The following is a 144179-nucleotide window of genomic DNA, read 5'->3' on the forward strand; positions in this document are numbered from 1 at the left end:
TAGGTAGCTACCAAATTAATAAGAAATCAGCTAATACTTACTGTCAGGACTGACAGCTCCAGATAACTTCATTACAGGACTGCAAACACAATGTGTTTAGCTCCGTTTATGATATCTAGAAAGAGTCTAAAACCAAAACTTTCATCAGAGTGGCAGGAATCAGATGCAGACTGGTGCACAAGCTACGGGTCGTTAGCAGCTAGCTACTTCCAGTTAGCATAACAATCCAGCTAGCTAGCATACCTTAACGTAACTTACTGAGGGCGAGGATATACATGTATGCATTTGCGCCAAAACTACCTCATCTTCATGATTTGCTAGTTGATGCTACCAATGGATGCATCTGTGCCATATGCATGGCAGCCTTCGTTGTAAAGTTAGCTAGGCTACTCCTGTAAGTGCAGCTAAACATATTGGCTAACCAGTTACTACTTAGTTAGCTGGAAAACAAGCTAGTGCAGGCCTGACTGTGACAGCGACATGATCAGCTTTACTTAAAAGCACCATTCCCATAACGAAATACTTGGTTGTACAACCACATAATACATGTAGTTAGTAAAGCATGCACAACAAATCATAGCGTATAGAAATAGGCTCGTGGAAAAAGAAATAGGGAAGCTAGCAATTGTACTTGTTAGTTAGTTATCCAGCAGCGAGGAACATGATAGGCCGCGAGTTTGTTTGTAGCCTGCAGCTACCGAGCACATTCAGCACCACTGATCACGCCCCCAATTCGTCTCATTGGACGCCTCCACTGAGGACGTTTCAATATTCACAGCGAGATAAATGTATAATGGCACTTACATTTCTCTACTGTGTCAACGCCACTGCATTACGGAGCGATTCTAGTAGCTTTACACACTGTTTTAGCTAAATCCCCGACACTTCCTCGCTGTGCACCGCCGCCATTCGCCCCTGCCTGCTGCAAAGCTACTTCAAAGATTTTAATAACTAACCCAAGATAGACCACAGCCTGTCGTTTCCAATGGGAACTCATGAGTCATAGTGGGCAGAACAAGCAAGGAAGGAGGGACAGAGTCAAGAACGAGCTAGCAAGATCCTATTTGCTCGTTCCTGCATGTATTTACATATCTCCGTTGGGGAACGCCTATTCTGTGAAGTGAGCGTGGACAAAAACTAAATTGCCCGAGCACAAAGCAATTTTTTTGGAAACTTTGACAGAGGGTAAAGTTTACAAATTCTAGTTTTGTGAACAAAAAAATGTATTTAAATGTTTAATAGAATTGAACATTTCCAGAATATTGGTCAAAATCCATCTTCTCCACTGCCGGCCACTGGGCTTCCTTTCTCCACCATAGTTGGTTGTGAGTGGAAACGCCAAGCGGATGCTTCACATTTATACATCTGGTGAAATATCAGTGTCATTGTTATTTTTGTGGCTACTCCAGCAAGTGACGTTGGTGTCACATGCCTCGTGTTTACAATGGCCCACGCAACAGGCGTCAACATTGCGTGGAGTACAGAGTACAGTGTTGATCATCAATCAAGCAACAAAGCCCTTTTTACATCAGCAGGAATTACTTTTACAGTAGCCTAATCCCAGTACTCCAAATAGCAAGCAGAAGCACAGTGGCCAGGAACAATTCAGTAAGTACATTGAAACTAAGAGGAGAACCAGGGTCAGAGGGGAGGCCCTCCGGTGGTCAACGCATATAGCAGACAATGAAAGCCCTTACAATATTCGATGATTACATTTCTCTAAGACAAGCAATAGGCTACATGTCCACCACCAAGTCAAATCAAATTTTATTTGTCACAGGCGCCGAATACAAGTGTATGCTTACAGTGAAATGCGTAAGTACAAGCCCTTAACCAACAATGCAGTTTGAAGAAAAATAAGTGTTAAGTATTTACTAAATTAAAAAAATAAGAAAATAGAAAAATAACTAATAATTAAAACCTGTTGGGGCTAGGGGGCAGTATTTTCACGGCCGGATGAAAAACGTACCCAATTTAAACAGGTTACTACTCCGGCTCAGAAAATAGAATATGCATATTATTAGTAGATTTGGATAGAACACACTCTGAAGTTTCTAAAACTGTTTGAATGGTGTCTCTAAGTATAACAGAACTCATATGGCAGGCAAAAACCTGAGAAAAAATACAAGCAGGAAATGAAAATTTTGTGGCTGTACTATTTCCAAGTCAATGCCAATAAAACACACAGTGACAAAGGATTCATTTTGCACTTCCTATGGCTTCCACTAGATGTCAACGATCTTTATAAAGTTGTTTGAAGCGTCTATGATGAACAGAGACCGAATGAGAAGGAAGGGAAGTTGACGTCCCTGGGATGTCGTCACTTCATTATTGTGCGCACATGCGCGTTCATGTGAGGCGAGACCTTTTTCAAAACGTGTTTCAAGACACAGGAGAGGTCGGGTTGAAATATTACTGATGTCTCACGTTAAAAATGGACCAAAAGATTGATGCTAAACAACGTTTGACATGTTTGAACGAACGTAAATAGATTTTTTTTTTTACTTTTCATCGTGACTTTTCCCTCCCGCGCCGTACATTTTGAGTAGCCTACCGAACGCGCTAACAACACGGAACAGCATGGAGTTATTTGGACATAAATTATGAACTTCATCAGAAAAAAACAACATTTGTTGTGGACCTGAGATTCCTGGAAGTGCCTTCTGATGAAGATTATTAAAGGTAAGGGAATATTGCTAATGCTATTTATGGTTTTAGATGATTCCAACATGGCGGCTATCTGTATAGCCTAGTGTATTTTTCTGACCAGAGTACTCAGATTATTGCAAAGTATGCTTTCCCAGTAAAGTTATTTTGAAATCTGTCAATCTGTCAATTCTCCTGAATGCAACCGTTATTCTTTGAATAACAGTTTAATACTTTAACCACGTTTTATAATAAGTATTTTTTGTAAATTCACTGGCAGTTTTGGGGGAGACACACTTTCTCAACGACACGCGCCGATGTAAAATGCTGTTTTTGGATATAAATATGAACTTGATAGAACAAAAATGCATGTATTGTCTAACATAATGTCCTAGGAGTGTCATCTGATGAAGATTGTCAAAGGTTAGTGCATAATTATAGCTGGTTTTCTGCTTTTGGTGATGCCTGTCCTTGAATTGAAAATGGATGTGTGTACTTTTTTGGCTATGTACTCTCCTAACATAATCTAACTTTATGCTTCGCCGTAAAGCCTCTTTAAAAATCGGACAATGTGGTTCGATTAAGGAGATGTTTATCTTTTAAATGGTGTAAAATAGTTGATTGTTTGAGAAATTGAAATTATTCGATTTTTGATGTTTTGAATTTCCCGCCATGCTAGCAATCCCGTCAGTGGGATTAGGTTACCCTCGATCCCCAAGAGGTTTTAAAGAGCAACAATAAAATAACAGTAAGGAGGCTATATACAGGGGGTACCGGTACAGAGTCAATGTGCGGGGGCACAGGCTAGTTGAGGTAATTGAGGTAAAATGTACATTACCAGTCAAAAGTTTGGGCACACCTGCTCATTCAGGGGTTTTTCTTTATTTTTTACTATTTTCTTGTAGGATAATAGTGAAGACGTCAGAACAATGAAATAACACATATGGAATCATGTAGTAACCAAAAAGTGTTAAACAAATCAAAGTTGAATTTAGATTCTTCAAAGTAGAAACCCTTTGCCTAATGACAGCTTTGCACACTCTTGGCATTCTCTTAACCAGCTTCACCTGAAATGCTTTTCCAACAGTCTTGAAGGAGTTCCCACATATGCTGAGCACTTGTTGGCTGCTTTTCCTTCACTTTGAGTGTGCAAAGCTGTCATCAAGGCAAAGGGTGGCTATTTGAAAAATCTCAAATGTAAAATATATTTTGATTTGTTTAATACTTTTTTGGTTACTACATGATTCCATATGTGCTAAACAGTTTTAGCTAAACAGTTGGGGCTCAAAACAGGTGCCCTGAATGATGGGTCTCCACTGATTTGTTCTATATCGCTATCTGTTCTATGTTCTATATTTCTATCTGTTTTTTATCTGTTCTATATCTGTTCTATATCTCTATATGTTCTATATCTCTATCTGTTCTACATCTGTTTTATCTGTTCTATATCTCTATCTGTTGTATAGCTGTCCTATATCTATATATGTTCTCTATCTGTCCTATATCTCTATCTGTTTTATATCTATATATGTTCTATATCTGTTCTTTATCTCTATTTGTTCTATATCTTTATCTGTTCTATATCTCTATCTGTCCTATATCTCTATCTGTTTTATATCTGTTCTATATCTCTATCTGTTCTATATCTGTATATGTTCTATATCTATATCTGTTCTTTATCCCTATTTGTTCTATATCTTTATCTGTTCTATATATGTTCTATATCTTTATCTGTTCTATATCTCTATCTGTTTCATATCTGTTCTATATTTCTATCTGTTCTATATCTATATCTGTTCTTTATCTCTATCTATTTTATATATATTCTACATCTATCAGTTCTACATCTCTATCAGTTCTACATCTCTATCAGTTCTACATCTATATCTGTTCTTTATCTCTATCTGTTTTATAAAAAAAGTCCACAGACTCACTCCAAAAGGCTTTCGGATCCATTATCGATACTCAGTGGGTCTTGTTCAACATGTCTCCGGACCTACTTACTGCCACAGTCATACTCTGGACCAAGTTTGTCCCGTGGAATAAATGTTGTGGATCTCAATGTTTTTCCTCATAATCCTGGACTATCGGACCACCATTATATTACGTTTGCAATCGCAACAAATAATCTGCTCAGACCACAACCAAGGATCATCAAAAGTCGTGGTATAAATACTCGGACAACCCAAAGATTCCTAGATGCTCCTCCAGACTCCCTCCGTCTACCCGAGGACGTCAGAGTACAAAAATCAGTTAACCACTTAACTGAGGAACTCAATTTAACCTTTCACAATACTCTAGATGCAGTCGCACCCCTAAAAATAAAAAACATTTGTCATAAGAAACTAGCTCCCTGGTATACAGAAAATACCCGAGCTCTGGATCAAGCTTCCAGAAAATTGGAACGGAAGTGGCGCCACACCAACCTGGAAGTCTTCGGACTAGCTTGGAAAGCCAGTACTGTGCAGTATCGAAGAGCCCTCACTGCTGCTCGATCATCCCATTTTTCCAACTTAATTGAGGAAAATAAGAACAATCTAACATTTCTTTTCCATACTGTCGCAAAGCTAACTAAAAAGCAGCATTCCCCAAGAGAGGATGGCTTTCACTTCAGCAGTAATGAATTCATAAACTTCTTTGACGAAAAGATCATGATCATTAGAAAGCAAATTACGGACTCCTCTCTAAATCTTTGTATTCCTCCAATGCTCAGTTTTCCTGAGTCTGCACAACTCTGCCAGGACCTAGGATCAAGGGAGACACTCAAGTGTTTTAGTACTATATCTCTTGACACAATGATGAAAATAATCATGGCCTCTAAACCTTCAAGCTGCATACTGGACCCTATTCCAACTAAACTACTGAAAGAGCTGCTTCCTGTGCTTGGCTCTCCTATGTTGAACATTATAAACGTCTCTCTATCCACAGGATGTGTACCAAACTCACTAAAAGTGGCAGGAATAAAGCCTCTCTTGAAAAAGCCAAACCTTGACACAGAAAATATAAAAAACTATCGGCCTATATTGAATCTCCCACTCCTCTCAATTTTTTTGGGAAAAAGCTGTTGCGCAGCAACTCACTGCCTTCCTGAAAACAAACAATGTATACGAAACGCTTCAGTCTGGTTTTAGACCCCATCATAGCACTGAGACTGCACTTGTAAAGGTGGTAAATTACCTTTTAATGGCATCAGACCGGGGCTCTGCATCTGTCCTTGTGCTCCTAGACCTTAGTGCTGCTTTTGATACCATTGATCACCACCAAAAATCTGAAACTTTCTGTCCAGAAATGGTGCAGAAAAATATATCCATGCTTTTGTCACTTCTAGGTTAGACTACTGCAATGCTCTACTTTCCGGCTACCCGGATAAAGCACTAAATAAACTTCAGTTAGTGCTAAACACGACTGCTAGAATCTTGACTAGAACCCCCAAATTTTATCATATTACTCCAGTGCTAGCCTCCCTACACTGGCTTCCTGTTAAGGCAAGGGCTGATTTCAAGGTTTTACTACTAACCTACAAAGCATTACATGGGCTTACTCCTACCTATCTTTCTGATTTGGTCATGCCGTACATACCTACACGTACGCTACGGTCACAAGACGCAGGCCTCCTTACTGTCCCTAGAATTTCTAAGCAAACAGCTGGAGGCAGGGCTTTCTCCTATAGAGCTCCATTTTTATGGAATGGTCTGCCTACCCATGTGAGAGACGCAGACTCGGTCTCAACCTTTAAGTCTTTATTGAAGACTCATCTCTTCAGTAGGTCCTATGATTGAGTGTAGTCTGGCCCAGGAGTTTGAAGGTGAACGGAAAGGCACTGGAGCAACAAACCGCCCTTGCTATCTTTGCCTGGCCGGATCCCCTCTCTCCACTGGGATTCTCTGCCTCCTATTTTTCCAACTTAATTGAACGGGGTAGGCAGACCATTCCATAAAAATGGAGCTCTATAGGAGAAAGCCCTGCCTCCAGCTGTTTGCTTAGAAATTCTAGGGACAGTAAGGAGGCCCGCGCCCTATTACAGGGGCTGAGTCACTGGCTTACTGGTGCTCTTCCATGCCGTCCCTAGGAGGGGTGCGTCACTTGAGTGGGTTGAGTCACTGATGTGATCTTCCTGTCCGGGTTGGGCCCCCCCCCCCCCCCCCTTGGTTTGTGCTGTGGCGGAGGTCGGAGATCTTTGTGGGCTATACTCGGCCTTGTCTCAGGATGGTAAGTTGGTGGTTGAAGATAACCCTCTAGTGGTGTAGGGGCTGTGCTTTGGAAAAGTGGGTGGGGTTATATCCTGCCTGTTTGGCCCTGTCCGGGGGTATCGTCGGATGGGGCCACAGTGTCTCCCGACCCCTCCTGTCTCAGCCTCCAGTATTTATGCTGCAGTAGTTTATGTGTCGGGGGGCTAGGGTCAGTTATATCTGGAGTATTTCTCCTGTCTTATCCGGTGTCCTGTGTGAATTTTAAGTATGCTCTCTCTAATTCTCTCTTTCTTTCTTTCTTTCTTTCTTTCTTTCTTTCTTTCTTTCTTTCTTTCTTTCTCTCTCTCTCTCTCTCTCTCTCTCTCGGAGGACCTGAGCCCTAGGACCATGCCTCAGGGCTACCTGGCCTGATGACTCCTTGCTGTCCCCAGTCCACCTGGCCGTGCTGCTGCTCCAGTTTATTATTATTTGACCCTGCTGGTCATCTATGAACATTTGAAAATCTTGGCCATGTTCTGTTATAATCTCCACCCGGCACAGCCAGAAGAGGACTGGCCACCCCTCATAGCCTGGTTCCTCTCTAGGTTTCTTCCTAGGTTTTGGCCTTTCTAGGGAGTTTTTCCTAGCCACCGTGCTTCTACACCTGCATTGCTTGCTGTTTGGGGTTTTAGGCTGGGTTTCTGTACAGCACTTTGAGATATCAGCTGATGTAAGAAGGGCTTTATAAATAAAATTGATTTGATATATCTGTTCTATATCTATATGTGTTCTACATCTATACATGTTATATATCTCTATCTGTTCTATATCTCTATCTGTTCTATATCTATATATGTTCTATATCTATATCTGGTTCTTTATCTTTATCTGTTCTACATCTGTAAATGTTCTATATCTGTTCTATATCTATATATGTTCTATATCTCTGTTTTATATCGGTTCTATATCTCTATCTGTTTTATATCTGTTCTCTATCTGTTCTCTATCTGTTCAATATCTGTTCTATATCTCTATATCTATATATGTTCTATATCTCTGTTTTATATCGGTTCTATATCTCTATCTGTTTTATATCTGTTCTATATCTATATCTGTTCTATATCTCTATATCTATATATGTTCTATATCTCTGTTTTATATCGGTTCTATATCTCTATCTGTTTTATATCTGTTCTCTATCTCTATCTGTTCTCTATCTGTTCTATATCTATATCTGTTCTATATCTCTATCTGTTTTATATATGTTCTATATCTCTCTGTTATATATCTCTATCTGTTCTCTATCTCTATCTGTTCTATATCTATCTGTTCTATATATCTATCTGTTTTATATCTGTTCAATATCTATATCTGTTCTGTATCTATATCTGTTCTTTATCTCTATTTGTTCTATGTCTTTATCTGTTCTATATCTGTTCTATATCTCTATCTGTTTTATATCTATATCTGTTCTTTATCTCTCAGTTCTATATCTGTTCTAAATCTATATCTGTTCTAAATCTATATCTGTTATTTATCTCTCTGTTCTTCATCTCTATCTGTTTTATATCTGTTCTCTATCTGTTCTATATCTATATCTGTTCTATATCTCTATCTGTTTTATATATGTTCTATATCTCTCTGTTATATATCTCTATCTGTTCTCTATCTCTATCTGTTCTATATCTATCTGTTCTATATATCTATCTGTTTTATATCTGTTCAATATCTATATCTGTTCTGTATCTATATCTGTTCTTTATCTCTATTTGTTCTATGTCTTTATCTGTTCTATATCTGTTCTATATCTCTATCTGTTTTATATCTATATCTGTTCTTTATCTCTCAGTTCTATATCTGTTCTAAATCTATATCTGTTCTAAATCTATATCTGTTATTTATCTCTCTGTTCTTCATCTCTATCTGTTTTATATCTGTTCTCTATCTCTATCTGTTCTCTATCTGTTCTATATCTATATCTGTTCTATATCTCTATCTGTTTTATATATGTTCTATATCTCTCTGTTATATATCTCTATCTGTTCTCTATCTCTATCTGTTCTATATCTATCTGTTCTATATATCTATCTGTTTTATATCTGTTCAATATCTATATCTGTTCTGTATCTATATCTGTTCTTTATCTCTATTTGTTCTATGTCTTTATCTGTTCTATATCTGTTCTATATCTCTATCTGTTTTATATCTATATCTGTTCTTTATCTCTCAGTTCTATATCTGTTCTAAATCTATATCTGTTCTAAATCTATATCTGTTATTTATCTCTCTGTTCTTCATCTCTATCTGTTTTATATCTGTTCTATGTCTATATCTGTTCTATATCTCTATCAGTTCTATACCTGTTCTAAATCTGTCTGTTCTATATCTCTATCTGTTTTATATCTGTTCTCTGTCTCTATCTGTTCTATATCTATAGCTGTTCTATATCTCTATCAGTTCTACATCTGTCACGCCTACTCCTGCTCTTCCTCCCCCTCTCTCAGCCTGCTTGCCCAGCGCCCATGTCTCGGCCGACTCACCCAGGTGGGACGCCTGGTGGCACCCCTAGAGGGGGTACTGTCATGCCCGTTCCCACTCTTCCTCCCCCTTGAGGGTGCCAGTCTCTCCAGGATTACGCAATCAAGCCACCATTAGTACGCACACCTGCCTTTCCCAGTCACGCGCATCTGCACTCATTGGACTCAGCTGAACTCTATTACTTGTGTTTTTGCCTTCCCTTTAACTGTCTGTTCCCAAACTCTGTTCCCTGCTTCAGGATTTATGTTTGTCATATGTCCTTGTTTACCCGTGTGCTAACGCTGTTCCTGTCGTGTTCTATGTCCGTCACTGATTAAATGTTTGACTCCCCGTACCTGCTTCTTCTGTCCGGCGTCACTCCTTACAACATCTATATCTGTTCTTTATCTCTATGTGTTTTATATCTGTTCTATATCTATATCTGTTCTATATCTTTTCTATATCTCTATCTGTTTTATATCTCTATCTGTTCTATATCTGTTCTAAATCAATATCTGTTCTGTATCTATATCTGTTCTATATCTGTTTTTTTTTTATCTCTGTCTGTTCTTTATCTATCTGTTTTATATCTGTTCTATGTCTATATCTGTTCTATATCTCTATCAGTTCTATATCTGTTCTAAATCTGTCTGTTCTATATCTATATCTGTTCTATATCTGTTCTTTCTCTATCGGTTCTATATCTGTTCAATATCTCTATCTGTTCAATATCTCTATCTGTTCAATATCTCTATCTGTTCAATATCTCTATCTGTTCAATATCTCTATCTGTTCAATATCTCTCTGTTCTATATCTCTCTGTTCTATATCTCTCTGTTCAATATCTCTATCAGTTCAATATCTCTATCTGTTCGCTATCTCTCTGTTCTATATCTATAAATGTTCTTTATCTCTATCTGTTTTATATCTGTTATAAATCTATATATGTTATATATTTCTATCAGTTCTACATCTCTGTCTGTTCTATATCTCTATCTGTTCTATTTCTGTATCTGTTCTGTATCTCTATCTAATCAATATCCTACCTGTGTTTTATCGCTATCTGTTCTATCTCTATATCTGTTATACATCTATAAATGTTCTATATCTCTATCTGTTCTATATCTATATCTGTTCTTTATCTCTATCTGTTTTATATCTGTTATAAATCTATATCTGTTATATATCTCTATCAGTTCTATATCTCTGTCTGTTCTATATCTCTATCTGTTCTATTTCTGTATCTGTTCTATCTGTTTTATATCTGTTCTATATCTATTTCTGTTCTATATCTCTATCTGTTCTATATCTATTTCTGTTCTATATCTCTATCTGTTCTATATCTGTTCTATATCTCTGTCTGTTCTCTGTCTCTATCTGTTTTATATCTCTATCTATTCTATATCCTACCTGTGTATATCTCTATCTGTTCTATATCTATATCTGTTCTATATCTCTATCTAATCTATATCCTACCTGTGTATTTCTCTATCTGTTCTATATCTCTATCAGTTCTATATCCTACCTGTGTATATCTCTATCTGTTCTATATCTATATCTGTTCTATATCTCTATTTAATCAATATACTACCTGGGTTTTATCACTAGCTGTTCTATATCTCTATCTAATCTATATCCTACCTGTGTATATCTCTATCTGTTCTATATCCCACCTGTGTATATCTCTATCTGTTCTATCTCTATCTAATCTATATCCCACCTGTGTATATCTCTATCTGTTCTATATCTCTATCTAATTTACATGCTACCTGTGTATTTCTCTATCTGTTCTATATCTCTATCTAATCCATATGCTACCTGTGTATATCTCTATCTGTTCTATATCTCTATCTGTTCTATATCTATATCTGTTCTATATCTCTATTTAATCAATATACTACCTGTGTTTTATCGCTATCTGTTCTATATCTCTATCTAATCTATATCCTACCTGTGTATATCTCTATCTGTTCTAATCCTACCTGTGTATATCTCTATCAGTGCTATATCTATATCTGTTCTATATCTCTATCTATTTTATATCCCACCTGTGTATATCTCTATCTGTTCTAATCCTACCTGTGTATATATCTATCTGTTCTATATCTCTATCCGTTCTAATCCTACCTGTGTTTATATCTATCTGTTCTATATCCTACCTGTGTATATCTCTATCCGTTCTAATCCTACCTGTGTATATCTCTATCAGTGCTATATCTATATCTGTTCTATATCTCTATCTATTTTATATCCCACCTGTGTATATCTCTATCCGTTCTAATCCTACCTGTGTATATATCTATCTGTTCTATATCTCTATCTGTTCTATATCCTACCTGTGTAAATCTATCTGTTCTATGTGGTTGTTGTGATCTATGCCATGTTTTCTGTAAATGTTGATGGTTTTATGTCTTTGACATAGTGCTCTTGAATGCTGGACACATTTCCTGTAAAAGGCCTAATAAATGAACTGAACTGATTATGGGGCATGATCACTGAGCCAACCATCTGTAGTAGGCTGAGATACCTCTCAATTGGCTTTGCAACATTAAACAAGGCACAAAGAGACTTGTAGCTGTTGTGGTCCATTTTAGCTAAATTGGTAGAGCATAGCGCTTGTAACGCCAGGGTAGTGGATTTGATTCCCGGGACCACCCATATATAATATGTATGCAGTATGACTGTAAGTCTCTTTGGATAAAAGCGTCTGCTAAATGACATATTATTATATTATACAGTGCCTTCAGAACGTATTCACACCCCTTGACTTTTTCAAAATGTTGTGTTACACGGTGGGATTAAAATGGATTGAATGTCATTTTTTGTCAACGATCTACACAAAACACTCTGTAATGTCATAGTGGAAGAACAATGGACATTTGTTAAAAATGTATAAAAATAAACAACACTAATATTCCGTTTTTCTGGGTAAGTCGCTAAAAGATTTGCACATTATTCTTTAGCTTTTCAAGCTGATTTAAGTCAAAACTGTAACTAGACCACTCAGGAACATTCAATGTCATCTCCAGTGTTGTCACGTCCTGACCAGTAATAGGGGTTATTTGTTATTGTAGTGTGGTCAGGACGTGGCAGGGGTATTTGTTTTATGTGGTTCGGGCTGGTGGTGTTAGTAGTAGGGTGTTTGATTTATTATTCTGGGTTTTGGGCACTGTTCTCTGTTAATGTATTTCTATGTTCAGTCTAGTCATTTGTATTTCTATGTTTAGTTAATTGGGGGTTGGACTCTCAATTGGAGGCAGGTCTTTTCTCGTTGCCTCTGATTGAGGGTCCTATAAATAGGTATGTGTTTGTTAGTATTTTGTGGGAGATTGTTCTTGTTTAGCTGTGTGTGTGTGTGTGTGTGTGTGTGTGTGTGTGTGTGTGTGTGTGTGTGTGTGTGTGTGTGTGTGTGTGTGTGTGTGTGTGTGTGTGTGTGTGTGTGTGTGTGTCTGACAAGACTGTTATCGTCGTGTTTTTTGTATATGTATTTTGGTTTTCCTTCTTTGTCCGTTAATAAAAGAAGATGAGTGTACATTTTCCCGCTGCGTCTTGGTCTCAACCCTACGACAACCGTGACAGAATCTCCCACCAAACACGGACCAAGCAGCGGAGGAAGGAGCAACAGGTGGACTGACGTGAGTTTTGGACTTGGGAGCAGATTCTGGCCGGAGAGGGCCCATGGAGGAAGTCTTATGAGGACCGGGAACGCTACTGGGGAACACAGCTGGCTAGGAAGCCGGAGAGGCACCCCCAATCATTTTTTTTGGGGGGGGGCACACGGGTAGTTTGGCTGGGCCAAGGGTGAGCCCTAAGCCAGCTCCCCGTGCTTATTATGGGGAACGTATGGAGTGGAGAGCGCCGAGGTATGCGGAAGTGCGCACGATTTCGCCCATGCGCACGCACAGTCTGGTGCGAGTGATCCCAGCCCCTCGCAAGTGCCGTGCTAGAGTAGGCATCCAGCCTGGAAGGAGGATGCCTGCGCAGCGCATCTGGCCACCAGTGTGCCTCCTAGGCCCAGGCTACCCTACGCCTGCTCTATGCACGGCAACCATCAGGCCCCTGCACAGCCCAGTTCGCCCTGTGCCAGCACTCCGCTTGTGCAGGGCTACTAGTTCCATCCAGCCAGGACGGGTTGTGCAGGAGGTGCGATCGAGACCACCAGTGCGCCTCCACGGCCCGGTATATCCAGTACCCGCTCAGGCCTCCAGTGCGTCAGCCCAGTCCAATTCAGCCTGTTCCCGCTCCTCGCACTAGCCTTAAAGTGCGTGTCTCCAGTCTGGTAGCTCCACTAACAGCCCCACGCACTAGGCTTCCAGTGTGTCAGCCCAGTCCCAGTCCAGAGTGTCCGGCAACAGTACCTCGTCCAGAGTGTCTGGCAACTGTACCTAGTCCAGAGTGTCCGGCAACAGTACCTCGTCCAGAGTGTCCGGCAACAGTACCTCGTCCAGAGTGTCCGGCAACAGTGCCTAGTCCGGAACCGAGTGACACGGCCTACAGTCCGGAACCGAGTGAGACGGCCAACAGTCTGGAACCGAGTGAGACTGCCTACAGTCCGGAACCGAGTGAGACGGCCTACAGTCCGGCACCGAGTGAGACGGCCTACAGTCCAGAGCTCATAGAGTACAGTATAGGGTCTACAGTGACATATGTCAGGTCGAGGTATTTGGGAGGAGTGGACTGGTCAGGGGGTGGTCTTAGGCCCGAGCCTAAGCCACCTCCACTGTAGAAGGTTTTGGGGAGGGGGGGGTGTATGCACGAGTGCCGTCGGTGACAGCAGCCACCCTCCCTTCCCTCCCTTTAGTTTAGGGGATTTATTTTTGTTTTGGGGTGATTTTTGGTTTATTTGTGTGAGGTGCATCCGGGGTATGCACCTTTGGGGGGGGGCGGGGGGGGGGTCCTGTCACATCCTGACCAGTAATAGGGGTTATTTGTTATTGTAGTGTGGTCAGGATGTGGCAGGGGGTATTTGTTTTATGTGGTTCGGGCTGGTGGTGTTAGTAGTAGGGTGTTTGATTTATTATTCCGGGTTTTGGGCACTGTTCTATGTTAATGTATTTCTATGTTCAGTCTAGTCATTTGTATTTCTATGTTTAGTTAATTGGGGGTTGGACTCTCAATTGGAGGCAGGTCTTTTCTCGTTGCCTCTGATTGAGGGTCCTATAAATAGGTATGTGTTTGTTAGTATTTTGTGGGAGATTGTTCTTGTTTAGCTGTGTGTGTGTGTGTGTGTGTGTGTGTGTGTGTGTGTGTGTGTGTGTGTGTGTGTGTGTGTGTGTGTGTGTGTGTGTGTGTGTGTGTGTGTGTGTGTGTGTGTGTCTGACAAGACTGTTATCGTTGTGTTTTTTGTATACGTGTGTTTATTTTGGTTTTCCTTCTTTGTCCGTTAATAAAAGAAGATGAGTGTACATTTTCCCGCTGCGTCTTGGTCTCAACCCTACGACAACCGTGACAAGTGTAGATTTGGCCTTGTGTTTTAGGTTATTGTCCTGCTGAAAGGTGAATTTGTATCCCAGTGTCTGTAGGAAAATAAACTGAACCAGATTTTTCTCTAGGATTTTTGTCTGTGCTTAGCTCTATTCCGTTTCTTTTTATCCTAAAAAACTCCCCAGTCCTTGCCGATGACGAGCATACCCATAACATGATGCACCCACCACAATGTTTGAAAATATGAAGAGTGGTACTCAGTGATGTGTTGTGTTGGATTTGCCCCAAACATGGCACTTTGTATTCAGGACATAAAGTACATTTTTTGCAATTTTTTGGTTAGTATTCTGGAGTAACTACAATGTTGTTGGTCCATCCTCAGTTTTCTCCTATCGCAGCCATTAAACTCTGTAACTGTTTTAATGTCACCATTGGCCTAATAGTGAAATCCCTGAGCAGTTTCCTTCCTCTCCGGCAAGTGAATTAGCAAGGACGCCTGTATTTTTGTAGTGACTGGGTGTCTTGATACACCATCCAAAGTGTAATGAATATATTCACCATGCTCATATTCAATTTCTGATTTTAAAAATGTTTACCCCTCTACCAATAGGTGCCCTTCTTTGTGAGGCATTGGAAAACCTCCCTGGTCTTTGTGGTTGAATCTGTGTTTGAAATTCACTGCTCGACTGAGGAACCTTACAGATAATTTATGTGTGGGGTACAGAGATGAGGTAGTCATTCAAAAATCATGTTAAACACTATTGTACACGGAGTGAGTCCATGGAACTTACACTACATATTTTCATCCAAGCCTCATTGGGGCACATAACGCCATCTATACTCTAGTCTAGACAGACAGGTTGCCTTCCACAATGTACCAATGTACCAGCATAGGTCTGGGATTTCCAAGACTTACCTATATGCCCACCTAAACATGTATTTATGACATATTTGACATGGGTACACCTCTAACCTCATCTCCTGTCTGATTCCTGTCTGATTCTGGTATACCAACAGACAAGGCTGCTATTCAGACAATCAGCAAACACCAGCAAATCATCTCTTGTGTGAAACACATTTATATTTAATGGTAAAAGACAGAGACAAGTAAAAGAGACAGCTGTGTTACAAAGATAGACATCATCATTGCACAGGAAACATAGTAGTTATTCCTGTTGGTCAAAATACCACAAAACAAAATGGAGGACATACTTTATAGCCTGCGTGCCAGATCTGTTTGTGCTACCATGTCATGCCACTCATTGCCATGCCAAACAGATTGTCTTGACAATTATAGCAATGGAGTTGGCAAGAGCACAACCAGAGCTGGACCAGGCTACATACTTTAGGCTGTAAGAAAAATCGTTCCACATCAGAGAAAGGCGTTAGGAACAGATTTGGCAACTAGAAATTCAGAGAAAATACCTAAATCGTATTTGAAATATACAAATTATACAAAATGTTAACGCAATTAGAATAAATAGAAATGCCTTCATATAGCTTATTCAAGTACATATCTGTGATTGTTCCAGATTATTTCAACATATTCTCACAAATACTTTCAATTCAGTCAGCTTCAGGGTGAAAAAAAGATTTACAAGCATTATAAAAGTAAAGGGTTGTTCAATTGAAAGATGATCATGTTAAATAAAGAATATTCAAACGTAATGCTCCTTCTCACAACCAGTTTCTGTTTTCCAAAAAAGACATAATTCACTGTCAAACTATGAAGAGCCACAGTATTCCAATGACAGATTGGCAACCTTTTCACATTTTTAAGGACATGTTTAGAGTTTAGAGAATTCCCAAAGATCCTTACAAATCAGGGTGCATACAATTTTGTATTAAACAGTTAATAACATATAATTGTCCTTGCTAAAAACTGCTTCAACAAACGATTAGTCTGAGTAGAAGTGGAATTGGAACAGAGTTGGTACATTAGTGAGTTAGTACAACATATTTTCCCCCATAAATCAGAGTAAATCATTTCTAGCAAACAGCAATAGTGATTCATTACAAAGAAATAAGAAATCAATTTGACCAGATAAACTAGGCCACATTGGCCCATATAGGAACAAATTAAATGAAAACGCTGTACTTTCACGTGATTGCTCCATTCTCATGACAGAACTCAAAACATTGAGCCAAGCCACCACTAGGTGGCAGCAGAACCACTACACCACGCCACCACTATGCAACGCCATGCCACCACAAGGTGGCAGCAGAACCACTACACCACGCAACCACTAGGTGGCAGCAGAACCACTACACCACACCACCACTAGGTGGCAGCAGAACCACTACACCACGCCACCACTAGGTGGCAGCAGAACCACTACACCACACCACCACTAGGTGGCAGCAGAACCACTACACCACACCACCACTAGGTGGCAGCAGAACCACTACACCACACCACCACTAGGTGGCAGCAGAACCACTACACCACGCCACCACTAGGTGGCAGCAGAACCACTACACCACGCCACCACTAGGTGGCAGCAGAACCACTACACCACACCACCACTAGGTGGCAGCAGAATAACTATGCCAAGCCACCACTAGGTGGCAGCAGAACCACTGCTGTAATATGATCATTATTTTGTACATTTTTACATGTTAGTCATTTGTAAAACATACACGTATCCCATAGATGTATCTAGCAACAGGAAAAGGCTGCTCTAACAACTTTGGCAGTTTCCTTCATGTCCTTTATCAATGCCCATGTGTCGTCCCAAATGGCTATTCCTTACAAAGTACAATGCTTTTAACCAGAGCCCTATGGGGCAAAATGTAGTGCACTATATAGGGAACAGAGTGCCGGGCTCAGGTTAAAAGAAGTGCACTATATAGGGAACAGGGTACCATTTGTAACACAGCCCGTCTGACCATCCTTCCTCTCAATTCAAAAAGAAAAAGTTCCAAAGAACATATGGTTTGGTTTCTTCAGTAAATGAAACCCATAGTAGCAAGGGTCTGGGACATCACTGATGGAGGCAACATCTATTCTCACAACAATAGAAGGATAGGACAGCCCTTGTTGGCCTCAGTCTGCACTTTAACAGTTTAGTAAATGGGGTGTGCTCACCACCATCTTTCCATGCATTGCCCAAGGGGTAAATCCTATTGTAACTCCCATTTAAGGCAAATGTCCACTTAGTCACACATTGATGTCAATGTGAGACAAAGTGAAAATTAAACTTAAGTAGAAGTTAGGATTTGCCCTAATTGAACCTGCACTATATCAACACAGATCCTTATGGTCCTAAATCCAATATTAGATACAGGCACCATAGCAGGCCATTGGGTCAGTAGATTCTAGTACATAAACAGAAGGTCAACTGTGGCTCTTCCTCAATATTTACCCAAAATATTTTAGAGACTTTTGTCATTACAGGGGTTAATGTTTCACGTTCTGGGTTGACTATCGACAGAAAACAAACAAAAAACTCCAGGTCAGTTAGTAAATGATTCTCCTTCCTATCTGCCTTGTGAGGTCACAGCCACGTCACGGTTAGGAGAGATTCCCTTTTTTAGATTCTATGTCTAACAGACCACTCTCACAAAACCAGAAAGCAGCCTGGATTCAATTTGAGCAAGATTCATTCTAAAGGGTGAGGCTAACCTTCTTGTGGCTTTTAAATACACTTTTACAATACTCCAAATAGGAAGTACCACAATATAAAACAAACATGACGTCACCTCACGAGAACTTTATCTAGGGCACTTTTTTCCTAGAAGTGAAATGACTCATGAACTGTTTTAAGAGGTATGGTGAAGGTGGTCAGAGTTGATTCAGAGTCGATTCACAGTCGATTCGGTTGACTCGGTTGTGTGTCAGGAGTAGCAGCAGCAGCATCGTAACCTTAGAAACCAGAGGAGGCTGGTGAGGGGAGGACGGCTAATAATTATGTCTGGAATGGAGTGAATGTAATTACATCAAACACAAAGAAAACCATATATTTGATGTGTTTTGATATCATTCCATTAATTTAGTTCCAGGCCTTGCTATGAGACCGTCCTCCGAATTGAAGTGCCACCAGCCACCACTGATTGTAACCATAGAGACGGAATTCACAGTTGTTTTACGAGTTCACAGGACAGACTCAATGGCTTCCGCGGTCTCCCTGGGGGATTGGTCGCCCGCTGAACCCAGGGTTTGGTGCGTGACGAGCGGGGAGGTCTCCTCGTCAGCCTGGGCGTTGGCTACCGCTTCCACCAGGACCTCCGCTAGCTCCTCCCCCAGGTGCTGTTGTTTCTTCATCTCCTGTTGGTTGATGTGGTGGAGGATCCCCGCCCCCAGGGCGTCTCCCTCCACGTTCACTACGGTGGTGGTGCGGTCCCTGCAAACACACACGCACATAAGTACATGTACATACGCACACATACACACGTACACACCCAAACACACACACAATTTATTAGGATACTTTTTGTCAGAAGCTAAGCAGTAAATCAAGTCTGCTAAGATGAATCAGGAGCTCTCTTTAACTGTTAGCATACATCTAATGTAACATAACCCTAGTTGATAAGATGAATCAGGAGCTCTCTTTAACTGTTAGCATACATCTAATGTAACATAACCACAGTTGCTATGCAGAACACATCTATTTCTGTACAGGTCTACTGTCTACTGTACAGGTCTACTGTCTACTGTACAGGTCTACTGTCTACTGTACATGTCTACTGTACAGGTCTACTGTCTACTGTCTACTGTACAGGTCTACTGTCTACTGTACAGGTCTACTGTCTACTGTCTACTGTACAGGTCTACTGTCTACTGTACAGGTCTCTACTGTACAGGTCTACTGTCTACTGTACAGGTCTACTGTACAGGTCTACTGTCTACTGTACATGTCTACTGTCTACTGTACAGGTCTACTGTCTACTGTACAGGTCTACTGTCTACTGTACAGGTCTACTGTCTACTGTACAGGTCTACTGTCTACTGTACAGGTCTACTGTACTACGGTCTACTGTACAGGTCTACTGTCTACTGTACAGGTCTACTGTCTACTGTACAGGTCTACTGTACAGGTCTACTGTCTACTGTACAGGTCTACTGTCTACTGTACAGGTCTACTGTCTACTGTACAGGTCTACTGTCTACTGTACAGGTCTACTGTCTACTGTACAGGTCTACTGTCTACTGTCTACTGTACAGGTCTACTGTCTACTGTACAGGTCTACTGTCTACTGTACAGGTCTACTGTACATGTCTACTGTCTACTGTACAGGTCTACTGTCTACTGTACAGGTCTACTGTCTACTGTACAGGTCTACTGTACAGGTCTACTGTCTACTGTACAGGTCTACTGTCTACTGTACAGGTCTACTGTACAGGTCTACTGTCTACTGTACAGGTCTACTGTCTACTGTACAGGTCTACTGTCTACTGTCTACTGTACAGGTCTACTGTCTACTGTACAGGTCTACTGTCTACTGTACAGGTCTACTGTCTACTGTACAGGTCTACTGTACAGGTCTACTGTCTACTGTACAGGTCTACTGTCTACTGTACAGGTCTACTGTACATGTCTACTGTCTACTGTACAGGTCTACTGTCTACTGTACAGGTCTACTGTCTACTGTCTACTGTACAGGTCTACTGTCTACTGTATAGGTCTACTGTCTACTGTACATGTCTACTGTCTACTGTACAGGTCTACTGTCTACTGTACATGTCTACTGTCTACTGTACAGGTCTACTGTACAGGTCTACTGTCTACTGTATAGGTCTACTGTCTACTGTACAGGTCTACTGTCTACTGTACAGGTCTACTGTCTACTGTCACGTCTACTGTCTACGTACGGTCTACTGTACAGGTCTACTGTCTACTGTACAGGTCTACTGTCTACTGTACAGGTCTACTGTCTACTGTACAGGTCTACTGTCTACTGTACAGGTCTACTGTCTACTGTACAGGTCTACTGTCTACTGTACAGGTCTACTGTCTACTGTACAGGTCTACTGTACAGGTCTACTGTCTACTGTACAGGTCTACTGTCTACTGTACAGGTCTACTGTCTACTGTACAGGTCTACTGTACAGGTCTACTGTCTACTGTACAGGTCTACTGTCTACTGTACAGGTCTACTGTCTACTGTACAGGTCTACTGTCTACTGTACTGGTCTACTGTCTACTGTACAGGTCTACTGTACAGGTCTACTGTCTACTGTACAGGTCTACTGTCTACTGTACAGGTCTACTGTCTACTGTACAGGTCTACTGTCTACTGTACATGTCTACTGTCTACTGTACAGGTCTACTGTACAGGTCTACTGTCTACTGTACAGGTCTACTGTCTACTGTACAGGTCTACTGTACAGGTCTACTGTCTACTGTACAGGTCTACTGTCTACTGTACAGGTCTACTGTCTACTGTACAGGTCTACTGTCACTACTGTCTACTGTCTACTGTACAGGTCTACTGTCTACTGTACAGGTCTACTGTCTACTGTACAGGTCTACTGTCTACTGTACAGGTCTACTGTCTACTGTACAGGTCTACTGTCTACTGTACAGGTCTACTGTCTACTGTACAGGTCTACTGTACAGGTCTACTGGTCTACTGTACAGGTCTACTGTCTACTGTACAGGTCTACTGTCTACTGTACAGGTCTACTGTCTACTGTACAGGTCTACTGTCTACTGTACAGGTCTACTGTACAGGTCTACTGTCTACTGTACAGGTCTACTGTCTACTGTACAGGTCTACTGTCTACTGTACAGGTCTACTGTCTACTGTCTACTGTACAGGTCTACTGTCTACTGTACAGGTCTACTGTCTACTGTACAGGTCTACTGTCTACTGTACAGGTCTACTGTCTACTGTACATGTCTACTGTCTACTGTACAGGTCTACTGTACAGGTCTACTGTCTACTGTACAGGTCTACTGTCTACTGTACAGGTCTACTGTACAGGTCTACTGTCTACTGTACAGGTCTACTGTCTACTGTACAGGTCTACTGTCTACTGTACAGGTCTACTGTCTACTGTCTACTGTACAGGTCTACTGTCTACTGTACAGGTCTACTGTCTACTGTACAGGTCTACTGTCTACTGTACAGGTCTACTGTCTACTGTACAGGTCTACTGTACAGGTCTACTGTACAGGTCTACTGTCTACTGTACAGGTCTACTGTCTACTGTACAGGTCTACTGTACAGGTCTACTGTCTACTGTACAGGTCTACTGTCTACTGTACAGGTCTACTGTCTACTGTACAGGTCTACTGTCTACTGTACAGGTCTACTGTAAAGGTCTACTGTCTACTGTACAGGTCTACTGTAAAGGTCTACTGTCTACTGTACAGGTCTACTGTCTACTGTCTACTGTACAGGTCTACTGTCTACTGTACAGGTCTACTGTCTACTGTACAGGTCTACTGTCTACTGTACAGGTCTACTGTCTACTGTACAGGTCTACTGTCTACTGTACAGGTCTACTGTCTACTGTCTACTGTACAGGTCTACTGTCTACTGTACAGGTCTACTGTCTACTGTACAGGTCTACTGTCTACTGTACAGGTCTACTGTCTACTGTACAGGTCTACTGTCTACTGTACAGGTCTACTGTACAGGTCTACTGTCTACTGTACAGGTCTACTGTCTACTAGGTCTACTGTACAGGTCTACTGTCTACTGTACAGGTCTACTGTCTACTGTACAGGTCTACTGTCTACTGTACAGGTCTACTGTCTACTGTACAGGTCTACTGTCTACTGTACAGGTCTACTGTACAGGTCTACTGTCTACTGTACAGGTCTACTGTACAGGTCTACTGTCTACTGTACAGGTCTACTGTCTACTGTACAGGTCTACTGTACAGGTCTACTGTCTACTGTACAGGTCTACTGTCTACTGTACAGGTCTACTGTCTACTGTACAGGTCTACTGTCTACTGTACAGGTCTACTGTCTACTGTACAGGTCTACTGTCTACTGTACAGGTCTACTGTACAGGTCTACTGTCTACTGTACAGGTCTACTGTCTACTGTACAGGTCTACTGTACATGTCTACTGTCTACTGTACAGGTCTACTGTCTACTGTACAGGTCTACTGTACAGGTCTACTGTCTACTGTACAGGTCTACTGTCTACTGTACAGGTCTACTGTCTACTGTACAGGTCTACTGTCTACTGTACAGGTCTACTGTCTACTGTACAGGTCTACTGTCTACTGTACAGGTCTACTGTACAGGTCTACTGTCTACTGTATCAGGTCTACTGTCTACTGTACAGGTCTACTGTCTACTGTACAGGTCTACTGTACAGGTCTACTGTCTACTGTCTACTGTACAGGTCTACTGTACAGGTCTACTGTACAGGTCTACTGTCTACTGTACAGGTCTACTGTCTACTGTACAGGTCTACTGTACAGGTCTACTGTCTACTGTACAGGTCTACTGTCTACTGTACAGGTCTACTGTACAGGTCTACTGTACAGGTCTACTGTCTACTGTACAGGTCTACTGTCTACTGTACAGGTCTACTGTCTACTGTATAGGTCTACTGTCTACTGTACAGGTCTACTGTCTACTGTACAGGTCTACTCGTCTACTGTACAGGTCTACTGTCTACTGTACAGGTCTACTGTACAGGTCTACTGTCTACTGTACAGGTCTACTGTCTACTGTACAGGTCTACTGTCTACTGTACAGGTCTACTGTACAGGTCTACTGTCTACTGTACAGGTCTACTGTCTACTGTCTACTGTACAGGTCTACTGTCTACTGTACAGGTCTACTGTCTACTGTACAGGTCTACTGTCTACTGTACAGGTCTACTGTACAGGTCTACTGTCTACTGTACAGGTCTACTGTCTACTGTACAGGTCTACTGTACAGGTCTACTGTCTACTGTACAGGTCTACTGTCTACTGTACAGGTCTACTGTCTACTGTACAGGTCTACTGTACAGGTCTACTGTACAGGTCTACTGTCTACTGTACAGGTCTACTGTCTACTGTACAGGTCTACTGTCTACTGTACAGGTCTACTGTCTACTGTACAGGTCTACTGTCTACTGTACAGGTCTACTGTCTACTGTACAGGTCTACTGTACAGGTCTACTGTACAGGTCTACTGTCTACTGTACAGGTCTACTGTCTACTGTACAGGTCTACTGTCTACTGTACAGGTCTACTGTACAGGTCTACTGTCTACTGTACAGGTCTACTGTCTACTGTACAGGTCTACTGTACAGGTCTACTGTCTACTGTACAGGTCTACTGTCTACTGTACAGGTCTACTGTCTACTGTACAGGTCTACTGTCTACTGTACAGGTCTACTGTCTACTGTACAGGTCTACTGTCAGTCTACTGTACAGGTCTACTGTCTACTGTACAGGTCTACTGTACAGGTCTACTGTACAGGTCTACTGTCTACTGTACAGGTCTACTGTCTACTGTACAGGTCTACTGTACATGTCTACTGTCTACTGTACAGGTCTACTGTCTACTGTCTACTGTACAGGTCTACTGTCTACTGTACAGGTCTACTGTCTACTGTACAGGTCTACTGTCTACTGTACAGGTCTACTGTACAGGTCTACTGTCTACTGTACAGGTCTACTGTCTACTGTACAGGTCTACTGTACAGGTCTACTGTCTACTGTACAGGTCTACTGTCTACTGTACAGGTCTACTGTCTACTGTACAGGTCTACTGTACAGGTCTACTGTCTACTGTCTACTGTACAGGTCTACTGTCTACTGTACAGGTCTACTGTCTACTGTACAGGTCTACTGTCTACTGTACAGGTCTACTGTCTACTGTACAGGTCTACTGTCTACTGTACAGGTCTACTGTCTACTGTACAGGTCTACTGTACAGGTCTACTGTCTACTGTACAGGTCTACTGTCTACTGTACAGGTCTACTGTCTACTGTACAGGTCTACTGTACAGGTCTACTGTCTACTGTACAGGTCTACTGTCTACTGTACAGGTCTACTGTCTACTGTACAGGTCTACTGTACAGGTCTACTGTCTACTGTACAGGTCTACTGTCTACTGTACAGGTCTACTGTCTACTGTACAGGTCTACTGTCTACTGTACAGGTCTACTGTACAGGTCTACTGTCTACTGTACAGGTCTACTGTCTACTGTACAGGTCTACTGTACATGTCTACTGTCTACTGTACAGGTCTACTGTCTACTGTACAGGTCTACTGTCTACTGTACAGGTCTACTGTCTACTGTACAGGTCTACTGTCTACTGTACAGGTCTACTGTCTACTGTACAGGTCTACTGTCTACTGTCTACTGTACAGGTCTACTGTCTACTGTACAGGTCTACTGTCTACTGTACAGGTCTACTGTCTACTGTACAGGTCTACTGTCTACTGTACAGGTCTACTGTACAGGTCTACTGTACAGGTCTACTGTCTACTGTACAGGTCTACTGTCTACTGTACAGGTCTACTGTACAGGTCTACTGTACAGGTCTACTGTCTACTGTACAGGTCTACTGTCTACTGTACAGGTCTACTGTCTACTGTACAGGTCTACTGTACAGGTCTACTGTCTACTGTACAGGTCTACTGTCTACTGTACAGGTCTACTGTCTACTGTACAGGTCTACTGTCTACTGTACAGGTCTACTGTACAGGTCTACTGTCTACTGTACAGGTCTACTGTCTACTGTACAGGTCTACTGTCTACTGTCTACTGTACAGGTCTACTGTCTACTGTACAGGTCTACTGTCTACTGTACAGGTCTACTGTCTACTGTACAGGTCTACTGTCTACTGTACAGGTCTACTGTCTACTGTACAGGTCTACTGTCTACTGTACAGGTCTACTGTACAGGTCTACTGTACAGGTCTACTGTCTACTGTACAGGTCTACTGTCTACTGTACAGGTCTACTGTACAGGTCTACTGTCTACTGTACAGGTCTACTGTCTACTGTACAGGTCTACTGTCTACTTAGGTCTACTGTACAGGTCTACTGTCTACTGTACAGGTCTACTGTCTACTGTATAGGTCTACTGTCTACTGTACAGGTCTACTGTCTACTGTACAGGTCTACTGTACAGGTCTACTGTCTACTGTACAGGTCTACTGTCTACTGTACAGGTCTACTGTACAGGTCTACTGTCTACTGTACAGGTCTACTGTCTACTGTACAGGTCTACTGTCTACTGTACAGGTCTACTGTACAGGTCTACTGTCTACTGTACAGGTCTACTGTCTACTGTACAGGTCTACTGTCTACTGTACAGGTCTACTGTCTACTGTACAGGTCTACTGTACAGGTCTACTGTACAGGTCTACTGTCTACTGTACAGGTCTACTGTCTACTGTACAGGTCTACTGTCTACTGTACAGGTCTACTGTACAGGTCTACTGTCTACTGTACAGGTCTACTGTCTACTGTACAGGTCTACTGTACAGGTCTACTGTCTACTGTACAGGTCTACTGTCTACTGTACAGGTCTACTGTCTACTGTACAGGTCTACTGTCTACTGTACAGGTCTACTGTACAGGTCTACTGTACAGGTCTACTGTCTACTGTACAGGTCTACTGTCTACTGTACAGGTCTACTGTCTACTGTACAGGTCTACTGTACAGGTCTACTGTCTACTGTACATGTCTACTGTCTACTGTACAGGTCTACTGTACAGGTCTACTGTCTACTGTACAGGTCTACTGTCTACTGTACAGGTCTACTGTCTACTGTACAGGTCTACTGTCTACTGTACAGGTCTACTGTACAGGTCTACTGTCTACTGTACAGGTCTACTGTCTACTGTACAGGTCTACTGTCTACTGTACAGGTCTACTGTACAGTCTACTGTCTACTGTACAGGTCTACTGTCTACTGTACAGGTCTACTGTCTACTGTACAGGTCTACTGTCTACTGTACAGGTCTACTGTCTACTGTACAGGTCTACTGTACAGGTCTACTGTCTACTGTACAGGTCTACTGTCTACTGTACAGGTCTACTGTACAGGTCTACTGTCTACTGTACAGGTCTACTGTCTACTGTACAGGTCTACTGTCTACTGTACAGGTCTACTGTCTACTGTACAGGTCTACTGTACAGGTCTACTGTCTACTGTACAGGTCTACTGTCTACTGTACAGGTCTACTGTCTACTGTACAGGTCTACTGTCTACTGTATAGGTCTACTGTCTACTGTACAGGTCTACTGTCTACTGTACAGGTCTACTGTACAGGTCTACTGTCTACTGTACAGGTCTACTGTCTACTGTACAGGTCTACTGTCTACTGTACAGGTCTACTGTCTACTGTACAGGTCTACTGTACAGGTCTACTGTCTACTGTACAGGTCTACTGTCTACTGTACAGGTCTACTGTCTACTGTACAGGTCTACTGTACAGGTCTACTGTCTACTGTACAGGTCTACTGTCTACTGTACAGGTCTACTGTCTACTGTACAGGTCTACTGTCTACTGTACAGGTCTACTGTCTACTGTACAGGTCTACTGTCTACTGTACAGGTCTACTGTCTACTGTACAGGTCTACTGTCTACTGTACAGGTCTACTGTACAGGTCTACTGACGTCTACTGTACAGGTCTACTGTCTACTGTACAGGTCTACTGTCTACTGTACAGGTCTACTGTCTACTGTACAGGTCTACTGTCTACTGTACAGGTCTACTGTACAGGTCTACTGTCTACTGTACAGGTCTACTGTACAGGTCTACTGTCTACTGTACAGGTCTACTGTCTACTGTACAGGTCTACTGTCTACTGTACAGGTCTACTGTCTACTGTACAGGTCTACTGTCTACTGTACAGGTCTACTGTACAGGTCTACTGTCTACTGTACAGGTCTACTGTCTACTGTACAGGTCTACTGTCTACTGTACAGGTCTACTGTACAGGTCTACTGTCTACTGTACAGGTCTACTGTCTACTGTACAGGTCTACTGTCTACTGTACAGGTCTACTGTACAGGTCTACTGTCTACTGTACAGGTCTACTGTCTACTGTACAGGTCTACTGTCTACTGTACAGGTCTACTGTCTACTGTACAGGTCTACTGTCTACTGTACAGGTCTACTGTACAGGTCTACTGTCTACTGTACAGGTCTACTGTCTACTGTACAGGTCTACTGTACAGGTCTACTGTCTACTGTACAGGTCTACTGTCTACTGTACAGGTCTACTGTCTACTGTACAGGTCTACTGTACAGGTCTACTGTCTACTGTACAGGTCTACTGTCTACTGTACAGGTCTACTGTCTACTGTACAGGTCTACTGTCTACTGTACAGGTCTACTGTACAGGTCTACTGTCTACTGTACAGGTCTACTGTCTACTGTACAGGTCTACTGTCTACTGTACAGGTCTACTGTCTACTGTACAGGTCTACTGTCTACTGTACAGGTCTACTGTCTACTGTACAGGTCTACTGTCTACTGTACAGGTCTACTGTACAGGTCTACTGTCTACTGTACAGGTCTACTGTCTACTGTACAGGTCTACTGTCTACTGTACAGGTCTACTGTACAGGTCTACTGTCTACTGTACAGGTCTACTGTCTACTGTACAGGTCTACTGTCTACTGTACAGTCTACTGTCTACTGTACAGGTCTACTGTACAGGTCTACTGTCTACTGTACAGGTCTACTGTCTACTGTACAGGTCTACTGTACAGGTCTACTGTCTACTGTACAGGTCTACTGTCTACTGTACAGGTCTACTGTCTACTGTACAGGTCTACTGTCTACTGTACAGGTCTACTGTACAGGTCTACTGTCTACTGTACAGGTCTACTGTCTACTGTATAGGTCTACTGTCTACTGTACAGGTCTACTGTCTACTGTACAGGTCTACTGTACAGGTCTACTGTCTACTGTACAGGTCTACTGTCTACTGTACAGGTCTACTGTACAGGTCTACTGTCTACTGTACAGGTCTACTGTCTACTGTACAGGTCTACTGTCTACTGTACAGGTCTACTGTCTACTGTACAGGTCTACTGTACAGGTCTACTGTCTACTGTACAGGTCTACTGTCTACTGTACAGGTCTACTGTCTACTGTACAGGTCTACTGTACAGGTCTACTGTCTACTGTACAGGTCTACTGTCTACTGTACAGGTCTACTGTACAGGTCTACTGTCTACTGTACAGGTCTACTGTCTACTGTACAGGTCTACTGTCTACTGTACAGGTCTACTGTACAGGTCTACTGTCTACTGTACAGGTCTACTGTCTACTGTACAGGTCTACTGTCTACTGTACAGGTCTACTGTACAGGTCTACTGTCTACTGTACAGGTCTACTGTCTACTGTACAGGTCTACTGTACAGGTCTACTGTCTACTGTACAGGTCTACTGTCTACTGTACAGGTCTACTGTCTACTGTACAGGTCTACTGTACAGGTCTACTGTCTACTGTACAGGTCTACTGTCTACTGTACAGGTCTACTGTCTACTGTACAGGTCTACTGTCTACTGTACAGGTCTACTGTCTACTGTACAGGTCTACTGTCTACTGTACAGGTCTACTGTCTACTGTACAGGTCTACTGTACAGGTCTACTGTCTACTGTACAGGTCTACTGTCTACTGTACAGGTCTACTGTCTACTGTACAGGTCTACTGTCTACTGTACAGGTCTACTGTACAGGTCTACTGTCTACTGTACAGGTCTACTGTCTACTGTACAGGTCTACTGTCTACTGTACAGGTCTACTGTCTACTGTACAGGTCTACTGTCTACTGTACAGGTCTACTGTACAGGTCTACTGTCTACTGTACAGGTCTACTGTCTACTGTACAGGTCTACTGTACAGGTCTACTGTCTACTGTACAGGTCTACTGTCTACTGTACAGGTCTACTGTCTACTGTACAGGTCTACTGTCTACTGTACAGGTCTACTGTACAGGTCTACTGTCTACTGTACAGGTCTACTGTCTACTGTACAGGTCTACTGTCTACTGTACAGGTCTACTGTACAGGTCTACTGTCTACTGTACAGGTCTACTGTCTACTGTACAGGTCTACTGTCTACTGTACAGGTCTACTGTCTACTGTACAGGTCTACTGTACAGGTCTACTGTCTACTGTACAGGTCTACTGTCTACTGTACAGGTCTACTGTCTACTGTACAGGTCTACTGTCTACTGTACAGGTCTACTGTACAGGTCTACTGTACAGGTCTACTGTCTACTGTACAGGTCTACTGTCTACTGTACAGGTCTACTGTACAGGTCTACTGTACAGGTCTACTGTCTACTGTACAGGTCTACTGTCTACTGTACAGGTCTACTGTCTACTGTACAGGTCTACTGTACAGGTCTACTGTACAGGTCTACTGTCTACTGTACAGGTCTACTGTCTACTGTACAGGTCTACTGTCTACTGTACAGGTCTACTGTCTACTGTACAGGTCTACTGTCTACTGTACAGGTCTACTGTCTACTGTACAGGTCTACTGTACAGGTCTACTGTCTACTGTACAGGTCTACTGTCTACTGTACAGGTCTACTGTCTACTGTACAGGTCTACTGTCTACTGTACAGGTCTACTGTACAGGTCTACTGTCTACTGTACAGGTCTACTGTCTACTGTACAGGTCTACTGTCTACTGTACAGGTCTACTGTCTACTGTACAGGTCTACTGTCTACTGTACAGGTCTACTGTCTACTGTACAGGTCTACTGTACAGGTCTACTGTCTACTGTACAGGTCTACTGTCAGGTCTACTGTACAGGTCTACTGTCTACTGTACAGGTCTACTGTCTACTGTACAGGTCTACTGTCTACTGTACAGGTCTACTGTACAGGTCTACTGTCTACTGTACAGGTCTACTGTCTACTGTACAGGTCTACTGTCTACTGTACAGGTCTACTGTCTACTGTACAGGTCTACTGTCTACTGTACAGGTCTACTGTCTACTGTACAGGTCTACTGTACAGGTCTACTGTCTACTGTACAGGTCTACTGTCTACTGTACAGGTCTACTGTACAGGTCTACTGTCTACTGTACAGGTCTACTGTACAGGTCTACTGTCTACTGTACAGGTCTACTGTCTACTGTACAGGTCTACTGTCTACTGTACAGGTCTACTGTACAGGTCTACTGTCTACTGTACAGGTCTACTGTCTACTGTACAGGTCTACTGTACAGGTCTACTGTCTACTGTACAGGTCTACTGTCTACTGTACAGGTCTACTGTCTACTGTACAGGTCTACTGTACAGGTCTACTGTCTACTGTACAGGTCTACTGTCTACTGTACAGGTCTACTGTCTACTGTACAGGTCTACTGTACAGGTCTACTGTACAGGTCTACTGTCTACTGTACAGGTCTACTGTCTACTGTACAGGTCTACTGTACAGGTCTACTGTCTACTGTACAGGTCTACTGTCTACTGTACAGGTCTACTGTCTACTGTACAGGTCTACTGTCTACTGTACAGGTCTACTGTCTACTGTACAGGTCTACTGTACAGGTCTACTGTCTACTGTACAGGTCTACTGTCTACTGTACAGGTCTACTGTCTACTGTACAGGTCTACTGTACAGGTCTACTGTCTACTGTACAGGTCTACTGTACAGGTCTACTGTCTACTGTACAGGTCTACTGTCTACTGTACAGGTCTACTGTACAGGTCTACTGTACAGGTCTACTGTCTACTGTACAGGTCTACTGTCTACTGTACAGGTCTACTGTCTACTGTACAGGTCTACTGTACAGGTCTACTGTCTACTGTACAGGTCTACTGTCTACTGTACAGGTCTACTGTCTACTGTACAGGTCTACTGTCTACTGTACAGGTCTACTGTCTACTGTACAGGTCTACTGTCTACTGTACAGGTCTACTGTACAGGTCTACTGTCTACTGTACAGGTCTACTGTCTACTGTACAGGTCTACTGTCTACTGTACAGGTCTACTGTACAGGTCTACTGTCTACTGTACAGGTCTACTGTCTACTGTACAGGTCTACTGTCTACTGTACAGGTCTACTGTACAGGTCTACTGTCTACTGTACAGGTCTACTGTCTACTGTACAGGTCTACTGTCTACTGGTCTACTGTACAGGTCTACTGTCTACTGTACAGGTCTACTGTCTACTGTACAGGTCTACTGTCTACTGTACAGGTCTACTGTCTACTGTACAGGTCTACTGTACAGGTCTACTGTCTACTGTACAGGTCTACTGTCTACTGTACAGGTCTACTGTACAGGTCTACTGTACAGGTCTACTGTCTACTGTACAGGTCTACTGTCTACTGTACAGGTCTACTGTCTACTGTACAGGTCTACTGTACAGGTCTACTGTACAGGTCTACTGTCTACTGTACAGGTCTACTGTCTACTGTACAGGTCTACTGTCTACTGTACAGGTCTACTGTCTACTGTACAGGTCTACTGTCTACTGTACAGGTCTACTGTACAGGTCTACTGTCTACTGTACAGGTCTACTGTCTACTGTACAGGTCTACTGTACAGGTCTACTGTCTACTGTACAGGTCTACTGTCTACTGTACAGGTCTACTGTCTACTGTACAGGTCTACTGTACAGGTCTACTGTCTACTGTACAGGTCTACTGTCTACTGTACAGGTCTACTGTACAGGTCTACTGTCTACTGTACAGGTCTACTGTCTACTGTACAGGTCTACTGTACAGGTCTACTGTCTACTGTACAGGTCTACTGTCTACTGTACAGGTCTACTGTCTACTGTACAGGTCTACTGTCTACTGTACAGGTCTACTGTCTACTGTACAGGTCTACTGTACAGGTCTACTGTCTACTGTACAGGTCTACTGTCTACTGTACAGGTCTACTGTCTACTGTACAGGTCTACTGTCTACTGTACAGGTCTACTGTACAGGTCTACTGTCTACTGTACAGGTCTACTGTCTACTGTACAGGTCTACTGTCTACTGTACAGGTCTACTGTACAGGTCTACTGTCTACTGTACAGGTCTACTGTCTACTGTACAGGTCTACTGTACAGGTCTACTGTCTACTGTACAGGTCTACTGTCTACTGTACAGGTCTACTGTCTACTGTACAGGTCTACTGTCTACTGTACTACTGTCTACTGTACAGGTCTACTGTACAGGTCTACTGTACAGGTCTACTGTCTACTGTACAGGTCTACTGTCTACTGTACAGGTCTACTGTCTACTGTACAGGTCTACTGTCTACTGTACAGGTCTACTGTCTACTGTACAGGTCTACTGTCTACTGTACAGGTCTACTGTCTACTGTACAGGTCTACTGTCTACTGTACAGGTCTACTGTACAGGTCTACTGTCTACTGTACAGGTCTACTGTCTACTGTACAGGTCTACTGTACAGGTCTACTGTCTACTGTACAGGTCTACTGTCTACTGTACAGGTCTACTGTCTACTGTACAGGTCTACTGTACAGGTCTACTGTCTACTGTACAGGTCTACTGTCTACTGTACAGGTCTACTGTCTACTGTACAGGTCTACTGTCTACTGTACAGGTCTACTGTACAGGTCTACTGTCTACTGTACAGGTCTACTGTCTACTGTACAGGTCTACTGTACAGGTCTACTGTCTACTGTACAGGTCTACTGTCTACTGTACAGGTCTACTGTACAGGTCTACTGTCTACTGTACAGGTCTACTGTCTACTGTACAGGTCTACTGTCTACTGTACAGGTCTACTGTACAGGTCTACTGTCTACTGTACAGGTCTACTGTCTACTGTACAGGTCTACTGTCTACTGTACAGGTCTACTGTACAGGTCTACTGTACAGGTCTACTGTCTACTGTACAGGTCTACTGTACAGGTCTACTGTACAGGTCTACTGTCTACTGTACAGGTCTACTGTCTACTGTACAGGTCTACTGTCTACTGTACAGGTCTACTGTCTACTGTACAGGTCTACTGTACAGGTCTACTGTCTACTGTACAGGTCTACTGTCTACTGTACAGGTCTACTGTCTACTGTATAGGTCTACTGTCTACTGTACAGGTCTACTGTCTACTGTACAGGTCTACTGTACAGGTCTACTGTCTACTGTACAGGTCTACTGTCTACTGTACAGGTCTACTGTACAGGTCTACTGTCTACTGTACAGGTCTACTGTCTACTGTACAGGTCTACTGTCTACTGTACAGGTCTACTGTACAGGTCTACTGTCTACTGTACAGGTCTACTGTCTACTGTACAGGTCTACTGTCTACTGTACAGGTCTACTGTCTAGGTCTACTGTACAGGTCTACTGTCTACTGTACAGGTCTACTGTCTACTGTACAGGTCTACTGTCTACTGTACAGGTCTACTGTCTACTGTACAGGTCTACTGTCTACTGTACAGGTCTACTGTACAGGTCTACTGTCTACTGTACAGGTCTACTGTCTACGTCTACGTAGGTCTACTGTCTACTGTACAGGTCTACTGTCTACTGTACAGGTCTACTGTCTACTGTACAGGTCTACTGTACAGGTCTACTGTCTACTGTACAGGTCTACTGTCTACTGTACAGGTCTACTGTCTACTGTACAGGTCTACTGTCTACTGTACAGGTCTACTGTACAGGTCTACTGTACAGGTCTACTGTCTACTGTACAGGTCTACTGTCAGGTCTACTGTACAGGTCTACTGTCTACTGTACAGGTCTACTGTCTACTGTACAGGTCTACTGTCTACTGTACAGGTCTACTGTACAGGTCTACTGTCTACTGTACAGGTCTACTGTCTACTGTACAGGTCTACTGTACAGGTCTACTGTCTACTGTACAGGTCTACTGTCTACTGTACAGGTCTACTGTCTACTGTACAGGTCTACTGTACAGGTCTACTGTACAGGTCTACTGTCTACTGTACAGGTCTACTGTCTACTGTACAGGTCTACTGTACAGGTCTACTGTCTACTGTACAGGTCTACTGTCTACTGTACAGGTCTACTGTACAGGTCTACTGTCTACTGTCCAGGTCTACTGTCTACTGTACAGGTCTACTGTCTACTGTACAGGTCTACTGTCTACTGTACAGGTCTACTGTCTACTGTACAGGTCTACTGTATAGGTCTACTGTATAGGTCTACTGTCTACTGTACAGGTCTACTGTCTACTGTACAGGTCTACTGTCTAGCTGTACAGGTCTACTGTACAGGTCTACTGTCTACTGTACAGGTCTACTGTCTACTGTACAGGTCTACTGTCTACTGTACAGGTCTACTGTACAGGTCTACTGTCTACTGTACAGGTCTACTGTCTACTGTACAGGTCTACTGTCTACTGTACAGGTCTACTGTACAGGTCTACTGTCTACTGTACAGGTCTACTGTCTACTGTACAGGTCTACTGTACAGGTCTACTGTAGGTCTACTGTCTACTGTACAGGTCTACTGTCTACTGTACAGGTCTACTGTCTACTGTACAGGTCTACTGTACAGGTCTACTGTCTACTGTACAGGTCTACTGTCTACTGTAGGTCTACTGTACAGGTCTACTGTCTACTGTACAGGTCTACTGTCTACTGTACAGGTCTACTGTCTACTGTACAGGTCTACTGTACAGGTCTACTGTCTACTGTACAGGTCTACTGTCTACTGTACAGGTCTACTGTCTACTGTACAGGTCTACTGTACAGGTCTACTGTACAGGTCTACTGTCTACTGTACAGGTCTACTGTCTACTGTACAGGTCTACTGTACAGGTCTACTGTCTACTGTACAGGTCTACTGTCTACTGGTCTACTGTACAGGTCTACTGTCTACTGTACAGGTCTACTGTCTACTGTACAGGTCTACTGTCTACTGTACAGGTCTACTGTACAGGTCTACTGTCTACTGTACAGGTCTACTGTCTACTGTACAGGTCTACTGTACAGGTCTACTGTCTACTGTACAGGTCTACTGTCTACTGTACAGGTCTACTGTCTACTGTACAGGTCTACTGTACAGGTCTACTGTAGGTCTACTGTACAGGTCTACTGTACAGGTCTACTGTCTACTGTACAGGTCTACTGTCTACTGTACAGGTCTACTGTATAGGTCTACTGTCTACTGTACAGGTCTACTGTCTACTGTACAGGTCTACTGTCTACTGTACAGGTCTACTGTATAGGTCTACTGTACAGGTCTACTGTCTACTGTACAGGTCTACTGTCTACTGTACAGGTCTACTGTCTACTGTCTACTGTACAGGTCTACTGTCTACTGTACAGGTCTACTGTCTACTGTACAGGTCTACTGTACAGGTCTACTGTCTACTGTACAGGTCTACTGTCTACTGTACAGGTCTACTGTCTACTGTACAGGTCTACTGTACAGGTCTACTGTCTACTGTATAGGTCTACTGTACAGGTCTACTGTCTACTGTACAGGTCTACTGTCTACTGTACAGGTCTACTGTACAGGTCTACTGTCTACTGTACAGGTCTACTGTCTACTGTACAGGTCTACTGTCTACTGTACAGGTCTACTGTCTACTGTATAGGTCTACTGTACAGGTCTACTGTACAGGTCTACTGTCTACTGTACAGGTCTACTGTCTACTGTATAGGTCTACTGTCCAGGTCTACTGTCTACTGTACAGGTCTACTGTCTACTGTATAGGTCTACTGTCTACTGTACAGGTCTACTGTCTACTGTACGTCTACGGTCTACTGTCTACTGTACAGGTCTACTGTATAGGTCTACTGTATAGGTCTACTGTATAGGTCTACTGTACAGGTCTACTGTATGTTACTGGAATGAACGTCTGATATTTTGATATAGCAGCTGGCCAAAATGAGTGAGTACATTAAGAGTGTGTCTATGCGTGTGTGTTTGTGTCCGTGTGTGTCCGTGTGTGTGTGTGTTTGTGTCCGTGTGTGTTTGTACGTGTGTGTGCATGTCCATGCATATGTACATAAATGTGTGTGTCCATGTGTGCTTGTCTGCATGTGTGTGTCTGTCCATGTGTGTGTGTGTGCTTGTCTGTGTGTGTGTGCTTGTCTGTGTGTGTGTGCTTGTCTGTGTACGTGTGTGTGTGTGTGTGTGCTTGCCTGTGTGTGCGTGTGTGTGTGTGTTTGTGTGTGTCCGTGTGTGCTTGCTGTATTGGTTCTCTATACTGTACATGTGTTACTTACACGATCCAGTCGACGGCCAGCATGAGTGACAGGTCGTTGGTGGGCAGGCCGATAGCCTCCAGGATGATGGCGATGGTGATGATACCCCCGGCTGGGATGCCTGCTGCGCCCACACTGGATGCTGTGGCTGTCACACTGTGGGGACAGAGCCACTGCATGTGATACTTTGTCAGCGCATCAGACATAGGGTTGCAAAATTCCACTAACTTTCCCAAATTTCCCAGGTTGTAGTAATCTGGATTTCTTGCTTATTCCCTCCTGATTCCCGGGAATCTTCCAACTGGAATTTCTGAAAAACCTGGGAACCTGGGAATTTTGCAAACCCCCTACCCACCATTCCTTCTGTCCCCACCCACCCTTCCTTCTGACCCCACCCACCATTCCTTCTGACCCCACCCACCATCCCTTCTGACCCCACCCACCCACCCTTCCTTCTGACCCCACCCACCCTTCCTTCTGACCCCACCCACCATCCCTTCTGACCCCACCCACCATCCCTTCTGACCCCACCCACCATCCCTTCTGACCCCACCCACCATCCCTTCTGTCGCCACCCACCATCCCTTCTGTCGCCATCCACCCTTCCTTCTGACCCCATCCACCCTTCCTTCTGACCCCATCCACCCTTCCTTCTGACCCCATCCACCCTTCCTTCTGACCCCATCCACCCTTCCTTCTGACCCCATCCACCCATCCTTCTGTCCCCATCCACCCTTCCTTCTGACCCCACCCACCATTCCTTCTGACCCCACCCACCATTCCTTCTGACCCCACTATTCCACCATTCCTTCTGACCCCACCCACCATTCCACCATTCCTTCTGACCCCACCCACCATTCCTTCTGACCCCACTATTCCACCATTCCTTCTGACCCCACCCACCATTCCACCATTCCTTCTGACCCCACCCACCATTCCACCATTCCTTCTGACCCCACCCACCATTCCTTCTGACCCCACTATTCCACCATTCCTTCTGACCCCACCCACCATTCCTTCTGACCCCACCCACCATTCCTTCTGACCCCACAAAAAAATAAAAAAAAAAATAAAAAAAAAAATAAAAAAAATAAATAAAATAAATTTGATTTGATTTGATTTATTCCACCATTCCTTCTGACCCCACCCACCATTCCACCATTCCTTCAGACCCCACCCACCATTCCACCATTCCTTCTGACCCCACCCACCATTCCTTCTGACCCCACCCCACTCACAGGATGGTGAAGATCTGACCGGCGTTGAGCTCTATGTTGTTGAGCTGAGCGATGAAGACAGCCGCGACGCACTGGAAGATGGCCGCCCCGTCCATGTTGACGGTGGCTCCGATGGGAAGGATGAAACGACTGATCCGCTTGTCCACTCCGTTGTTCTCCTCTACACACTTCATCATGGAGGGCAGGGTCGCCGAGCTGAGGAGAGAGAGGTGGAGGGAGGGAGGGAGGGACCAGTAAGATACAGTGGTTAAATTACAGCATATTCATCTGGAACATTTTACAGTACTTTACTAGCAACTTCAGTTCCTCTGCTTTGACAATATTTACATGAGTATTCTGCAAGTGAAGATGTATTGAATAGCAAGAGAAGGAAGGGGAGAGAGGGAGAGAAATAGAGAGAGAATGAGAGCGAGAGATAGCCACCCGAAAAACATATTGTAGTGTAACTTAAACCAAAACCCTTCCATACAGAGAGAGGGTAAAGACCACAGAACTAGAATGAATAGAAGTCAGAGGTTACCATCCCTTCTACTCATTCTATTTCTATGGTAAAGACCCTCCAGGAATGTCCTGGATCTCCATGGATTAGATAGAGAGGTGGTGGGGTCCAGAGTCTGAAGATTGAGGTTGGAACAACTCAGCCAAAGGTTTAGGTTACTTACAGCAGGCTACTTACAGCAGGCTACTTACAGCAGGTTACTTACAGCAGGCTACTTACAGCAGGTTACTTACAGCAGAGGATACTTGGAGACAATGTTTGTGTCCCAAATGGCACTACTTTTGACCAGAGCCCAGGTGTATGTTCAGGCTCTAGTCAAAAGTAGTGCACTATAGAGGGAATAGGGTGGGGTGAAGCCTTGGAGACAAAGCCTGCTAGCAATGCACTGCTAATGGACTGGGTTCATAGAGGTGGAGGGATTTACTGGGTAATCAGGTCACACTGGGTTCACAGAAGTGGAGGGATTTACTGGGTAATCAGGTCACACTGGGTTCACAGAAGTGGAGGGATTTACTGGGTAATCAGGTCACACTGGGTTCATAGAGGTGGAGGGATTTACTGGGTAATCAGGTCACACTGGGTTCACAGAAGTAGAGGGATTTACTGGGTAATCAGGTCACACTGGGTTCACAGAAGTGGAGGGATTTACTGGGTAATCAGGTCACACTGGGTTCATAGAAGTGGAGGGATTTACTGGGTAATCAGGTCACACTGGGTTCACAGAAGTGGAGGGATTTACTGGGTAATCAGGTCACACTGGGTTCACAGAAGTGGAGGGATTTACTGGGTAATCAGGTCACACTGGGTTCATAGAGGTGGAGGGATTTACTGGGTAATCAGGTCACACTGGGTTCACAGAAGTGGAGAGATTTACTGGGTAATCAGGTCACACTGGGTTCACAGAGGTGGAGGGATTTATTGGGTAATCAGGTCACACTGGATTCACAGAAGTGGAGGGATTTACTGGGTAATCAGGTCACACTGGGTTCACAGAAGTGGAGGGATTTACTGGGTAATCAGGTCACACTGGGTTCACAGAAGTGGAGGGATTTACTGGGTAATCAGGTCACACTGGGTTCACAGAAGTGGAGGGATTTACTGGGTAATCAGGTCACACTGGGTTCACAGAAGTGGAGGGATTTACTGGGTAATCAGGTCACACTGGGTTCATAGAGGTGGAGGGATTTACTGGGTAATCAGGTCACACTGGGTTCACAGAAGTGGAGGGATTTACTGGGTAATCAGGTCACACTGGGTTCACAGAAGTGGAGGGATTTACTGGGTAATCAGGTCACACTGGGTTCATAGAAGTGGAGGGATTTACTGGGTAATCAGGTCACACTGGGTTCATAGAAGTGGAGGGATTTACTGGGTAATCAGGTCACACTGGGTTCACAGAAGTGGAGGGATTTACTGGGTAATCAGGTCACACTGGGTTCACAGAAGTGGAGAGATTTACTGGGTAATCAGGTCACACTGGGTTCACAGAAGTGGAGAGATTTACTGGGTAATCAGGTCACACTGGGTTCACAGAAGTGGAGGGATTTACTGGGTAAACAGGTCACACTGGGTTCACTGAGGTGGAGGGATTTACTGGGTAATCAGGTCACACTGGATTCACAGAGGTGGAGGGATTTACTGGTTAATCAGGTCACACTGGGTTCACAGAAGTGGAGGGATTTACTGGGTAATCAGGTCACACTGGGTTCACAGAAGTGGAGGGATTTACTGGGTAATCAGGTCACACTGGGTTCACAGAGGTGGAGGGATTTACTGGGTAATCAGGTCACACTGGGTTCACAGAAGTGGAGGGATTTACTGGTTAACCAGGTCACACTGGTTTGTTAATGTTTATACATTGATTGGCTGCTTTGTATGTTTGAGCTGATCTGAATCTTATGCAAAAAGCTCTTAAACGATGCCGAATGATAATTATCTTCTTGACACTGGTCAAAGACCCAAACAAGATGACTTTGAATACAGCCAAAGGGAACATGATAAAATCATTGTATGGGAGTCCCTTTTTGACATGCCGGGGGTAATTCTGACCTCTCGAAAGAACTGTTACACTTATCTAAGCGCCAGACGAGAACGTATCTACATGTAGTCACTCTTAGTGATTATGGGCGTCAAGGCATTATTCCACAGGGACTCAGGTGTCAAAAATAACCATCTTTGGGACAGCACACAGATGATTTCTGGGAGCGCTGGTGTGCCATCCTGAACAAATGATCGATGGATTTAATGACATTAATTGTTGACCAGTTGAAAAAGCATTTGATTGAAATGGATAACACGATTGAAGAGAAACGCACAGCTCTGCAAGGAGCCGTTAATGATGATGTCATATTCAATGAACTGATGACAACTAACCAAGCGCTCCAGGACAAGTTGTCTACAGAAATAAAGGAACTTAAAATCAACCAAGACAAAAAAGACAAGGCCGAGGATAAAGTCTACTTCTGGAGAAACCCTGACAAGAGGTCCTGCTCCTCCTCTCCATGACAGACGCAGGAGGGATGCTGCTTCCTTCTATCCACCCCCGTCTGACCAACACTACAACCAGCGCCTCATCTGCTTCCTTCTATCCACCCCCGTCTGACCAACACTACAACCAGCGCCTCATCTGCTTCCTTCTATCCACCCCCGTCTGACCAACGCTCTACAACCAGGGCCTCATCTGCTTCCTTCTATCCACCCCCGTCTGACCAACGCACTACAACCAGCGCCTCATCTGCTTCCTTCTATCCACCCCCGTCTGACCAACGCTCTACAACCAGCGCCTCATCTGCTTCCTTCTATCCACCCCCGTCTGACCAACGCTCTACAACCAGCGCCTCATCTGCTTCCTTCTATCCACCCCCGTCTGACCAACACTACAACCAGCGCCTCATCTGCTTCCTTCTATCCACCCCCGTCTGACCAACACTACAACCAGCGCCTCATCTGCTTCCTTCTATCCACCCCCGTCTGACCAACGCTCTACAACCAGCGCCTCATCTGCTTCCTTCTATCCACCCCCGTCCGACCAACGCTCTACAACCAGCGCCTCATCTGCTTCCTTCTATCCAACTCCCGTCTGACCAACGCTCTACAACCAGCGCCTCATCTGCTTCCTTCTATCCACCCCCGTCTGACCAACACTACAACCAGCGCCTCATCTGCTTCCTTCTATCCACCCCGTCTGACCAACACTACAACCAGCGCCTCATCTGCTTCCTTCTATCCACCCCCGTCTGACCAACGCTCTACAACCAGCGCCTCATCTGCTTCCTTCTATCCACCCCCGTCTGACCAACGCTCTACAACCAGCGCCTCATCTGCTTCCTTCTATCCACCCCCGTCAGACCAACGCTCTACAACCAGCGCCTCATCTGCTTCCTTCTATCCACCCCCGTCTGACCAACGCTCTACAACCAGCGCCTCATCTGCTTCCTTCTATCCACCCCCGTCTGACCAACGCTCTACAACCAGCGCCTCATCTGCTTCCTTCTATCCACCCCCGTCTGACCAACGCTACTACAACCAGCGCCTCATCTGCTTCCTTCTATCCACCCCCGTCTGACCAACACTACAACCAGCGCCTCATCTGCTTCCTTCTATCCACCCCCGTCTGACCAACACTACAACCAGCGCCTCATCTGCTTCCTTCTATCCACCCCCGTCTGACCAACGCTCTACAACCAGCGCCTCATCTGCTTCCTTCTATCCACCCCCGTCTGACCAACGCTCTACAACCAGTGCCTCATCTGCTTCCTTCTATCCACCCCCGTCTGACCAATGCTCTACAACCAGCGCCTCATCTGCTTCCTTCTATCCACCCCCGTCTGACCAACACTACAACCAGCGCCTCATCTGCTTCCTTCTATCCACCCCCGTCTGACCAACGCTCTACAACCAGCGCCTCATCTGCTTCCTTCTATCCACCCCCGTCTGACCAACGCTCTACAACCAGCGCCTCATCTGCTTCCTTCTATCCACCCCCGTCTGACCAACGCTCTACAACCAGCGCCTCATCTGCTTCCTTCTATCCACCCCCGTCTGACCAATGCTCTACAACCAGCGCCTCATCTGCTTCCTTCTATCCACCCCCATCTGACCAACGCTCTACAACCAGCGCCTCATCTGCTTCCTTCTATCCACCCCCATCTGACCAACGCTCTACAACCAGCGCCTCATCTGCTTCCTTCTATCCACCCCCGTCGGACCAACGCTCTACAACCAGCGCCTCATCTGCTTCCTTCTATCCACCCCCGTCCGACCAACGCTCTACAACCAGCGCCTCATCTGCTTCCTTCTATCCACCCCCGTCTGACCAACACTCTACAACCAGCGCCTCATCTGCTTCCTTCTATCCACCCCCGTCTGACCAACACTACAACCAGCGCCTCATCTGCTTCCAGTGACAGTTTTTTATCCAACGAGAGCCTGGGCCGACGGAAGCGCGGAGGTGGCCGCAGACAGGCGCACCGACGAGATGCCGCTCCCAACGGGGTAAGAACAAACAACTACCAGAGGCAGAGGGGACCGTTCACACTGTCCCAGAACCCACGAAACTGAGTGTCTTCAATTTATCAAGCAAGATATTGAGCCCTGCCCATGTCTCCTTGCTTAATAAAGGGTTATCTGTTGTACCTCAGTGCAACGATTTCGATGTTAAGGTTAACATCCATTTAAGGCAATACTTTAGCTCCCGTAATCGTGATATTTCTACTGAACATGTAGGTTGCTCACTTGCACATACTCTGACTCCTTTTAGAAGTAAGAGTTATTTTGTACCTCCAGCCAATCGCAATCCATCTATGGAGAAATATTGCAGACTTGTTGAAAAAGATTTTGTTAATCTCCTTAAGAACAAACAGGAGTACATATCTTCCATAATTTACCTTAGAATGAAAAACAAGCTTTGCTTGATTTACAATCCGATACGTCAGTCCTTACCCCCCTGCTGATAAGGGTGGGTCGGTTGTACAATCCGATACGTCAGTCCTTACCCCCCTGCTGATAAGGGTGGGTCGGTTGTACAATCCGATACGTCAGTCCTTACCCTCCCTGCTGATAAGGGTGGGTCGGTAGTACAATCCGATACGTCAGTCCTTACCCTCCCTGCTGATAAGGGTGGGTCGGTGGTACAATCCGATACGTCAGTCCTTACCCTCCCTGCTGATAAGGGTGGGTCGGTGGTACAATCCGATACGTCAGTCCTTACCCTCCCTGCTGATAAGGGTGGGTCGGTGGTACAATCCGATACGTCAGTCCTTACCCTCCCTGCTGATAAGGGTGGGTCGGTTGTACAATCCGATATGTCAGTCCTTACCCCCCTGCTGATAAGGGTGGGTCGGTGGTACAATCCGATACGTCAGTCCTTACCCTCCCTGCTGATAAGGGTGGGTCGGTTGTACAATCCGATACGTCAGTCCTTACCCTCCCTGCTGATAAGGGTGGGTCGGTTGTACAATCCGATACGTCAGTCCTTACCCCCCTGCTGATAAGGGTGGGTCGGTGGTACAATCCGATACGTCAGTCCTTACCCTCCCTGCTGATAAGGGTGGGTCGGTTGTACAATCCGATACGTCAGTCCTTACCCTCCCTGCTGATAAGGGTTGGTCGGTTGTACAATCCGATACGTCAGTCCTTACCCTCCCTGCTGATAAGGGTGGGTCGGTTGTACTCATGGATAGGACTGTTTATGTAAATGAGTGTCATAGACAACTGTTTGACAACACCTTTTACAAGAAACTCAGAAGTGACCCCACTGCCCCATTTCACCAGCAGTATGATCTCTATTATTGAATCTCTTGATCCTCTCCCTGACGACTTTTGACTTTTGATGTTGAGTCATTATACACAAATATTCCACACAAGGGCGGTATTGAAGCTATGGAACATTTTCTTCTGCATCGTGACTCTAATGAACTACCTTCCAGTGCTGCATTATAACACTGGCTGAAATAGTACTCACACACAACTACTTCATGTTTCTAAGTGATTTCTTTATTCAGACGAAGGGTACTGCTATGGGATCCCCCATGGTTCCTAACTATGCTAATTTGTATGTGGGCTACATGGAGAAACAGGCCATTTTCCATCCTCTCAAAAAAAAGGTTTTCTTGCATAACATCATTATTTGGAAACGGCATATTGATGATATTTTTGTTCAATGGAGGGGTGATGCAAAACAGCTCCAGGCGTTCCATGCTTTTCTTAACTCTTGTTCTGAGCATCTGAGATTTACTATGCAATCTGATACACGTCAAATCAGTTTCCTTGATCTTCTGATCCTGTGTGAGGATAATGTTCTATACACTGATCTTTACAGGAAACCTACTGATCGTAACAGTTTGTTGAGGGCTGATAGTTGTCACCCGCTTCCCTTGAAAAACAGTCTGCCCTACAGCCAATTCTGTCCAATCAAAAGAATTTGCAAAAAACAAATCAGATTTGGACAGAAATATGGCTGAGACGCAAAGAAAATTAAAGGAGAAGGGGTACAAAAATGGTCAGATTAATACTGCCATTGAGAAAATTCTAAACAAACCGAGACATGATCTTTTTCAAGGACAGTCTTGCAAAAAGAAGCATTCTTGCATTCTAACTACCCGCTATTCAAAGTGCTCTGAACAAATTAAGGGAATCGTTCACAAACATTGGCACATTCTAAGCTCCGATGACAGTATCAGTAATGTGGTTTCGGAGCCTCCCTTGATCGTATTCTAGCGCCGAAGAAATCTCAGAGATCAATTGGTAAACTCTGATTTTACCACCCCAAGATATCCCTACACAACATCTATTTGCACCCCTACTGGATGGAAACTACAAGTGTAATGGCTGTGCTCAATGCAATGGCACTTATAAATGTAGATCCTTCAAATACCCCCTAACAGGGAAACAGATCCCAATCAAAGGTGTTATTACGTGCTCCACTAAGGCAGTTATTTATCTTATAACTTGTCCTTGTGGTAAAAATGATGTGGGTAAAACAAAGCTTGAATTAAAGGTACGAATCTTGGAGCATCGTAGCACCATTAGGTGATAAAACTCGATTTACCCAGTTACGGCCCACTTTTTGGAAGCAAACCACTAGGAGAGGGTATGACCTCGACAATTTATTGTTAAAACGAGAGGCTGCCTGGATCTTTAATTTAAAGACTCTTGCTCCCTTCGGTCTCAATGTAGACTTTGATCTGAAGGCATTCTTGTGATTATTGTAAATGTTGTAGGCCTATGTAGCCAAATTGTATCTATGATTGTATGCTATCCATTCATGTTTTTGATATGTTATTTCTATATCTGAGAATTAACCAATGATATCCTTTGACATTATATAAACGAGTCACCCTGCAGTGTTTGTCATTATACCCTGATGAAGACAGCTTGTCTGTCGAAACGTTTTTCAAGTGTTCTACTCCGCTAACCAGCACCTCGCCTAAATTGGTGTGCGTTTCTTTCGCCTCTAGATTATTATGTTGTCACATCTTCCCTAGACAGGTAGGTGGAGGAATACCTAGTACCTGGACAGGCAGAGGGATAGTACCCGGACAGGCAGAGGGATAGTACCTGGACAGGCAGGGGATAGTACCTGGACAGGCAGAGGGATAGTACCTGGACATGCAGAGGGATAGTACCCGGACAGGCAGAGGGATAGTACCTGAACAGGCAGGGGATAGTACCTGGACAGGCAGAGGGATAGTACCCGGACAGGCAGGGGATAGTACCTGGACAGGCAGGGGATAGTACCCGGACAGGCAGGGGATAGTACCTGGACAGGCAGAGGGATAGTACCCGGACAGGCAGAGGGATAGTACCTGGACAGGCAGGGGATAGTACCTGGACAGGCAGAGGGATAGTACCTGGACAGGCAGGGGATAGTACCTGGACAGGCAGAGGGATAGTACTGGTGGAGGGATAGTACCTAGACTGGTGGAGGGATAGTACCTGGACTGGTGAAGGGATACAGTAACAGAGGCCTACCTGGAGCAGGTGGCAAAGGCGGTGGTGAAGGGCGTGATGAGGCCGGACAGGAAGCTGAAGGGGTTCTTGCGTGTGAACCCAAAGTAGATGAGAGGCAGGACGACCCCCCCGTGGATGATATGACCCAGGACGGAGGCGAATATGTATTTCCCCAGACTGGTCACCAACAGAACCACATCCTCCATTTCCACAATCTTACTACCCACCAGGAACATGATGCCGAACGGGACGTACCTGAGGTAGGAGAAATATCGAAAGTATACCATTTGGTGAGGTGATGACTAACAGAATATTTATTTTTGCTGCAGATTTATATGAAAGAAAAAGCTAAAACATTTATCAGAAATGTAATTAAATGTTTAATTTGATTCAACATAAGTAGGCAGCTTCCCAGTCAAAAAGTAGCTTCTCATTTCAGTGTCAAATGCATAGCGTCAGCAGGCTCCAACACCTCCTGCAGTTCTTAAGGAATAAACAGTACAGACTTTATCTAGTGAGCCATCAGAAGCTCCTCTTGTTTCCCTTGGGAATAGTCTTGGGAACCAGGAGAGGCTAATCACATGATCTGGGTTGTTTAAGGTCACTCACCACATGATCCAGGACACCAGTACCATGGTGGCTTCATTGAAAGCGTTGAAGAAGCGTATGAGCTCCTCCCCCTCCTCTCCCAGCTTCCTCAGTGCCACCCCGAACACCATGGCAAAGAGAACCAGGCCCAAGATGTTCATACCATCTGGTTCTGTGCCCACAGGAACCTACATAGAACACATAACACACTTTTGTTTATGTATGGATGTTATTTAAAAAAAGAAAAAAAATCAAAACACAGAACATCATAACACAGAATATCAAAACACAAAATAGAACATAAAACATCAGAACATCATAACACAGAATATCAAAACACAAAATAGAACATAAAACATCAGAACATCATAACACAGAATATCAAAACACAAAATAGAACATAAAACATCAGAACATCATAACACAGAATATCAAAACACAAAATAGAACATAAAACATCAGAACATCATAACACAGAATATCAAAACACAAAATAGAACATAAAACATCAGAACATCATAACACAGAATATCAAAACACAGAACATCAGCAAATAGAAATCAGAACATAGCCTTTCATTTTATTTGATTCAGTAGGCTACCATTTAAATAGCCTCCTCAGATGATATTCAGCCCAGAGAAAAGAGCTATGCTCCCATTGACCCCTTCATGGGGGACCCACCACTATTGGCACTGGTCGGAGGAGGGTCTGCCATGTCTGTTCATCAGTACCCCTCATAGACTGGTAATTCTCTGCCAATGAATGAGCCAAACATTTCTATGAGTGTCCCAAATGGTACCCTAATCCCTATAAATCATCATAGAGCCCTGGTTAAAAGTAGTGCACTATATAGAGCCCTGGTTAAAGTAGTGCACTATATAGGTAATAGAGTGCCATTTGGAACGTATGCCCTTGTCAGTCTGGCAGCTGGGTACAAGAGGGTGATTCAGAAAGGGTCTGGCCCCAGAAGGGACTGGCCCTCCAATCCTTGTCACCCCTCCCAGTCCCTGATTCCCGTCTTCTCTTCCTCTGCGGGCCCTGTGACGGCTGGGCAAAACTACCCAGCTGAGTGATGACATAGCTGGGCGTCCTTCCAGCCTCGCTTGGAGGTCAAGTCAACAAGTCAGAAAAATTGTCACGTTCCAAGCCGACTACAATGCTGGGAGCTCATATCATCTGTGCTGACTGGACCAAGATTTAAGTATCTTGGTGACAGAATCTCTTCTCCGTTTTTTTTTTCTTCCCCAAACGTCTTCTGAAATTCACACAGAAATAAAAACAGATAAAGAATTCTGTGTCACCACATTTTCCTGTAGCGATGATTGACCTTCTCACCCCAGCTCTGTACACATGCACGCATACACACAGACAAACACACACTCAGCAATGCCAACCAGCCACTACGTCTGAGTGTATCTGGCCCAGGGTGCTCCAGGAATCCATCCTCGGACCGTGCCAGACCAGGGTTCCCTGTTTGGACTCTCTCTCTCTCTCTCTCTTAGAGGCAGAGTCATTGCTCAAACTCTATCTCTCTCTTAAAATCAGAGTCGTTGGTCAAACTAACATGCTAGCTGGCCAACAGTCCAGGCCTGCCTGGCTATATGAGGGCTGAATATGACACGTGTCATGACATTGCCCTCTTTGGGTATAGCGAGTACCCTCCCCCTCTCTCTTATCACCTCTCTCTCCCTCCTACACCCAGGTTCTGTTATCTCAGGTCGTAAATTCCATGAGGAGACTCTCCTCAGGGCCATGCAGTATAGAGAGAGTTTCACAGTAGAACAAAGGAACTTCTTCTACATCACAGAACTTGAGAACTGAACAATATCCATGTTTTGGAGAATGTGTAAACGGTCGGTGGAGAAGCCAGCTACGACCGGTCTGTTTTGTTTAATGTTTGTGACCTCATGAAAGACGATACAGCCACATTACCACAACTCTGTTTATACATTAGCCTCCGTTATGAGGTTTGCATCTAATTATTGTATAAAATGAATGAGTAAAGATGAAACTATTTGTGAAATTATGTAAGGTGATGTTGAACCATTAACGTGAGAGAATTGTATTCCCTTTAAAGTTTAACTAAGTCATTGGCCCGCCCCATGAGCACAGACATTGATCTGGCGTTATGGGACAGTCCTTTTCTACTGTTCCGAATAAAACCCCCACCTGGAGAAATCCTCTTGAGACCATGTGTACCTCGATCACCGAGAGGGCAAAGGTTTGAGTAGAGACCACAAAAACCTCAGTATAAGCTAAGGTTGTAATGGTTGTTGAAACTGAAACTATCGATCCCGACAGAATAAGAGCAAATCTTAGATACTAATTACTAGTCTGCAGCTAGAAACTATGTTAACCTGAGATGCGAAGACTGACAACCGCCAAAACATCTATTCTATAAGAACATTTCTGAATGGGACTCTGAAGTGTCCTTTGTAACCACGAAAGACTTCTTAGAAGCAGATGGAGAGACGAGCGGATGAACTTTCCAACAGAAAGACGGACGATTCCAACAGAGATCTCTGACAACACACTGAGCGTAAATATATATTGATTGCAATGATTCCCGAATGAGTGAGCGTGCATGTGCAAAGGATTAGCATTTCAATTAATAATTATCAACTGTTTAGTGACTTGTAATTCCCGCCCTTCTCAGTCCACATCCACTTCCCTTTGTCCACCAAGCCGTCATATCGGCTTAGCCCACTAGGGAACCTCCCCTATCATTTCCTTGTAACCATATTTACGGTTTGATTGTTTATGCATGACATATGACATATGACACATGACATAACTCAACAAACACAGGACAGTGACTGACATTGACATCACAACAGAGTAGCTTGGTCTGATCAGGGTTATGGATGTGGATGAATACTGATCCCTGAACGGTTCATCACTGATCACTTTTTAAAGAAAGAACCGTTAAACTTGTATTGAGTCCTTTCTGTTTGTTACCAGGCTCCAGTGATGTTGCTATGTGTGTTGCTATGGAAACGGATGGTCACTTGCGTAGTGTATTGTGATAAGTGTCTTCACCATTGGACAGTGAACCATAGAACAGTGTGTGTGTACAGTACGTTGTACAACACGTTGTGCTCCTCTTCTGTGTTTGCTGTCCTCCCACTGGTCTCTCATAGGTGTTTGGGACGTGCCCCCAATAACAGACCCAGGGCTGTTTGGGACGTACCCCCAATAACAGACCCAGGGCTGTTTGGGACGTGCCCCCATTAACAGACCCAGGGCTGTTTGGGACGTGCCCCCATTAACAGACCCAGGGCTGTTTGGGACGTGCCCCCAATAACAGACCCAGGGCTGTTTGGGACGTACCCCCAATAACAGACCCAGGGCTGTTTGGGACGTACCCCCAATAACAGACCCAGGGCTGTTTGGGACGTGCCCCCAATAACAGACCCAGGGCTGTTTGGGACGTGCCCCCATTAACATACCCAGGCCTGTTTGGGACGTGCCCCCATTAACAGACCCAGGGCTGTTTGGGACGTACCCCCAATAACAGAACCAGGGCTGTTTGGGACGTACCCCCATTAACAGACCCAGGGCTGTTTGGGACGTGCCCCCAATAACAGACCCAGGGCTGTTTGGGACGTGCCCCCATTAACAGACCCAGGGCTGTTTGGGACGTACCCCCAATAACAGACCCAGGGCTGTTTGGGACGTACCCCCATTAACAGACCCAGGGCTGTTTGGGACGTGCCCCCAATAACAGACCCAGGGCTGTTTGGGACGTACCCCCAATAACAGACCCAGGGCTGTTTGGGACGTACCCCCATTAACAGACCCAGGGCTGTTTGGGACGTGCCCCCATTAACAGACCCAGGGCTGTTTGGGACGTACCCTCAATAACAGACCCAGAATATGCTGACTAGGATCTTCACTCCATTTCCACTTTCTTCCTATCGGTTTCGTTATTTGTCCTGTCCGTGGACCAGCCCCCTCCTGTCCGTGGACCAGATCCCTCCTGTCCGTGGACCAGATCCCTCCTGTCCGTGGACCAGATCGCTCCTGTCCGTGGACCAGCCCCCTCCTGTCCGTGGACCAGATCCCTCCTGTCCGTGGACCAGATCCCTCCTGTCCGGGGACCAGATCGCTCCTGTCCGTGGACCAGCCCCCTCCTGTCCGTGGACCAGATCCCTCCTGTCCGTGGACCAGATCCCTCCTGTCCGTGGACCAGATCCCTCCTGTCCGTGGACCAGCCCCCTCCTGTCTGTGGACCAGATCCCTCCTGTCCGTGGACCAGATCCCTCCTGTCCGTGGACCAGCCCCCTCCTGTCCGTGGACCGCCCCCCTCCTGTCCGTGGACCAGATCCCTCCTGTCCGTGGACCAGATCCCTCCTGTCCGTGGACCAGATCCCTCCTGTCCGTGGACCAGCCCCCTCCTGTCCGTGGACCAGCCCCCTCCTGTCCGTGGACCAGCCCCCTCCTGTCCGTGGACCAGCCCCCTCCTGTCCGTGGACCAGATCCCTCCTGTCCGTGGACCAGATCTCTCCTGTCTGTGGAACAGCGCCCTCAACCATCTCCAACACAGACACCTGTTCTTTTATAGTGTATGTTTCCAATGTGTCTTTGTTCTTACTGTACTGTGGTTGTAATTCCACTTCCTTAAAAGTTGTCATTCGTTTTGAATTTTAGTTTTTCTTGGATGAACCGCCCATGAGAGGCTAAATGAGATCCTAACAAACAAACAAACCAACAACTATGAGGGATGTCATAATCAGTACCTTCTGGTAGAGGATGGTTCCATTGGTGTCGTTTCCCACAGCAACCATCTTGTAATCAGTGGCATACTGTGACATGGAGGAAGAGACAGAGAAAACATGAATAGAATATTTTAAAAAGTAATAACTTTATTTAAACAACAATTATTTGGAAGTACATGTATGTTAACAAAGCCATTCATAAACAAGTAACTAGTTATATTAAAGTACTTATGATCAGGTATTTATTGTCAGATGTATTAAGCGTTTGCACCTGTGCAAGGTTTGCTCCAATATCCTTCAGATCGGGTGGGAATGAAAGCTAAAACCATGAGTCATTTTTCCATTCTAGCTCTATGATTGTGTTCCTTCTGAACTCTACATTCTATGTTTTATACCCTTCAATAAATAACAGCTTAGCACCAGAACATGCAAACACTAAGCAGCCGAGACCCTGTTTCAGAGATGTCTTTAGTTCCTGTGCTGATGAATGCCTGTTTCAGATATGTGTCTTTAGTTCCTGTGCTGATGAATGCCTGTTTCAGATATGTCTTTAGTTCCTGTGCTGATGAATGCCTGTTTCATATATGTGTCTTTAGTTCCTGTGCTGATGAATGCCTGTTTCAGATATGTCTTTAGTTCCTGTGCTGATGAATGCCTGTTTCAGATATGTGTCTTTAGTTCCTGTGCTGATGAATGCCTGTTTCAGAGATGTCTTTAGTTCCTGTGCTGATGAATGCCTGTTTCAGATACATATTTAGTTTCTGATAAAAAAATAAAATAAAAAAAGCAGCTTCAGAGATGTGGTAGAGAGGACCTGGCAGCCAGAGACCAGCAGAGACACAAAGCAGCTTCAGAGATGTGGTGGAGGACCTGGCAGTCAGAGACCAGCAGAGACACAAAGCAGCTTCAGAGATGTGGTGGAGGACCTGGCAGCCAGAGACCAGCAGAGACACAAAGCAGCTTCAGAGATGTGGTGGAGGACCTGGCAGCCAGAGACCAGCAGAGACACAAAGCAGCTTCAGAGCTGTGGTGGAGAGGACCTGGCAGCCAGAGACACAAAGCAGCTTCAGAGTTGTGGTGGAGAGGACCTGGCAGCCAGAGACACAAAGCAGCTTCAGAGCTGTGGCTGAGAAGACCTGGCAGCCAGAGACCAGCAGAGACACAAAGCAGCTTCAGAGATGTGGTGGAGGACCTGGCAGCCAGAGACCAGCAGACAATGGCAGAGACCCTTCTCCCTGTTCACACACACACACACACACTCCTTTTTCCTCTCTGTCCATTGAGGCCCTGCGCTCTGAAAGATCTGGACCCCCACTGCCGTTCAGCGGACCCCCTACCCCCTACAGGTCCTTTCCTGTTTCAGCACGACAATGCCCCCATGCACAAAGCAAGTTCAACAAAGAAATAGTTTGTTGAGATCGGTGTGGAAGAACTTGACCGGCCTGCACAGAGCCCTGACCTCAACCCCATCAAATACCTTTGGGATGAATTGGGATGCTGACTGCGAGCCAGGCCTATTCGCCCAACATCAGTGCCCAACCTCACTAATGCCCTTGTGGCTGAATGGAAGCAAGTCCCCACACCAATGTTCCAACATCTCATTCCAAAATCATAGGCATTAATATGGAGTTGGTCCCCCTTTGCTGCTATAACAGCCTCCACTCTTCTGGGAAGGCTTTCCACTAGATGTTCGACGAGCAGGTGTCAAAAAACTTTTGTTTTTGGTGTTTTCTAATAAAACTGTGTCCAAATATAATTTATATTTGTGATCCTGATTTCCCTACCTCTCTTGGAATATCATTATATTTGTTTTCTTTAGGTTAACGGTCAGAGCCCAGGTCTGACAGAACCCGTGGTTAACGGTCAGAGCCCAGGTCTGACAGAACCCGTGGTTAACGGTCAGAGCCCAGGTCTGACAGAACCCGTGTTTAACGGTCAGAGCCCAGGTCTGACAGAACCCGTGGTTAACGGTCAGAGCCCAGGTCTGACAGAACCCGTGGTTAACGGTCAGAGCCCAGGTCTGACAGAACCCGTGGTTAACGGTCAGAGCCCAGGTCTGAAAGATCCCGTGGTTAACGGTCAGAGCCCAGGTCTGACAGAACCTGTGGTTAACGGTCAGAGCCCAGGTCTGACAGAACCTGTGCAGATGATCTAGGTGCTGCTGTAACTCCTCCTTAGTGGGAGACCGTAGAACCAGGTCATCTGTGTACAGCATACACTTGATTTCAGTGTTGTGTAGAGTGAGACCAGGTGCTGCAGATTCTTCTCATGATTTTGCCAATTCATTAATGTAGATGTTAAATAGTGTTGGACTAATTGAGCAGCCCTGTTTGTTGCCAGTTTTAACCACACATTTGTTTTTAGTGTACATTGATTTATTAAGATCACCAGTTTCAATTAATTTATCAAAAATACCGTGTGCCAAATTTAATCAAATTCTTTCTTGAAGTCTACAAAACATGAGTAGATAAGTGTGGAGGGGATAAATGTGGTCTGGTCTGTATCTCTCTCTAAAACATGAGTAGATGAGTGTGGAGGGGATAAATGTGGTCTGATCTCTCTAAAACATGAGTAGATGAGTGTGGAGGGGATAAATGTGGTCTGGTCTCTCTAAAACATGAGTAGATAAGTGTGGAGGGTATAAATGTGGTCTGGTCTCTCTATCTCTCTCTAAAACATGAGTAGATGAGTGTGGAGGAGATAAATGTGGTCTGGTCTCTATCTCTCTCTAAAACATGAGTAGATGAGTGTGGAGGGGATAAATGTGGTCTGGTCTCTCTCTAAAACATGAGTAGATGAGTGTGGAGGGGATAAATGTGGTCTGGTCTCTCTCTCTAAAACATGAGGAGATGAGTGTGGAGGGGATAAATGTGGTCTGGTCTCTATCTCTCTCTAAAACATGAGTAGATGAGTGTGGAGGAGATAAATGTGGTCTGGTCTCTCTCTAAAACATGAGGAGATGAGTGTGGAGGGGATAAATGTGGTCTGGTCTCTATCTCTCTCTAAAACATGAGTAGATGAGTGTGGAGGAGATAAATGTGGTCTGGTCTCTCTAAAACATGAGTAGATGAGTGTGGAGGGGATACATGTGGTCTGGTCTCTATCTCTCTCTAAAACATGAGTAGATGAGTGTGGAGGAGATAAATGTGGTCTGGTCTCTCTCTAAAACATGAGTAGATGAGTGTGGAGGAGATAAATGTGGTCTGGTCTCTATCTCTCTCTAAAACATGAGTAGATGAGTGTGGAGGGGATAAATGTGGTCTGGTCTCTATCTCTCTCTAAAACATGAGTAGATGGGTGTGGAGGGTATAAATGTGGTCTGGTCTCTCTCCCTAAAACATGAGTAGATGAGTGTGGAGGGGATAAATGTGGTCTGGTCTCTCTCTCTAAAACATGAGTAGATGAGTGTGGAGGGGATAAATGTGGTCTGGTCTCTCTAAAACATGAGTAGATGAGTGTGGAGGGGATAAATGTGGTCTGGTCTCTATCTCTCTCTAAAACATGAGTAGATGAGTGTGGAGGGTATAAATGTGGTCTGGTCTCTCTCTAAAACATGAGTAGATGAGTGTGGAGGGGATAAATGTGGTCTGGTCTCTCTAAAACATGAGTAGATGAGTGTGGAGGGGATAAATGTGGTCTGGTCTCTATCTCTCTAAAACATGAGTAGATTAGTGTGGAGGGGATAAATGTGGTCTGGTCTCTATCTCTCTCTAAAACATGAGTAGATGAGTGTGGAGGGGATAAATGTGGTCTGGTCTCTCTAAAACATGAGTAGATTAGTGTGGAGGGGATAAATGTGGTCTGGTCTCTATCTCTCTCTCTAAAAGATGAGTAGATGAGTGTGGAGGTTATAAATGTGGTCTGGTCTCTATCTCTCTCTAAAACATGAGTAGATAAGTGTGGAGGGGATAAATGTGGTCTGGTCTATCTAAAACATGAGTAGATGAGTGTGGAGGGGATAAATGTGGTCTGGTCTCTCTAAAACATGAGTAGATGAGTGTGGAGGGGATAAATGTGGTCTGGTCTCTCTAAAACATGAGTAGATGAGTGTGGAGGGGATAAATGTGGTCTGGTCTCTATCTCTCTCTAAAACATGAGTAGATGAGTGTGGAGGGGATAAATGTGGTCTGGTCTCTATCTCTCTCTAAAACATGAGTAGATGAGTGTGGAGGGGATAAATGTGGTCTGGTCTCTATCTCTCTAAAACATGAGTAGATGAGTGTGGAGGGGATAAATGTGGTCTGGTCTCTATCTCTCTCTAAAACATGAGTAGATGAGTGTGGAGGGGATAAATGTGGTCTGGTCTTTATCTCTCTAAAACATGAGTAGATGAGTGTGGAGGGGATAAATGTGGTCTGGTCTCTCTAAAACATGAGTAGATGAGTGTGGAGGGGATAAATGTGGTCTGGTCTCTCTCTCTCTCTAAAACATGAGTAGATTAGTGTGGAGGGGATAAATGTGGTCTGGTCTCTATCTCTCTCTAAAACATGAGTAGATGAGTGTGGAGGAGATAAATGTGGTCTGGTCTCTATCTCTCTCTAAAACATGAGTAGATTAGTGTGGAGGGGATAAATGTGGTCTGGTCTATCTAAAACATGAGTAGATGAGTGTGGAGGTGATAAATGTGGTCTGGTCTCTATCTCTCTCTAAAACATGAGTAGATTAGTGTGGAGGGGATAAATGTGGTCTGGTCTATCTAAAACATGAGTAGATGAGTGTGGAGGGGATAAATGTGGTCTGGTCTCTATCTCTCTCTAAAACATGAGTAGATGAGTGTGGAGGGGATAAATGTGGTCTGGTCTCTCTCTAAAACATGAGTAGATGAGTGTGGAGGAGATAAATGTGGTCTGGTCTCTATCTCTCTCTAAAACATGAGTAGATGAGTGTGGAGGGGATAAATGTGGTCTGGTCTCTATCTCTCTCTAAAACATGAGTAGATGGGTGTGGAGGGTATACATGTGGTCTGGTCTCTCTCCCTAAAACATGAGTAGATGAGTGTGGAGGGGATAAATGTGGTCTGGTCTCTCTCTCTAAAACATGAGTAGATGAGTGTGGAGGGGATAAACGTGGTCTGGTCTCTCTAAAACATGAGTAGATGAGTGTGGAGGGGATAAATGTGGTCTGGTCTCTATCTCTCTCTAAAACATGAGTAGATGAGTGTGGAGGGTATAAATGTGGTCTGGTCTCTCTCTAAAACATGAGTAGATGAGTGTGGAGGGGATAAATGTGGTCTGGTCTCTCTAAAACATGAGTAGATGAGTGTGGAGGGGATAAATGTGGTCTGGTCTCTATCTCTCTAAAACATGAGTAGATTAGTGTGGAGGGGATAAATGTGGTCTGGTCTCTATCTCTCTCTAAAACATGAGTAGATGAGTGTGGAGGGGATAAATGTGGTCTGGTCTCTCTAAAACATGAGTAGATTAGTGTGGAGGGGATAAATGTGGTCTGGTCTCTATCTCTCTCTCTAAAAGATGAGTAGATGAGTGTGGAGGTTATAAATGTGGTCTGGTCTCTATCTCTCTCTAAAACATGAGTAGATAAGTGTGGAGGGGATAAATGTGGTCTGGTCTATCTAAAACATGAGTAGATGAGTGTGGAGGGGATAAATGTGGTCTGGTCTCTCTAAAACATGAGTAGATGAGTGTGGAGGGGATAAATGTGGTCTGGTCTCTCTAAAACATGAGTAGATGAGTGTGGAGGGGATAAATGTGGTCTGGTCTCTATCTCTCTCTAAAACATGAGTAGATGAGTGTGGAGGGGATAAATGTGGTCTGGTCTCTATCTCTCTCTAAAACATGAGTAGATGAGTGTGGAGGGGATAAATGTGGTCTGGTCTCTATCTCTCTAAAACATGAGTAGATGAGTGTGGAGGGGATAAATGTGGTCTGGTCTCTATCTCTCTCTAAAACATGAGTAGATGAGTGTGGAGGGGATAAATGTGGTCTGGTCTTTATCTCTCTAAAACATGAGTAGATGAGTGTGGAGGGGATAAATGTGGTCTGGTCTCTCTAAAACATGAGTAGATGAGTGTGGAGGGGATAAATGTGGTCTGGTCTCTCTCTCTCTCTAAAACATGAGTAGATTAGTGTGGAGGGGATAAATGTGGTCTGGTCTCTATCTCTCTCTAAAACATGAGTAGATGAGTGTGGAGGAGATAAATGTGGTCTGGTCTCTATCTCTCTCTAAAACATGAGTAGATTAGTGTGGAGGGGATAAATGTGGTCTGGTCTATCTAAAACATGAGTAGATGAGTGTGGAGGTGATAAATGTGGTCTGGTCTCTATCTCTCTCTAAAACATGAGTAGATTAGTGTGGAGGGGATAAATGTGGTCTGGTCTATCTAAAACATGAGTAGATGAGTGTGGAGGGGATAAATGTGGTCTGGTCTCTATCTCTCTCTAAAACATGAGTAGGTGAGTGTGGAGGGGATAAATGTGGTCTGTTCTCTCTCTCTAAAACATGAGTAGATGAGTGTGGAGGGGATAAATGTGGTCTGGTCTCTCTCTAAAACATGAGGAGATGAGTGTGGAGGGGATAAATGTGGTCTGGTCTCTCTAGACATGAGTAGGTGAGTGTGGAGGGGATAAATGTGGTCTGGTCTCTATCTCTCTCTAAAACATGAGTAGATGAGTGTGGAGGGGATAAATGTGGTCTGGTCTCTCTAAAACATGAGTAGATGAGTGTGGAGGGGATAAATGTGGTCTGGTCTCTCTATCTCTCTCTAAAACATGAGTAGATGAGTGTGGAGGGGATAAATGTGGTCTGGTCTCTCTAAAACATGAGTAGATGAGTGTGGAGGGGATAAATGTGGTCTGGTCTCTCTAAAACATGAGTAGATGAGTGTGGAGGGGATAAATGTGGTCTGGTCTTTATCTCTCTAAAACATGAGTAGATGAGTGTGGAGGGGATAAATGTGGTCTGGTCTCTCTAAAACATGAGTAGATGAGTGTGGAGGGGATAAATGTGGTCTGGTCTCTCTCTCTCTCTAAAACATGAGTAGATTAGTGTGGAGGAGATAAATGTGGTCTGGTCTCTATCTCTCTCTAAAACATGAGTAGATGAGTGTGGAGGAGATAAATGTGGTCTGGTCTCTATCTCTCTCTAAAACATGAGTAGATTAGTGTGGAGGGGATAAATGTGGTCTGGTCTATCTAAAACATGAGTAGATGAGTGTGGAGGGGATAAATGTGGTCTGGTCTCTATCTCTCTCTAAAACATGAGTAGATGAGTGTGGAGGGGATAAATGTGGTCTGGTCTCTCTAAAACATGAGTAGATGAGTGTGGAGGGGATAAATGTGGTCTGGTCTCTCTAAAACATGAGTAGATGAGTGTGGAGGGGATAAATGTGGTCTGGTCTCTATCTCTCTCTAAAACATGAGTAGATGAGTGTGGAGGAGATAAATGTGGTCTGGTCTCTCTAAAACATGAGTAGATGAGTGTGGAGGGGATAAATGTGGTCTGGTCTCTCTCTAAAACATGAGGAGATGAGTGTGGAGGGGATAAATGTGGTCTGGTCTCTCTAAACATGAGTAGGTGAGTGTGGAGGGGATAAATGTGGTCTGGTCTCTATCTCTCTCTAAAACATGAGTAGATGAGTGTGGAGGGGATAAATGTGGTCTGATCTCACTAAAACATGAGTAGATGAGTGTGGAGGGGATAAATGTGGTCTGGTCTCTATCTCTCTCTCTAAAACATGAGTAGATGAGTGTGGAGGGGATAAATGTGGTCTGGTCTCTATCTCTCTCTAAAACATGAGTAGATGAGTGTGGAGGGGATAAATGTGGTCTGGTCTCTATCTCTCTAAAACATGAGTAGATTAGTGTGGAGGGGATAAATGTGGTCTGGTCTCTCTCTAAAACATGAGTAGATGAGTGTGGAGGGGATAAATGTGGTCTGGTCTCTATCTCTCTCTAAAACATGAGTAGATGAGTGTGGAGGGGATAAATGTGGTCTGGTCTCTAACTCTCTCTAAAACATGAGTAGATGAGTGTGGAGGGGATAAATGTGGTCTGGTCTCTCTCTCTAAAACATGAGTAGATGAGTGTGGAGGGTATAAATGTGGTCTGGTCTCTCTAAAACATGAGTAGATTAGTGTGGAGGGGATAAATGTGGTCTGGTCTCTCTAAAACATGAGTAGATGAGTGTGGAGGGGATAAATGTGGTCTGGTCTCTATCTCTCTCTCTAAAACATGAGTAGATGAGTGTGGAGGGGATAAATGTGGTCTGGTCTCTATCTCTCTCTAAAACATGAGTAGATGAGTGTGGAGGGGATAAATGTGGTCTGGTCTCTATCTCTCTAAAACATGAGTAGATTAGTGTGGAGGGGATAAATGTGGTCTGGTCTCTCTCTAAAACATGAGTAGATGAGTGTGGAGGGGATAAATGTGGTCTGGTCTCTATCTCTCTCTAAAACATGAGTAGATGAGTGTGGAGGGGATAAATGTGGTCTGGTCTCTAACTCTCTCTAAAACATGAGTAGATGAGTGTGGAGGGGATAAATGTGGTCTGGTCTCTCTCTCTAAAACATGAGTAGATGAGTGTGGAGGGTATAAATGTGGTCTGGTCTCTCTAAAACATGAGTAGATGAGTGTGGAGGGGATAAATGTGGTCTGGTCTCTCTAAAACATGAGTAGATGAGTGTGGAGGGGATAAATGTGGTCTGGTCTCTATCTCTCTCTAAAACATGAGTAGATGAGTGTGGAGGGGATAAATGTGGTCTGGTCTCTCTAAAACATGAGTAGATGAGTGTGGAGGGGATAAATGTGGTCTGGTCTCTCTAAAACATGAGTAGATGAGTGTGGAGGGGATAAATGTGGTCTGGTCTCTATCTCTCTCTAAAACATGAGTAGATGAGTGTGGAGGGGATAAATGTGGTCTGGTCTCTCTAAAACATGAGTAGATGAGTGTGGAGGGGATAAATGTGGTCTGGTCTCTCTAAAACATGAGTAGATGAGTGTGGAGGGGATAAATGTGGTCTGGTCTCTCTAAAACATGAGTAGATGAGTGTGGAGGGGATAAATGTGGTCTGGTCTCTCTCTCTAAAACATGAGTAGATGAGTGTGGAGGGGATAAATGTGGTCTGGTCTCTCTAAAACATGAGTAGATGAGTGTGGAGGGGATAAATGTGGTCTGGTCTCTCTAAAACATGAGTAGATGAGTGTGGAGGGGATAAATGTGGTCTGGTCTCTATCTCTCTCTAAAACATGAGTAGGTGAGTGTGGAGGGGATAAATGTGGTCTGGTCTCTCTCTCTAAAACATGAGTAGATGAGTGTGGAGGGGATAAATGTGGTCTGGTCTCTCTAAAACATGAGGAGATGAGTGTGGAGGGGATAAATGTGGTCTGGTCTCTCTAAAACATGAGTAGATGAGTGTGGAGGGGATAAATGTGGTCTGGTCTCTATCTCTCTCTAAAACATGAGTAGATGAGTGTGGAGGGGATAAATGTGGTCTGGTCTCTCTCTCTAAAACATGAGTAGATGAGTGTGGAGGGGATAAATGTGGTCTGGTCTCTCTAAAACATGAGGAGATGAGTGTGGAGGGGATAAATGTGGTCTGGTCTCTCTAAAACATGAGTAGATGAGTGTGGAGGGGATAAATGTGGTCTGGTCTCTCTAAAACATGAGTAGATGAGTGTGGAGGGGATAAATGTGGTCTGGTCTCTCTAAAACATGAGTAGATGAGTGTGGAGGGGATAAATGTGGTCTGGTCTCTATCTCTCTCTAAAACATGAGTAGGTGAGTGTGGAGGGGATAAATGTGGTCTGGTCTCTCTCTCTAAAACATGAGTAGATGAGTGTGGAGGGGATAAATGTGGTCTGGTCTCTCTCTCTCTCTCTAAAACATGAGTAGATGAGTGTGGAGGGGATAAATGTGGTCTGGTCTCTCTAAAACATGAGTAGATGAGTGTGGAGGGGATATATGTGGTCTCCTCTCTCTCTAAAACATGAGTAGATGAGTGTGGAGGGGATAAATGTGGTCTGGTCTCTCTAAAACATGAGTAGATTAGTGTGGAGGGGATAAATGTGGTCTGGTCTCTCTAAAACATGAGTAGATGAGTGTGGAGGGGATAAATGTGGTCTGGTCTCTCTCTCTCTCTCTAAAACATGAGTAGATGAGTGTGGAGGGGATAAATGTGGTCTGATCTCTCTAAAACATGAGTAGATGAGTGTGGAGGGGATAAATGTGGTCTGGTCTCTATCTCTCTCTCTAAAACATGAGTAGATGAGTGTGGAGGGGATAAATGTGGTCTGGTCTCTATCTCTCTCTAAAACATGAGTAGATGAGTGTGGAGGGGATAAATGTGGTCTGGTCTCTATCTCTCTAAAACATGAGTAGATTAGTGTGGAGGGGATAAATGTGGTCTGGTCTCTCTAAAACATGAGTAGGTGAGTGTGGAGGGGATAAATGTGGTCTGGTCTCTCTAAAACATGAGTAGATGAGTGTGGAGGGGATAAATGTGGTCTGGTCTCTCTAAAACATGAGTAGATGAGTGTGGAGGGGATAAATGTGGTCTGGTCTCTCTAAAACATGAGTAGATGAGTGTGGAGGGGATAAATGTGGTCTGGTCTCTATCTCTCTCTAAAACATGAGTAGATGAGTGTGGAGGGGATAAATGTGGTCTGGTCTCTATCTCTCTCTAAAACATGAGTAGATGAGTGTGGAGGGGATAAATGTGGTCTGGTCTCTCTAAAACATGAGTAGATTAGTGTGGAGGGGATAAATGTGGTCTGGTCTATCTAAAACATGAGTAGATGAGTGTGGAGGGGATAAATGTGGTCTGGTCTCTATCTCTCTCTAAAACATGAGTAGGTGAGTGTGGAGGGGATAAATGTGGTCTGGTCTCTCTCTCTAAAACATGAGTAGATGAGTGTGGAGGGGATAAATGTGGTCTGGTCTCTCTAAAACATGAGGAGATGAGTGTGGAGGGGATAAATGTGGTCTGGTCTCTCTAAAACATGAGTAGATGAGTGTGGAGGGGATAAATGTGGTCTGGTCTCTCTAAAACATGAGTAGATGAGTGTGGAGGGGATAAATGTGGTCTGGTCTCTATCTCTCTCTAAAACATGAGTAGATGAGTGTGGAGGAGATAAATGTGGTCTGGTCTCTCTAAAACATGAGTAGATAGGTGTGGAGGGGATAAATGTGGTCTGGTCTCTCTCTAAAACATGAGGAGATGAGTGTGGAGGGGATAAATGTGGTCTGGTCTCTCTAAACATGAGTAGGTGAGTGTGGAGGGGATAAATGTGGTCTGGTCTCTATCTCTCTCTAAAACATGAGTAGATGAGTGTGGAGGGGATAAATGTGGTCTGGTCTCTATCTCTCTCTAAAACATGAGTAGATGAGTGTGGAGGGGATAAATGTGGTCTGGTCTCTATCTCTCTAAAACATGAGTAGATTAGTGTGGAGGGGATAAATGTGGTCTGGTCTCTCTAAAACATGAGTAGATGAGTGTGGAGGGGATAAATGTGGTCTGGTCTCTCTCTAAAACATGAGTAGATGAGTGTGGAGGGGATAAATGTGGTCTGGTCTCTCTAAAACATGAGGAGATGAGTGTGGAGGGGATAAATGTGGTCTGGTCTCTATCTCTCTCTAAAACATGAGTAGATGAGTGTGGAGGAGATAAATGTGGTCTGGTCTCTCTAAAACATGAGTAGATGAGTGTGGAGGGGATAAATGTGGTCTGGTCTCTCTCTAAAACATGAGTAGATGAGTGTGGAGGGGATAAATGTGGTCTGGTCTCTCTAAAACATGAGTAGATGAGTGTGGAGGGGATAAATGTGGTCTGGTCTCTCTAAAACATGAGTAGATGAGTGTGGAGGGGATAAATGTGGTCTGGTCTCTCTCTCTAAAACATGAGTAGATGAGTGTGGAGGGTATAAATGTGGTCTGGTCTCTCTAAAACATGAGTAGATGAGTGTGGAGGGGATAAATGTGGTCTGGTCTCTCTAAAACATGAGTAGATGAGTGTGGAGGGGATAAATGTGGTCTGGTCTCTCTCTAAAACATGAGTAGATGAGTGTGGAGGGGATAAATGTGGTCTGGTCTCTCTAAAACATGAGTAGATGAGTGTGGAGGGGATAAATGTGGTCTGGTCTCTCTAAAACATGAGTAGATGAGTGTGGAGGGGATAAATGTGGTCTGCTCTCTATCTCTCTCTAAAACCTGAGTAGATGAGTGTCGAGGGGATAAATGTGGTCTGGTCTCTCTAAACATGAGTAGGTGAGTGTGGAGGGGATAAATGTGGTCTGGTCTCTATCTCTCTCTAAAACATGAGTAGATGAGTGTGGAGGGGATAAATGTGGTCTGGTCTCTATCTCTCTCTAAAACATGAGTAGATGAGTGTGGAGGGGATAAATGTGGTCTGGTCTCTATCTCTCTAAAACATGAGTAGATTAGTGTGGAGGGGATAAATGTGGTCTGGTCTCTCTCTAAAACATGAGTAGATGAGTGTGGAGGGGATAAATGTGGTCTGGTCTCTCTAAAACATGAGGAGATGAGTGTGGAGGGGATAAATGTGGTCTGGTCTCTCTCTCTCTCTAAAACATGAGTAGATGAGTGTGGAGGAGATAAATGTGGTCTGGTCTCTCTCTAAAACATGAGTAGATGAGTGTGGAGGGGATAAATGTGGTCTGGTCTCTCTAAAACATGAGTAGATGAGTGTGGAGGGGATAAATGTGGTCTGGTCTCTCTAAAACATGAGTAGATGAGTGTGGAGGGGATAAATGTGGTCTGGTCTCTATCTCTCTCTAAAACATGAGTAGATGAGTGTGGAGGGGATAAATGTGGTCTGGTCTCTCTAAAACATGAGTAGATGAGTGTGGAGGAGATAAATGTGGTCTGGTCTCTCTAAAACATGAGTAGATGAGTGTGGAGGGGATAAATGTGGTCTGGTCTCTATCTCTCTCTAAAACTTGAGTAGATGAGTGTCGAGGGGATAAATGTGGTCTGGTCTCTCTAAAACATGAGTAGATTAGTGTGGAGGGGATAAATGTGGTCTGGTCTATCTAAAACATGAGTAGATGAGTGTGGAGGGGATAAATGTGGTCTGGTCTCTATCTCTCTCTAAAACATGAGTAGGTGAGTGTGGAGGGGATAAATGTGGTCTGGTCTCTCTCTCTAAAACATGAGTAGATGAGTGTGGAGGGGATAAATGTGGTCTGATCTCTCTAAAACATGAGTAGATGAGTGTGGAGGGGATAAATGTGGTCTGGTCTCTCTAAAACATGAGTAGATGAGTGTGGAGGGGATAAATGTGGTCTGGATCTCTAACATCTCTCTCTAAAACATGAGTAGATGAGTGTGGAGGGGATAAATGTGGTCTGGCCTCTCTCTCAAAACATGAGTAGATGAGTGTGGAGGGGATAAATGTGGTCTGGTCTCTCTATCTCTCTCTAAAACATGAGTAGATGAGTGTGGAGGGGATAAATGTGGTCTGGTCTCTCTAAAACATGAGTAGATGAGTGTGGAGGGGATAAATGTGGTCTGGTCTCTCTCTAAAACATGAGTAGATGAGTGTGGAGGGGATAAATGTGGTCTGGTCTCTCTAAAACATGAGTAGATGAGTGTGGAGGGGATAAATGTGGTCTGGCCACTCTCTCTAAAACATGAGTAGATGAGTGTGGAGGGGATAAATGTGGTCTGGTCTCTATCTCTCTCTAAAACATGAGTAGATGAGTGTGGAGGGGATAAATGTGGTCTGGCTCATCTCTCTAAAACATGAGTAGATGAGTGTGGAGGGGATAAATGTGGTCTGGTCTCTCTATCTCTCTCTAAAACATGAGTAGATGAGTGTGGAGGGGATAAATGTGGTCTCGTCTCTCTAAAACATGAGTAGATGAGTGTGGAGGGGATAAATGTGGTCTGGTCTCTCTATCTCTCTCTAAAACATGAGTAGATGAGTGTGGAGGGGATAAATGTGGTCTGGTCTCTCTCTCTCAAAACATGAGTAGATGAGTGTGGAGGGGATAAATGTGGTCTGGTCTCTACTCTCTCTAAAACATGAGTAGATGAGTGTGGAGGGGATAAATGTGGTCTGGTCTCTATCTCTCTCTAAAACATGAGTAGATGAGTGTGGAGGGGATAAATGTGGTCTGGTCTCTCTAAAACATGAGTAGATGAGTGTGGAGGGGATAAATGTGGTCTGGTCTATCTAAAACATGAGTAGATGAGTGTGGAGGGGATAAATGTGGTCTGGTCTCTATCTCTCTCTAAAACATGAGTAGGTGAGTGTGGAGGGGATAAATGTGGTCTGGTCTCTCTCTCTAAAACATGAGTAGATGAGTGTGGAGGGGATAAATGTGGTCTGGTCTCTCTAAAACATGAGGAGATGAGTGTGGAGGGGATAAATGTGGTCTGGTCTCTCTAAAACATGAGTAGATGAGTGTGGAGGGGATAAATGTGGTCTGGTCTCTCTAAAACATGAGTAGATGAGTGTGGAGGGGATAAATGTGGTCTGGTCTCTATCTCTCTCTAAAACATGAGTAGATGAGTGTGGAGGAGATAAATGTGGTCTGGTCTCTCTAAAACATGAGTAGATGAGTGTGGAGGGGATAAATGTGGTCTGGTCTCTCTCTAAAACATGAGGAGATGAGTGTGGAGGGGATAAATGTGGTCTGGTCTCTCTAAACATGAGTAGGTGAGTGTGGAGGGGATAAATGTGGTCTGGTCTCTATCTCTCTCTAAAACATGAGTAGATGAGTGTGGAGGGGATAAATGTGGTCTGGTCTCTATCTCTCTCTAAAACATGAGTAGATGAGTGTGGAGGGGATAAATGTGGTCTGGTCTCTATCTCTCTAAAACATGAGTAGATTAGTGTGGAGGGGATAAATGTGGTCTGGTCTCTCTCTAAAACATGAGTAGATGAGTGTGGAGGGGATAAATGTGGTCTGGTCTCTCTAAAACATGAGGAGATGAGTGTGGAGGGGATAAATGTGGTCTGGTCTCTATCTCTCTCTAAAACATGAGTAGATGAGTGTGGAGGAGATAAATGTGGTCTGGTCTCTCTAAAACATGAGTAGATGAGTGTGGAGGGGATAAATGTGGTCTGGTCTCTCTCTAAAACATGAGTAGATGAGTGTGGAGGGGATAAATGTGGTCTGGTCTCTCTAAAACATGAGTAGATGAGTGTGGAGGGGATAAATGTGGTCTGGTCTCTATCTCTCTCTAAAACATGAGTAGATGAGTGTGGAGGGGATAAATGTGGTCTGGTCTCTCTAAAACATGAGTAGATTAGTGTGGAGGGGATAAATGTGGTCTGGTCTCTATCTCTCTCTAAAACATGAGTAGATGAGTGTGGAGGGGATAAATGTGGTCTGGTCTATCTAAAACATGAGTAGATGAGTGTGGAGGGGATAAATGTGGTCTGGTCTCTATCTCTCTCTAAAACATGAGTAGATGAGTGTGGAGGGGATAAATGTGGTCTGGTCTCTCTCTCTAAAACATGAGTAGATGAGTGTGGAGGGGATAAATGTGGTCTGGTCTCTCTAAAACATGAGTAGATGAGTGTGGAGGTGATAAATGTGGTCTGGTCTCTCTAAAACATGAGTAGATGAGTGTGGAGGGGATAAATGTGGTCTGGTCTCTATCTCTCTCTAAAACATGAGTAGGTGAGTGTGGAGGGGATAAATGTGGTCTGGTCTCTCTCTCTAAAACATGAGTAGATGAGTGTGGAGGGGATAAATGTGGTCTGGTCTCTCTAAAACATGAGTAGATGAGTGTGGAGGGGATAAATGTGGTCTGGTCTCTCTAAAACATGAGTAGATGAGTGTGGAGGGGATAAATGTGGTCTGGTCTCTATCTCTCTCTAAAACATGAGTAGATGAGTGTGGAGGAGATAAATGTGGTCTGGTCTCTCTAAAACATGAGTAGATGAGTGTGGAGGTGATAAATGTGGTCTGGTCTCTCTAAAACATGAGTAGATGAGTGTGGAGGGGATAAATGTGGTCTGGTCTCTATCTCTCTCTAAAACATGAGTAGATGAGTGTGGAGGGGATAAATGTGGTCTGGTCTCTCTAAAACATGAGTAGATGAGTGTGGAGGGGATAAATGTGGTCTGGTCTCTCTCTCTCTCTCTAAAACATGAGTAGATGAGTGTGGAGGGGATAAATGTGGTCTGATCTCTCTAAAACATGAGTAGATGAGTGTGGAGGGGATAAATGTGGTCTGGTCTCTATCTCTCTCTCTAAAACATGAGTAGATGAGTGTGGAGGGGATAAATGTGGTCTGGTCTCTATCTCTCTCTAAAACATGAGTAGATGAGTGTGGAGGGGATAAATGTGGTCTGGTCTCTATCTCTCTAAAACATGAGTAGATTAGTGTGGAGGGGATAAATGTGGTCTGGTCTCTCTCTCTAAAACATGAGTAGATGAGTGTGGAGGGGATAAATGTGGTCTGATCTAAATCTCTCTCTAAAACATGAGTAGATGAGTGTGGAGGGGATAAATGTGGTCTGGTCTCTCTAAAACATGAGTAGGTGAGTGTGGAGGGGATAAATGTGGTCTGGTCTCTATCTCTCTCTAAAACATGAGGAGATGAGTGTGGAGGGGATAAATGTGGTCTGGTCTCTATCTCTCTCTAAAACATGAGTAGATGAGTGTGGAGGGGATAAATGTGGTCTGGTCTCTCTAAAACATGAGTAGATGAGTGTGGAGGGGATAAATGTGGTCTGGTCTCTCTCTCTAAAACATGAGTAGATGAGTGTGGAGGGGATAAATGTGGTCTGGTCTCTATCTCTCTCTAAAACATGAGTAGATGAGTGTGGAGGGGATAAATGTGGTCTCCTCTCTCTCTAAAACATGAGTAGATGAGTGTGGAGGGGATAAATGTGGTCTGGTCTCTATCTCTCTCTAAAACATGAGTAGATGAGTGTGGAGGGGATAAATGTGGTCTGGTCTCTATCTCTCTCTAAAACATGAGTAGATGAGTGTGGAGGGGATAAATGTGGTCTCCTCTCTCTCTAAAACATGAGTAGATGAGTGTGGAGGTTATAAATGTGGTCTGGTCTCTATCTCTCTCTAAAACATGAGTAGATTAGTGTGGAGGAGATAAATGTGGTCTGGTCTCTCTAAAATATGAGTAGATGAGTGTGGAGGGGATAAATGTGGTCTGGTCTCTCTAAAACATGAGTAGATGAGTGTGGAGGGGATAAATGTGGTCTGGTCTCTCTAAAACATGAGTAGATAAGTGTGGAGGGGATATATGTGGTCTGGTCTCTCTAAAACATGAGGAGATGAGTGTGGAGGGGATAAATGTGGTCTGGTCTCTATCTCTCTCTAAAACATGAGTAGGTGAGTGTGGAGGAGATAAATGTGGTCTGGTCTCTCTAAAACATGAGTAGATGAGTGTGGAGGGGATAAATGTGGTCTCCTCTCTCTCTAAAACATGAGGAGATGAGTGTGGAGGGTATAAATGTGGTCTGGTCTCTATCTCTCTCTAAAACATGAGTAGATGAGTGTGGAGGGGATAAATGTGGTCTGGTCTCTCTAAAACATGAGTAGATGAGTGTGGAGGGGATAAATGTGGTCTGGTCTCTCTCTAAAACATGAGGAGATGAGTGTGGAGGGGATAAATGTGGTCTGGTCTCTCTAAAACATGAGTAGATGAGTGTGGAGGGGATAAATGTGGTCTGGTCTCTATCTCTCTCTAAAACATGAGTAGATGAGTGTGGAGGGGATAAATGTGGTCTGGTCTCTCTAAAACATGAGTAGATGAGTGTGGAGGGGATAAATGTGGTCTCCTCTCTCTCTAAAACATGAGTAGATGAGTGTGGAGGTTATAAATGTGGTCTGGTCTCTATCTCTCTCTAAAACATGAGTAGATTAGTGTGGAGGGGATAAATGTGGTCTGGTCTCTCTAAAACATGAGTAGATGAGTGTGGAGGGGATAAATGTGGTCTGGTCTCTCTAAAACATGAGTAGATGAGTGTGGAGGGGATAAATGTGGTCTGGTCTCTCTAAAACATGAGTAGGTGAGTGTGGAGGTGATAAATGTGGTCTGGTCTCTCTAAAACATGAGTAGATGAGTGTGGAGGGGATAAATGTGGTCTGGTCTCTCTAAAACATGAGTAGATGAGTGTGGAGGGGATAAATGTGGTCTCCTCTCTCTCTAAAACATGAGTAGATGAGTGTGGAGGGGATAAATGTGGTCTGGTCTCTCTAAAACATGAGTAGATGAGTGTGGAGGGGATAAATGTGGTCTGGTCTCTCTAAAACATGAGTAGATGAGTGTGGAGGGGATAAATGTGGTCTCCTCTCTCTCTAAAACATGAGTAGATGAGTGTGGAGGGGATAAATGTGGTCTGGTCTCTCTCTCTCTCTAAAACATGAGTAGATGAGTGTGGAGGGGATAAATGTGGTCTGGTCTCTATCTCTCTCTAAAACATGAGTAGATGAGTGTGGAGGAGATACATGTGGTCTGGTCTCTCTCTCTAAAACATGAGTAGATGAGTGTGGAGGGGATAAATGTGGTCTGGTCTCTATCTCTCTCTAAAACATGAGTAGATGAGTGTGGAGGGGATAAATGTGGTCTGGTCTCTCTAAAACATGAGTAGATGAGTGTGGAGGGGATAAATGTGGTCTGGTCTCTCTCTCTAAAACATGAGTAGATGAGTGTGGAGGGGATAAATGTGGTCTGGTCTCTATCTCTCTCTAAAACATGAGTAGATGAGTGTGGAGGGGATAAATGTGGTCTGGTCTCTATCTCTCTAAAACATGAGTAGATTAGTGTGGAGGGGATAAATGTGGTCTGGTCTCTCTCTAAAACATGAGTAGATGAGTGTGGAGGGGATAAATGTGTTCTGGTCTCTAACTCTCTCTAAAACATGAGTAGATGAGTGTGGAGGGGATAAATGTGGTCTGGTCTCTATCTCTCTCTAAAACATGAGTAGATGAGTGTGGAGGGGATAAATGTGGTCTGGTCTCTCTAAAACATGAGTAGATGAGTGTGGAGGGGATAAATGTGGTCTGGTCTCTCTAAAACATGAGTAGATGAGTGTGGAGGGGATAAATGTGGTCTGGTCTCTATCTCTCTCTAAAACATGAGTAGATGAGTGTGGAGGGGATAAATGTGGTCTGGTCTCTATCTCTCTCTAAAACATGAGTAGATGAGTGTGGAGGGGATAAATGTGGTCTGGTCTCTATCTCTCTCTAAAACATGAGTAGATGAGTGTGGAGGGGATAAATGTGGTCTGGTCTCTATCTCTCTCTAAAACATGAGTAGATGAGTGTGGAGGGGATAAATGTGGTCTGGTCTCTCTCTCTAAAACATGAGTAGATGAGTGTGGAGGGGATAAATGTGGTCTGGTCTCTATCTCTCTCTAAAACATGAGTAGATGAGTGTGGAGGGGATAAATGTGGTCTGGTCTCTATCTCTCTAAAACATGAGTAGATTAGTGTGGAGGGGATAAATGTGGTCTGGTCTCTCTCTAAAACATGAGTAGATGAGTGTGGAGGGGATAAATGTGTTCTGGTCTCTAACTCTCTCTAAAACATGAGTAGATGAGTGTGGAGGAGATAAATGTGGTCTGGTCTCTATCTCTCTCTAAAACATGAGTAGATGAGTGTGGAGGGGATAAATGTGGTCTGGTCTCTCTAAAACATGAGTAGATGAGTGTGGAGGGGATAAATGTGGTCTGGTCTCTCTAAAACATGAGTAGATGAGTGTGGAGGGGATAAATGTGGTCTGGTCTCTATCTCTCTAAAACATGAGTAGATGAGTGTGGAGGGGATAAATGTGGTCTGGTCTCTATCTCTATCTAAAACATGAGTAGATGAGTGTGGAGGAGATAAATGTGGTCTGGTCTCTCTCTCTCTCTAAAACATGAGTAGATGAGTGTGGAGGGGATAAATGTGGTCTGGTCTCTCTAAAACATGAGTAGATGAGTGTGGAGGGGATAAATGTGGTCTGGTCTCTATCTCTCTCTAAAACATGAGTAGATGAGTGTGGAGGGGATAAATGTGGTCTGGTCTCTATCTCTCTAAAACATGAGTAGATGAGTGTGGAGGGGATAAATGTGGTCTGGTCTCTATCTCTCTCTAAAACTTGAGTAGATGAGTGTGGAGGGGATAAATGTGGTCTCCTCTCTCTCTAAAACATGAGTAGATGAGTGTGGAGGGGATAAATGTGGTCTGGTCTCTATCTCTCTCTAAAACATGAGTAGATGAGTGTGGAGGGGATAAATGTGGTCTCCTCTCTCTCTAAAACATGAGTAGATGAGTGTGGAGGTTATAAATGTGGTCTGGTCTCTATCTCTCTCTAAAACATGAGTAGATTAGTGTGGAGGAGATAAATGTGGTCTGGTCTCTCTAAAACATGAGTAGATGAGTGTGGAGGGGATAAATGTGGTCTGGTCTCTCTAAAACATGAGTAGATAAGTGTGGAGGGGATATATGTGGTCTCCTCTCTCTCTAAAACATGAGTAGATGAGTGTGGAGGTTATAAATGTGGTCTCTCTCTCTCTAAAACATGAGTAGATGAGTGTGGAGGGGATAAATGTGGTCTGGTCTCTATCTCTCTCTAAAACATGAGTAGATGAGTGTGGAGGGGATAAATGTGGTCTGGTCTCTCTAAAACATGAGGAGATGAGTGTGGAGGGGATAAATGTGGTCTGGTCTCTATCTCTCTCTAAAACATGAGTAGGTGAGTGTGGAGGGGATAAATGTGGTCTCCTCTCTCTCTAAAACATGAGGAGATGAGTGTGGAGGGTATAAATGTGGTCTGGTCTCTATCTCTCTCTAAAACATGAGTAGATGAGTGTGGAGGGGATAAATGTGGTCTGGTCTCTAAAACATGAGTAGGTGAGTGTGGAGGGGATAAATGTGGTCTGGTCTCTATCTCTCTCTAAAACATGAGTAGATGAGTGTGGAGGAGATAAATGTGTTCTGGTCTCTATCTCTCTCTAAAACATGAGTAGATGAGTGTGGAGGGGATAAATGTGGTCTGGTCTCTCTCTAAAACATGAGGAGATGAGTGTGGAGGGGATAAATGTGGTCTGGTCTCTATCTCTCTCTAAAACATGAGTAGATGAGTGTGGATGGGATAAATGTGGTCTGGTCTCTCTAAAACATGAGGAGATGAGTGTGGAGGGGATAAATGTGGTCTGGTCTCTCTAAAACATGAGTAGATGAGTGTGGAGGGGATAAATGTGGTCTGGTCTCTCTCTAAAACATGAGGAGATGAGTGTGGAGGGGATAAATGTGGTCTGGTCTCTCTAAAACATGAGTAGGTGAGTGTGGAGGGGATAAATGTGGTCTGGTCTCTATCTCTCTCTAAAACATGAGTAGGTGAGTGTGGAGGAGATAAATGTGGTCTGGTCTCTCTAAAACATGAGTAGATGAGTGTGGAGGGGATAAATGTGGTCTGGTCTTTCTAAACCATGAGTAGATGAGTGTGGAGGTGATAAATGTGGTCTGGTCTCTATCTCTCTCTAAAACATGAGGAGATGAGTGTGGAGGGGATAAATGTGGTCTGGTCTCTATCTCTCTCTAAAACATGAGGAGATGAGTGTGGAGGGTATAAATGTGGTCTGGTCTCTATCTCTCTCTAAAACATGAGGAGATGAGTGTGGAGGGGATAAATGTGGTCTGGTCTCTCTAAAACATGAGGAGATGAGTGTGGAGGGGATAAATGTGGTCTGGTCTCTATCTCTCTCTAAAACATGAGGAGATGAGTGTGGAGGAGATAAATGTGGTCTGGTCTCTCTAAAACATGAGGAGATGAGTGTGGAGGGGATAAATGTGGTCTGGTCTCCATCTCTCTCTAAAACATGAGGAGATAGGTGTGGAGGAGATAAATGTGGTCTGGTCTCTCTCTCTAAAACATGAGTAGATGAGTGTGGAGGGGATAAATGTGGTCTCCTCTCTCTCTAAAACATGAGTAGATGAGTGTGGAGGGGATAAATGTGGTCTGGTCTCTCTCTCTAAAACATGAGTAGATGAGTGTGGAGGGGATAAATGTGGTCTCTCTCTCTCTAAAACATGAGGAGATGAGTGTGGAGGGTATAAATGTGGTCTGGTCTCTATCTCTCTCTAAAACATGAGTAGATGAGTGTGGAGGGGATAAATGTGGTCTCCTCTCTCTCTAAAACATGAGTAGATGAGTGTGGAGGGGATAAATGTGGTCTGGTCTCTATCTCTCTCTAAAACATGAGTAGATGAGTGTGGAGGGGATAAATGTGGTCTGGTCTCTCTAAAACATGAGTAGATGAGTGTGGAGGGGATAAATGTGGTCTGGTCTCTCTAAAACATGAGGAGATGAGTGTGGAGGGGATAAATGTGGTCTGGTCTCTCTAAAACATGAGTAGGTGAGTGTGGAGGGGATAAATGTGGTCTCCTCTCTCTCTAAAACATGAGGAGATGAGTGTGGAGGGTATAAATGTGGTCTGGTCTCTATCTCTCTCTAAAACATGAGTAGATGAGTGTGGAGGGGATAAATGTGGTCTGGTCTCTCTAAAACATGAGTAGGTGAGTGTGGAGGGGATAAATGTGGTCTGGTCTCTATCTCTCTCTAAAACATGAGTAGATGAGTGTGGAGGAGATAAATGTGGTCTGGTCTCTATCTCTCTCTAAAACATGAGTAGATGAGTGTGGAGGGGATAAATGTGGTCTGGTCTCTCTCTAAAACATGAGGAGATGAGTGTGGAGGGGATAAATGTGGTCTGGTCTCTCTCTAAAACATGAGGAGATGAGTGTGGAGGGGATAAATGTGGTCTGGTCTCTCTAAAACATGAGTAGGTGAGTGTGGAGGGGATAAATGTGGTCTGGTCTCTATCTCTCTCTAAAACATGAGTAGGTGAGTGTGGAGGAGATAAATGTGGTCTGGTCTCTCTAAAACATGAGTAGATGAGTGTGGAGGGGATAAATGTGGTCTGGTCTCTCTAAAACATGAGTAGATGAGTGTGGAGGTGATAAATGTGGTCTGGTCTCTATCTCTCTCTAAAACATGAGGAGATGAGTGTGGAGGGGATAAATGTGGTCTGGTCTCTCTAAAACATGAGGAGATGAGTGTGGAGGGGATAAATGTGGTCTGGTCTCTATCTCTCTCTAAAACATGAGGAGATGAGTGTGGAGGGTATAAATGTGGTCTGGTCTCTATCTCTCTCTAAAACATGAGGAGATGAGTGTGGAGGGGATAAATGTGGTCTGGTCTCTCTAAAACATGAGGAGATGAGTGTGGAGGGGATAAATGTGGTCTGGTCTCTATCTCTCTCTAAAACATGAGGAGATGAGTGTGGAGGAGATAAATGTGGTCTGGTCTCTCTAAAACATGAGGAGATGAGTGTGGAGGGGATAAATGTGGTCTGGTCTCCATCTCTCTCTAAAACATGAGGAGATGAGTGTGGAGGTTATAAATGTGGTCTGGTCTCTATCTCTCTCTAAAACATGAGTAGATGAGTGTGGAGGGGATAAATGTGGTCTGGTCTCTCTAAAACATGAGGAGATGAGTGTGGAGGGGATAAATGTGGTCTGGTCTCTATCCCTCTCTAAAACATGAGTAGATGACTGTGGAGGGGATAAATGTGGTCTCCTCTCTCTCTAAAACATGAGTAGATGAGTGTGGAGGGGATAAATGTGGTCTGGTCTCTCTCTCTAAAACATGAGTAGATGAGTGTGGAGGGGATAAATGTGGTCTCTCTCTCTCTAAAACATGAGGAGATGAGTGTGGAGGGTATAAATGTGGTCTGGTCTCTATCTCTCTCTAAAACATGAGTAGATGAGTGTGGAGGGGATAAATGTGGTCTCCTCTCTCTCTAAAACATGAGTAGATGAGTGTGGAGGGGATAAATGTGGTCTGGTCTCTATCTCTCTCTAAAACATGAGTAGATGAGTGTGGAGGGGATAAATGTGATCTGGTCTCTCTAAAACATGAGTAGATGAGTGTGGAGGTGATAAATGTGGTCTGGTCTCTCTAAAACATGAGTAGATGAGTGTGGAGGGGATAAATGTGGTCTGGTCTCTCTCTAAAACATGAGGAGATGAGTGTGGAGGGGATAAATGTGGTCTGGTCTCTCTAAAACATGAGTAGATGAGTGTGGAGGGGATAAATGTGGTCTGGTCTCTATCTCTCTCTAAAACATGAGTAGATTAGTGTGGAGGGGATAAATGTGGTCTGGTCTCTCTAAAACATGAGTAGATGAGTGTGGAGGGGATAAATGTGGTCTGGTCTCTCTAAAACATGAGTAGATGAGTGTGGAGGGGATAAATGTGGTCTCCTCTCTCTCTAAAACATGAGTAGATGAGTGTGGAGGGGATAAATGTGGTCTGGTCTCTATCTCTCTCTAAAACATGAGTAGATGAGTGTGGAGGAGATAAATGTGGTCTGGTCTCTCTCTCTAAAACATGAGTAGATGAGTGTGGAGGGGATAAATGTGGTCTGGTCTCTCTCTCTAAAACATGAGTAGATGAGTGTGGAGGGGATAAATGTGGTCTGGTCTCTATCTCTCTCTAAAACATGAGTAGATTAGTGTGGAGGGGATAAATGTGGTCTGGTCTCTCTCTCTCTAAAACATGAGTAGATGAGTGTGGAGGGGATAAATGTGGTCTGGTCTCTATCTCTCTCTAAAACATGAGTAGATGAGTGTGGAGGGGATAAATGTGGTCTGGTCTCTCTCTCTCTCTAAAACATGAGTAGATGAGTGTGGAGGGGATAAATGTGGTCTGGTCTCTCTCTAAAACATGAGTAGATGAGTGTGGAGGGGATAAATGTGGTCTGGTCTCTCTAAAACATGAGTAGATTAGTGTGGAGGGGATAAATGTGGTCTGGTCTCTATCTCTCTCTAAAACATGAGTAGATGAGTGTGGAGGAGATAAATGTGGTCTGGTCTCTCTAAAACATGAGTAGATGAGTGTGGAGGGGATAAATGTGGTCTGGTCTCTCTAAAACATGAGTAGATGAGTGTGGAGGGGATATATGTGGTCTCCTCTCTCTCTAAAACATGAGTAGATGAGTGTGGAGGGGATAAATGTGGTCTGGTCTCTCTAAAACATGAGTAGATGAGTGTGGAGGGGATAAATGTGGTCTGGTCTCTCTAAAACATGAGTAGATGAGTGTGGAGGGTATAAATGTGGTCTGGTCTCTCTCTCTAAAACATGAGTAGATGAGTGTGGAGGGGATAAATGTGGTCTGGTCTCTCTCTCTAAAACATGAGTAGATGAGTGTGGAGGGGATAAATGTCGTCTGGTCTCTATCTCTCTCTAAAACATGAGTAGATGAGTGTGGAGGGGATAATAGTCTGGTCTCTCTCTCTAAAACATGAGTAGATGAGTGTGGAGGGGATAAATGTGGTCTGGTCTCTATCTCTCTCTAAAACATGAGTAGATGAGTGTAGAGGGGATAAATGTGGTCTGATCTCTCTAAAACATGAGTAGATGAGTGTGGAGGAGATAAATGTGGTCTGGTCTCTCTATCTCTCTCTAAAACATGAGTAGATGAGTGTGGAGGGGATAAATGTGGTCTGGTCTCTCTCTCTAAAACATGAGTAGATGAGTGTGGAGGGGATAAATGTGGTCTGGTCTCTCTCTCTCTCTCTCTCTCCTCTTCCATCCTATCATCTCTTCCCTCTGCTCAAACCTTCTCCAACCTATCTCCTGATTCTGCCTCCTCAACCCTCCTCTCCTCCCTCTCTGCATCCTTTGATTTCCTCTGTCCCCTATCCTCCAGGCCGGCTCGGTCCTCCCCTCCTGCTCCGTGGCTCGACGACTCACTGCGAGCTCACAGAACAGGGCTCCGGGCAGCCGAGCGGAAATGGAGGAAAACTCGCCTCCCTGCGGACCTGGCATCCTTTCACTCCCTCCTCTCTACATTTTCCTCTTCTGTCTCTGCTGCTAAAGCCACTTTCTACCACTCTAAACTCCAAGCATCTGCCTCTAACCCTAGGAAGCTCTTTGCTACCTTCTCCTCCCTCCTGAATCCTCCTCCCCCCCCCCCCCCCTCCTCCCTCTCTGCGGATGACTTCGTCAACCATTTTGAAAAGAAGGTTGACGACATCCGATCCTCGTTTGCTAAGTCAAACGACACTGCTGGTCCTGCTCACACTGCCCTACCCTGTGCTTTGACCTCTTTCTCCCCTCTCTCTCCAGATGAAATCTCGCGTCTTGTGACGGCCGGCCGCCCAACAACCTGCCCACTTGACCCTATCCCCTCCTCTCTTCTCCAGACCATTTCCGGAGACCTTCTCCCCTACCTCACCTCGCTCATCAACTCATCCTTGACCGCTGGCTACGTCCCTTCCGTCTTCAAGAGAGCGAGAGTTGCACCCCTTCTGAAAAAACCTACACTCGATCCCTCCGATGTCAACAACTACAGACCAGTATCCCTTCTTTCCTTTCTCTCCAAAACTCTTGAACGCGCCGTCCTTGGCCAGCTCTCTTGCTATCTCTCTCAGAATGACCTTCTTGATCCTAATCAGTCAGGTTTCAAGACTGGGCATTCAACTGAGACTGCTCTTCTCTGTGTCACGGAGGCTCTCCGCACTGCTAAAGCTAACTCTCTCTCCTCTGCTCTCATCCTTCTAGACCTATCTGCTGCCTTTGATACCGTGAACCATCAGATCCTCCTCTCCACCCTCTCCGAGCTGGGCATCTCCGGCACCGCGCACGCTTGGATTGCGTCCTACCTGACAGGTCGCTCCTACCAGGTGGCGTGGCGAGAATCTGTCTCCGCACCACGTGCTCTCACCACTGGTGTCCCCCAGGGCTCTGTTCTTGGCCCACTCCTATTCTCGCTATACACCAAGTCACTTGGCTCTGTCATATCCTCACATGGTCTCTCCTATCATTGCTATGCAGATGACACACAATTAATCTTCTCCTTTCCCCCTTCTGACAACCAGGTGGCGAATCGCATCTCTGCATGTCTGGCAGACATATCAGTGTGGATGACGGATCACCACCTCAAGCTGAACCTCGGCAAGACAGAGCTGCTCTTCCTCCCGGGGAAGGACTGCCCGTTCCACGATCTCGCCATCACGGTTGACAACTCCCTTGTGTCCTCCTCCCAGAGTGCTAAGAGCCTTGGCGTGACCCTGGACAACACCCTGTCGTTCTCCACCAACATCAAGGCGGTGACCCGATCCTGTAGGTTCATGCTCTACAACATTCGCAGAGTACGACCCTGCCTCACACAGGAAGCGGCGCAGGTCCTAATCCAGGCACTTGTCATCTCCCGTCTGGATTATTGCAACTCGCTGTTGGCTGGGCTCCCTGCCTGTGCCATTAAACCCCTACAACTCATCCAGAACGCCGCAGCCCGTCTGGTGTTCAACCTTCCCAAGTTCTCTCACGTCACCCCGCTCCTCCGCTCTCTCCACTGGCTTCCAGTCGAAGCTCGCATCCGCTACAAGACCATGGTGCTTGCCTACGGAGCTGTGAGGGGAACGGCACCTCCGTACCTTCAGGCTCTGATCAGGCCCTACACCCAAACAAGGGCACTCCGTTCATCCACCTCTGGCCTGCTCGCCTCCCTACCTCTGAGGAAGCACAGTTCCCGCTCAGCCCAGTCAAAACTGTTCGCTGCTCTGGCACCCCAATGGTGGAACAAGCTCCCTCACGACGCCAGGACAGCGGAGTCAATCACCACCTTCCGGAGACACCTGAAACCCCACCTCTTCAAGGAATACCTGGGATAGGATAAAGTAATCCTTCTAACCCCCCCCTTAAAAGATTTAGATGCACTATTGTAAAGTGGTTGTTCCACTGGATATTATAAGGTGAATGCACCAATTTGTAAGTCGCTCTGGATAAGAGCGTCTGCTAAATGACTAAAATGTAAATGTAAATGTAATAAATGTGGTCTGGTCTCTCTAAAACATGAGTAGATGAGTGTGGAGGAGATAAATGTGGTCTGGTCTCTCTATCTCTCTCTAAAACATGTATGTTTCAGTCCATCAGTACCTGTCTCTCTAGTTCTCTCTCTCTCTGTCTCTCCCTCCCTCTGTCTTTCTCCAAAATATGTTTCAGTCCGTCAGTGCCGGGGGGGGGGGGGGGGGGGGAGAGGGAATCTAATCTTCAACCATGCTGAACACAGATTACATATGTAGGCACTGCCCACTGAGAATGGCATCTCTCTCTAATAGAAACTGGTGAACTTATTAAATGTACTACAGTAGATGATGACAACAGGTTTTACCATGATGTAATACTACAGTAGATGATGACAACAGGTTTTACCATGATGTAATACTACAGTAGATGATTACAACAGGTTTTACCATGATGTAGTACTACAGTAGATGATGACAACAGGTTTTGCGATGATATAATACTACAGTAGATGACGACAACAGGTTTTACCATGATGTAATACTACAGTAGATGATGACACCAGGTTTTACCATGATGTAGTCCTACAGTAGATGACAACAGGTTTTACCATGATGTAGTACTACAGTAGATGACAAGTTTTACCATGATGTAATACTACAGTAGATGACAACAGGTTTTACCATGATGTAGTACTACAGTAGATGACAACAAGTTTTACCATGATGTAATACTACAGTAGATGACAACAGGTTTTACCATGATGTAGTACTACAGTAGATGACAACAGGTTTTACCATGATGTAGTACTACAGTAGATGACAACAGGTTTATAGTAATGATTAATTGTTCTTCGTGTTGTTTTTGTTAAGGTTTGGTATCAGTAATATGAATGAAAAGGTGTTACGTGGATGTCATGTCTCATTCCTGGCCTGCTGATGATTATTATTCAGCTCTGTGTGTGTGTGTGTGTGTGTATCTTGTTCTTCTATCCTCGTGGGGAGCTGAAATCCCCAAATGTCCCCATGAGAACATGGTTAAAAGGACACATGTGTGTGTGTTTGTGTGTGTGTGTGTGTGTGTGTGTGTGTTCCTCCCCAAACGTTGAACCCTCCTGACCCTCTTTCAGCCTTAATAGACAGACACTCACACAGTTCCAGGAAATGGTACCAGGCAGCCACTGGGCACATTAAAGAGCAACGAGGCGAGACAGGTTGCTAGGCTGTTTGGAATGGAATCACCTCACTATGGTAACGGTTGGTGAAAGGAAGATGAGAGGTGCTAAGACGAGAGGGAGAGCAGAACTCTTTATTCTGAGACTCTTCATTCATGAATTTACATAGACTTTTAACGCTAAGGAAAGGATTTATGGTATATATATGAAGAGGTGAGCATAGGACACTATGTGTGTGTGAGAGAGAGAGATGAAGAGAGAAAGAAAGTTAGAGAAAAAGATGAAGAGAGGCGAGAGAGAGAGAGGAGAGAAAGATGACGAGGGGTGAAGAGAGAGAGAGATTGATATACTTACAGAACGGAATGCTGCAGCCACAAGGTTAGCTGGGAACAAATTCCTGCAGAGGAAGACCAGACAAACAGGAGAGGTTTCATTAATGTGTTAGTCTTGAACCAGGGGTACATCCTAATAATATCCCCTTTCCTGAAGTGTGCACTTGTTCACTACTTCCCACAAATCATGAAGCATTGGATTGGTGGAGGCATGGATTAGTGGGAGTTTCCTTCATATTTCTTAAACCAGTAATCTCCTTGTGAATGATTTTTTAAATGTTTTTATTTAACCTTTATTTAACTAGGCAAGTCAAGTTAAGAACAAATTCGTATTTACAATGATGGCTTACTGGGGAACAGTGGGTTAAATGCCTTGTTCAGGGGCAGAACGACAGATTTTTACCTTGTCAGCTCGGGGATTCGATCCAGCAATCTTTCAGTTACTGGCCCAATGCTCCAACCACTAGTGGTTAGAAGTGATGGGAAGTGAACAAGTGAACACTTTGAGGCAGGAGACATACTTGGGACAAAGCCCCTCTCTCTGATTCATCAGTAACACAACAAAAAGTGTTTAACCACTACAAAGCAAGCCTTACACGATGAATAACCACAGAATCTGTGTAAAGTCACAACTTCAATCATGTTTTTCTCTGATTACATTATATTAATGAAAGCAGAGGTTAGGAAACAAATTAAATGTTTAAATCAATTGTTCAATGAGGCCATGGAATTTATTGAACAATGGCATTTATTGAACTTATAAACCAACAACTCTTAAAGGAGAAGTTTACCCAAAATCCAGGGACTCCCAAGTGATTCCATATATTGAAACTAGTTCAGTGGAGTTTGCCCTCTCCCCCTCTCTCCCTCTAGTGGAGAACTGAAACAGCTGCGGGTCATGTGACTAGTGACGTTGCTGGCTCTGCTCTGTGGTCAATGAACGCACAAATACGCAAACTGTGGACAAATTCATTGTTTCTTTGAAAGTGTACAGCCACATTAGCTAATTTTGTCAAAAGTACTAGCGGTTTTGAATCAGGAAATGTGTACTTTTCTACCTAAAATATTTGTGATTATTTTATATAATATTTTATGTAGCCGACTGCGATAGCAGCAGAGATACCTAACAACTGACCACAGAGCAGAGCGAGGCCTGCATCCAGCATGACCCGTTTTTGCAGCTGTCTCAGTTCTGCACTCCAGGGGAGACAGAGGGGGAGAGGGCAAACTTCACAGAACTACAGTACTTTCAAAGTATGGAATCACTTGGCAGTTCCTGGATTTTTTGTAAACTTCTCCTTTAATTTACTCACATAGTTAAACCACATAATGCTGGGGTGGTTCACTACCCACATAGTTAAACCACATCATGCTGGGGTGGTTCACTACCCACATAGTTAAACCACATAATGCTGGGGTGGTTCACTACCCACATAGTTAAACCACATCATGCTGGGGTGGTTCACTACCCACATAGTTTTACCACATAATGCTGGGGTGGTTCACTACCCACATAGTTAAACCACATCATGCTGGGGTGGTTCACTACCCACATAGTTAAACCACATAATGCTGGGGTGCAGCATAGTTAAACCACATAATGCTGGGGTGCAGCATAGTTAAACCACATATTGCTGGGGTGCAGCATAGTTAAACCACATATTGCTGGGGTGCAGCATAGTTAAACCACATATTGCTGGGGTGCAGCATAGTTAAACCACATAATGCTGGGGTGCAGCATAGTTAAACCACATATTGCTGGGGTGCAGCATAGTTAAACCACATAATGCTGGGGTGCAGCATAGTTACACCACATAATGCTGGGGTGCAGCATAGTTAAACCACATAATGCTGGGGTGCAGCATAGTTAAACCACATAATGTTGGGGTGCAGCATAGTTAAACCACATAATTCTGGGGTGCAGCATAGTTAAACCACATAATGCTGGGGTGCAGCATAGTTAAACCACATAATGCTGGGGTGCAGCGTAGTTAAACCACATAATGCTGGGGTGCAGCATAGTTAAACCACATAATGCTGGGGTGCAGCGTAGTTAAACCACATAATGCTGGGGTGCAGCATAGTTAAACCACATAATGCTGGGGTGCAGCGTAGTTAAACCACATAATGCTGGGGTGCAGCATAGTTAAACCACATAATGCTGGGGTGCAGCATAGTTAAACCACATAATGCTGGGGTGCAGCATAGTTAAACCACATAATGCTGGGGTGCAGCGTAGTTAAACCACATAATGCTGGGGTGCAGCATAGTTAAACCACATAATGCTGGGGTGCAGCATAGTTAAACCACATAATGCTGGGGTGCAGCATAGTTAAACCACATAATGCTGGGGTGCAGCATAGTTAAACCACATAATGCTGGGGTGCAGCATAGTTAAACCACATAATGCTGGGGTGCAGCGTAGTTAAACCACATAATGCTGGGGTGCAGCATAGTTAAACCACATAATGCTGGGGTGCAGCGTAGTTAAACCACATAATGCTGGGGTGCAGCATAGTTAAACCACATAATGCTGGGGTGCAGCGTAGTTAAACCACATAATGCTGGGGTGCAGCATAGTTAAACCACATAATGCTGGGGTGCAGCGTAGTTAAACCACATAATGCTGGGGTGCAGCGTAGTTAAACCACATAATGCTGGGGTGCAGCACTGCTGTCCTTGAGTGTTTCCATTCTCACCTTTCAATAAGTGACTGATTTAGACATGAGAAACCAGGTGTTTTCTCTCTCTCTCTCTCTCTCTCTCTCTCTAATTGTCAATTAGTGACGTTAATAAGTTAGACAGCCATGTTATCTTAAGACAGCTCTCCTTTGTAAAATACATATTTGATCTGAACTGAGTCACCTAGTAAAGTAAGTAAGTATAGATAAAACAAATTTAAATATAACCTTTACTTAACCAGGCAAGCCATTTAAGAACAAATTCTTATTTACGACGGCCTGCCGGGGAACAGTGGGTTAACTGCCTTGTTCAGGGGGAGAACAGATTTTTACCTTGTCAGCTCGGGGATTTAATCCAGCAACCTTTCAGTTACTGGCCCAATGCTCTAACCACTAGGCTACCTGCAGCCCCAAGTTAAAGGTAAAGTAAGCCAGTTATAAATGAAGTGTCAGTGAGATAGGATATAACAACATCTAGAATGTGGCCCTTGAGGACGGAGTAAAACTAATAATCATCTGTATTCTCAGTTTGTAATAGACCACTAATACTTCAGGACAGGTGGGTTCTTGTCACAGACAGTTTGTAATAGACCACTAATACTTCAGGACAGGTGGGTTCTTGTCACAGACAGTTTGTAATAGACCACTAATACTTCAGGACAGGTGGCTTCTTGTCCCAGACAGTTTGTAATAGACCACTAATACTTCAGGACATGTGGAGTCTTGTCCCAGACAGTTTGTAATAGACCACTAATACTTCAGGACAGGTGGAGTCTTGTCCCAGACAGTTTGTAATAGACCACTAATACTTCAGGACAGGTAGATTCTTGTCCCAGGCAGTTTGTAATAGACCACTAATACTTCAGGACAGGTATATACATGGCTGGGATACATGGCTATGATATATAGTGTGTTAGTGTGGATGTGTTTCACCACTCTTATCTCAAACCCATCACCCAAGTCCCCTCCAATAAGGCCACCGCCTCCGACTCACTAAACGACCTACACTGTAACAATGGGGAATGGATCGTTTTTAGTCCTTAATTCATTCATTTGCCCACAACATTTATCACGGTACCCAGAACAAAATCTTGCGCACACGCTGTACACAAAACGGACGTAAAATGTGCTAATAGACAGTTAAGAAAATAATTAGTATACTAAAACTTTACTTGGCTCATTGCGCTCAAGCGACTCCTTGTGGCAGGCCGGGCGCCTGCAAGCTGAATTCGGTCGTCAGTTGAACGATGTTTCCTCCGACACATTGGTGTGGCTGACTTCCGGGTTAAGCGTGCGGGTGTTAAGAAGCGCGGCTTGGCGGCTCATGTTTCGGAGGAGGCATGACTCGACCTTCGCCTCTCCCGAGCTCGTTGGGGAGTTGCAGCGATGAAACAAGATCATAATTGGATTCCAATTGGATATCACGAAAATTGGGGAGAAAAAGTGGTATAAAAATACCACAACAAAAAATATTTAATAAACTGTAAAATGATCATTTTCATTTGTTGCAATCTAACACATTTGTCAAAGTATTATAATTGCGCAATGTACAGTTCCGGTCAAAAGTTTGGACACCTTCTCATTACAGGGCTTTTATTTATTTATACTGCTAAAATAAGCAAAGAGAAACGACAGTCCATCATTACTTTAAGACATGAAGGTCAGTCAATCCGGAAAATTTCAAGAACTTTGAAAGAATCTTCAAGTGCAGTCGCATAAACCATCAAGCGCTATGATGAAACTGGCTCTCATGAGGACCCCCACAGGAAAGGAAGACCCAGAGTTGCCTCTGCTGCAGAGGATAAGTTCATTAGAGTTACCAGCCTCAGAAATTGCAGTCCAAATAAATGCTTCACAGAGTTCAAGTAACAGACACATCTCAACATCAACTGTTCAGAGGAGACTGAATCAGGCCTTCGTGGTCGAAATTGCTGCAAAGAAACCACTACTAAAGGACACCAATAAGAAGAGGAGACTTGCTTGGGCCAAGAAACACAAGCAATATACATTAGACTGGTGGAAATCTGTCCTTTTTGTCTGAGTCAAAATGTGAGATTTTTGGTTCCAGCCGCTGTGTCTTTGTGAGATGCAGAGTAGGTGAACGTACGATCCCTGCATGTGTAATGCATGGAGGAGGAGGTGTGTGGGTGCTTTGCTGGTGACTCTGTCAGTGATTTATTTCGAATTCAAGGCACACTTAACCAGCATGGCTACCACAGCATTCTGCAGCGATATGCCATCCCATCTGGTTTGCGCTTAGTGGGACTATAATTTCGTTTTTCAACTGGACAATGACCTTAAACACACCACCAGGCTGTGTAAGGGCTATTTGACCATGACGGAGAGTGATGGAGTCCCGTGTGGCTCAGTTGGTAGAGCATGGTGTTTGCAACGCCAGGGTTGTGGGTTCGATTCCCACGGGGGACCAGTACGGAGAAAATAAATGTATGAAATGTATGCATTCACTACTGTAAGTCGCTCTGGATAAGAGCGTCTGCTAAATGACTAAAATGTAAATGTAAATGTAAATATATGGCTATGATACATGGCTGGGATATATGGCTGGGATATATGGCTGGGATACATGGCTGGGATACATGGCTGGGATACATGGCTATGATACATGGCTGGGATATATGGCTGGGATACATGGCTGGGATACATGGCTGGGATATATGGCTGGGATACATGCCTGGGATATATGGCTGGGATACATGGCTATGATACATGGCTGGGATATATGGCTGGGATACATGGCTATGATATATGGCTATGATACATGGCTGGGATATATGGCTGGGATATATGGCTGGGATACATGGCTGGGATACATGGCTATGATATATGGCTATGATACATGGCTGGGATATATGGCTGGGATATATGGCTGGGATACATGGCTATGATATATGGCTATGATACATGGCTGGGATATATGGCTGGGATATATGAGGAATCTCACTGGACCCTTTGATCACTCGGCTAAGCATGCCTCTCCTTAATGTCAATATGCCTTGTCCATTGCTGTTCTGGTTAGTGTTTATTGGCTTATTTCACTGTAGAGCCTCTAGCCCTGCTCATTATACCGTATCCAACCTCTCAGTTCCTCCATCCACACATGCTATGACATCTTCTGGTTTCAATGATGTTTCTAGAGACAATATCTCTCATCATCACTAAATGCATAGGTTTACCTCCACTGTATTCACATCCCACCATACCTTTGTTTGTACATTATACCTTGAAGCTATTTTATCGCCCCCAGAAACCTGCTCCTTTTTCTCTCTATTCTGGACGTCACAGACGACCAATTCTTATAGCTTTTAGCCGTACCCTCATACTCATTCTTCTCTGCTCCTCTGGGGATGTAGAGGTGAATCCAGGCCCTGCAGTGCCTGGCTCCACTCCTACTCCCCAGGCGCTCTCTTTTGATGACTTCTGTAACCGTAAAAGCCTTGGTTTCATGCATGTTAACATTAGAAGCCTCCTCCCTAAGTTTGTTTTATTCACTGCTTTAGCACACTCTGCCAACCCGGATGTCCTAGCCGTGTCTGAATCCTGGCTTAGGAAGACCACCAAAAACTCTGAAATCTTCATCCCTAACTACGTTTTCAGACAAGACAGAACGACCAAAGGGGGCGGTGTTGCAATCTACTGCAGAGATAGCCTGCAGAGTTCTGTCCTGCTATCCAGGTCTGTACCCAAACAATTTGAACTTCTACTTTTAAAAATCCACCTCTCTAAAAACAAGTCTCTCACAGTTGCCGCCTGCTATAGACCCCCCTCGGCCCCTAGCTGTGCTCTGGACACCATATGTGAACTGATTGCCCCCCATCTATCTTCAGAGCTCGTGCTACTAGGTGACCGAAACTGGGACATGCTTAACACCCCAGCCATCCTACAATCCAAGCTTGATGCCCTCAATCTCACACAAATGATCAATGAACCTACCAGGTACAACCCCAAAGCCCTAAACACGGGCACCCTCATAGATATCATCCTAACCAACGTGCCCTCTAAATACACCTCTGCTGTTTTCAACCAAGATCTCAGCGATCACTGCCTCATTGCCTGCATCCGTAATGGGTCAGCGGTCAAACGACCTCCACTCATCACTGTCAAACGGCAGACACACAGACGGGCAGACAGGCAGCTATTGATAGCGAGAGAGACAGACAGACAGACAGACAGACTGTGTAAGAACCTTTGTCTCGTGGGAATGCTATAGTTATTTCGTTTTTTTGCAGTGATTCTTCCTGTCACGGTCTGTTTTGTTTTTCTTACTGCTTTATATCGTACCATTATGCATAAACGAATCACGTAAATGAAAAACATATATTAACTAATTCCCCCCAAAATTTTGATCAATAATCATCTATATCCAGGACTAGGTCTGTTGATTTCTGAGAGCCATGTAAGTACTGGAACAAGCATGCGTCTGGGCTCTCACGTGGGTAACCTATATAGGCTACAGTACTGCGCCCGGGTGAATTAGTGGAGCATGCATCTACTTCACTACTACCCGCCCCACAGTCATCTCCCCCCCTCAGCCATGCTCTTTATTTCCTTTCAAGAAACACTCTTTAACAGAATACATGTATTAGCCTATTGAAACAATAACCTCATCCCGCAACCGTTACCTTGCAAGATCTAAAAACGAATCCGTGGTCTCCTTGTTGGTATTGACGCTCTCGAGACCTAGATTATTTGTGTTCAGAGCCCCGGCACCGACTCCCGGTTTGATAATGAAGGCGAGGGACACACCGATTCCCGATGCGATGAGTGTGGTCACCAGGAAGTAGGAGACCGCGATGCCTCCTAGTTTCCCCAGGGAGCGCGTGTCCAGGCTGGCGGCGCCGGAGATCAGGCTGCACACGACCAGAGGAAGGATAATCATCTTCAACATCCTCAGAAGCATCTCACCGGGGAAAGCGAAATAAGTCATCTGCGCCCTCGTTAGGTTCATATTCCGAACCATCATTCCGAGGCCGACGCCTACTAGAACTCCAGACACCGTCATTATCACTAACATATTCCTATTCAAAAATCTCATCAACTTGTCTTTACGGCTTTTCTTCTTATTTCCATTCTTCTCCAAGATTTCGTCGGTGGAGACCGAATTGGTCATTGTGTGTCCGTTTATCTTCTCCATTTTGATGGAAATTGTGGGGCAGGACTCTGAATAACGGTAATTCGTGAGAAAATTGGCAGTTCCTGGAGAAGCTTGGGAGAACACACACTCAGATGAGTAGCAATTGTGAGTAGGCTGATGCAAGCGTTATTAGTCCTGTCAAACACAACGTGTTTCTCCACCAATGGTGAGAGAGGGGCTATACACAAAAAAAGAGGACATGCGCACTTCCTCCTTTTGCTCAATATTAAGACCATCTGATGCAACAGTGGGAGAAATTGCCTGGGTCTGCAACTGTGCATTTGTATTGATAGTGTTGTGACTGGAAATTTGAGAAAAATGTAAACATTTCAAAGATCTGAATCATGCCTATGGGGCACTGGTCATGTGCAAGCTATTGGGATGGGGCCTACCCTTCAACTTTTTTTTGTCGCCTGAATTTAAAAGGGATTACATTTAGATTTTGTGTCACTGGCCTACACACAATAACCCATAATGTCAAAGTGTAATTATGGTTTTAGAAATTTGTACAAATTAATTTCAAATAAAAATATGAAATGTTGTGAGTCAATAAGTATTCAACCCCTTTGTTATGACAAGCCTAAATAAGTTCAGGAGTAAAAATGTGCTTAACAAGTCAAATAATTAGTTGCATGGACTCACTCTTTGTGCAATAACAGTGTTTAACATGATTTTTGTATGACTACCTTATCTCTGTACCCCAGACATACAATTATCTGTAAGGTCCCTTAGTAGTCGAGCAGTGAATATGAAACAAATTCAACCACAAAGATCAGGGTTGTTTTCCAGTGCCTCGCAAAGAAGGGCAGACATTGAATATACCTTTGAGCATGGTGAAGTTATTAATAAAACTTTGGATGGTTCATCAATACACCCAGTCACTACAAAGATACAAGCGTCCTTCCTAACTCAGTTGCCGGAGAGGATGGAAACCGTTCATGGATTTCACCATGAGGCCAATGACTTTAAAACAGTTACAGTGTTGAATGGTCGCATTAGGAGAAAACTGAGGATGGATCAACAACATTGTAGTTACTTCACAATACTAACCTAAATAACAGAGTGAAAAGAAGGAAGCCTCTATAGAATAAAAATATTCCAAAACATGCATCCTGTTTGCAATACGGCACTAAAGTAAAACTGCACAAAATGTGGCAAAGAAATTAACTTTATGTCCTGAATTACAAAGTGTTATGTTTGGGGCAAACACAACACATCACTGAGTACCACTCTTCACATTTTCAAGCATTGTGGTGACTGCATCATGTTATGGGTATGCTTGTCATCGGCAAGGATTAGGGAAATTTTGGGGGGATAAAAATAAACGGAATAGAGCTAAGCACAGGCAAAATCCTAGAGGAAAACTTGATTCAGTCTGCTTTCCAACAGACACTGGGAGACAAATGTACCTTTCAGGTGGACAACAACCTAAAACACAAGGCCAAATATACACCGGAGTTGCTTACCAAGGTGACATTTAATGTTCCTGAGTGGCCTAATTACAGTTTTGATTTAAATGGGCTTGAAAATCTGTGGCAAGACTTGAAAATATCTGTCTAGCAATTATCAACAACCATCTTGACAGAGCTAGAAGAAAAAAAGAATGGGCAAGTATTGTACAATCCAGGTGTGCAAAGCTCTTAGAGCCTTACCCAGAAAGACTCACAGCTGTAATCACTGCCTTACATAATTCTAACATGTATTGACTTAATGGTGTCAATACTTATGTAAAATGAAATATTTCTGTATTTCAGTTTCAATACATTTGCAAAAATGTCTAAAAACATGTTTTCACTTTTATTATGGGGTAGTGTGTGTAGATGGGTGAGAAAATAAATACATTTAATCCATGTTGAATGCAGGCTATAACACATTTACATTTACATTTACATTTAAGTCATTTAGCAGACGCTCTTATCCAGAGCGACTTACAAATTGGTGTATTCACCTTATAATATCCAGTGGAACAACCACTTTACAATAGTGCATCTAAATCTTTAAGGGGGGGTTAGAAGGATTACTTTATCCTATCCCAGGTATTCCTTAAAGAGGTGGGGTTTCAGGTGACTCCGGAAAGTGGTGATTGACTCCGCTGTCCTGGCGTCGTGAGGGAGCTTGTTCCACCATTGGGGTGCCAGAGCGGCGAACAGTTTTGACTGGGCTGAGCGGGAACTGTGCTTCCTCAGAGGTAGGGAGGCGAGCAGGCCAGAGGTGGATGAACGCAGTGCCCTTGTTTGGGTGTAGGGCCTGATCAGAGCCTGAAGGTACGGAGGTGCCGTTCCCCTCACAGCTCCATAGGCAAGCACCATGGTCTTGTAGCGGATGCGAGCTTCGACTGGAAGCCAGTGGAGAGAGCGGAGGAGCGGGGTGACGTGAGAGAACTTGGGAAGGTTGAACACCAGATGGGCTGCGGCGTTCTGGATGAGTTGTAGGGGTTTAATGGCACAGGCAGGGAGCCCAGCCAACAACGAGTTGCAGTAATCCAGACGGGAGATGACAAGTGCCTGGATTAGGACCTGCGCCGCTTCCTGTGTGAGGCAGGGTCGTACACTGCGAATGTTGTAGAGCATGAACCTACAGGATCGGGTCACCGCCTTGATGTTTGTGGAGAACGACAGGGTGTTGTCGAGGGTCACGCCGAGGCTCTTAGCACTCTGGGAGGAGGACACAAGGGAGTTGTCAACCGTGATGGCGAGATCATGGAACGGGCAGTCCTTCCCCGGGAGGAAGAGCAGCTCCGTCTTGCCGAGGTTCAGCTTGAGGTGGTGATCCGTCATCCACACTGATATGTCTGCCAGACATGCAGAGATGCGATTCGCCACCTGGTTGTCAGAAGGGGGAAAGGAGAAGATTAATTGTGTGTCATCTGCATAGCAATGATATGAGAGACCATGTGAGGATATGACAGAGCCAAGTGACTTGGTGTATAGCGAGAATAGGAGAGGGCCTAGAACAGAGCCCTGGCGGACACCAGTGGTGAGAGCACGTGGTGCGGAGACAGATTCTCGCCACGCCACCTGGTAGGAGCGACCTGTCAGGTAGGACGCAATCCAAGCGTGGGCCGCGCCGGAGATGCCCAACTCGGAGAGGGTGGAGAGGAGGATCTGATGGTTCACAGTATCAAAGGCAGCAGATAGGTCTAGAAGGATGAGAGCAGAGGAGAGAGAGTTAGCTTTAGCAGTGCGGAGAGCCTCCGTGACACAGAGAAGAGCAGTCTCAGTTGAATGCTCAGTCTTGAAACCAGACTGATTAGGATCAAGAAGGTCATTCTGAGAGAGATAGCAGGAGAGCTGGCTAAGGACGGCACGTTCAAGAGTTTTGGAGAGAAAAGAAAGAAGGGATACTGGTCTGTAGTTGTTGACATCGGAGGGATCGAGTGTAGGTTTTTTCAGAAGGGGTGCAACTCTCGCTCTCTTGAAGACGGAAGGGACGTAGCCAGCGGTCAAGGATGAGTTGATGAGCGAGGTGAGGTAAGGGAGAAGGTCTCCGGAAATGGTCTGGAGAATAGAGGAGGGGATAGGGTCAAGCGGGCAGGTTGTTGGGCGGCCGGCCGTAACAAGACGCGAGATTTCATCTGGAGAGAGAGGGGAGAAAGAGGTCAAAGCACAGGGTAGAGCAGTGTGAGCAGGACCAGCGGTGTCGTTTGACTTAGCAAACGAGGATCGGATGTCGTCGACCTTCTTTTCAAAATGGTTGACGAAGTCATCCGCAGAGAGGGAGGAGGGGGGGGGGGAGGGGGAGGAGGATTCAGGAGGGAGGAGAAGGTGGCAAAGAGCTTCCTAGGGTTAGAGGCAGATGCTTGGAATTTAGAGTGGTAGAAAGTGGCTTTAGCAGCAGAGACAGAAAAGGAAAATGTAGAGAGGAGGGAGTGAAAGGATGCCAGGTCCGCAGGGAGGCGAGTTTTCCTCCATTTCCGCTCGGCTGCCCCGAGCCCTGTTCTGTGAGCTCGCAATGAGTCGTCGAGCCACGGAGCAGGAGGGGAGGACCGAGCCGGCCTGGAGGATCCCCTTTGACTCACATAGAGAGTCAAAGGATGCAGAAAGGGAGGAGAGGAGGGTTGAGGAGGCAGAATCAGGAGATAGGTTGGAGAAGGTTTGAGCAGAGGGAAGAGATGATAGGATGGAAGAGGAGAGAGTAGCGGGAGAGAGGGAGCGAAGGTTGCGACGGGGCAATACCATCCGAGTAGGGGCGGGAGAGGGGTGGAGCGAGAGGGAAAAGGATACAAGGTAGTGGTCGGAGACTTGGAGGGGAGTTGCAATGAGATTAGTGGAAGAACAGCATCTAGTAAAGATGAGGTCAAGCGTATTGCCTGCCTTGTGAGTAGGGGGGGAAGGTGAGAGGGTGAGGTCAAAAGAGGAGAGGAGTGGAAAGAAGGAGGCAGAGAGGAATGAGTCAAAGGTAGACGTGGGGAGGTTAAAGTCACCCAGAACTGTGAGAGGTGAGCCATCCTCAGGAAAGGAACTTCGGCGTCAAGATCATTGATGAACTCTCCAAGGGAACCTGGAGGGCGATAAATGATAAGGATGTTAAGCTTGAAAGGGCTGGTAACTGTGACAGCATGGAATTCAAAGGAGGCGATAGACAGATGGGTCAGGGGTGAAAGAGAGAATGTCCACTTGGGAGAGATGAGGATTCCAGTGCCACCACCCCGCTGGCCAGATGCTCTCGGGGTATGCGAGAACACGTGGGCAGACGAGGAGAGAGCAGTAGGAGTAGCAGTGTTATCTGTGGTAATCCATGTTTCCGTCAGCGCCAGGAAGTCGAGGGACTGGAGGGTAGCATAGGCTGAGATGAACTCAGCCTTGATGGCCGCAGACCGGCAGTTCCAGAGGCTGCCGGAGACCTGGAACTCCACGTGGGTCGTGCGCGCTGGGACCACCAGGTTAGAGTGGCAGCGGCCACGCGGTGTGGAGCGTTTGTATGGCCTGTGCAGAGGGGAGAGAACAGGGATAGACAGACACATAGTAGACAGGCTACAGAAGAGGCTACGCTAATGCAAAGGAGATTGGAATGACAAGTGGACTACACGTCTCGAATGTTCAGAAAGTTAAGCTTACGTTGCAAAAATCTTATTGACTAAAATGACGAAAAATGATACAGTACTGCTGGCTGGTGGAGTAGGCTAGCTAGCAGTGGCTGCGTTGTTGACGTTTGAATGTGTAGCTGGCAAGGTAACCTCGATAGTTTCAGTACTACACCTTGTCATGAAACAAAGGCAACTTTGTAGCTAGCTAGCTAACATAACACTAATCAAGACGTTCCTTGTAATGTATTTAGTTTCTACAATGCTGCTCGTCGGTAATAGTTGGCTGGGTTAGGAAAAATGGCGTCGCGGGGGACGGAAATAGCTGGCTAGCTAACCTCGATGGCTGGCTAGCTGACCTCGGTAATTACTAAACTACACAATTATCAAGCTATGACAAAGACAACTAAGTAGCTAGCTAGCTAACACTGCACTAGTCAAATCGTTCCGTTGTAAAGTATTAGTATCTACAGCGCTGCTAGTCGGTAACGGTTGGCTAGCTAGCAGTGGGTTAATGATGACTAGGTGTGTTGACTAAGTCTGGCGCCGCGTCGCGGCTGGCTAGCTCACCTCGATAATTACTCAAACTACACAATTATCTTAGATACAGAGACAGCAAAGACAACTATGTAGCTGGCTAACTAACACTAACACCACACTAATCAAGTCGTTACGTTGTAATGTAATCGTTTCTACAGTGCTGCTAGTCGGTAGAAGTTGGCTAGCTAGCAGTGATGACTAGCTAGCTAGCTAAGCTAGCAGTGTTGACTACGTTAGGAGGACTACGTTAGGAGGACGAAGATAGCTAGCCTCGATATTTACTCTAATTACTCTAAACTACACAATTATCTTTGATACAAAGACGGCTATGTAGCTAGCTAAGAAGAATTGCTCAGATCAAACAAATCAAGCCGTTGTAATGTAGTGAAGTGTAATATTACCTGTGGAGCGAAGCGTAGTGCGACAAAAAAACACAAAATGTGGAATAAATCAAGTGGATTGAATACTTTCTGAAGGCAGTGTATATGCTAGGAGCTAGGTGGTAGTTCTATTGGCTATAGGCTAGGCTACCGTTATTAATCATATAGCCTATCTTGGATACATTTAGGTGCTCCTAAAATCCGTGCATCGATGTGTACTGTCAGACCATTCAACTCTTATGTGCTTCATGTTGTCATTGAGACCGAAATACTTTGTTCCCGATCCCAAAATAACACGGGCAGTTGCTAAAGAAGACGAGGGGCGGGTTAACCGCACACCCACTTCCCAGTTCCCCCGGCCCTGCTAATAATCCATTCAACACTGTATGCAGTGTTGCCAACTCCTCAGTAAGGAAAGTAGCTATTGGCTGTCCTAAAAGTTGCTAAATGACGTCATCACCTAATTTGCATAATTGGCCATGTGCATGTAATAGTGATGGACGCTGTAGGAGAGAGGAATAACGTCACTAGTTGCTTTTTTGAAAATGTGTCGCTAGAGGGGTCTGAATACTCTCTAAATATAGCGACAAAGTCGCTAAGTTGGCAACACTGTCGAGCGGACAGGCCTTTTAAAGGCGGAGTAGTCTGCGTAGATCTCAGTCGTCCTACATCTTCAGATATTATGTAATGTCAGTTATTCTATAAGATTGAAAGTTGCAGCAATGTTATTTTATAGGCTATACATGAATAAAGTGTAGGCTACAAAACAATCTCTGGTGATCTTGTGTTGTGTCATGTATATTATGGTGTAGCCTATAGGCTCTCATTATCATTATAATATGTCAATATGGAACACAGTGCAATGATAGGCCTAATGCATGATATCAGATATTGGCTAGGCCAAATAGCCTGCAGTAATTTAATTTCCTATAGGCTTTGTGTGAATGATTGATTATTCAGAGTTTTTTTATCTGGACTTCTGCCTACTATGAGTGACACGGAGGCAGACTGTCATCTCTCTTATAATCCAACTAGATGGCGCCATAATAAAGGTTATTATTGGGAAATGTGTGCTTTTTTTCTCCCACTTAGAGATTACTGTCCTCCCAATAGGTCTACTGCCAGTTTGAAAAGTTTTTAAACATGCTGCAGCCTTCTAATAAGAAGGCCTAATTTACAGAAAAGAGAAAGTTATTTTGTTATTAAATCTGTCAGTTAGCTAAATGGCTAGGGTGGTAGGCCTAAGTTACTTACATTAATGAACAAACGTAATAGGTAATTTTGGTATGATTATGTTATATATTTTATATGAGATTCATGTTGTCTATTAATCAGGTTCCAGATTTAGATATAGATTATCTTGATCAGGTGATTTCTCTCCCTGTCTGATGTTGATTTGTTATGTAACAGTGATTTTGTTATTTCCATATCCACTTTAGATTGAATATTCATAAAACTGTAAATGGTTTATATTCCATTGTGAAATCTCCACCCACACCCAGGCCACAGGAGAGCTAAAACTACAACACCCTTATAGACTAGTGGGGATGGATGTTGTCATCTACAGTTTGAACTTGTGCACTAAAGCAAGTCTACAGGCTGCCATACTGTACAGTCTACATTACATCTAGGCCCTGGTCATGACTCTCAGTTCCATTACATTACATCTAACCCTTGGTCATGACTCTCAGTTCCATTACATTACATCTAGGCCTTGGTCATGACTCTCAGGTCCATTACATTACATCTAGGCCTTGATCATGACTCTCAGTTCCATTACATTACATCTAACCCTTGGTCATGACTCTCAGTTCCATGACATTACATCTAGGCCTTGGTCATGACTCTCAGTTCCATTACATTACACCTAGCCCATTACATTACATCTAACCCTTGGTCATGACTCTCAGTTCCATTACATTACATCTAACCCTTGGTCATGACTCTCAGTTCCATTACATTGGTCATGACTCTCAGTTCCATGACTCTCAGTTCCATTACATTACATCTAACCTTTGGTCAAGACTCTCAGTTCCATTACATTACATCTAACCCTTGGTAATGACGCTGTTCCATGACATTAAACATAAGAGTCATTGGAGGAAGGTGTCTTCTGTAGGGGGGAGTTTTGTTAAGATCCCTGACATTAACATGCATCACTTGTGTTACGGTTTTAAAAGCATAAGGACCTTATCTTTCATATCAGCAAGAAATAATTGAATGTTAATTTCTCATTCATAAGCCGCTTCCAACGTCATTTTAGAGAATTTGGCAGTATCAATCAAAATTAATTATAAAGACCTTCTTACATCAGCTGTTCTCACAAAGTTCTGTACAGAAACCCAGCCTAAAACCCCAAACAGCAAGCAATGCAGGTGTATAAGCACGGTGGCTAGGAAAAACTCCCTAGAAAGTTAATTAATTATAAAGACCTTCTTACATCAGCTGTTGTCACAAAGTTCTGTACAGAAACCCAGCCTAAAACCCCAAACAGCAAGCAATGCAGGTGTATAAGCACGGTGGCTAGGAAAAACTCCCTAGAAAGGCCGGAACCTAGGAAGAAACCTAGAGAGGAACGAGACTATGATGGGTGGCCAGTCCTCTTCTGGCTGTGCCGGGGTGGAGATTATAACAGAACATGGCCAAGATGTTCAAATGTTCATAGACGACCAGCAGCGTCAAATAATAATAATCACAGTGGTTGTAGAGGGAGCAACAGGTCAGCACCTCAGGAGTAAATGTCAGTTGGCTTTTCATAGTCGATCATTCAGAGTATATCTACCACTCCTGCTGTCTCTAGAGAGTTGAAAACAGCAGGTCTTTGACAAGGCAACACATCCGGTGAACAGGTCAGGGTTCCATAGCCGCAGGCAGAACAGTTGAAACTGTAGCAGCAGCAGCACGGCCAGGTGGACTGGGGACAGCAAGGAGTCATCATGCCAGGTAGTCCTGAGAGAGAGAAAGAAAGAAAGAGAGAAAGAGAGAATTAGAGAAAGCATACTTAAATTCACACAGGACACCGGATAAGACAGGAGAAATACTCCAGATATAACAGACTGACCCTAGCCCCCCGACACATAAACTATTGCAGCATAAATACTGGAGGCTGAGACAGGAGGGGTCGGGAGACACTGTGGCCCCGTCCGGCGATACCCCCGGACAGGGCCAAACAGGCAGGATATAACCCCACCCACTTTGCCAAAGCATAGCCCCCACACCACTAGAGGGATATCTCTAACCACCAACTTACTATCCTGAGACAAGGCCGAGTATAGTCCACAAAGGTCTCCCCCACGGCATGAACCGAAGGGGAGGAGCCAACCCAGACAGGAAGATCACATCAGTGACTCAGCCCACTCAAGTGGCGCACCCCTCCTAGGGACGGCATGGAAGAGCACCAGTAAGCCAGTGACTCAGCCCCTGTAATAGGGTTTGAGGCAGAGAATCCCAGTGGAGAGAGGGGAACCGGCCAGACAGAGACAGCAAGGGCGGTTCGTTGCTCCAGTGGCTTTCCATTCACCTTCACACTCCTGACTACACTCAATCATAGTACCTACTGAGAGATGAGTCTTCAATAAAGACTTAAAGGTTGAGACCGAGTCTGCGTCTCTCACATGGATAGGCAGACCATTCCATAAAAATGGAGCTCTATAGGAGAAAGCCCTACCTCCAGCTGTTTGCTTACAAATTCTAGGGACAGTAAGGAGGCCTGCGTCTTGTGACCGTAGCGTACGTGTAGGTATGTACGGCAGGACCAAATCAGAAAGGTAGGTAGGCGCAAGCCCATGTAATGCTTTGTAGGTTAGCAGTAAAACCTTGAAATTAGCCCTAGCCTCAACAGGAAGCCAGTGTAGAGAGGCCAGCACTGGAGTAATATGATCAAATTTTTTGGTTCTAGTCGTATTTAGCACTAACTGAAGTTTATTTAGTGCTTTATCCGGGTAGCCGGAAAGTAGAGCATTCCAGTAGTCTAACCTAGAAGTGACAAAAGCATGGACTAACTTTTCTGCATCATTTTTGGACTGAAAGTTTCAGATTTTTGCAATGTTACGTAGATGGAAAAAAAGTTGTCCTTGAAACAGTCTTGATATGCTCATCAAAAGAGAGATCAGGGTCCAGAGTAACGCCGAGGTCCTTCACAGTTTTATTTGAGACGACTGTACAAACATCAAGAATAATTGTCAGATTCAACAGAAGATTGTCCTGTGTGGATCAGTTGGTAGGGCATGGTGTTTGCAATGCCAGGGTTGTGGGTTCGATTCCCACAGGGGACCAGTATGGAAAAAAATGTATTATGAAATGTATTCACTACTGTAAGTCGCTCTGGATAAGAGCGTCTGCTAAAATGTAAAAATCTCTTTGTTTCTTGGGACATAGAACTAGCATCTCTGTTTTGTCCGAGTTTAAAAGTAGAACATTTGCCGCCATCCACTTCCTTACGTCTAAAACACAGGCTTCCAGGGAGGGCAATTTTGGGGCTTCACCATGTTTCATCGAAAATACGTGTGTCGTCCGCATAGCAGTGAAATTTAACATTATGTTTCCGAATGACATCACTAAGAGGTAAAATACACTGCTCAAAAAAATAAAGGGAACACTTAAACAACACAATGTAACTCCAAGTCAATCACATTTCTGTGAAATCAAACTGTCCACTTAGGAAGCAACACTGATTGACAATAAATTTCACATGCTGTTGTGCAAATGGAATAGACAACAGGTGGAAATTATAGGCAATTAGCAAGACACCCCCAATAAAGGAGTGGTTCTGCAGGTGGGGACCACAGACCACTTCTCAGATCCTATGCTTCCTGGCTGATGTTTTGGTTACTTTTGAATGCTGGCGGTGCTTTCACACTAGTGGTAGCATGAGACGGAGTCTACAACCCACATAAGTGGCTCAGGTAGTGCAGCTCATCCAGGATGGCACATCAATGCGAGCTGTGGCAAGAAGGTTTGCTGTGTCTGTCAGCGTAGTGTCCAGAGCATGGAGGCGCTACCAGGAGACAGGCCAGTACATCAGGAGACGTGGAGGAGGCCGTAGGAGGGCAACAACCCAGCAGCAGGACCGCTACCTCCGCCTTTGTGCAAGGAGGAGCGGGAGAAGCACTGCCAGAGCCCTGCAAAATGACCTCCAGCAGGCCACAAATGTGCATGTGCCTGCTCAAACGGTCAGAAACAGACTCCATGAGGGTGGTATGAGGGCCCGACGTCCACAGGTGGGGGTTGTGCTTACAGCCCAACACCGTGCAGGACGTTTGGCATTTGCCAGAGAACACCAAGATTGGCAAATTCGCCACTGGCGCCCTGTGCTCTTCACAGATGAAAGCAGGTTCACACTGAGCACGTGACAGAGTCTGGAGACGCCGTGGAGAACGTTCTGCTGCCTGCAACATCCTCCAGCATGACCGGTTTGGCGATGGGTCAGTCATGGTGTGGGGTGGCATTTCTTTGGGGTGCCGCACAGCCCTCCATGTGCTCGCCAGAGGTAGCCTGACTGCCATTAGGTACCGAGATGAGATCCTCAGACCCCTTGTGAGACCATATGCTGGTGCGGTTGGCCCTGGGTTCCTCTTAATGCAAGACAATGCTAGACCTCATGTGGCTGGAGTGTGTCAGCAATTCCTGCAAGAGGAAGGCATTGATGCTATGGACTGGCCCACCCGTTCCCCAGACCTGAATCCAATTGAGCACATCTGGGACATCATGTCTCGCTCCATCCACCAACACCACGTTGCACCACAGACTGTCCAGGAGTTGGCGGATGCTTTAGTCCAGGTCTGGGAGGAGATCCCTCAGGAGACCATCCACCACCTCATCAGGAGCATGCCCAGGCGTTGTAGGGAGGTCATACAGGCACGTGGAGGCCACACACACTACTGAGCCTCATTTTGACTTGTTTAAAGGACATTACATCAAAGTTGGATCAACCTGTAGTGTGGTTTTCCACTTTAATTTTGACTGTGACTCCAAATCCAGACCTCCATGGGTTGATAAATTGGATTTCCATTGATTATTTTTGTATGATTTTGTTGTCAACACATTCAACTATGTAAAGAAAAAAGTATTTAATAAGATTTTTTCTTTCATTCAGATCTAGGATGTGTTGTTTAAGTGTTCCCTTTATTTTTTTGAGCAGTATATATAGTGAAAACAATAGTGGTCCTAAAATGGAGCCTTGAGGAACATCGAAATTTACAGTTGATTTGTCAGAGGACAAACCATCTACAGAGACAAACTGATATCTTTCCAACAGATAAGATCTAAACCAGGCCAGAACTTGTCTGTGTAGACCAATTTTGGTTTCCAATCTCTCCGAAAGAATGTGGTGATCGATGGTATCAAAAGCAGCACTAAGGTCTAGGAGCATGAGGACAGATCCAGAGCCTCGGTCTGACGCAATTAAAAGGTAATTTACCACCTTCACAAGTGCAGTCACAGTACTATGATGTGGTCTAAAACCAGACTGAAGCGTTTCGTATACATTGTTTGTCTTCAGAAAGGCAGTGAGTTGCTGTGCAACAGCTTTTTCAACATGTTTTGAGAGGAATGGGAGATTCGAAATAGACCGATAGTTTAATATTTTCTGGGTCAAGGTTTGGCTTTTTCCAGAGAAGCTTTATTACTGCCACTTTTAGTGAGTTTGGTACACATCCGGTGGATATAGAGGTGTTTATTATGTTCAACATAGGAGGGCCAAGCACAGGAAGCAGCTCTTTCAGTAGTTTAGTTGGAATAGGGTCCAGTATGCAGCTTGAAGGTTTAGAGGCCATGATTATTTTCATCAATGTGTCAAGAGATATAGTATTAAAAAACTTGAGTGTCTCCCTTAATCCTAGGACATGGCAGTGTTAGGCAGACACAGGACAACTGAGCTTTGGAGTAATACGCAGATTTAAAGTGGAGCCCGTAATTTGCTTTCTAATGATCATGATCTTTTCGTCAAAGAAGTTCATGAATTTATCACTGCTGAAGTGAAAGCCATCCTCTCTTGGGGAATGCTGATTTTTAGTTAACTTTGCGACAGTATCAAAAATCAATTTTGGATTGTTCTTATTTTACTCAATTATGGCCTAATTTATTTATTTTCATTGACTGATTTCCTTATATGAACTGTAGCTCAGTAAAATCTTTGAAATTTGCATGTTCCGTTTATATTTTTGTTCAGTATATTAAGATCATTGTACCTTATCGAGTAACGGTAGGTTACAGCACGGTATAGCCTAGGCTACTTTCGGTTTCGGATTTGAACTCAGGCTTGCCATGTCCACTTTTTTCTAGCATATTGGGCTACTTTGAAAACGATGTCGCAGGTGAAAATGTACTGGTCGCAGTTTTTTTGGGGGGGGGTCAACTTCTAGATTGCACCGCGGCCGCCATAGCATTTCAAAAATATATATTTCAATGTGATCTGTTGCTGCTGACTATCAAACGGCTGTTGAGTGAGTGAGTTTGGGGAGAGTTGGAGCCTTCTAGCCATGATCGGAAAGGTCCAGCCCCCAGGCGCTGCAGCAGGCAGCTGAGTCACGTGAGTGAGAGACAGCGAGCACACGCGCACGCCATAAAAACGTTTTACCAGTTGAAAGTAAGCTATCTAAATTGTAATTTTTTTCCATAAAACATTCATGCGGTAGCACTGTAAAAAAACTTTTGGCCCACTACAGCCCATTAGATGATTTAAACTGCATTATAATGTTGAATTTACTTATGGAAAAGCTTATCAAGCTATGGGTTTTACATGGGTTTTAAGCATGCTCTGTTCTTGGGTCTCGAGCGCTACACAAGTGGACATTTGAAATTGAAGTAATGGAACTCCCTTGCATGCTTCTGATACAGAGGACAGTCCACAATGAAACTGACAATAAATGTGGAGAATGATACATAACATATGCATATGTTGGCCATTATGTAGCCTATTCAGTTCTATGCCCTTGTAGGCTACTGTAGCCTTAGCCTACCATTTGATACAACAAATATGTTGAAATTATGGTATTAAGGAGTCCGCAAATCAATTCGTGCCAATTGTGTAGACTACATGGAGCTGGCAAACTGATTTAATAAATAGCCTTTAGCTTCAATTTATTGTTGTTGTAGCCTTGTGTTATTATGCAATTATTAATGGCCATGTTTGTTTAGTTAATACATGTGGAAGTTATCAATTGTGATCATGGTCACAGATCGATGGCAACTGCCAGGTGTTGTTAGAATGCATTAGATTGATTTTAACAGTCAGACAGATTAGGCTACAGGTAAAAAAATAAAAAATAAACGCTGGCTGATGTTGTCAAGCATATTCAGTTCATATCCATATTATTAATGTTTGTTCAGTGATTAAAATTAAGACCCCATCCTCAGTAGCCTATTCCAGCAGGCTATTGGACAACGCAAGCAATTTGTACCACTAATTCGCCTATCTATACATGTTGAATAAATTTGTCTGTCAATTTGAACTAAGCAAGTTGCTAAATCGTTCAGTTTACATCTTTTATTTTTATTTTTTACATATAACCTTTATTTAACTGGACATCTTGCCTACAGCTTGCCTAGGCTACTGTATCTGAAATGAGATGTAGGCCTATCAGCGGCTATATAGCTTTATTTAACTGGACATCTTGCCTACAGCTTGCCTAGGCTACTGTATCTGAAATGAGATGTAGGCCTATCAGCGGCTATGTAGGCCTATCAGCGCCTGCATCTAGTTAAGCAAACCATGGCAAAATTGAATTACAATCATAAACCCAGATTTGAGTCAGTAGCCTATGCCTATTGAAATGACAAGTCAGTCTTGAAAGTAGTCCATTTATAACGGGTTGTAGTCTTAACATCTGGAACATAATGAGGCACAATTGCCAGAAAAATTGTCTAACATTCTTATTTTTCTTCTTTTTTTAAAGTGTTTTTTGGGAAGAGATTTCGAGAACCTCTGTCCAACTTTCATCACTCAAACATTCCTGTCGGATTTAGTTATGCACATTTCAAAAGGGATTTATTGTCACGGTCGTCATAGTGAATGGACCAAGGCGCAGCGGGTACGTGAATGCTCATGTTTATTTTACAAAATAAAACATGAAAACATTGAACGGACGACAAACAGTCTTGCAGGCAACACACAGCTATGCAAAGAACAACCTCCCACAAATCCCATGACAAACACATTACTAATTATAGGACCTTCAATCAGAGGCAACGATAGACAGCTGCCTCCAATTGAAGGCCCTAATCCAAATTATCTAAACACAGATCTAAACACCCTAGAACAGACATAGAAATATACAAACATAGAGCAATGACCAAAACCCCGGAATACATGAATCAAACACCCCTCTACATACACACACACCCCGAACCATATAAAACAAATACCCCCTGCCACGTCCTGACCAAGCTATAATAACAAATAACCCCTTTACTGGTCAGGATGTGACAGTACCCCCCCCAAAGGTGCAGACTCCTACAGTGGAGGTGGCTTAGGCTCAGGCCTTAGTCCCCCACCTGACCAGTCCACCCCTACTAAATACCTTGGCCTGAAGCATGTCACGGTAGACCCTGGACTGTACTCTGGGAGCTCCGGACTGTAGGGCAACTCTGGGAGCTCCGGACTGTAGGGCGACTCTGGGAGCTCCGAACTGTAGGCCGTCTCACTCGGTTCCGGACTGTAGGCCGTCTCAATCGGTTCCGGACTGTAGGCCGTCTCACTCGGTTCCGGACTGTAGGCCGTCTCACTCGGTTCCGGACAGTGGGCCGTCTCACTCGGTTCCGGACAGTGGGCCGTCTCACTCGGTTCCGGACAGTGGGCCGTCTCTCTCGGTTCCGGACAGTGGGCCGTCTCTCTCGGTTCCGGACAGTGGGCCGTCTCTCTTGGTTCCGGACAGTGGGCCGTCTCTATACATTGCACTGTCGCCGGAAGCTCTGGACGAGGGACTGTTGCCGGACACTCTGGACGAGGCACTGTTGCCGGACACTCTGGACGAGGCACTGTTGCCAGAAGTTCTGGATGAGGCACTGTTGCCGGACACTCTGGACGAGGTACTGTCGTCGGAAGCTCGGGACTGGGCTGACGCACTGGAAGCCTGGTGTGTGGGGCTGGTACTGGAGGTATCAGACTGGAGACACGCACCTCAAGGCTAGTGCGAGGAGCGGGAATAGGACGTACTGGACTGGGCTGATGCACTGGAAGCCTGGTGCGTGGTGCTGGTACTGGAGGTATCAGACTGGAGACACGCACCTCAAGGCTAGTGCGAGGAGCGGGAACAGGACGTACTGGACTGGGCTGATGCACTGGAAGCCTGGTGCGTGATGCTGGAGGTATCAGATTGGAGACACGCACCTCAGGGCTAGTGGGAACAGGATACACTGGGCCGTGAAGACGCACTGGTGGTCTTGAGCGCAGTACTGGCTCCACCCTTACTGGCTGGATGCCCGCTTCCCCCAGGCAAGTGTGGGGCGCTGGCACAGCGCAAACCGGCCTGTGAATACCTGGCCTCGACGCCGTGAGCATCACTCCAAAGCACGGGACCTGACCAGTAATAGGCTGCCTCCAATAAGCACGGGGAGTTGGCTTGGGGCTTAATCCTGTCCCAGCCAAACTACCCTCTGCCTCTCAGGCTTAAACGCCAACCGTGGTACCTGTAACAGTCCCGGTCCTCTTTAGCCTTCCTCCATGGGCCCACTCCGGCTAATATCTCCTCCCAAGTCCAAAACTCCCGATAGTCCACCTGCTGCTCCTTTCTCCGCTGCTTGGTCCGTTGTTGGTGGGTAGTTCTGTAACGATCATCGTAGTGAATGGACCAAGGCGCGGCGGGTACGTGAATGCTCATGTTTATTTAACCTGTTAGGGCTAGGGGGCAGTATTGACACGGCTGGATAAAAAACGTACCCAATTTAATCTGGTTACTACTCCTGCCCAGTAACTAGAATATGCATATAATTATTGGCTTTGGATAGAAAACACCCTAAAGTTTCTAAAACTGTTTGAATGGTGTCTGTGAGTATAACAGAACTCATATGGCAGGCAAAAACCTGAGAAGATTTCATGCAGGAAGTGGCCTGTCTGACAAGGTGTCGTTCTTCTTGTTTCTGTTTATTGAAGAGTGAGGATCTTAGCTGTACCGTGACACTTCCTACGGCTGCCATAGGCTCTCAGAAGGCGGCAAAATGCTGAATCGTGGCTTTGCAGGCTCTGGCTGAAACAAAGTAGCGCGTTTGGGTAGTGGCTGGTTACAGTACTGTGAGACTCAGGCTCGTGCCCGCGTCGACCGAAAGCTTTGTTTTCTTTCCTCTGTTTAGCTAAATGGAGATTCCCGGTCGGAATATTATCGCTTTTTTACGAGAAAAATGGCATAAAAATGGATTTTAAACAGCGGTTGACATGCTTCGAAGTACGGTAATGGAATATTTAGATTTTTTTTGTCACGAATTGCGCCATGCGCACGACCCTGATTTACCATTTCGGATAGTTTCTGGAACGCACGAACAAAACGCCGCTATTCGGATATAACGATGGATTATTTTGGACCAAACCAACATTTGTTATTGAAGTAGCAGTCCTGGGAGTGCATTCTGACGAAGACAACAAAAGGTAATCAAACTTTTGTAATAGTAAATCTGATATTGGTGAGTGCTAAACTTGCCGGGTGTCTAAATAGCTAGCCCGTGATGGCTGGGCTATGTACTTAGAATATTGCAAAATGTGCTTTCACCAAAAAGCTATTTTAAAATCGGACATATCGAGTGCATAGAGGAGTTCTGTATCTATAATTCTTAAAATAATTGTTATGCTTTTTGTGAACGTTTATCGTGAGTAATTTAGTAAATTGTTAGTGAATTCGCCGGAAGTTTGCGGGGGGTATGCTAATTCTGAACGTCACATGCTAATGTAAAAAGCTGTTTTTTGATATAAATATGAACTTGATTGAACAAAACATGCATGTATTGTATAACATAATGTCCTAGGGTTGTCATCTGATGAAGATTATCAAAGGTTAGTGCTGCATTTAGCTGTCTTCTGGGTTTTTGTGACATTATATGCTAGCTTGAAAAATGGGTGTCTGATTATTTCTGGCTTGGTACTCTGCTGACATAATCTAATGTTTTGCTTTCGTTGTAAAGCCTTTTTGAAATCGGACAGTGTGGTTAGATTAACGAGAGTCTTGTCTTTAAATAGCTGTAAAATAGTCATATGTTTGAGAAATTGAAGTAATAGGATTTTTAAGGTATTTGAAAATCGCGCCACTGGATTACACTGGCTGTTGCGTAGGTGGGACGAATTCGTCCCGCCTAGCCCAGAGAGGTTAACAAAATAAAACACGAAAACAATGAACGGACGACAAACAGTCTTGCAGGCAACACACAGCTATGCAAAGAACACCCTCCCACAAATCCCATGACAAACACATTCCTAATTATAGGACCTTCAATGAGAGGCAACGATAGACAGCTGCCTCCAATTGAAGGCCCTAATCCCAATTATCTAAACACAGATCTAAACACCCTAGAACAGACATAGAAATATACAAACATAGAACAATGACCAAAACCCCGGAATACATAAATCAAACACCCCTCTACATACACACACACCCCGAACCATATAAAACAAATACCCCCTGCCACATCCTGACCAAACTATAATAACAAATAACCCCTTTACTGGTCAGGATGTGACATTTATTGACAATCAAAGCAATCAAACAAGTTAAATCGACATCCACTGATGGAAAATTATCTGTTGAGTTTAATAAGGTCAAATTATATTTTCTCTTGGGACATATTCAATTTCCTTTATTTCTTCACGCTAGCTCCGCAATATTTATTATTTTGATGGAAAACCGAATTTTGATAATTACGTCGTTACAAGTTACACAGATATTCCTTCTTAATTCACTTGAATATGTTATGGAAAAGGGTTTATTGGGTTTAATGTGTCAACTCCTTTCTTGCTGGGCAAAAACATTTTGGCTAGTTTTCAGGCCTTGTGTGCGGGTTTTGAGTGGTTATTGGACTAGAAATTTGAGCTGAACCTGGCAACCCTGCTTGAATTTCACAGAAGGCTACTTTATTTTTCCGACATGCTGTAAAGACGGTAAGAATATTTCTAACTGCAATTAAAAGTGTATTATGTTAAATGTATGCTTTAAAACTACAACCTAAAGCAGAGCTCAATAGCAGTTAGGCAAATAATAGTTGATCATGAAACGTTAAACATTCGGTGAAATGTAACATAAAGTAGCATGCATAAAAGAAAACTGGAATTGTTGTAATGTATTTATTCGATTATAAAAAACACTAAACCACATCCAATTTTTTTATGGACAAATGTGAGGGAAATTAGAATTGGATTTAGTCTACTGTTTAATCATTTGCGTCTACAGTCTATCAAGTCCTCCCTTACAGTACACCTCATAACAACCTAAGCATTACGAATCTTCTGTTAGATAAAATATGCCTTGTGTGTACCAAAATAGCAATACTTTTTTTCTAGACTAGCATACATTCAACCTTCTTTCATCGCCCCCCATACAAAACTCATCACTTCTTTAATAATTCAGGATCTGCTTAAGGTGGACAGCTTTTGGACAGAGATGGGTCTCTCTCTTCGCCTCCCTCTCTCGGCCATAAGTACCACTGACTGCAGTGTGCAATTCGGGGCGGGGCTCAGTTTGACCCCGCCCAGCAGTCCATCTGAGGTTTGACAGTCACACACTGAATACAAACAAACACACGTTTGTGCAAGGCACACGTTGAAAACAAACGTATTTCATTTTTGAACATCATAAGAAATATTATATAAAGCGGTACCAGCATATGTGTTGTTACACGTTTTGCTTCATGCTATATTTGAGACAAGCTACTGATATTGTTCCAGTGAACAACAGACTTGTTATGTCATGTCCTGTTAAAATTGTGTTGATAAATGTTATAACTTTCTAATTATATTATTTCATTGAGCATATATATACACAGTTACTACCTATCCTGATTTATAATGCTATTTACTTTCCTCATGAGAATGGAGACAGTATACCATATAGACATTCTGACAAGCTGAATGTGCTTTGTACATTAAGTTATTGCCACGTCCTGACCAGCAGAGGGAGCAATTGTATTAGTTTTGGTCAGGACGTGGCAGGGTTTCTGTGTGTTAAGTGTTGTGTTGGTGATTGGACTCCCAATTGAAGGCAGGTGTGTTGAGTTGCCTTTGATTGGGAGTCCTATATAATAGTGTGTGTTTTGCTTTGGGGTTGTGGGTAGTTGTTCTTGCATTGCGTTTTGTGTGCCTGCAAGACAGTTCCTGTCGTGTTTATTGTTTTTTGTCCGGTGGATGCTTTACTCTTTTTTTAATTAAAATATGAGTATCCACATTCCCGCTGCGCCTTGGTCCTCCCTTCAGCAAAACGACATTTTCTGTGACAGAACTACCCACCACCAAAGGACCAAGCAGCGGACGAACGAAGAAGAAGGATGGACGTGGGCAGAGATAAGGATGAGCGTTTCCAGGGCTATGGAAGAGTTAAGTAAACTCGAGAGGCAGCCCCAATAATTTTTTTTGGGGGGGGCACAAGGGCAGTTTTGCGGGGCAAGAATGGAGCCCCAGGTCAGCTCCCCGCACTAGCCCTGAGGTGCGTGTCTGCAGGCTGGTACGTCCAGTACCAGCCCCACGCATCAGGTGTCTAGTGTGTCAGCCCAGCCTCGCCAGTCAGGAGCTGCCAGAGCTTCCTGCCAGTCAGGAGTCGCCAGAGCTGCCCGCCAGTCAAGAGTCGCCAGAGCTGCCCGCCAGTCAGGAGTCGCCAGAGCCGCCCACCGGTCAGGAGTTGCCAGAGCCGCCCGCCAGTCAGGAGTCACCAGAGCCGCCCGCCAGGCAGGAGTCGCCAGAGCCGCCCGCCAGTCAGGAGTCGCCAGAGCCGCCCGCCAGTCAGGAGTCGCCAGAGCCGCCCGCCAGTCAGGAGTCGCCAGAGCCGCCGCCAGTCAGGAGTCGCCAGAGCCGCCCGCCAGTCAGGAGTCGCCAGAGCCGCCCGCCAGTCAGGAGTCGCCAGAGCCGCCGCCAGTCAGGAGTCGCCAGAGCCGCCCGCCAGTCAGGAGTCGCCAGAGCCGTCCACCAGTCAGGAGTCGCCAGAGCCGTCCGCCAGTCAGGAGTCGCCAGAGCCGCCCGCCAGTCAGGAGTCGCCAGAGCCGCCCGCCAGTCAGGAGCCGCCAGAGCCGCCCGCTAGTTAGGAGATGCCAGAGTGGCCCGTCTGCCCGGAGATGCCAGAGTGGCCCGTCTGCCCGGAGATGCCAGAGTGGCCCGACTGCCCGGATCAGCCAGAGTGGCCCGACTGCCCGGGTCTGCCAGAGTGGCCCGACTGCCCGGGTCTGCCAGAGTGGCCCGACTGCCCGGGTCTGCCAGAGTGGCCCGACTGCCCGGGTCTGCCAGAGTGGCCCGCCTGTCCTCCGGTCCAGCCCGAGTGGCCCGCCTGTCCTCCGGCCCAGCCCGAGTGGCCCGCCTGTCCTCCGGCCCAGCCCGAGTGGCCCGCCTGTCCTCCGGCCCAGCCCGAGTGGCCCGCCTGTCTTCCGGCCCAGCCAGAGTGGTCCGTCTGCCCGGGTCAGCCCGAGTGGCCCGTCTGCGCGGTGCAGCTATCGGCGCCACCGAAGTGGGCGACGCCGAAGGTGGAGCGAGGTCCACGTCCCGCACCTGAGCCACCTCCAGGATAGGTGGGTTGGAGAGGGAGGGTGTAGCACAGTCGTTGACGGCAGCCCTCCCTTCCCTCCCTTATTGTTTAGGGGATATTGTTTATTGGTTTTGTTGGGGTATTGGGGATTTTTTGTGTTTTCTTTTTTAACCTGTTGGGTCTAGGGGGCAGCATTTGCACGTCTGGATAAAAAAAATGTACCCGATTTAATCTGGTTACTAATCCTACCCAGTAACTAGAATATGCATATACTTATTATATATGGATAGAAAACACTCTAAAGTTTCCAAAACTGTTTGAATGGTGTCTGTGAGTATAACAGAACTCATTTGGCAGGCAAAACCCTGAGACATTTTCTGACAGGAAGTGGATACCTGATGTGTTGTATTGACTTTAAACCTATCCCATTGAAAAACACAGGGGTTTAGGAATATTTTGGCACTTCCTATTGCTTCCACTAGATGTCACCAGCCTTTACAAAGTGTTTTGAGTCTTCTGGAGGGAGATCTGACCGAACAAGAGCCATGGAACGGTGATGTCCCATTAGACACCTGGCGCGCGAGTTCATGTTGGGTACCCTCGTTCCAATACGTTATAAAAGAGTATGCATTCGTCCACCTTGAATATTATTCATGTTCTGGTTAAAAAAGGCCCTAATGATTTATGCTATACAACGTTTGACATGTTTGAACGAACGGAAATATATTTTTTCCCCTCGTTCATGACGAGAAGTCCGGCTGGCTTACATCATGTGCTAACGAGACGGAGATTTTTGGACATAAATGATGAGCTTTTTTGAACAAAACTAAATTCGTTATGGACCTGTGATACCTGGAAGTGACATCTGATGAAGAGAATCAAAGGTAATGGATTATTTACATAGTATTTTCGATTTTAGATCTCCCCAACATGACGTCTAGTCTGTATCGCAACGCGTATTTTTCTGGGCGCAGTGCTCAGATTATTGCAAAGTGTGATTTCCCAGTAAGGTTATTTTTAAATCTGTCAAGTTGATTGCGTTCAAGAGATGTAAATCTATAATTCTTTAAATGACAATATAATATTTTACCAATGTTTTCTAATTTTAATTATTTAATTTGTTACGCTGACTTGACTGCCGGTTATTGGAGGGAAACGATTTCCTCAACATCAATGCCATAGTAAAACGCTGTTTTTGGATATAAATATGAACTTGATAGAACTAAAAATGCATGCATTGTCTAACATAATGTCCTAGGAGTGTCATCTGATGGAGATTGTAAAAGGTTAGTGCATCATTTTAGCTGGTTTTATGGTTTTGGTGACCCTGTCTTTGACTTGACAAAACATTACACACAACTCTTGTAAATGTACTGTCCTAACATACTCTAAATTTATGCTTTCGCCGTAAAACCTTTTTGAAATCGTAAAACGTGGTTAGATTAAGGAGATGTTTATCTTTCAAATGGTGTAAAATAGTTGTATTTTTGAAAAATTTGAATTTTGACATTTATTTGGATTCAAATTTGCCGCTCTTGAAATGCACCTGCTGTTGATGGAGTGCACCATGGGTGGCACGCTAGCGTCCCACCTAGCCCCAAGAGGTTAAGGTGCATTCCGGGGTCTGCACCTTTAGGGGGGGGGGTACTGTCACGTCCTGACCAGCAGACGGAGCAATTGTATTAGTTTTGGTCAGGACGTGGCAGAGATTTTTGTGTTATGTGTAGATTGGTTTTTGGACTCTCAATTGGAGGCAGGTGGTTCTAGTTGCCTCTGATTGGGAGTCCTATAAACAGGTGTATGTTTTCCTTTGGGGTTGTGGGTAGTTGTTTTTGCACTGCGTTTTGTGTGCCTGCAAAACTGTTCCTGTCGTGTTTATTGTTTTTTTTGCTGTGGATGCTTTACTTGTGTTTATTAAAACAATGAGTATCCACAGACCTTACACTCCTTCCTGAGCGGTGTGATGGCTGCGTGGTTCCATGGTGTTTATACTTGCGTACTATTATTTGTACAGATGAACGTAGTACCTACAGGCATTTGAAAATTGCTCCCAAGGATGAACATGACTTGTGGAGGTCTACAATGTTTTTTCTTAGGTCTTGGCTGATTTCTTTTGATTTTCCCATGATGTCAAGCAAAGAGGCACTGAGTCTGAAGGTAGGCCTTGAAATACATCCACAGGTACACCTCCAATTGACTCAAATTATGTCAATTAGCCTATCAGAAGGTTCTAAAGCCATGACATCATTTTCTGGAATTTTCCAAGCTGTTTAAAGGCACAGTCAACTTAGTGTATGTAAACTTCTGTCCCACTGGAATTGTGATACGGTGAAATAATCTGTCTGTAAACAATTGTTGGAAAAATTACTTGTGTCATGCACGAAGTAGATGTCCTAACCGACTTGCCAAAACTATAGTTTGTTAACAAAAAAGGTGTGGAGTGGTTGAAAAACGAGTTTGAATGACTCCAACCTAAGTGTATGTAAACTTCCGACTTCAACTGTATATTCAGTAGGGCCTGTAGTGTAGTCTATTGGTTTTAACTGAAAGGAGCCATAGTAAGATACTGAAGGTCTATTGGTTTTAGCTGAAAGGAGCCATAGTAAGATACTGAAGATCTACTGGTTTTAGCTGAAAGGAGCCATAGTAAGATACTGAAGGTCTATTGGTTTTAACTGAAAAGAGCCATAGTAAGATACTGAAGGTCTATTGGTTTCATCTGAAAGGAGCCATAGTAAGATAATGAAGGTCTACTGGTTTTAGCTGAAAGGAGCCATAGTAAGATACTGAAGGTCTATTGGTTTTAACTGAAAGGGGCCATAGTAAGATAATGAAGGACTATTGGTTTTAGCTGAAAGGAGCCATAGTAAGATACTGAAGGTCTACTGGTTGATATCTGGTTCTGATCTTTATAATTTATGTTTATTTGTTAGACCAATTGTCTCTTTCAGGAATAATGGAGACTGGACCAGACAGTCTGTTTGTGACTCTCCTGCTTCTCATCCACAGTTCACACTCTGAGTCTGGTAACTACAGTTTTACTTCCCTCTGTGTGTGTGTGGTGACTCAGGCAGCAACTAATGCTTCCTATTTGTGTGTGTGCATTATTGCATAGATTTTTGGACGTTTTGAATGGCACATTTCTATCAATTACATTTGACAGTCTGTGTGTCTTTAGTGGTGGGTAATGTCCTAAATGCTCCTTCCTTTCTGTCTGTTCTCTTCATAGAAGTTTGAGGTTCTTGGTCCAACTGATCCAATTGTTGCTGTAGCTGGTGATGACATCATTCTGCCACGGGGGGCCAGCAAAGAAAAAAAAAAGAAAAAAAATAATGAAATGTATGCATTCACTACTGTAAGTCGCTCTGGATAAGAGCGTCTGCTAAATGACTAAAATGTAAAAAAAAATGCCCTGTTACCTCAAACCCAACATCAGTGCTGAGGACATGGCAGTGGACTGGCTGAACCTCGACTTCTTAGGCAGTCATGTCTATCACTACCAAAACAGAAAAATCATACAAGATAATCAGATAACCTCATACACTGGTAGAAATTCACTGTTTAAAGAGGAACTGTGGAGGGGCAACACCTCTTTGAAACTGACCAGGGTACAAGGCACTGATGAGGGACTTTACAAATGCTTTATTAAGGCAAAGAGATGGGATCATGATCTCATTATTCAAGTCCTCGTTAAAGGTGAGGTTTATTCTCATGTTAATGTAATAATCTAACTACAGTACAATGACATCACCTCTTTCATTCATATTACTGGATACAGTATGTGTCTATTTGTTCACAGCCTGTCACCAGTTAACATCCAGTCTACCTGTGTGTCTGTAGCTGTAGGATCCAAGCCAGTGGTGTCCATTGAGGGACACAGAGAGGGAGGGATGGGTCTGCTGTGTGAAACAGAAGGCTGGCACCCTCAGCCTGAGCTGGTGTGGCTGGACAGTAAAGGAGTCAATCTCTCTGCTGGTCCTCCTGAGATACATAGAGACTTAAAAGGATTCTACACAGTGAAACAACATGTCATTGTCCAGGAGACTGACACCAACCGCTTTACCTGCAGAGTCCAACAGAGCCGGATCAATGAGAAGATGGAGACAGAGGTTCACCTCCCTAGTGAGTAACAACATAATACTATTTAGACATGAAACACTAGAGATATTGATGTGTTAATGTCCAGTATATGTTTTAACCAAAGACTTTGAGACAACAATACAAAAGATGACTGTTTATTATGATACACTCCACTGCTGTGTGGTAGTATTAGTACCAAACCCTGTTGTTGATGTGTAATGATGTGTGGTAGTATTAGTACCAAACCCTGTTGTTGATGTGTAATGATGTGTGGTAGTATTGGTACCAAACCCTGTTGTTGATGTGTAATGATGTGTGTGGTAGTATTAGTACCAAACCCTGTTGTTGTGTAATGATGTGTGTGGTAGTATTAGTACCAAACCCTGTTGTTGATGTGTAATGATGTGTGTGGTAGTATTAGTACCAAACCCTGTTGTTGATGTGTAATGGTGTGTGTATTAGTACCAAACCCTGTTGTTGATGTGTAATGATGTGTGTGTGTGGTAGTATTAGTACCAAACCCTGTTGTTGATGTGTAATTATGTGTGTGGTAGTATTAGTACCAAACCCTGTTGTTGATGTGTAATGATGTGTGTGGTAGTATTAGTACAAAACCCTGTTGTTGATGTGTAATGATGTGTGGTAGTATTAGTACCAAACCCTGTTGTTGATGTGTAATGATGTGTGTGGTAGTATTAGTACCAAACCCTGTTGTTGATGTGTAATGATGTGTGGTGGTATTAGTACCAAACCCTGTTGTTGATGTGTAATGTGCGTGTTAGTATTAGTACCAAACCCTGTTGTTGATGTGTAATGATGTGTGGTAGTATTAGTACCAAACCCTGTTGTTGATGTGTAATGATGTGTGGTAGTATTAGTACCAAACCCTGTTGTTGATGTGTAATGATGTGTGTGGTAGTATTAGTACCAAACCCTGTTGTTGATGTGTAATGATGTGTGGTAGTACTAGTACCAAACCCTGCTGTTGATGTGTAATGATGTGTGTGGTAGTATTAGTACCAAACCCTGTTGTTGATGTGTAATGATGTGTGTGGTAGTATTAGTATCAAACCCTGTTGTTGATGTGTAATGATGTGTGTGTTAGTACTAGTACCAAACCCTGCTGTTGATGTGTAATGATGTGTGGTAGTATTAGTACCAAAACCCTGTTGTTGATGTGTAATGATGTGTGGTAGTATTAGTACAAAACCCTGTTGTTGATGTGTAATGATGTGTGGTAGTATTAGTACCAAACCCTGTTGTTGATGTGTAATGACGTGTGTGTGGTAGTATTAGTACCAAACTCTGTTGTTGATGTGTAATGATGTGTGTGTTAGTACTAGTACCAAACCCTGCTGTTGATGTGTAATGATGTGTGGTAGTATTAGTACCAAACACTGTTGTTGATGTGTAATGATGTGTGTGGTAGTATTAGTACCAAACCCTGTTGTTGATGTGTAATTATGTGTGTGGTAGTATTAGTACCAAACACTGTTGTTGATGTGTAATGATGTGTGTGGTAGTATTAGTACCAAACCCTGTTGTTGATGTGTAATGATGTGTGGTAGTATTAGTACCAAACCCTGTTGTTGATGTGTAATGTGTGTGGTAGTATTAGTACCAAACCCTGTTGTTGATGTGTAATGATGTGTGTGGTAGTATTAGTACCAAACCCTGTTGTTGATGTGTAATGATGTGTGGTAGTATTAGTACCAAACCCTGTTGTTGATGTGTAATGATGTGTGTGTTTTAGGTGAGTTATTTGATTACGCAACCCCATTGAGAATGGCCTTCATTGTGTTATGCTGTCGGGGAGCCATCACTGTGATTGGGTTAGCTCTGGCTATCTACTGCATATGCATTAAGAAAGGTAATGGAGAAATTATATGAATGTTTCATTGTTAGAAATAAATGTCTGCAATGCTTTTTTCAACCTCAACACATTCACAGAGGTTGTATTCTATGGATACAGGATAATATACTACACCTGCAGGTGATTAACATGTTAACACTGGTGACTGATTTTAATCTGCAGGTGATTAACATGTTAACACTGATTACTGATTTTAATCTGCAGGTGATTAACATGTTGACACTGATGACTGATTGTAATCTGCAGGTGATTAACATGTTGACACTGATGACTGATTTTAACCTGCAGGTGATTAACATGTTAACACTGATGACTGATTTTAATCTGCAGTTGATTAACATGTTAACACTGATGACTGATTTTAATCTGCAGGTGATTAACATGTTAACACTGATGACTGATTTTAATCTGCAGGTGATTAACATGTTGACACTGATGACTGATTGTAATCTGCAGGTGATTAACATGTTGACACTGATGACTGATTTTAACCTGCAGGTGATTAACATGTTAACACTGATGACTGATTTTAATCTGCAGGTGATTAACATGTTGAAACTGATGACTGATTGTTATTTTTAATCTGCAGGTATGATAATAGATCAACTCAAACTGCAGCAGGGTAAGTAGTGGTTGTATTGTCCCTAACCCAAATTACACACATGACTGTAAAGATTCACTAAGCAGACTACATCTTCTAGTTGACATGCAAATTATGTTCGCACTGTCTTCCATCTACTCTACACACATATCTTGCCTTCCTGTATTATACTGATGCTAAACTATTTATTCTAATGAGCCACTTACTTTATGTTCGTATTCTTATCTTTTATTATTTCTTATTGTTGTTGAATTGTCCAGAAGGAGCCTGCAAGTAAGCATTTAGTTGGACGGTGATTACCATGTGTATGCCGTACATAGAGTGGCAAGAAAAAGTATGTGAACCCTTTCTGCATAAATTGGTAATCAAATGTGATCTGATCTTCAGCTGAGTCACAACAATCAGGGATGCAAACCAGTCACCTTTTGGAGAAATTCACCGTTTTGAATCCAAAATAGCTAAGCTAGGCTAGCTAACGTTACAACATCAGATAAGCTAACGTTAGTAACCTAACCAATTCACTATAGTATTAACTGGTGTACAACTCCTTGCAGTAACTCAAGTTATAACGCGTTAGTTCCTTACTGGACCCTGGCAATCTGTGAAATGTTAACTAGCTAACGAACTAACTACTGTCTGTGAACTAATGTTTTCCCTCTATAGTATGTGTTTAATTTTCAGAATGAGAGAATTAGGTGAAAATTAGGATTTGCTTGTTAAACTAGTGGATTCAGGGATCAAGTGTAGCTGGAGCTGGGCCTGGCTTAAGCTGGATGCCAATATAGAAGTGAAAGGAACACCACACACTTTCCCTCTTTCTCACTTTTTCAATATAGCGAATAAAAAGGGGTATTCCAGGTGTACTCTGCCTGAAAGAGATCAAGTATGCCAACAAAGGGTATCATGCTCTGCTGGAACATTGTAGAACAGATGTCCACAGGCTTAAAGTGTACAATGTAATAATGTGCAGTGTAGCCCAAACATATTGTTTTTGTTGTGTTGAACTTGACAGTAACACGTGTGTGAGTGAGGGGGGATTATTTAATGTTTTACTCGGTGAACATTATTTTGCACACATGTAGGCTTGTGCACTTGATCGATGTCTACTATAGTGGCCACTATAATAAAGCAGAAATAGAACGCTTGTTTGTTTCATTCTATTTCTACGTAAGATGTTTTTTCCCCAAGTGCAATATTTAGATGTGTGTGGTCACAAGCGTTCTATTATAAAGGCTGTCATGGCTAACTGCAATATTAGTGGATTGTTTTTTCTCAAGACTTGAGTGTTATTTGCAGTAAAGTCTAGGCAACAAATAACATTGGATTGCTTTCTTTACATTTTTTAGCTGTGAGTCAGGTTCACATGAATCACTTTTTATTTTACACACAGAGACTGATCATGTAGATCATATTCGTTGTTGTTTATTTAGTTAAAACCTGCATTTACCCCTAGCAGGGATTTTTTGCATGTTGCAGTGAAAAAAAAAGAGTCACCTTTTTGGTACCTTACCAGTTTTGTGTGCTTAAACTAATAACACATAAATTATTGTATTTTTTCTTGTCTATATTGAATACATAATTTAAACATTCACAGTGTAGGTTGGAAAAAAGTATGTGAACACCTAAGCTAATGACTTCTCCAAAAGCTAATTGGAGTCAGGAGTCAGCTAACCTGGAGTCCAATCAATGAGACGAGATTGGAGATGTTGGTTAGAGCTGCTTTGCCCTATAAAAAACACTCACAAAATGTAAGTTTGCTATTCACAAGAAGCATTGCCTGATGTGAACCATAACTCAAACAAAAGAGATCTCAGAAGACCTAAGATTAAGAATGTTTTACTTGCATAAAGCTGGAAAGGGTTACAAAAGTATCTCTAAAAGCCTTGATGTTCATCAGTCCACGGTTAGACAAATTGTCTTTAAATGGAGAAAGTTCAGCACTGTTGCTACTCTCCTTAGGAGTGGCCGTCCTGCAAACATGACTGTAAGAGCACAGCGCAAAATGCTCAATGAGGTTAAGAAGAATCCTAGAGTGTCAGCTGAAGACTTACAGAAATCTCTGGAACATGCTAACATCTCTGTTGACGAGTCTACAATACATAAAACACTAAACAAGAATGGTGTTCATGAGAGAACACCACGGAAGAAGCCACTGCTGTCCAAAAAAAACATTGCTGCACATCTGAAGTTTGCACAGCACTACTGGCAAAATATTCTGTGGACAGATGAAACTACAGTTGAGTTGTTTGGAAGGAACACACAACACTATGTGTGGAGAAAAAAAGACACAGCACACCAACATCAAAACCTCATCCCAACTGTAAAGTATGGTTGAGGGAGCATCATGGTTTGGGGCGGCTTTGCTGCCTCAGGGCCTGGACAGCTTGCCATCATCGACGGAAAAATGAATTCCCAAGTTTATCAAGACATTTTGCAGGAGAATGTAAGGATATCTGTCCGCCAATTGAAGCTCAATAGAAGTTAGGTGATGAAACAGGACAACAACCCAAAACACACAAGTAAATCAACAACAGAATGGCTTCAACAGAAGAAAATACACCTTCTGGAGTGGCCTAGTCCTGACCTCAACCCAATTTGAGATGCTGTGGCATGACCTCAAGAGAGCAGTTCACACCAGACATCCCAAGAATATTGCATAACTGAAACAGTTTTGTAAAGAGGAATGGTCCAAAATTCTTCCTGACCGTTGTGCAGGTCTGATCCGCAACTACAGAAAAGTTTGGTTGAGGTTATTGCTGCCAAAGGAGAGTCAACCAGTTATTAAAGGGTTCACATACTTTTTCCACCCTGCACTGTGAATGTTTACACAGTGTGTTCAATAAAGACATGAAAACGTATAATTGTTTGTGTGTTATTAGTTTAAGCAGACTGTGTTTGTCTATTGTTGTGACCTAGATGAAGATCAGATCAAGTGTCATGACCAATTTATGCAGAAATCCAGGTATTTCCAAAGGTTCACATACTTTTTCTTGCAACTGTTTGTCTAATTAAACTTGAAACTTGAAGTGGTGTCCATACATACAGTGCATTTGGAAAGTATTCAGATCCCTTCCCTTTTCCAAATTTTGTTACGTTACAGCCTTATTCTAAAATTGATCAAATTATTTTTTCATCTCATCAATCTACACACAATATCCCATAAGGACAAAGTGTAAACAGGTTTTTGGAAATGTATTACAAATAAAAAACAGAAATAACTTATTTCAATAAGTATTCAGACCCTTTGCTATGAAACTCGAAATTGAGCTCAGGTGCATCCTGTTTCCATTGATCGTCCTTGAGATGTTTCTACAACTTGATTGGAGTCCACCTGTGGTAAATTCAATTGATTGGACATGATTTGGAAAGGCACAAACCTGTCTATATAAGGTCCCACAGTTGACAGTGCATGTCAGAGCAAAAACCAAGCCATGAGGTCAAAGGAATTGTCCGTAGAGCTCCGAGACAGGATTGTGTCTAGGCACAGATCTGGGGAAGGGTACCAAAAAATGTCTGCAGCATTGAAGGTCCCCAAGAACACAGTGGCTACCATCATTCTTAAATGGAAGAAGTTTGGGACCACCAGGACTCTTCCTAGAGCTGGCAAACTGAGCAATCGGTGTAGAAGGGCCTTGGTCAGGGAAGTGGACTAAGAACCCGATGGTCACTCTGTGGAGATGGGAGAACCTTCCAGAAGAACAACCATCTGTGCAGCACTCCACCAATCAGGCCTTTATGGTAGTGACCAGACAGAAGCCACTCCTCAGTAAAAGGCACATGACAGCCCACTTGGAGTTTGCCAAAAGGCACCTAAATTACTCTCAGACCATGAGAAACAAGATTCTCTGGTCTGATGAAACCAAGAACTCTTTGGCCTGAATGCCAAGCGTCACGTCTGGAGGAAACCTCGCACCATCCCTACGGTGAAGCATGGTGGTGGCAGCATCATGCTGTGGGGATGTCTTTCAGTGGCAGGGACTGGGAGACTAGTCAGGATCGATGGAAAGATGAACGGAGCAAAGTACAGAGAGATCCTTGATGAAAACCTGCTCCATAGCGCTCAGGACCTGAGAATGGGGCAAAGGTTCACCTTCCAAAAGGACAACAATGCTAAGCACACAGCGAGACAATGCAGGAGTGGCTTTGGGGATAAGTCTCTGAATGTCCTTGAACCCAGAGCGACGCTACCCATCCAACCTGTCAGAGCTTGAGAGGATCTGCAGTTAAGAATGGGAGAAACCCCCCAAATACAGGTGTGCCAAACTCGTCGCGTCATACCCAAGAAGACTCAAGGCTGTAATCGCTGCCAAAGGTACTTCAACAAAGTACTGAGTAAAGGGTCTGAAAACTTATGTAAATGTGATATTTGAGTTGGGTTTTTTTAAATTTGCAAACATGTATAACCTGTTTTTGCTTTGTCATTATCGGTAATTGTGTGTAGATTGAAGGGAAAAAAACTATTTACAAATTTTATAACAAGGCTGTAACGTAACAAAACATGGAAAAAGTCAAGGGGTTTGAATACTTTCCGAATGCACTGTAACTGTATTCCTTTCAGATTAGTTTAATTTCTCCCTCAGCTGTTTATCAAAGCCATGGCGAGGTGGCCTTTATTTTCAATTGAACTGCAGATAGCGCCTTTAAGGTTATTTTAAGCACATTAAAAGTGTTTATTCTGATGTTGGAACATTGGTATGAGACAAGGAGTCCCAGAGAGAGACTACATCTTCTAGTGTTCATGTTAATGATGTTTTCACTGTCTTCCATCTATGTGCTATGACCATACATTATCAATCATCATTGATACTATTAAGGCCTATATAGCGTTTACAAAGTCAACAGCTATTGCTTCAATTCAACTTGGATAGTTCCATCTGTACCAATGACTTATTCTGGTTTTAATTCCCGTTTGTTGTTGGATTCACTTCTCCATCTCAACTAAAAATATAAGTTAAAGAATATGACTAAATCAGAATCAAACTGTATTTATAGTTTGATTTTATGTTATTCTAAACATCAGATATTGAATCCAACACATTATTAATTTACAGACTAACTAGAATTATGGCACAGATAGAACTATCCAAACAGGAGATACATCTCCGTCCAATGTTGATTTTTGGTTGTGTTGACAACCAAACACAATTCAGTATTACTTTTTAAATATAAAAAATAGCCTATTAACATGTTAACAAATTAGATGTTGGATTAATGTCTCCAACTCGGCCAAAAATAAAAGTTAAAGAATGGGATTAAGTCAGTGGCTCAGATGAAACTATCCAAGCAGTAGATACATAGGTTGTAATCTCAATGAACAACGTCAGTTATCCACGTTGAAATAACGTAGTGTGTCCAGTGGTTAGTTTCTGATACACCTGGATCACTGATGGACCAGTCACAATTATTTAATTAAATTAAGAAGTGGTGGTAGGGTAGAATATCTTCATTGTAGAAGTTGTCTCACAGAGATACGCTGGACTCATTTAGGTGGTGGAACTCAATTAGGATTTGTGACGTTAGAGAAGTGATATGAGACAAGGAGTCCCAGAGAGAGACTACATCTTCTAGTGTTCATGTTAATGATGCTCTCACTGTCTTCCATCTATTCTACATATTTACAGTTGACTTCAAAAATAAGCTAGGTAAGTAGTGTCTTCAGATCATTACTTTGTTAGAATTATGTCAACCATTTTATGTTTTTCTTTGTGCGGAGAACATTAAAGATGTTCCTTCTGATGATGGAACATTGATATGAGACAAGGAGTCCCAGAGAGAGACTACATCTTCTAGTGTTCATGTTAATGATGTTCTCACTGTCTTCCATCTACTCTACATGTTTACAGTGAACCTCATTGTGAAGCTAAGTAAGTAGTGTCTTCAGATCATCATTTTTTACATTTTACCTTTATTGACCTAGGCAAGTCATTTAAGAAAAAAATATTATTTACAATGACGGCCTACACCGACCAAACCCAGACGACGCTGGGCCAATTGTGCGCCGCCCTATTGGACTCCCAAATATGTCCGGTTGTGATACAGCCTGGATATTGTTAACATTATGTAAACTAATGTTTTTAACATGGAACTTCTAGTGAAGTAGAACACTTAATGTTGTGCATATTAATGTTCCCTGACTTTTATCTGATGTTGGAACATTGAAATGAGACAAGGAGTCCCAGAGAGAGACTACATCTTCTAGTGATCATGTTAATGATGTTCTCACTGTCTTCCATCTACTCTACATGTTTACAGTGAACTTCAAGAAGGAGTTGGGTAAGTACAGTCCTGGCTTCAGATCATCACTTTGCTAAAATTATGTCAACCATTTTATGTTTATTTTTGTATTTTTTTTGTATTTGAACTGTAATCCAGGTCATTTGATTCTGCTATTAGATGAAGCAGAGGGATATTCACATGAATCTGTTGTATAAATAAACAAAATATCTGACATTGTATTCCCATTTCAACTTTGCTGTGCTTTAAATTAGTTGAAAGCGCAGTGATAGACATTTGTGTGACAATCAAAAATCTAACATTGTTTTCCCACTGGAATTTGGTTATGCTTTTAGATGGTTGAAAGCATAGGGATAACACATTAGAAATTCAACTAACTTCTGGCTGTATTTTTAGATGGGTCAATATACTGTAGGTTTTAATCTCATTAATCAACGTCTCAACCAAATATTACCCAGTTATCCACGTTGAAATGACGTAGTGTGTCCAGTGGGTAGTTTCTGATACACCTGGATCACTGATGGACCAGTCACATTTATTAAATTAAATTAAGAAGTGGCGTTAGGGTAGAATATCTTAATTGTAGAAGTTGTCTCACAGAGGTACGCTGGACTCATTTAGGTGGTGGAACTCAATTAGGATTTGTGACATTAATGAAGTGACATGACACAAGGAGTCCCAGAGAGAGACTAGATCTTCTAGTGTTCATGTTAATGATGTTCTCACTGTCTTCCATCTACTCTACATGTTTACAGATGACCTCACTGGGAAGCTAGGTAAGTAGTGTCTTCAGATCATCACTTTACTATTATATAAACCAATGTCTCTTCTAGCTGTAACTTCTAGTGAAGTAGAAAACACGTTGTTCACATGAATGTTCCCTGACTTTTCTTATTATCTATGTCTACAGATAAGGTTGAGAAGGATCTCACTAGTCAACTGGGTAAGTAGTGTCCTTCATATCCCAGTGTCTTCAGACCATAGAATGATGTTCTAGAACAGGATGTGTTGAGGCTGTATAGGCCCACTAGACTAGAGAGAGGTAGAATCTGATAATGATGGACCAGTCACAATTAATTAATGAAATTAAGAAGTGGTGGTAGGGTGGAATATCTTCAGTGTAGAAGTTGTCTCACAGAGGTAAGCTGGACTCATTTAGGTGGTGTAACTCAATTAGGATTTGTGACATTAGTGAAGTGATATGAGACATGTTTACTGTAACGTGCGTCGTATAGAGGGGACCAAGGCGTGGCGTGTTGAGTGCTCATGATTATTCTTTAATGAAAACTAAACACTTTTACAAAGAAACAAAACGACAGCAAACAGTTCCGTCAGGCAATAGACAACAAAACGGAAAACTACCCACAAACACGCTAGAAAAAACACCAACTTAAATATGATCTCCAATTAGAGGTAACGAGGACCAGCTGCCTCCAATTGCAGATCAACCCCAAAAAAAACATAGAAAAACTAGAACTTAAACATAGAAATACCACCCAAAAACACCCCTGTCACGCCCTGACCTACTCTACTATAGAAAATGACATTTTACAAGGTCAGGATTTGACAGTACCCCCCCCCCCCCCAAAGGTGCAGACTCCGAATGCAACTAAAAAAACAACAACAAAAGAAACCACAAAACAAAAAGGGAGGGTAGGGAGGGTGACAATTCTCTTTGGCAGCTCTAGTGCAGTACCCAGAACCTTACCATCCAGCAGATCCTCCAGCAGCGGAGGTGGCTCCGGTTCGGGGCGTAACCCCCGCTCCGCCCGCAGATCCCTCTGGTTCTGTACCACCAGACCATGGATCGTCGTCGGATGAACCAGACTGTAGATCATCGCCAGAGGCTCCGGGCTGCAGGCCGCCGCTGGAGGCTCCGAGCCGTCGCCGGAGGCTCCGGACTGGGGAGCGTCGCCAGAGGCTCCGGACTGGGGACCGTCGCCCCGGACTGGGGAGCGTCGCCGGAGGCTCCGGACTGGAGAGCGTCGTTGTAGGTTCCGGACTAGGGACCGTTGCTGCAGGCTCCATGCCATGGATCATCAATACAGGTTCCGTGCCATGGATCGTCACTGGAGGCTTCGTGCCATGGATCATCTCTACAGGCTCCGGGCCATGGATTATCCCTATAGGCTCCAGGTCATGGATTATCCCTACAGGCTCCAGACCATGGATAATCCCTACAGGCTTCTTGCCATGGATTATCCCTACTGGCTCCGGACCATGGATAATCCCTACAGGCTTCGTGCCATGGAACATCCCTACAGGCTCCGGGCCATGGATCCTCACTAGAGGCTTCGTGCCATGGATCATCTCTACAGGCTTCGGACCATAGATTATCACTGGAGGCTTCACTCGTGGAGCTGGAACTGGTCTCACCGGACTGGAGAGACGCACTGAGGACCGGGTGCTCAGAGCAGGCACCGGCCGTACTGGGCTATGGAGGCGCACTGGAGGGAGAGTGCGAGGAGCAGGCACAGGACGTACTGGGCTATGGAGGCGCACTGGAGGGAGAGTGTGAGGAGCAGGCACAGGACATACTGGGCTATGGAGGCGCACTGGAGGGAGAGTGCGAGGAGCAGGCACAGGACATACTGGGCTATGGAGGCGCACTGGAGGGAGAGTGCGAGGAGCAGGCACAGGACGTACTGGGCTATGGAGGCGCACTGGAGGGAGAGCGCGAGAAGCAGGCATATACTCACCACAAATAGCACGGGGAGTTGGCTCAGGTCTCACCCCTGGCCCAGCCAAACTACCCGTGTGTCCCCCCAAAAAATTATTTTGGGGGCTGCCTCTCGTTCTGCCCCGGTAGGCTACGATACCTGTCTATTACCTGGCCCCAAGTCCAGTTTCTCCTTTCAATCCAATCCTCATTAGACCAAGTATCCATCTCTGCCCGGGCACGCCGCTTGATCAAATCGTGGTGGGTAGTTCTGTAACGGGCGTCGTATAGAGGGGACCAAGGCGCGGCGTGTTGAGTGCTCATGATTATTCTTTAATGAAAACTAAACACTTTTACAAAGAAACAAAACGACAGCAAACAGTTCTGTCAGGCAACAGACAAGAAAACGGAAAACAACTGCCCACCAACACGCTAGAAAAAAACCCTACCTAAATATGATCTCCAATTAGAGGTAACGAGGACCAGCTGCGTCCAATTGGAGATCAACCCCCAAAAAACCCAACATAGAAATAGAAAAACTAAAACTTAAACATAGAAATAGAAAACATAGAAAACCACCCAAAAACACCCCCTGTCACGCCCTGACTTACTCTACTCTAGAAAATGACATTTTACAAGGGTCAGGACGTGACATTTACAGATAAATTCAGGAAGGAGAAGGGTAAGTAGTGTCTTCAGATCATCAATGCTCGATTTACGTAAACCATTTTATATATATATATATTTTTTGAGCACAAACGGACAATCGGTAATTGCTATATTCATTTTTGGACTTATAAATGAATTATATGTACCCACTGATTCTTGAAGAATATAACTTATAAATTGTTAAAGAGCTTAGTTTAACCTCTATGGGCTAGGTGTGACGTCACCGTCCCACTCTATTCAACAGCCAGTGGAACAGCGTGGCGCGAAATACAAAAACCGAAAAAATTCAATAATTTCAATTTTTCTAACATATGACTATTTTACACCATTTTAAAGATAAGACTCTCTTTAATCTAACCACATTGTCCGATTTCAAAAAGGCTTTACAGCGAAAGCAAAACATTACATTATGTTAGGAGAGTGCATAGCCCAAAATAATCACACAGCCATATTCCAAGCAAGCATATATGTCACAGAAACCCAAAACACAGCTAAATGAAGCACTAACCTTTGATGATCTTCATCAGATGACACTCCTAGAACATTATGTTATACAAGACATGTATGTTTTGTTCAATCAAGTTCATATTTATATAAAAAAATTGCTTTTTACATTGGCGTGTGATGTTCAGAAAATGTATCCCCACCGAAAACTTCCGGTGAATTTACTAAATTACTCATCATAAACGTTGACAAAATACATAACAATTATTTTAAGAATTATAGATACAGAACTCCTTTATGCATTCACTATGTCAGATTTTAAAATAGCTTTTCGGCAAAAGCACATTTTGCAATATTCTGAGTACATAGCTCAGCCATCACGGCTAGCTATTTTGACACCCGCCAACTTCGGGGCACACTAAACTCAGAATTAGTATTAGAAAAATTGTATTACCTTTGCTGATCTTCGTCAGAATGCACTCCCAGGACTGCTACTTCCACAAGAAATTTTGTTTTTGTTCCAAATAATCCATAGTTATGTCCAAATACCTCCGTTTTGTTCGTGCGTTCAGGTCACTATCCAAAGGGTAACGCGCGAGTGCATTTCGAGACAAAATAATTCAAAATGTTCCATTACCGTACTTAGAAGCATGTCAAACACTGTTTAAAATCAATTTTTATGGTATTTTTCTTGTAAAATAGCGATAATATTCCAACCGGACAATAGTGTATTCATTCAAAGAGGAAAAGAAAAAAACAGCGTGGTCTCGTGAACGCGCATATCCAATCTCTTTGTCACCAGGCAGACCACTGAGAAACTGAGCTTCTATACTCTGCCCAGAGACAGGAGACACCTCAATCCGCTTTCTGAAGGCTTTAGAGAGCCAATGGAAGCCTTAGAAAGTGCTACGTAACCCCAGAGATACCGTAGTTTCGATAGAGAATCAAAAGAAGAACTACAAATTCTCAGACAGGCCACTTCCTGCTTGGAATTTTCTCTGGTTTTTGCCTGCCATATGAGTTCTGTTATACTCACAGACACCATTCAAACAGTTTTAGAAACTTCAGAGTGTTTTCTATCCAAATCTACTAATAATATGCATATTCTAGTTTCTGCGCAAGAGTAGTAACCAGTTTAAATCGGGTACGTTTTTTATCCGGCTGTGAAAATACTGCCCCCTAGCCCAGACAGGTTAACCGTTGTACCCCATCAGAACCCTAAATATAACCTTGTTTTATCTCAATGTTTGTAAACAAAGTAAATGTAAACAAACACTATATAGCCTCCAAACATATTTAAAACTATAATGTTGATACAGTATCATGGATGGTCAGTCCTTGCATCCATAGTTCTGTCCATGAATTTGGGAGTGATATTATTTCTCCAGCCCCTCCCTCAGCTTTCTACCAAAACAACAGTGGCTGGGATCACGCTTTGTCAATGTTTCAACTTCTGACTGGCCCTAGTTGTTCCTTCTAATGTTAGAACAATGATATGAGACAAGGAGACTACATCTTCTAGTGTTCATGTTAATGATGTTCTCACTGTCTTCCATCTACTCTACATGTTTACAGAGGACCTCACTAAGAAGCTAGGTAAGTATTGTCTTCAGATCACCACATTGTTAGAATTATGTAAACCAATGTCTCTTCCATCTAAAACTTCTAGAGGGAAAAAACACAATGTTGTTCACATTAATGTTCCCTGACTTTTATCTTATTATCTATGTCCACAGATACGTTTGAGGGGAATCTCATTGTTCTGGTGAATGATTTAGGTGTGTGGAACTCAATTAGGATTTGTGACATTAGTGAAGTGATATGAGACAAGGAGTCCCAGAGAGAGACTACATCTTCTAGTGTTCATGTTAATGATGTTCTCACTGTCTTCCATCTCCTCCACATGTTTACAGATGGCATCAAAAAGAAGCTAGGTAAGTAGAGTCTTCAGATCATCACTTTGAAAACATTATTAGAACCACAAAAGTTACATTTTCTCTAATTTACAGACTTTAGATAGGAAAACATTTGAAGGTTATTTTGAGCACATTGAAGATGTTCCTTCTGATGTTGAAACATTGATATGAGACAAGGAGTCCCAGAGAGAGTCTACATCTTCTAGTGTTCATGTTAATGATGTTCTCACTGTCTTCCATCTACTCTACATATTTACAGATGACCTCAAGAAGGAGAGGAGTAAGTAGTATCTTTAGAGCATCACTTTGATAACATATAAACCAATGTCTCTTCTGTAGATGTAACTTCTAGTGAAGTAGAAAACACATCATGTTGTGCATATTAATGTTCCCTGACTTTTATCTGATGTTGGAACATTGGTATGAGACAAGGAGTCCCAGAGAGAGACTACATCTTCTAGTGTTCATGTTAATGATGTTCTCACTGTCTTCCATCTACTCTACATGTTTACAGGGGACATCATGGATGGTCAGGCCTTGCATCCATAGTTCTGTCTATGAATTTGAGAGTGATATTATTTCTCCAGCCCCTCCCTCAGCTTTCTACCAAAACAACAGTGGCTGGGATCACGCTTTGTTATTGTTTAAACTTCTGATTGGCCCTAGATGTTACTTCTGATGTTGGAACAGTGGTATGAGACAAGGAGTCCCAGAGAGAGACTACATCTTCTAGTGTTCATGTTAATGATGTTCTCACTGTCTTCCATCTACTCTACATGTTTACAGTTCGCATCACTAAGAAGTTAGGTAAGTAGTGTCTTCAGATCATCACTTTGCTAACGTTATTAGAACCACAAAAGTAAAATTGTCTCTAATTTACAGACTTTAGTTAAGAAAACATTTTAAGAAGGTTATTTTGAGCACATAGAAGATGTTCCTTCTGATGTTGGAACATTGATATGAGACAAGGAGTCCCAGAGAGAGACTACATCTTCTAGTGTTCATGTTAATGATGTTCTGTCTTCCATCTACTCTACATATTTACAGATGACATCACTGTGCAGCGAGGTAAGTAGTGTCTTCAGATCATCACTTTACCTGAATTATGTCAACCATTTTGTTTTTTTCTCCATTTAATCTCAACTGCAATCCAGGTCATTTGATTCTGCTATTGGATGAAGCACAGGAATATTCACATTAATCTGTTGTATAAATAAACAAAATATCTGACATTGTATTCTCATTTCAACTTTGCTGTGCTTTAAGTTAGTTGAAAGCGCAGTGATAGACATTTATGTGACAACAAAACCAAAAATCAAAGATTGTTTTCCCACAGGAATTTGGTTGTGGTTGAAAGTGTAGGGATAACACATTAGAAATTCAACTAATGTTTGGCTGTCTTTTTGAGTGGGTGAATACACTGCAGGTTGTAATCTCATTGATCAACGTCTCAACCAAATATTTCCCAGTTATCCACGTTGAAATGATGCAGTTTGTCCAGTGGGTAGTTTCTGATACACCTGGATCACTGATGGACCAGTCACATTTATTTAATGAAATGGTAGAAAACACATATTACGCATATTCATGTTCCCTGACTTTTGTTTGATGTTGTAACATTGATATGAGACAAGGAGTCCCAGATCATCACTTTGAAAGGTTTATGTGAACCATTTTATAAAGGCTATTCGTAATCCAATTCAAAACTTACCTTGAGGCCACAGGTATGTGATGCCGACGTCAGACATGCTTCCAAAGTAAACACAAAACAGAGAACCCAAAGCTCTGATAGTGTAAAAACAAACAGAAATGTACTTGCCAGTCAAAGGCTCCATGTTTCCAAAACACAGGTAATTTCAACGGCTACAGAGTCCATCCATGATCAAAGCAAAGCTGACCCATAATGTATGGCAACTCCATACCTGAGTCCCAGCTGACTCATAATGTATGGTAACTCCATACCTGAGTCCTAGCTGACCCATAATGTATGGTAACTCCATACCTGAGTCCTAGCTGACCCATAATGCCAAAACCATAAATAGGTAGAGGAAAGGGGAACATGGGAAAAAGGGGTGTGTCCAGGTAAGGTTCCATAGTGTTTTCAAATGCCCATGATAACCATAATAGAAAACCAAAAACATGATTTCATCAACCATACTCCATAATTTATAATGCAATATTCATACTTACATTCAATCAGTCAATATTTCCTGATTTCTAATTTGGCAAAACATAAACATTTGTAATGACACTGAAAATAAGGAATTTGTCTCTAACACATTTTATGGTTCTTCTTCTATTTTTGAGCACATCAGAGGGTCCATCAGCAGTTGCTACAATTATTTTTGGCTTAGAAATGAATGATATGTACCCATTTATTCTTCAAGAATAGAACTTATTAATGATTAAAGAGCTTAGTTTAACTGTAGTACCCCATCAGAACCCAAAATATGTGCTTATTTTACTGCAATGTTTGTAAACTAAGTAAATGTAAACAAACACTGTATAGTGTCAAAACATGGTTAAAACTATCATTTTGATATCATGGATGGTCAGTTCTTTCATCCATAGTTCTGTCTGAATAGGGGGTGATTACATTTCTCCAGCCCCATCCCTCAGCTTTTTACCAAAACAGTGATGGGGGATCACTCTTTGTTATTGTTTCAGCTGCTGATTGGCCATTTAAAGGTTTTACTTCTGATGTTGGAACAGTGGTATGAGACAAGGAGTCCCAGAGAGAGACTACATCTTCTAGTGTTCATGTTAATGATGTTCTCACTGTCTTCCATCTACTCTACATGTTTACAGAGGTCCTCAGTGTGGAGATGTGTAAGTAGTATCTTCAGATCATCACGTTGATACATTTACATAAATCATTTTAGGTTCCAAAACATTGTTGTTGAGCACAAAGGGGCAATTGGTAGTTGATACCTCCATTTTTGGATCAATGTACCCATTGATTCTTGAAGAGTATAACTTATACATGATTAAAGAGCTTAGTTTAACTGTTGTATCCCATCATAACCCAAAATATAACCTTGTTTTATCTCAATGCTTGTAAACAAAGTAAATGTAAAGAAACACTATACAGTGGGGCAAAAAAGTATTTAGTCAGCCACCAATTGTGCAAGTTCTCCCACTTAAAAAGATGAGAGAGGCCTGTAATTTTCATCATAGGTACACGTCAACTATGACAGACAAAATGAGGGGGAAAAATCCAGAAAATCACATTGTAGGATTTTTAATTAATTTATTTGCAAATTATGGTGGAAAATAAGTATTTGGTCACCTACAAACAAGCAAGATTTCTGGCTCTCACAGACCTGTAACTTCTTCTTTAAGAGGCTCCTCTGTCCTCCACTCGTTACCTGTATTAATGGCACCTGTTTGAACTTGTTATCAGTATAAAAGACACCTGTCCACAACCTCAAACAGTCACACTCCAAACTCCACTATGGCCAAGACCAAAGAGCTGTCAAAGGACACTAGAAACAAAATTGTAGACCTGCACTAGGCTGGGAAGCCTGAATCTGCAATAGGTAAGCAGCTTGGTTTGAAGAAATCAACTGTGGGAGCAATTATTAGGAAATGGAAGACATACAAGACCACTGATAATCTCCCTCGATCTGGGGCTCCACGCAAGATCTCACCCCGTGGGGTCAAAATGATCACAAGAACGGTGAGCAAAAATCCCAGAACCACACGGGGGGACCTAGTGAATGACCTGCAGAGAGCTGGGACCAAAGTAACAAAGCCTACCATCAGTAACACACTACGCCGCCAGGGACTCAAATTCTGCGGTGCCAGACGTGTCCCCCTGCTTGACTTGTTATGGATAGGGGGCAGTATTTTCACGGCCGGATAAAAAACGTACCCGATTTAATCTGATTATTACTCCTGCCCAGAAACTAGAATATGCATTTAATTATTAGCTTTGGATAGAAAACACTCCCAAAGTTTCTAAAACTGTTTGAATGGTGTCTGTGAGTATAACAGAACTCATTTGGCAAGCCAAAACCTGAGAAGATTCCAAACAGGAAGCGGCGTCTCTGACCATTTCTTGGCCTTCTTGATCATCTCTATCCAAAACAGGGGATCTCTGCTGTAACGTGACATTTTCTAACACTCCCATAGGCTCTCAGAAGGCGTCAGAATGTTGAATGATGACTTTGCAGGCCATGGCTGAAAAACAGTAGCGCATTTGGATAGTGGTCGATCTGAGAACAATGAGACTGGCGCGCGCGTGCACGAGAAGAGTCCATTTTACTTTCTCTGTCTTTGAACGAAAACAACGACTCCCGGTCGGAATATTAACGCTTTTTTACGAGAAAAATCGCATAAAAATTGATTTTAAACAGCGTTTGACATGCTTCGAAGTACGGTAATGGAATATTTAGATTTTTTTTGTCACGAAACGCGCCGGGCGCGTCACCCTTCGTTACCCTTCGGATAGTGTCTTGAACGCACAACAAAACGCCGCTATTTGGATATAACTATGGATTATTTGGAACCAAACCAACATTTGTTATTGAAGTAGAAGTCCTGGGAGTGCATTCTGACGAAGAACAGCAAAGGTAATCCAATTTTTCTTATAGGAAATCTGAGTTTGTTGAGTACCAAACTTGGTGGGTGTCAAAATAGCTAGCCACGATGGCCGGGCTATCTACTCAGAATATTGCAAAATGTGCTTTCACCGAAAAGCTATTTTAAAATCAGACACCGCGATTGCATAAAGGAGTTCTGTATCTATAATTCTTCAAATAATTGTTATGTTTTTTGTGAACGTTTATCGTGAGTAATTTAGTAAATTCACCGGAAGTGTTCGGTGGGAATGCTAGTTCTGAACGTCACATGCTAATGTAAAAAGCTGTTTTTTGATATAAATATGAACTTGATTGAACAAAACATGCATGTATTGTATAACATAATGTCCTAGGAGTGTCATCTGATGAAGATCATCAAAGGTCAGTGCTGCATTTAGCTGTGGTTTTGTTTTTTGTGACATTATATGCTAGCTTGAAAAATGGGTGTCTGATTATTTCTGGCTGGGTACTCTGCTGACATAATGTAATGTTTTGCTTTTGCCGTAAAGCCTTTTTGAAATCGGACAGTGTGGTTAGATAAAGGAGATTCTTGTCTTTAAAATGGTGTAAAATAATCATATGTTTGAAAAATTGAAGTTTTCGGATTTTCGAGGACTTTGTATTTCGCGCCACGCCCATCATTAGATATTGGAGCAGGTGTTCCGCTAGCGGAACGTCTAGATGTAAGAGGTTTTAAGCCAGTACATGTCCAGGCCCGTCTGAAGTTTGCTAGAGAGCATTTGGATGATCCAGAAGAGGATTGGGAGAATGTCATATGGTCAGATGAAACCAAAATATAACTTTTTGGTAAAAACTCAACTCATCGTGTTTGGAGGACAAAGAATGCTGAGTTGCTTCCAAAGAACACCATACCTACTGTGAAGCATGGGGGTGGAAACATCATGCTTTGGGACTGTTTTTCTGCAAAGGGACCAGGGGGACTGATCCGTGTAAAGGAAAGAATGAATGGGGCCATGTATCGTGAGATTTTGAGTGAAAACCTCCTTCCATCAGCAAGGGCATTGAAGATGAAACGTGGCTGGGTCTTTCAGCATGACAATGATCCCAAACACACCGCCCGGGCAACGAAGGAGTTTGAGTTTGAGTTTATTTTATTTTTACAGGGACAGTGCACATTAATCAACGTTTCAGTGAAAGTGCCGGTTTTAGCCAGCCGGCTAATTTTTAACCGCAGTCCCTGGGCAGGTTATTAAAAACAATTACAATATAGACAATCATTGAACAGTGAGCACACGCAGAGTAACATAGGACAAGCAAGACATAGCATACAGACAGAGCAACATAGGACAATCAAGATGTAGCATACAGACAGAGCAACATAGAACAAAAAGCAACAAGACAAAATCCATAAAAACAACAAAGTGTTTCCACACCTCACAAGCTACAGACAACAGACAACATGGAAAGCGGCAATACACAGCTAGGGATTATGTTCACAAGTCTGATTGACCTTTAGCCATGTCTTCATGTATTTTGTGAAAGTGTGATATGTGGTGCAGTTATGTGTGTCTGATGGCAGTGTATTCCAGACATGGGAAGCTCTCACAGAGAAAGCAGATTTACTAAAGGTGCTTTTCCTTAAGGGAACTATACAGTCACCTCTCATGGCAGACCTTGTGGATCTGCTGCCATATGTTTGGGTTTTCTGTTTTACAAAAATACTGAGTGGAGGGGGAGCCAGGCCATTTAGGATCTTGAATACAAGACATGCGTCGGTGTATTGCACAAGATTTTCCCAACTCAGGAGCTCATGCTTTCTGAGGATGTAACAGTGATGATGGCTATTGGGCTTTCTATCGAGCACTTTGAGAGCCTGTTTGTAGACAGACTGAATAGGTTTTAATGTTGTATAGCAAGCTTGGGTCCAACTAGTCAAGCAGTATGTTAAGTGGGGGAGTATCATCGATTTGAAATACAGTTTTGCTACCTCTGTGGTCAAACAATTTCGTATAAATCGGAAATTAGCTAGGTTGAATTTGGTTATTTGAATTACCTTTTTCACATGCTTTTTAAAAGAGAGGTTGGAATCAAGTATGATTCCAAGGTACTTAAAATCAGATACCACCTGGAGCTTCTCCCCTGACACATAGACATCTGGCTCAGTAGCATCTGTTGCCCTCTTTGTGAAGAACATGCAAACTGTTTTTTTCACATTGAGATGCAAACACGCGTCACTGAGCCACTTTGTAACCTTGACCATTACCATAGTGAGTTCTTGTGCAGCTTGTTGTTTGCTCTTTGCATGCACATATATCACTGTATCATCTGCATACATTTGAACTTCAGACCCAGTGCAGACGGAAGGCAGATCATTAATGTACAAGCTGAACAGGAGGGGCCCCAGTATTGACCCTTGGGGCACGCCCACATCATAGCTAAGAGTGGGCGACAGCTCATTGCTCACTCTGACACACTGAGTTCTGCCTTCAAGGTATGATTTCATCCATCTCAAGGCATCGGGGGAAAAGTTGAACTTGGACAATTTTGTGATGAGAATCTCATGGTTAACAGTATCGAAAGCCTTCCTTAGGTCCAGAAACACAGCCCCAACAACGCCCCCTTTGTCCATCTTGGACTTCACATTTTCCAGAAGAAAGCAGTTGGCCGTTTCTGTGGAGTGTTTCGCTCTGAAGCCAAACTGCATGGAGTGTAATGTGAAGGGGCTGTTGTTGAGGTGGGAAATCAGTTGTTCTGCTACACACTTTTCAACAACCTTCGACACTACAGGTAGTATACTAATGGGCCTGTAGTTACTCACATCAGCAGGGTCGCCCGATTTAAAGATGGCCGTTATTATGGCTGACTTCCATACACTTGGAAACACCCCCAGACCAATAGATGTGTTGGTGACCTTAGTAATGGGGCCAATGAGTGACTCTTTGTAGTTTTTAAGAAAGGTAGAGTCCAGCCCAAACACATCTTTGGATTTAGAGTTCTTTAGTGAGCTAATCACCTTGTTCACCTTTGACTCAGAAATCTCCCTTATGATGAAGACAGGTTGAGCGTCATTCACTAGCACTGAGCCCAATAAACCAGTGGAGGGGTTCTGTGTCAGTACCTTGACAGAGTCAATAAAGTAGGAATTGAAGGCTATTGCTATTTCAACTGCATCCTGTGTTAGATTGTTATTCACCATGATTTCTAGTCTTTTTGCGGTGTTACTATGGTCTTTCCCTGTTAACTTTTTTAGATTCTCCCAGATCAATTTAGAATGTCCCTTTGCCTCACCAATTATGTTAATAAAAAAGTTTGCCTTGGCCTGTCTGATTTCTTTCATCACCTTATTTCTCAACATGGTAAACCTACGTCTGTCATGCTCTAATTTGGATTTTAGGGCTGTTTTTAGAGCATAATCTCGTTCTTTCATCAATTTCCAGATTTCTCCATTTAGCCAAGGAAGAGTGCTCATTTGGCCAGGTTTGGATTTGATTTTCTTTAGGAAACCATTTATTGTAGCCTGGATTGTGGATAGAAAAACCTCACTATCAGCTTCCACGTCTGTATAGGACAAGAGATCATTCCAGTTAATTCCATTAATTGCTTTTTCAAAATAGTTTAATTCACTCTTAGGTATTCTTAGTTGATCCGGCTTTCTAACAGTAGAGAGCTTAAACCTGCTCTTAGACAACTTTCTGGCTATACGTGTCAAATTATGATCAGATAGCCCAGTAACCATATTGAATGATTTAGTCACTCTCTCTGGTTTATTACTGAACACCAAATCAATCTGTGTTTTAGAGCAACAAGTCACCCTGGTTGGCCCTTTAACGAGCTGTGTAAGGTCAAAGGTATTAGTGATCCGTTTGAGGGTTTTCCTACAAGACTTGTCTTCATAATTAATATTAAAATCTCCCATTAAGATGACCTCCTTCCCAAAATCACATTCCCTAAGCATGTTATTAAACTGATCAAAAAACACACTTTTGGTGGAAGGTGGTCTATACATTCCAATAAGGGTAAAGGACATTTGGGGAGACAGTGTAACATTCAGGCCAATACATTCTAGTTCATTATCACATGACCACTCAATTTGTTTACATCGGATATGTTCTTTAATGTAAATCATCAGACCCCTCCTCTTCCTTCAATCCTGTCTCTCCTGAAAACATTGTAGCCAGGCACAATCAAAGCAGCACATGGAGAGTTTGTATGGAGCCATGTCTCTGAGAGGCAGAGGAAGTCAAGGTTGGAGTCTGTGAGAAGATGTTGAATTTGATCACTTTTTGGAATGACACTACGAATGTTCAAGTGCCCTCCTAGTAGTCCCTTGGGCTTAGCCCGTGGGTCCCAGATGACTCGAGAGTGATTGACACATTGAAAAAAGTTACATTTTCTGTGTTTTCTGACAGCTGGGTTTAGGCCGTTTTGTTTCGTTTTGATTAGGGGCAGTTCGGTAGCGGAATTAACAATCCCTCCCGCTTGCACTGGATGTGGGGAACTACTTAAAACAGCTTGCGTACCAGAAGCAAAGTCAGGGGTCGCATATAGCGGCTTGGGTATGTTTGAAGAGTCCAAATCTATCCTGGAGCTGGGTGAATCGAGAGAAACCATGGGACCATAGCACTCACCCACTTCCACAGCGGCGATGATCTGTGGACGAGGCCATCCCCTGCTTTCCACTCCGGTGAGTATCGCTGGCTCGGTGATGTTAGGCCCAGGATTAAGTTGCACATCCCCGGAGAGCAGCAGGGTAGTGAACAGGTAGTTTAACAGTTTCCGATAAATGTTGGACTTGTGTTTGTCACGCCTAAGCGGTTCAGTGGAATAGGGAGCGAGGTAGACTTGGCCATTATTCAGAACATTATGGTATGCTGTGTATAGTCCGCTCCGGTGGATCGGTGAACCAATGTGTTTGGTGTAGATATTCTCCGGCAGTAGATTTGTGTCATCCCAGCAAGGACGCACTGAGATTATCAGTAGAGCAGCTACATAACTGACAATCATGGCAAAGTACATGTTTTACCGGAGAGACACGTTCCTGGTAAAAAAAAATAAGAAAATATAAAAACTCCTTTGTTGTAAACTGTTAAAATGTTAGGTACGATAGCAAAAAAAATACTTTGAGGACACGACCGGGAGCTAGCATTGGTACGCACGCATTCGAGTTGCTGTCTGCTGATTGGCAGATCCAGTGGCTTCGTAAGAAGCATTTCAAGGTCCTGGAGTGGCCTAGCCAGTCTCCAGATCTCAACCCCATAGAAAATCTTTGGAGGGAGTTGAAAGTCTGTGTTGCCCAGCGACAGCCCCAAAACATCACTGCTCTAGAGGAGATCTGCATGGAGGAATGGGCCAAAATACCAGCAACAGTGTGTGAAAACCTTGTGAAGACTTACAGAAAACGTTTGACCTGTGTCATTGCCAACAAAGGGTATATAACAAAGTATTGAGAAACTTTTGTTATTGACCAAATACTTATTTTCCACCATAATTTGCAATTAAATTCATAAAAAATCCTACAATGTGATTTTCTGGATTTTTTTTCTTCTCATTTTGTCTGTCATAGTTGAAGTGTACCTATGATGAAAATTACAGGCCTCTCTCATCTTTTTAAGTGGGAGAACTTGCACAATTGGTGGCTGACTAAATACTTTTTTGCCCCACTGTATAGCCTCCAAACATATTTAAAACTACAATTTTAATACAGTATCAGTATCAGTCCTTGCATCCATAGCTCGGTTTATGAATTTGAGAGTGATGTTATTGCACACTGTCAACATGTGTCGTGTTTACCATGACTGTGATCTCTGTGCATGCCGGTGGAAAATGTCTTTAAAAAGTGCTTTGTCAGCTGCGAAGTGCCCTGTGGTGTAGCGCACATTGGATTGAATCTCGACCAAGTAGTCCCAGAGAGAGACTACATCTTCTAGTGTTCATGTTAATGATGTTCTCACCGACTTCCATCTACTCTACATGTTTACAGACATATCGTAGAATGCTAAATTGTGTCTTCATATCAGCACATTACTAGCATTATGTAAATGTCTCTTCCATGTAACTTCTAGTAAAGTGGAACACACACAATTATGTTCACATTCACGTTAACCACCTAGCTACCGTTAGCCACAACAAATTGGAATTAGTAACATATACATTTTACAAATTTGTAACATATTTTACATTCTGGAAATTATGTTGATGTCATGATGTCATTGTGTTTACCATAGTGTATTATACCACTGATGTTGATGTCATCATGTCGTTGTGTTTACCATAGTGTATTATACCACTGATGTTGATGTCATTGTGTTTACCATAGTGTATTATACCACTGATGTTGATGTCATCATGTCGTTGTGTTTGCAATAATGTATGTTTCTCTCCACAGTGGATGTGACTCCAGACCAGGGGTGCTCAAGTCCTATTTGAGACGGTCCAGTGACACATATTTCCTAGGTGGCAAAGGATCAGATGGATAATCAGCGTAGTATCAAACCCCCACCTTCTTATGGGCCAAGAGAACATGTTGCTGTTTTAAAGCAAATTTCCTGCAATTCTACACATTTTGCATGGGGGCAGAGATTTTTTGGGGGCTGTTTTAAAGCTGATTTCCTGCAATTCTCCACAGTCTTCCATGTCTTATGTGTGTTTATATGATACCAGGGGTCGAAGCCCAACCAAGTAAAAAAAGAGCCTATTCTGCTCCTTCACTGAGAAACTCTCCATTCTTCAGCCCTGGTGTCATTGATAGTATCTCAGTGGTCATCTGTCCTGTAGATGTCACTGACTGACTGTTTTAAAACAATCAAGGCAGGTATAAACAGTTAGTAAAGGGATGCAATAGGAGAGAGTTCATGTACATGAGTTCTCAGATTTCCTGTCAATCTTTTTTGTTGTTGTAGAGTGGGCCAGTTTACTGTTTATTGGATAGGACAGAGAGGTAAAGGTAGGAATGTTGAAAGAGCAATGGGTTGGATCTGAACCCATTCTGGTACTGGACATGCCAGACCACTGATTTCTTGTTAATGTTTGACTAATCTTTGACGTGTCTTTCACCAATCCCTTGGACTGTTCTGTCTTGAGGAGAATGTGCTATATATTTTTATTCTCTGTGTTTTCTAACAGTATTTGTTCTGTATCCATTCTGCTGTGTGCTTCTATATTTAGTTAATTATGTAGCATCAACACAAAATAAATGTTTAGAAATGTATCATTTGATTATAACATTTTCCAAATAAAGTGTGTTTTATCTCCATCATTGTCATCAGACTACTGTACTACCGCATCCCTAGTCTCAGGTGGCCGTCCCTAGTCTCAGGTGGCCGTCTCTAGTGGCCGTCCCTAGTCTCTAGTGGCCGTCCCTAGTCTCTAGTGGCCGTCCCTAGTCTCAGGTGGCCGTCCCTAGTCTCAAGTGGCTGTCTCAAGTGGCCGCCCCTAGTCTCAAGTGGCCATCTCAAGTGGCCGTCCCTAGTCTCAAGTGGCCACCTCTAGTGGCCGTCTCTAGTGGCCGTCCCTAGTCTCAGGTGGCCGTCCCTAGTCTCAAGTGGCCGTCCCTAGTCTCAAGTGGCCGTCCCTAGTCTCAAGTGGCCGTCCCTAGTCTCAAGTGGCCGTCCCTAGTCTCAAGTGGCCGTCCCTAGTCTCAAGTGGCCGTCTCTAGTGGCCGTCCCTAGTGGCCATCCCTAGTCTCAAGTGGCCGTCCTTCCAAATCCCATCTCATTCACTATTGAAGTATGGAGAACTTCAGTTTTGCATTTTGAGTTTCAATGGGAGTGCTGGCATTCACCACTGGCATTTGATTGGCTCTGAGTAAACATTTTTTATCCCAACAGGAGAGACATTTCCTTGTTTTTTTTTGTTTTTTTGGTCCGTGTCTTGCATCATATGTTTCAGTAGCCTATGCAGCATTAACTTAGTATCTAGCATGCTAGCTTGTTGCAAGTGCTACTTTTTTATGTAGAAACACTGTATCTTTGAAACTCCAACGATGCAAGATACTTGATTGGTTTGATAAGTGGCCACTCGTCACTAGTTTCCATCTAGACTCTGCTGTACTCCACCCTTTTCATCTTCTTTTTTCTCAGGTTTCCAATGGTACACTACATGACCAAAAGTATATGGACACCTGCCCGTCGAACATCTCATTCCAAAATCCTAGGCATTAATGTGGAGTTGGTCCCCCGTTTTGCTGCTATAACAGCCTCCATTCTTCTGGGAAGGCTTTCCACTAGATGTTAGAACGTTGCTGCATGAAAGTAGACGTCTTGCAAATCTCCAAATCCCTGAAAGCTCCAGCTCGTCATCTCTAGCTGAAACCTTTGATAAACAGGTATTGTTTCAATTTAAATCTTGCACAAGACAGTCCACAGAATTGTCAATTTAAAGACATTTAGCCAATTTGTTAATTACTACATTTAGCTAACATTAGCTGGTTAATCCAGAGATTCTTACCCTTTGCCTAGAATGCAGCAGTCTCATCCAGATCACCATGGTATTTGTAGTTCTTTATGATAGCCACATTAGCAGCTAATTAGCATTTCATTTTTTTGCGAGTAAATACAGGTGAGTATATTGATTAAAGTCACCTTGTCCTAGAGATTTACACAGTTATCAAAACGTCACCCCAGGGTAAGCCTACACGAAACACAGCCATTATTTTAAGTGTTTCTAAAATCCACTATGGGAAAAATGAATGGTGTAAAAAACGATTGGAACCATTTCCCTGTTTAACTGTTTTATGGGTATTATGACTCATACTGTGGTACTCTATTAATCTGGCGCAGATGCCCAGGTAGGTGTGTCTTTCACATGGTGAAAGTTGATTTAATTTGTTTTGGAACCAGGCTGCCTCCCGGGCGTGAGCCAGGTACCCCATTCAAAGCCCACGACAAAGTCGTCTCAAAGCAAAAGTGACGTAATTAAGCATGTAGGATTCTGTGTTTTCACATACAAAAGTGATTGCTTTTAATAAAAAAACACTTTATCTGCCTTCCCAATGACAATTCTAACATATTCTATGGAAAAGAGATGAATATTTCTGGACGATGCGACTAAATGACAAAGCCCTCAGATTACTGTTCCATTTGAGAGGGAGCTCCTCCCTCACCGCTTTTGTCTGTTCATGTCACCGGCCATAGACCAGTGCCCCGCGGCTCAGCATAATGGAATCCGCCCATTCAGAGATCTGCACAAAGCTGGGCTGACTGGAGTGATAATCAGAGAAGGAGAGAGGATCGGAGGTGGAGCAACAGGGAGGAGGGAAGGAGAGAGAGAGTGAGGGAAGGAGGAGAGCGCAGTGCAGGCCTGCTGTAAACTTTCCTTCTCTCTATGACTCTGCCTGTTCTCTGGACCTCTCCAATGGGTTCTTCATTTTTTACTTTGTAGTCATTTAGCAGACGCTCTTCTCTGATCAGTGCATTAACCTCAGTGGATAAAGCAATAACATAATATCACGATCATAACCCTCTTTCAAATAGTCTATCTGTGAAAATCAGTGTTGATAAGAGTCAAGGAGCGCATCCCAATAATATCGCCTTTCTCCTAAAGTGTGTGTTAATTCACTCCCCATCAAAAGTAAAAGCATTGGTGTTGGTATTGGCTAGACAGAGTTTATATACACCAGTAATATGCTTTCAATCCCACGAAGGGAATTAAACAAGTACACACTTTGGGAGAAAGAAGAGATAATTGGGACGTAGACAAGGAAAACAAAGTACAACAGATAAGCTACTTATCTTTAGGCTACTGTAACCTCAGCCACACAGAGACAAAGACAGAGGGCTAAAAATAGCTCCTACTCTCAGCCACTACTGTAACCCTAGAGACAGCCCCTACCCTCAGTCACAACTGTAGCCCCAGAGACAGCCCCTACCCTCAGTCACTACTGTAGCGTCAGAGACAACCTCTACCCTCAGTCACTACTGTAACCCCAGAGACAGCCCCTACCCTCAGTCACTACTGTAGCCCCAGAGACAGCCCCTACCCTCAGTCACTACTGTAGCCCCAGAGACAGCCCCTACCCCCAGTCACTACTGTAGCCCCAGAGACAGCCCCTACCCTCAGTCACTACTGTAGCCCCAGAGACAGCCTCTACCCTCAGCCACTACTGTAACCCCAGAGACAGCCCCTACCCTCAGCCTCTACCCTCAGCCACTACTGTAACCCTAGAGACAGCCCCTACCCTCAGCCACTACTGTAACCCCAGAGACAGCCCCTACCCTCAGCCTCTACCCTCAGCCACTACTGTAACCCTAGAGACAGCCCCTACCCTCAGCCACTACCCTCAGTCACTACTGTAACCCCAGAGATAGCATCTACCCTCAGTCACTACTGTAACCCTAGAGACAGCCCCTACCCTCAGTCACTACTGTAACCCCAGAGACAGCCCCTACCCTCAGTCACTACTGTAGCCCCAGAGACAGCCCCTACCCTCAGTAACTACTGTAACCCCAGAGACAGCCCCTACCCTCAGTCACTACTGTAACCCTAGAGACAGGCCCTACCCTCAGTAAATACTGTAACCCCAGAGACAGCCCCTACCCTCAGTCAATACTGGAACACCAGAGACAGCCCCTACCCTCAGTCACTACTGTAGCCCCAGAGACAGCCTCTACCCTCAGTCACTACTGTAACCCTAGAGACAGCCCCTACCCTCAGTCACTACTGTAACCCCAGAGATAGCATCTACCCTCAGCC

The 144179-nt window shown here is 43.7% G+C and overlaps 2 protein-coding genes across 4 annotated transcripts in view; both read right to left on the reverse strand.

The window, feature by feature from the left end:
* The window catches only part of phf3 (PHD finger protein 3), a 21344-nt gene extending 20383 nt beyond the window's left edge, over positions 1 to 961 (reverse strand). Inside the window, exons 1-2 of one of the 3 annotated variants that reach the window (XM_045687110.2) lie at positions 805 to 961; positions 42 to 126 (exon numbers count right to left, since the gene is read on the reverse strand). The gene's annotated coding sequence lies outside the window, so the exon portion shown is untranslated. Of the gene's footprint in view, positions 1 to 41; positions 127 to 631; positions 714 to 804 lie in introns of those variants that run through there. The other 2 variants (XM_045687111.2, XM_045687113.2) reach the window with 2 other exon arrangements.
* Positions 962 to 15812: 14851 nt separating this feature from the next.
* On the reverse strand, positions 15813 to 89002 carry LOC106562888 (neutral amino acid transporter A). Its single transcript, XM_045687163.2, has 8 exons — positions 88372 to 89002; positions 81073 to 81115; positions 51814 to 51879; positions 47096 to 47262; positions 46508 to 46741; positions 38038 to 38232; positions 36821 to 36955; positions 15813 to 19099 (listed from the first exon to the last, which is right to left on the reverse strand). Exons 1-8 carry the CDS (start codon positions 88881 to 88883, stop codon positions 18850 to 18852), a joined length of 1602 nt encoding a protein of 533 aa, XP_045543119.2. The 5' UTR covers positions 88884 to 89002; the 3' UTR covers positions 15813 to 18849.
* Positions 89003 to 144179: the final 55177 nt, after the last annotated feature.

This window comes from Salmo salar, chromosome 01 (assembly GCF_965601325.2).
Source record: "Salmo salar chromosome 01, fSalSal1, whole genome shotgun sequence".
NCBI lineage: Eukaryota > Metazoa > Chordata > Actinopteri > Salmoniformes > Salmonidae > Salmo > Salmo salar.

What these genes read in the sequence shown, in the direction of transcription:
- LOC106562888 (XM_045687163.2), bottom strand. Translation starts at nt 88,883, where the DNA reads ATGGAGAAGATAAACGGACACACAATGACCAATTCGGTCTCCACCGAC. An exon ending in GAACCATCCTCTACCAGAAG is followed by an intron (nt 47,263 to 51,813) that starts GTACTGATTATG and finishes TGTTCTATGTAG; the next exon opens with GTTCCTGTGGGCACAGAACC. An exon ending in CTGGCCGTCGACTGGATCGT is followed by an intron (nt 19,100 to 36,820) that starts GTAAGTAACACA and finishes GTGTGTTTGCAG; the next exon opens with GGACCGCACCACCACCGTAG.